The 140,312-nt window shown below is 38.8% G+C and overlaps 12 protein-coding genes and 4 long non-coding RNA genes across 20 annotated transcripts in view; 6 read left to right on the top strand and 10 right to left on the bottom strand.

Moving 5' to 3' along the window:
• LOC113076684 (small integral membrane protein 28-like) overlaps nt 1-213 on the top strand; it is a 2,564-nt gene extending 2,351 nt beyond the window's left edge. Inside the window, exon 2 of the mRNA XM_026249370.1 lies at nt 1-213. This exon is cut by the window's left edge and continues 261 nt beyond it. Coding sequence (XP_026105155.1) covers nt 1-162 — 162 coding nt within the window. The 3' untranslated portion in view covers nt 163-213.
• Nucleotides 214-1,675: 1,462 nt separating this feature from the next.
• On the bottom strand, nt 1,676-3,470 carry LOC113076688 (lysozyme C, milk isozyme-like). Its single transcript, XM_026249371.1, has 5 exons — nt 3,332-3,470; nt 2,850-3,113; nt 2,238-2,298; nt 1,973-2,020; nt 1,676-1,785 (listed from the first exon to the last, which is right to left on the bottom strand). The coding sequence occupies exons 1-5, from the start codon at nt 3,468-3,470 to the stop codon at nt 1,710-1,712; spliced, it is 588 nt and encodes a 195-aa protein (XP_026105156.1). The 3' UTR covers nt 1,676-1,709.
• A 3,242-nt stretch (nt 3,471-6,712) lies between these two features.
• Nucleotides 6,713-7,658, bottom strand: LOC113076719 (uncharacterized). Its single transcript, XR_003281229.1, has 4 exons — nt 7,538-7,658; nt 7,365-7,425; nt 7,178-7,219; nt 6,713-7,076 (listed from the first exon to the last, which is right to left on the bottom strand). It is a non-coding gene; the product is annotated as an uncharacterized LOC113076719 (long non-coding RNA).
• Nucleotides 7,659-10,653: 2,995 nt separating this feature from the next.
• On the bottom strand, nt 10,654-12,707 carry LOC113076678 (uncharacterized). Its single transcript, XM_026249361.1, has 6 exons — nt 12,647-12,707; nt 12,100-12,370; nt 11,682-12,014; nt 11,363-11,432; nt 11,087-11,122; nt 10,654-10,824 (listed from the first exon to the last, which is right to left on the bottom strand). Exons 2-6 carry the CDS (start codon nt 12,362-12,364, stop codon nt 10,752-10,754), a joined length of 777 nt encoding a protein of 258 aa, XP_026105146.1. The 5' UTR covers nt 12,365-12,370; nt 12,647-12,707; the 3' UTR covers nt 10,654-10,751.
• A 9,029-nt stretch (nt 12,708-21,736) lies between these two features.
• On the top strand, nt 21,737-33,056 carry LOC113076709 (RAC-gamma serine/threonine-protein kinase-like). Its single transcript, XM_026249395.1, has 15 exons — nt 21,737-22,015; nt 24,020-24,242; nt 24,360-24,485; nt 25,596-25,707; nt 26,678-26,822; nt 26,903-27,034; nt 27,125-27,190; nt 27,279-27,347; nt 27,992-28,114; nt 28,227-28,355; nt 29,696-29,794; nt 30,114-30,229; nt 30,374-30,461; nt 31,562-31,664; nt 31,828-33,056. Exons 2-15 carry the CDS (start codon nt 24,197-24,199, stop codon nt 31,911-31,913), a joined length of 1,440 nt encoding a protein of 479 aa, XP_026105180.1. The 5' UTR covers nt 21,737-22,015; nt 24,020-24,196; the 3' UTR covers nt 31,914-33,056.
• A 1,870-nt stretch (nt 33,057-34,926) lies between these two features.
• On the bottom strand, nt 34,927-41,689 carry LOC113076711 (putative tRNA pseudouridine synthase Pus10). 4 transcript variants are annotated; one of them, XM_026249397.1, is made up of 18 exons: nt 41,611-41,689; nt 40,091-40,217; nt 39,777-39,989; nt 39,608-39,694; nt 39,389-39,423; nt 39,198-39,309; nt 39,062-39,123; nt 38,782-38,827; nt 38,622-38,686; nt 38,456-38,541; nt 37,925-38,050; nt 37,457-37,513; nt 37,247-37,323; nt 36,014-36,069; nt 35,799-35,916; nt 35,567-35,709; nt 35,203-35,302; nt 34,927-35,094 (listed from the first exon to the last, which is right to left on the bottom strand). In XM_026249397.1, exons 1-18 carry the CDS (start codon nt 41,634-41,636, stop codon nt 35,056-35,058), a joined length of 1,575 nt encoding a protein of 524 aa, XP_026105182.1. In that variant the 5' UTR covers nt 41,637-41,689; the 3' UTR covers nt 34,927-35,055. The 4 variants fall into 4 exon arrangements, with proteins under 4 accessions (XP_026105182.1, XP_026105184.1, XP_026105183.1 ...); XM_026249399.1 differs by having other exon boundaries at nt 41,390-41,611; XM_026249398.1 differs by having other exon boundaries at nt 40,091-40,220; nt 41,390-41,611.
• Nucleotides 41,690-41,699: 10 nt separating this feature from the next.
• On the top strand, nt 41,700-46,664 carry LOC113076710 (T-complex protein 1 subunit delta). Its single transcript, XM_026249396.1, has 13 exons — nt 41,700-41,971; nt 42,546-42,598; nt 42,698-42,787; nt 43,186-43,294; nt 43,605-43,869; nt 43,976-44,108; nt 44,277-44,416; nt 44,539-44,635; nt 44,720-44,830; nt 44,992-45,122; nt 45,994-46,228; nt 46,311-46,424; nt 46,526-46,664. Exons 1-13 carry the CDS (start codon nt 41,863-41,865, stop codon nt 46,538-46,540), a joined length of 1,602 nt encoding a protein of 533 aa, XP_026105181.1. The 5' UTR covers nt 41,700-41,862; the 3' UTR covers nt 46,541-46,664.
• Nucleotides 46,665-48,246: 1,582 nt separating this feature from the next.
• On the top strand, nt 48,247-53,182 carry LOC113076695 (protein FAM161A-like). The gene is made up of 7 exons (XM_026249377.1): nt 48,247-48,411; nt 49,081-49,343; nt 49,835-51,094; nt 51,753-51,920; nt 52,297-52,384; nt 52,556-52,725; nt 52,874-53,182. Exons 1-7 carry the CDS (start codon nt 48,262-48,264, stop codon nt 53,175-53,177), a joined length of 2,403 nt encoding a protein of 800 aa, XP_026105162.1. The 5' UTR covers nt 48,247-48,261; the 3' UTR covers nt 53,178-53,182.
• An 853-nt stretch (nt 53,183-54,035) lies between these two features.
• LOC113076712 (exportin-1-like) lies at nt 54,036-65,918 on the top strand. The gene is made up of 24 exons (XM_026249401.1): nt 54,036-54,627; nt 55,191-55,320; nt 55,407-55,508; nt 55,626-55,698; nt 55,862-55,923; nt 56,057-56,101; nt 56,189-56,370; nt 56,491-56,539; nt 56,869-56,988; nt 57,269-57,397; nt 59,797-59,955; nt 60,036-60,233; nt 60,319-60,457; nt 60,540-60,721; nt 61,204-61,360; nt 61,496-61,794; nt 62,213-62,396; nt 62,474-62,580; nt 62,660-62,854; nt 63,126-63,294; nt 63,392-63,526; nt 63,871-64,030; nt 64,125-64,221; nt 65,261-65,918. Exons 2-24 carry the CDS (start codon nt 55,195-55,197, stop codon nt 65,405-65,407), a joined length of 3,216 nt encoding a protein of 1,071 aa, XP_026105186.1. The 5' UTR covers nt 54,036-54,627; nt 55,191-55,194; the 3' UTR covers nt 65,408-65,918.
• Nucleotides 65,919-67,157: 1,239 nt separating this feature from the next.
• LOC113076713 (ubiquitin carboxyl-terminal hydrolase 34-like) lies at nt 67,158-110,099 on the top strand. Of its 2 annotated transcripts, none has more exons than XM_026249402.1 (77): nt 67,158-67,477; nt 69,916-70,003; nt 71,642-72,107; nt 73,394-73,444; nt 74,626-74,775; nt 74,862-74,929; nt 76,923-77,115; nt 77,196-77,257; nt 77,336-77,417; nt 77,504-77,596; nt 78,478-78,603; nt 78,758-78,887; nt 80,867-80,997; nt 81,074-81,855; nt 82,103-82,317; nt 83,771-83,886; nt 83,980-84,107; nt 84,796-84,885; nt 84,969-85,064; nt 85,586-85,668; nt 85,760-85,914; nt 86,011-86,124; nt 86,208-86,307; nt 86,630-86,789; nt 87,007-87,133; nt 87,217-87,364; nt 88,164-88,264; nt 88,346-88,555; nt 88,634-88,759; nt 89,514-89,636; nt 89,729-89,812; nt 89,969-90,055; nt 90,173-90,373; nt 90,457-90,539; nt 90,636-90,676; nt 90,775-90,899; nt 91,182-91,334; nt 92,374-92,534; nt 92,758-93,077; nt 94,039-94,202; nt 94,593-94,658; nt 94,741-94,887; nt 94,976-95,032; nt 95,120-95,197; nt 96,028-96,122; nt 96,208-96,380; nt 96,473-96,623; nt 96,713-96,791; nt 96,879-96,932; nt 97,613-97,702; nt 97,786-97,850; nt 98,045-98,120; nt 98,221-98,268; nt 98,386-98,451; nt 98,749-98,829; nt 98,972-99,057; nt 99,183-99,351; nt 99,652-99,726; nt 99,812-99,963; nt 100,119-100,272; nt 100,701-100,745; nt 100,820-100,924; nt 101,013-101,160; nt 102,005-102,309; nt 102,387-102,716; nt 103,505-103,662; nt 103,733-103,811; nt 103,892-104,018; nt 106,269-106,376; nt 106,468-106,572; nt 106,668-106,792; nt 106,873-106,996; nt 107,092-107,171; nt 107,494-107,634; nt 107,753-107,899; nt 107,979-108,135; nt 109,069-110,099. In XM_026249402.1, exons 1-77 carry the CDS (start codon nt 67,435-67,437, stop codon nt 109,719-109,721), a joined length of 10,875 nt encoding a protein of 3,624 aa, XP_026105187.1. In that variant the 5' UTR covers nt 67,158-67,434; the 3' UTR covers nt 109,722-110,099. The 2 variants fall into 2 exon arrangements, with proteins under 2 accessions (XP_026105187.1, XP_026105189.1); XM_026249404.1 differs by having other exon boundaries at nt 92,758-93,062.
• Nucleotides 110,100-112,594: 2,495 nt separating this feature from the next.
• LOC113076689 (protocadherin-like wing polarity protein stan) lies at nt 112,595-119,442 on the bottom strand. The gene is made up of 11 exons (XM_026249372.1): nt 118,462-119,442; nt 117,953-118,078; nt 117,613-117,864; nt 117,431-117,529; nt 116,576-116,748; nt 116,350-116,498; nt 114,311-114,618; nt 113,894-114,004; nt 113,375-113,566; nt 113,169-113,263; nt 112,595-112,846 (listed from the first exon to the last, which is right to left on the bottom strand). The coding sequence occupies exons 1-11, from the start codon at nt 119,440-119,442 to the stop codon at nt 112,678-112,680; spliced, it is 2,655 nt and encodes an 884-aa protein (XP_026105157.1). The 3' UTR covers nt 112,595-112,677.
• Nucleotides 119,443-120,298: 856 nt separating this feature from the next.
• Nucleotides 120,299-124,851, bottom strand: LOC113076691 (protocadherin Fat 3-like). The gene is made up of 5 exons (XM_026249373.1): nt 124,741-124,851; nt 124,524-124,652; nt 124,286-124,441; nt 123,934-124,114; nt 120,299-120,444 (listed from the first exon to the last, which is right to left on the bottom strand). The coding sequence occupies exons 1-5, from the start codon at nt 124,849-124,851 to the stop codon at nt 120,299-120,301; spliced, it is 723 nt and encodes a 240-aa protein (XP_026105158.1).
• Nucleotides 124,852-125,353: 502 nt separating this feature from the next.
• Nucleotides 125,354-125,939, bottom strand: LOC113076674 (uncharacterized). Its single transcript, XR_003281226.1, has 3 exons — nt 125,838-125,939; nt 125,522-125,635; nt 125,354-125,441 (listed from the first exon to the last, which is right to left on the bottom strand). It is a non-coding gene; the product is annotated as an uncharacterized LOC113076674 (long non-coding RNA).
• Nucleotides 125,940-126,258: 319 nt separating this feature from the next.
• On the bottom strand, nt 126,259-126,759 carry LOC113076675 (uncharacterized). Its single transcript, XR_003281227.1, has 3 exons — nt 126,636-126,759; nt 126,445-126,489; nt 126,259-126,332 (listed from the first exon to the last, which is right to left on the bottom strand). It is a non-coding gene; the product is annotated as an uncharacterized LOC113076675 (long non-coding RNA).
• Nucleotides 126,760-131,712: 4,953 nt separating this feature from the next.
• Nucleotides 131,713-140,079, bottom strand: LOC113076692 (protocadherin gamma-B4-like). Its single transcript, XM_026249374.1, has 11 exons — nt 140,010-140,079; nt 138,146-138,258; nt 137,884-138,057; nt 137,335-137,460; nt 136,985-137,236; nt 136,755-136,853; nt 133,617-133,789; nt 133,377-133,525; nt 132,938-133,233; nt 132,359-132,469; nt 131,713-131,760 (listed from the first exon to the last, which is right to left on the bottom strand). The coding sequence occupies exons 4-11, from the start codon at nt 137,431-137,433 to the stop codon at nt 131,713-131,715; spliced, it is 1,227 nt and encodes a 408-aa protein (XP_026105159.1). The 5' UTR covers nt 137,434-137,460; nt 137,884-138,057; nt 138,146-138,258; nt 140,010-140,079.
• A 113-nt stretch (nt 140,080-140,192) lies between these two features.
• Nucleotides 140,193-140,312, bottom strand: part of LOC113076677 (uncharacterized) — an 816-nt gene continuing 696 nt past the window's right edge. Inside the window, exon 3 of the long non-coding RNA XR_003281228.1 lies at nt 140,193-140,298. This is a non-coding gene — a long non-coding RNA (uncharacterized LOC113076677). The remainder of the gene's footprint in view (nt 140,299-140,312) is intronic.

Genomic DNA, 140,312 nt, shown 5'->3' on the forward strand with positions numbered 1-140,312 from the left:
GTGTTCCTCATGGTTTACCTCCCGCCGCCCTACGAGGACACGCTGACCAAGATCACGCGAGCCGCGAGCCTCAGCAGCGGGAAAGACGTCGAGTCCATCACGATCGAAGACCTCGAGGCCAAACTGTGTCCAGAGCTCGTGTCCAGCGGGGAGTTCGTCTGAGAAGCAAAGAAGACGCTTACTAAAGAGACTCCGGGGCTATGTCACAGAGCCCTGCTGCTGGGGAACAATTTAATAATAATACCATCCCAAAAAATTACAATGGTTTCCACTACAAACATTATAAACCATCAACTTTTAACCATTTAAACCATAAAAAATGGTGTAGTGTGTGTTTTGGGAATTGTTCCGTAAAGATTTATTGGTTTTAACAAGCCACCAATAGAAGGTTTCCATTATAACCAGTAAAACCATTAGAAATAGTGTGATGGTGTCCACTGTTTTTTTTTTTTGTTTGTTTGTTTTTCAGCAGGGAGTGAAGATTACACAAGGGCTATCTCAGTTTTTTGTTGTCCTCTTGTCTGTCGGTTGATTTCTAATCTATGAAACTAAAATAACAGAGAAAAACTATAAAAGTATGTGCCTGACTTTCTATACTTTTTATATACTTTACCATAATAGAGATCTTGATATTCATATTAGTTTCACATTACAACAATGTATTGTATACCACATCAACATGAGAGTACTATTGTGCTTGTATTTACAGTAGGCCGAGTAATCACCGTGTGTTTTACTTTGAAATATTGCTAGACGCACTTTGTGTTGTACAAATTTTTAGTAGAGACAATCACAGTATTATGTCATGTTTTTATATCTGCAAGACTGCATCAGTCATTGTTTGCATAAATAATTAGCACGATGCTGGCAGGTTTTGCATTATCATCTAGTCATCTAAACCATTTCTAATAAAGACCATATTAAAGGCTGCTATGTGTCACTGAACTTTTTGCACGCATGCAGTTTTTCATGCAATCACATTGCATATTGCCTTACTTAATATATGTCAATTGCATATTAAGGTACATTGAAAAAAAAAACAATAGCATGTAACTATTATTTTTGTTATTATTACATATTATCAATATTAAAATCAAGAATACACATCCAAAAGATCCGCTGACACCTTTCAGTCTCAGAAAAAAAGGCACAAAAGCTGTCTCTGGGGCAGTACCCTTTCAGAATTTACTGCCCCAATGACAGCTTTATCAGAGTTTGCTGAAAAATATCTTGCTTGAGATTTTTGTGTAATTTTTATATTTGTAGCACCAGAGAAACAAAACAGCTGCTGCATGTACATGTAAAAAATGGTTATTTAGTTGTTTTGTCTATACATTTCTCAGTGAGAAAAAAGTCTGTTGTTTATCTCAGTACACAATAATCAAGTGTGTGCTATTGCTATAATTACAAGCACGCCATCTAGTGGATGTTCTATGTATTTAGTATGTGGCCACTGAATACTGCCTGATTTGTTTTCCATCCTTTGGCAATAAAATGGACATAAAGATTCAACATCAGACTGCACAGACACACGAGGGCCTTAATTAAATTCATGAGAACAACACTGCTTTTTAAATGGATTTAATGACTCATATAGACTAGTACAAAACACAAGCTTGTGCTGGGATTTTGTCGTCTTGCAAAAAAGCTACAAATATAATTGCACCCAAATGCAAAAGAAAAGCAGGGTGCTAATAGAGGTCAGGACTTTAGGGTGTTTGACAGATGGCAAAGTACGATGTGGCCTTCATGGTCATACACTCCGGCTGGTGGATCAGCGAGATCCTGTCAAAGGAAAATAGGAAACATTAATTTTTATATATATATATATATATATATATATATATATATATTAGTTTAGTCAAACCAGGGATATTAGCTTTTATAGTTTTAACATACTTGCATGCAAACACAGTAAACTCATGTTTTCCGTTAATTGCTTTATTGAAATGTTCTTGTTTCATTCACTTACATTTTATGGATGTGTCTAGCAGTTTCGGGGTCAGGAATCGGATACGTTCTGTTATAGTCAGATGAACACAATATCAGGACACTTGCACTCACCTGCTTTATGAGGATTCACTATTTATATAATTTCTACATGGAATAAATATTAATACTACAGTCTGCAAAATGAATGTGTAATGGATGTATAATGTTGTGTCACAGGTAATTAAATCATACTGCACTGGATAATATCATTTTCTGACATTTGTGTGTTTTATTACAGTACTCACAGTGCATTTATAAGGGTCTGGACACAGGCTATGTCATCGCTGGTGTTATCATCAATCAGCTCTGAAAAGGAGAACAATCACATTTAATTTTTGAGAATATTTATGCGTATGAAAAAGTCTCTTCTGTTCACCATATATTTGTTAAGATGTACAGTAAAAACTGAAATATTCTGAAATAATATTACAATTTAAAATAACTGTTTTCTATTTGAATATATTGTAATATGTAATTTATTCCTGTGATGCAAAGCTGAATTATCAGCATCATTAATCCAGTCTTCAGTGTCACATGATCCTTCAGAAATTGTTCTAATATACTGATTTGCTGCTCAAGAAACATTTCTGATTATTATACATTTTAAAACAGCTGTGCTGCTTCACATTTTTGTGCAAGACATACTCTTTTAAAGCATCCTTCAGTGACCAAAATGTTCAAAAGAACAGCATTTATTTTCATAGGAATCTTTTGAAACATTATGCATTTCTGTCACTTGTAATCAATTTAACGCATCCTTGCAAAATAGATTAATTTCTTTCACAAGAACCCCAGACTGGTTGTTATTTTGCCGTATCAACCAGTGCATGATCTCTTTCTAGATTAAATATACTCACTGTCGCAGGACAGTCTGCAGAGGTTGAGTGCACGACTCTGAGTAGAGTTGCACACCACATGGTCACTGAGCTGGAACAAGCCGTACAGGGTCCAGACCTCATCTTTGTCCTCATCACTTTCATTACTGGAAGAGCCGCCTTTATTTTTTCCTCCGGGAGACCTACCACGACGAGGACCGGGACCGCTACGAGGCTCTTGTGGCTCAGGGATCGTCTTAATAGCGCTGGTATTGAAGCCAGAGGTCAGCTGGACGTGACACACAACTGTAAAGAAAAGAGTTTTCATTCATTTCAGTCATTTTTGAAGAATGTTCTATTGCATCCAACTTAAAAATGAAACTTTCACAGCATTTTTTAGCAAATAAAGAACATAGTGTGTTCTGTGCTATGCTCACCTGGAAACTACTTCAACAGTACATGAATCTACACAGAAGCAGTGATAGGTACAGTATATCTAAAGCTGGGGATATAAAGAGACTCACTCTGTGCCAGAACGTCTGCAGAATTGGGGATTTGAAGAGTAAGGCCTTCTTCAAGCTGCTGCTTCAGCTCACATTTACTCAAAATCACACCGTCACTCACACCGAGCGCTAGAAACAAAACAACCACAACTGCCAACATCTTCACGTCTGGATGAATCAGTTTTCAGGGAATCATTGTAAGCGTGGTGTAGATATAGACCCAGCTGTTCCCCTGAGAGAGGCCATCTGTGTGTCAGTGGGTTATGTGAAATCAGAGTTTGAAAGCTTGTGTGTCAGTGCGTGGGAGGTTTTAAGGCACTTTGTGTTCTGGATGAAATGTTTTGGCTTGGTTTCAGTGTTTCTGGGTTGCACAGAATCATTTCTATAACTAGGGAAAACACAATGAAGTAAAGAGCATGGTCTTTGAATAGTCTTTGTCTCAGCCAGGATCGGATGTCATGTACGGGTTATGTGACGACCGCAAGAAAAACCTGGACAGACTGACTGGTGCATGAGACAATGCTGGGTGGACCTCTGAATTTAGGTTCAATAAAAATAAAATACATTCTGGGAGGGGAAGCATTTTGCTGTAATACAGTGATGCAAGCAAGATGTGAGTTTGCTTTGTTCTGTATCAGCTTGATTAGTTTGTCTGTCACCGTGCAGGGTGGGAAGCGTGCCAATGCATACAGGTCAGGAAGTTTGGGATGAAAACTAGTGCACATATAGAAACACTTGACACACCTTACCATGATATAGGTGCATATAAGAGAACAGAAAAATAATGTGCAGATAAATTAATATGTACAGTTTATGACCACTGTTCGCATATATATCGTCATATATATATTTTTTGTATTAAATTATTAGTGAATAAAGAATTTAGGCCTATGCCAATGCAAAATGCTATAGCACATAAATTTGCTCTTATCTTTTTTCCAATGTTGATTAATTCAAATGATCAATAAGTGTGAAAAAATATTAAGAAAGAATAAAATGAAAAAAAAACATTGAATAAAGGGTGTTACCTTAAAAACAAAACAAAAATACTCAAAAAATGCGTGATTCCCAGTGTGATCACTGATCGGAAACAAAAATAAGCGACAAAGCCTTATGGTATAATTCGTTTTTTTTTGTAATTTAGTCAGGAGAATTTAAACTGTGAAAAATATGATTAAACATTACATTATCGTCATGTTTTTATTTTTGTATTTTTTATTTTATTTGAAGTATTACTGGCTGATTACAAGATTAGAATAAAACCAACCACAGTTATAGAGATAATAACAAGTCACGCATCTCTGCAAGACTGATTTGTCCATGTTTTTATGTTGCTGCACAAACCAATGGCACTTTAACCCACCAGAAAGAGCGGAGTTGACCCTTATAGAAGTCGGCTCAGAGCAGGTGTGAGTTGTTATGAGAGTTATCTTCTGAGGCAAAGGGGTCGACCTCTGCCCTCCCGAAGACTGACCAGATCGCTTGAACCTTTTGAGGGTGTAGTGCCCATTCGCTCGGGGCTGCCTTGTCATTGTCTGCACCAAGGTTCAATCTGACACATGAACCACCCTTAATGAGAGGAGTTCTTTCTGCTGTCCGACCGGACCAAGACGTGGTGCCCTTTTAAGGCTGGAAGGAAGGTTTTCAGGGCTAAGAAAACCGCCAACATCTCTAGGCAGTTGATAAGCAGGCATTACTCCAGTGCTGACCAGGAGCACCCCAACCCAGGTTAGATGAGTCCGTTGTGACTACCTTCCATCTGGAGGTCAGGTCTAATCTCATTACTGTTTGGAACAGGTGAGAGTTCGTCCAGGGGGCCACAGACTGACTTGATACAGCAGTGGTCTACCCGTGTGGTGGAACACAGGCTTTGAGCCCAAACTGAAGTGAAAAAGCAAGGTGGCCTGCAAACAAATGGTTTATTCACGGGTTTATTTTTGAGAATGTGAGCTCGCTGAGAGAAGGCTGGGGGAACTTGCATTCACCTGAGTGTGTGAGAGAGTGTGAAGAGGAAATTTGCTCTTTATTGTATGTTGGTACAGTGGTAAAACATTCGGGTATGTGCTGTACCTGCAGGACATGACTCTCTGGAAAGCTAGGAGGGATGGAGAATGAAGGTGAGCTGTTTTGCAGGGTGTTCTGGCCGAGGAAAAGCCGTCTTGTTTTTTACCACCTTATTTTTCAGTGCGATGTAAGCCGTTTTCTGCTGATGTGTGAGACTTCCGGTTCATTAGGTGCTGTAGGGAAAATAATGAGAAGTATACCGACGTGCAGTAAACAATAAAACTGCTTGCATTACAAACCCAGTGTGTTCATAATTAAGATAATACATTAAGTAACAGTTTGTAATATCAAGCAGTAAAAATTAGCTTTTCTGTACAGCTAAAAATAGTTTGAAGTGGATGAGACCGGAAGCTAGACATTAAAATCACAAATGGCTAACGATAAGAATATATTTGATTTTTAATGCACTTTTGTTACACTCAGCACACTTAAACACAAAAAACCAAGCAAAACAATAGAGAATATGTTATACATAATAACAATAATTAAATATTAAAAACTTCACAAAAAATATGTGTTTTGAGAAGTTTCTTAAAAAAATTTAAAAGAAGGTGGAGTTCTAATGGAAGAGTTAATTAAAATCCTCGCTGTGTTTTGTTTTGGGTGGATCTGTTGGCCGGGTGAACACCACAATTCCTTGTAAAAATGAAATGATTTAGTGTGAAAGTGATTTTTGGGGCAAGGTGCTGACATTTAATTAGCGCTTTCTAGAAACTCGCATTGGTTTTAGTCAAGAAAATGAGTTCAGACAAGCTAATTTAAGGATCATTTGGTTATCATGAATGATCCAAATAGGACAATTTAAATCAGACTCGATCTTTTGCATTGTCTCAGTCAGCACACTAGATGATTTGCAGCTTACATTAGAGTGACAAATTTCAGCTTGCAAATTTTTGTAGTGATAAGTCTGATGAATCACATACAGAAGACTGTCTCCATCTGTCTCCAGCAACAACAACATATATTAATACAAAAATTAAATACTTGAATATTTAAAATCATATCCTCAGCTCATTCGGTCTTAAATAAAAATAATCATTTATTTACAGTCTGTTTTTGACTTTTTTTATTATTATTGCAGGGGAAAGTGTGCATCTTGAATGCATAGAATATAGATTGCAATAGATTTCAGACAACAGCTGGTGATGGCTAATCTAAAACTTTACCAGCTGAGTAACAAGTTAATTATTTAAACAATTTATTATATTATTTGCTTTTTCTCTTTCCCTGCACGATGCATCATGGATATATGCATATGTTTAAAAACTATGAGGCATCTTGTTGCTTTTGGATTTAATGAAAAGAAAGAGCACACATTGGTTTGTTCATTTGATTTTTTATGATAAAGTGACAGTGTTTAAAAGCTCTCAGCAGCATCACAATCATATTGGATTATACAATGATATATTTTTAGGTTTATACAGTGATATATGTTTAGACATTCACAGTATTACAGTAATGAACTAAAGTGTCTTAATGCACAAACTCCCTATATTCAGACTCTCATTTAAACTCCCGCCACCATCATTATTATTCAATCAAAGACAGCTGCCATGGAAAGCATCGGACTGATGTGTGTGTAAGTAATGCAGCAGGAAGAATCTAATCTTGAGTGAGTCTGCTCCATCTGTTTTAAACGCATTCAGCAAAGTAGTTTGGAGGAACGACAGAGCGACACTCCTCCACCAACATCATCTCCGCGCTGTAACACACAGAAGAGAATCACACATTCAGACCTGACTCAAGACACATTATAATTACTGTCACATGTAGAGGAACTAAAAATTTCATTCAATAACTTACATCTTCTTTACATCAAATAGGACCTCTTTGGGTTTTGCATTCCTGTTAAGAAATTAGGTATTTTGTTATGTAATAGTTATATTTTTTTAATTTTCGTATGAAAGTATGAACACTTTTGTGTTTTCATGCAATAAGCATAATCTTCTTTGAATTTGAGTTCTAGAATTTTTTAGTTTGTTGTACTTACATAAAGTTTGTCAGGGTCTTCAGGCAGGTGATGTCATCAGTGATGTCATCGTCAGTCAAAGCTGGTTCGCAAAAAGAGAAAAAGAATTCAGAGTTATTTTATTCATTTTTAAATGATTATGTTATTGCTTGCTCTTTGATTTTTTTTACAGTGCAGTCATTAAAAACACTCACCAGAGCAGGTCATGTTGCAGACGTTTTGTGAAGGGATCATGCCGGCATCACAGACCAGCTGATCCCTGAGCTGAAACACACCGAACAGGTGACCGGCATCTTTGGCAGCTGTGGTCGGATGTGGTTTGGAACTGGATTGAGCTCCAGATGGTAGAACCTTGGGAGGAGAACCAGATGGTGGAACCTTGGATGGAGCTCCAGATGGTGGAACCTTGTGTGGAGAACCAGATGGTGGAACCTTGGATGGAGCTCCAGATGGTGGAACCTTGTGTGGAGAACCAGATGGTGGAACCTTGGTTGGTGCTCCAGATGGTGGAACCTTGTGTGGAGAACCAGATGGTGGAACCTTGGTTGGAGCTCCAGATGGTGGAACCTTGTGTGGAGAACCAGATGGTGGAACCTTGGTTGGAGCTCCAGATGGTGGAACCTTGTGTGGAGAACCAGATGGTGGAACCTTGGTTGGTGCTCCAGATGGTGGAACCTTGTGTGGAGAACCAGATGGTGGAACCTTGGTTGGAGCTCCAGATGGTGGAATCTTGTGTGGAGAACCAGATGGTGGAACCTTGGTTGGAGCTCCAGATGGTGGAACCTTGTGTGGAGAACCAGATGGTGGAACCTTGGTTGGAGCTCCAGATGGTGGAACCTTGTGTGGAGAACCAGATGGTGGAACCTTGGGTGGAGAACCAGATAGTGGAACCTTGGTTGGGGCTCCAGTTGGTGGAACCTTGGGTGGAGAACCAGCTGGAGCCTGAGGTAGAACTCGAGATGATGGAGCCTGAGGTGGACCTCTATGTGGTGAAGCCTGAGGTGGAGCTCCAGATGGTGGAGCTTGAGGTGGCACTTGGGATGCAACTTGAGGTGGGTACTGTGCTGGCATCATCTCCTTGTTGTGGACAGCAGTGTTTTGGACAAAGCTGGTGTTGAAGGCTGAGAAGCTGGCTTTGCAGACAACTGCCTCAGAAAAGAAGAAAGACATGGATGAAGGTCACATAATCTGACATAAAACAGTGTAATTTGACATCCTGAAGGAGAAGCTGCAGAACAATATCTCACGTCTGGCGATGAGACTGTTCACGGTTATTGTCTCTTCCATGACGGTGATCTGCTGCAACTGAGCGGCGTCCAGCCTGGCCTTCAGCTCACATTTATTGATAATCCGTCCCTCAGTCACACTGAATACCAGCAGGACCAGAGCAACCACCGCAAACATCTTCACTGGGTTTGCACTCTTCATCTCTCTCTGTTTGGAATCTGGAGATTACACATGTTCGGTTAATCCAGGGAACTCTGTGTACATCTTGAAGTAGAGCCAATAACAGATTACAAGTGTTCAGTGATGCATATTCATGAATTACTGGATTAGGGGGGATAAAAAAATCTGTAGTATTTTAGTTCTGATCATGCACAAAAAACATCTTCATCTTAACTAAAATAAAAATGTACAATTCAGATTCAAACTTAAGTATTAAATAGGTTGAGACACATATATACAGTATGTGTGTGTGTGTGTGTGTGTGTGTAAATAAATAATTATAACTACACAACAACAAATAAAGTACATTCAGTTCAGCAGATGCTTTCATGCAAAGTTTTTATTCCTTTATTTTTTACAATGGCCAGCAGTGAATTTAATGATAAAAATACAAATAAAAAAAAACTGAAATATCATAAAGAATTGATTTGTAATGCATCTTACCAGAGCTTCTGTTGAGATGCTGTTTGTTGGAGAGTCTTCTCCAGCTTCAGTGTTTTTTGCGCTGTGCTTCATCTTATATATGTCCGGCTGACCTCCACCTGCTCTGTTGGTCCATCCCATCATTACCAGGAGATCATATTCCTATGATGTCATTGCTCTGAAACATCACAAATACTGGCCAGGAAGCTCAGGTTGTCATCCTTGTTGTTATGTATTTGTTTATTTATTTGCTCTCTTTTTCTCCAGTGGTTTCCAGCTGTGAGTGGAATGATGTGTTTTGATGCTTGAGTCTTTGTGCTCTGTTTGTCTTTAGATGATGATGTTCTGCAGCACACCCGCACCCGCACCCGCACCCACAAACAGCAGCATTTCCAATTCAAATACCTTCGTCTAGAGCCCACTGCTTGTTTAATGGTACTGCTGTGACTCTCGAAAGCCTCAGGTTTTGTTTGGGTGGATCTGAAGGCCTGACAATGCTTAAAGGATAATTTAGCAATTGTGAATTATGCAATGAAATCTATTAAATACAAATATGATCTTCTGCATTGATCTTCCAGATGAGTTTTGTTCTCAGGAAGATTCTTTTTCATGCAGCTTTTCTGATAAGATAAAATAATTCAGAAAAGCTTATTGTCATATGCGATTAAGATTTAATTTTTTCTTTAGATGCATTACATGGTCAATCTGACAAATCTTTGCTGAACATTTCGGTCAGTATCTTGTTCAAAATCCTTGCGCTTCACTGCAAGGGCTCATTTTAATGCATTCAAATAGCAAACAAATCCTTGGTTTGATTGAAGATGCTTGCTTTGACCTTTGTGTGTTGTTGTTTCAACATGTAAATGTGAACTTCACATGGCACAGAACAAATAAGACATTTCAAGAATTATTATTATTATTTGTATACTTGTGGATGTGCAAACCACTATCCTTTTTTTTATTTCATATACCCATAATTTATTTATTTATTTATTTTTTATCAATTTTTTTATTCATGTATATTAAATAAATAAAATAATTTTATATTCTACATTTTAATATATTCATGAATTTTTTTGATGCATGGAGCATACTGTATACAAAGGAGATAACATGGTCAGTATCATTAATATGCTTTTGTAATATAATGTCCACGAAAGAAGGCTTTGCACAATGGATTTGGTTAAACAAAGTTTATCTTTTATTATGATTCATTGACACTTAGGGCCGGTGGACAAAAAAAAAAAAAAGACATAAAACAGCGAAATCATGTTTATTGTAAAAACAGACTGAGACAAGTGTATTTTTTTAAATCTTTGTTTATTGGCATTCTGAAGTATGCTATAGTAGCCCACATGCAGCCTTACTGAGGCTATTTTGAGAACATTTTCCAGGTAATTTATGTCAGAAAATGCAAGAGTGAAATAAAATGGTCTGAGAACTAATTCGTGTGATCAGTAGTTTCAGCTGGGGTTATTACAATAATGCATTGGGATGACATTTGACAAAATATTCATGTCTGAAGAAACGCTGAATGTTTCAGGGACACTCAGCAAAGTACTGCGCAGGATTGACGCCGCGGCACTCATTCACAGAGAGAACCACAAGTGGCCTAAAAGACAATATATACAAAAATATATTGTTAACATTCGTGTAAATATATGTACTATAAAGAAATAGATTTTCTTTACCTCTATTTCATCATATATGTTTGCCAATTATTTAATGTATATTGTCCAAAATATATCTGATACATTTTGAAAAATGTATTTCCTAAAGCTTTCTATGCTTTCAAGTATTAAATAAAATAGAAATATATTTCTAGTCAGTATTTCTCTTGACTCATCATGGCATCTTTTAATTGTTTGACTTACGTTTTTTTGGGTGGAGAGGCGAAGACTGAAACAGGGCTGTAAGAAAACAGGAACAGGAATATTACTATTTATGAGAAAAAATACACTTGTTTAGTTGCTTTTAGTAGTATTTGAATGTTTTTGCAATGAAGAATATTGGCCATTTTCAATAACACTGTGTTTATTTTGCAGACACATGCTACAGATGTGATCTGACCTCAGTGGAGTCATGCAAATGAGCAGTGACAGACGTAGGTGGTGGTCATGTGATTAGCAGGACTAAAGATGACAACTTACGCATTTCTTGCACTGTCCAGCAGGGTCTTCAGACACGTGATGTCATCCCTGATGTCATCATCAGTCAGAGCTTTAGAAGAGAAAAATTATGTTGGGAAAAAATAGTCATTAGGAAAATAATGTCACTCAAATCTGACATGTACTATAATTATGAAATTGTGATGAAACTATATGATGTGCTATTGAGTAAGTGTGATTTCCTTGAGTGAATCGCATTGAGTGAATTTATTCCAAATCACTTTCCTATAAATGAGTTACATTTCACATGAGATTGAGATCAGTCTATTCTGTTTATAATCCCTTTTGTAACATGACTTACCTCTGCAGCTCATGTTGCAGATGTTCAGACTCTGGCCGGATCCGGAATCGCAGGCCACACGGTCGCTCAGCTGGAAGATTCCAAACAGTCTTGTGATGACATTCTCCTCGGAACTCTCGGAACTCTCGGAACTGTGGTGCCCGTGTGCTGCACCATGAGATCTCTTTCCCCTTCCGCCGGGATGTCCAGGTCTTCCCCCTGGTCTTTCGTTGGGTCGTTGTTCTGGTCTGGGAGGGGGTCTCACTGGAGGTCTCACTGGAGATCTGGGTTCTTCTTGGATGGTGGTGACCAGGCTGGTGTCGAACTTCGACACATGCTCCACAGAACAAACGACTGAAAGAAAGACAGAAACACTCTTGGCTTACATTTGTATCATTACTAGTTGCCAACTGACAGTGTTTACCCTTGCAACACTTACTTTGGGCGATGAGTGGATTGGCAGTTGTATTATCAGGCACAGTTGTATTTCCAGGCACAGTTACATTTTCAGGAACAGTTACATTTTCAGGAACAGTCACATTTCCAGGCCCATTAGTGAGAGTTGCAGATCCATTTCCTCCTTGATTTCCCCCAAGTGCCGCCTCGAGTTGGGACTTCAGCTCACATTTACTGAGAATCCGTCCCTCAGTCGCACTGGAGACCAGAAGAACCAGAGCCAACACGGCCAGCATCTTCACCTTCATCTCTCTCTGGAGATTAATCATAGAGCAATGGACAAATCCAGATTAAACAATCAGTCTGTTCTCTTCATACAGTGCTTGCGATGAATGATCATAATCACTAATGCAGCCAGCAATCTTCTGGATTTGTTCTCAGGAAAAATGTGCAAAAATGTGCCTTTACCACCCAGACTTTAACCTTGGAAAACATTATTCTTGCATATTTTGATACAGTTATAAAATTAAGTAGCATTTAGATAAATTAGCTTAAAGCATTCTATACAAAGAGTACAAAAGGGATTTTACCAGCGATGCTTCAAATGTGGTAGATGTAGATATAGTCTTCAGTCTTGCTTTGGGCTTCAGTGTTTGTTTCCACAATCTGTTGTGTGCTGATCGGACGAGCTTTCGGATATTTATACTGAATTCAACATGATGACCTCACTGCATCAAACTCACTAAACCTGTTGAAGAACCACTACATGACTTGAATTCCAAAGACAAATTGTCTTTTACAGGTGAGTCAGGTTTTGCTTCGTCACTTTTTCCTCTCGCCATTTCAACTATTTTTAAATGGTGACTATGTAATTATGAGATCTTTATAACAGTTTCCTGGTGAATGACCTAGACTAAGTGGCTTTGCAAATAAATGTGACTTTTTATTATTATTATTTTTATTATTTATTAGTATCTTGTTTTACATTTTAATTTCAAAAGTTTACCACTTAACTTAAAGGGATTGTTCTCCCCAAAATGAAAATTGCACCATTAATTAATCACCCTCATGTCGTTCGAAACCCGAAAGACCTTCAGATCACAAATTAAGATATTTTTGATGAAATCCGAGAGCTCTCTGACCCTCCCATAGACAGCATAGACAGTTAAAATAATCCATGTGACAACTGGGGTTCAACCGTAATTATTTGCATCTAGGAGATTACTTTTTGTGCGCAAAGAAAACAAAATTACGACTTCATTCAACAATTCCTCTCAACAATTTGCTGTTTACGTTGTTTGCGCTTTGATCTGAATGTAAACAGCATGTCAGCGTGGCGCAGCAGATACAGATACTTTCCGTAGACAAATTGTTGAATAAAGTCGTCATTTTATTTTCTTTGCGGAACAAAAAATAATTATTGTAGCTGCAAATAATCATGTTTGAACCATTGATATTACATGGATTATTTGAACAATGTCCTTGCTACTGTCAGGGAAATATCAGTGTATTATTATTATTATCAATCATGTTCTCATTACACAAACACACACACACATACACACACACATACACAAAAAATACATTTGTCAAGTTTAGCATGTTTTGTTCAATAATATTCAAAATGTATCAGGGATGAATGTTATAGGTTGAATCAATGCAAAAATTAAGAATAATAGTTTGAATTAGCAAATTTTAATGCAAACTTTTTTTTTCTATATTATTTTCAAATAACAGTTTGATATACCATGATCAGATTTGCTTGTGGCATTCACTGGAAACAAATATTCATTCCCGAAAGGATTTCATTCACTCTGATTTACTGATGTTTTCGTAGTTTATAGAGAAGACAGGCTTAGAGAAGCAATTCTTTTGAGAAAAAAGCTTTATTTGTAGTCTGATGTATGCTGTTGTACAGGTAGAAGCAGAGATCAGCACAATTGTGGCTATTTTTACAAATATTTTTCAGGTGTCTTATGCAAATACAACTCGAGAGTGAAATACAAGAGATGTAGAAGTCCAAGATCTGCTCACTTCAGATACTTTATGTGATCAGTAGTGCCCCTGATCCCCATTAACCAGCAAATAACCATCAAGTGTATATATCAGTTATGAGTAGGATGACACTGGCAGGACTCTTCCTCACAAATGCAGCCTAAAAGACAGTAAACACGATCTTGTGAAACAAGTTTTACGTCTTGCAAAACCTATTGCTGTAGTTCATTGTATTAACCTGCTGTTTAACATGTTGATGCTACTGTAATCACAAGAGCACACAATTTATTTCATTGTGATTAAATCACAACTGACTCATATTATATTAACTTACATTAGAACCCATATGGCTAAAATACATATTTTCAGATACTGACTATATTTGAGATATTGAGAAAATCTGTATGTCATTATTTCACAATTACTGTTTTACAGTAAATTACTGTAAATGTAGCCTTGGTGAGCAAGAGAGACTTAAAAAAATATAAATTGTTCCAAACTTTTGTCTGATAGTGAAAACACTGATAAATATGAAGCGTAAAAGACTATAACCATGTGATAAAAAAAGACTTTTTATGATTATACACCCTTAATTATAGTGTCAGAAAGACACTGAATAATTGTTTTATATATTCATTAAAATGTGTTGTACTGGTGATGAACAGGGAAAGTCCAGACTGTGTGTTGCATGTTTAGTGGGTGGACTATTATTACACACCTGTGGTTAGATCCCTGTTATGTAATTTCAGCTGTACTGCCAAACAGTTTCGGCAGTAATTAATAACTAAACAGACGTATATTGTTTGTTACAGAAATGCTGTATCTTGACAGAGTCACACTATTCAACTAAACGATACTATGATGCATTTCCATGATAAGGCTGTCAATCTTTGTTCACTTCTGCAAAATGCATATTCCTTCAAATATGATACCCAGAAAAGTATAATTGAATTTAACAGTATTTTAAAGCCTGTACACATAGTGGCTTAGAAATGTAATTAGACACTTTACTTCATCGCTTTACAAGTCACTTTCCACTTTCTTATTTTTAACCATCTTGAGGTCATTTTTTGCAAATGCATGAGATCATCATATTGACATAAGAACATGTTCCACAAAGTTTAGTGTTTGTTATTTTTTATTGCTAAGACACTAAAAGTGATACTTGAGGCCTACTTAGTGTCTCTCTAATCTTTACACCAAGCCTGCAAAACTACAAGCACATTACATGCTTTATTATTTTCTTTTTTAAATAAAAAAATATAAAGTTGCTATTATTCATTTTTTTGTACATTTTCATTTTAATTAAATGTAAACTTTTATTAATTTTGTTGTGTTTTTGTCATTTTTAGTATGGTCTATCTATTTTTTATTAATCTATTTTTATTATCATTTTTTACTGCAACAAGTTAAGCTAGAAATATGAGAAATTTTGCTTTTGCAATTAGCTGAAATAAAAACAAGTTTATGAATTTTTTTTCAGTTTATTTTTAGTTAACTTTGTGTTTTTATAGTTAACAAAAACTAAAAACATTAAAAAACGTTACTTAAATAGATGTTTAGAAGCTTAAACCTATTTTAGACACCTTTTTTGTTTTTCTTGAAAACGGTGCTTGTGTTGTGTGACTTCAGTGTCCACAATCTTTAACGTTGAGTTGGATCTGTTATTGCTGGATTGTTAAATACACCTCTATTTATTCAGGTTCAGTATCACACAAACACCCACTTATTGCACCATGAACTCTCTGGAGAGAGAACAGAACAAACAATCAGACGAGGAACATGATCATGTGTTGTGACGCAAGTATTGGATATCAGAGACACTGTCTGACAAAGAAAACTTCAATTGTTCTGCGTCTCTAAAGCGAGGCATCGGTTTGCAGGAAGTGAAGATGAGTTGGAGCTATTTTGAACACGATGAATGTCAGCATGACTCAGCGTACATGACAACATCAGTCTCTCACGGCTGTGATTAACTGATATCTAACAGTTAAATATGATTAAATATGTCGCTTACACTACGGCCTTGTGGAGATCACTGCTCCCTTGTTTAAACGTCTAATGAATTGCATTGGGATATTTAAATATTTACATGCCTACTGCATATAACCCAAGTATGTTGAACTTTGAGGTCAATCTAAACCAACACAACTGCACAGATCAGTCAGCTGAACATAATCACACAAATCTTTACAAAGTGATTCATGTGAAACGCACTGACATTTAACTGCTTTTAAAATGAATCATTAAGTGCATGAAGTATGTGCAGCTTTCAGTTCTTGGTTGTGTGACAGTGGAAAATGATTTCAAATGCATGTTTTACATGACTGCCCTGATGGATTCTGTGTCGTTGTGTGATTACATTTCACCAGAAGAATGTTTTTGATTGTCATTTTGATCTGCGCTTCATCTCATCTCTGCTGCTGCTCCAGCGGCTCTGGATGTGAACTCAGTGTGAACTTCTGGAAATCAGCGTCTGTGGAAATACAGCACAGTCACACACTGCTCCGAAAATCCTCATGAGTGTTTCATGCAACAGGTGTGATGTCATGTTGTCATGTTGATATAGTCTCCTCAAGGTACAGTGACTTTATGGCATGTGCATTACATCATTTGCTGCATTCTAGCACAAACCACCGGCACGCTGTCTGAAGTATTTCACCATAAAATAAAACCATCACCGCCATCATCTTTTACCATCAAGTTTCCAATTAAACTGTCTACAGGTTGTCAAGTTTGTTTCCAGAAGACATATGACAGGTCAAAGAAAACTTATCTTGTTACTAAACCATGAATGTTTCTCTTTAAATTAGTGGTATGATGGCAGTTCATTAGTACTGCGTGAGATATAAACATTGGCTATAGTGACAGTAGGCCTATGTGTTTATGGATACTGAATATTCACATGCGATATAAATTAATGTTTCAGTTCTATTAAAAATGCACAAGGGACATGTTTGGGTGTGTACAGTACTGAAGTCAATAAAGGTCAATCTTCTCGAACTGACCAATAGACTGTCCGTTTGGTGTGTGTGTTTCTCTGTGATGGGACTGGAGCGAGGCCTGAAGGGTCAACTGATCAAAGTTTCTTCTCTGATATTTCTTAACTGCTCTGGATTCATAATGTTGCATGTCTGGAGTCTTTGGCGTCAATCTGAGGAGAAATCAGAAATCTGTTGAAATTGGTAAAAATTTGGATTACATCTTTATTTTCCCCTATTGCCCTTGAACTATAATATCATTTGACCATCAGCATGCAGTCTTTACATTTCTGTGTAGGCCAGTACATTAGTGTCACCTGGTTTCCTCGACAAAAACCCAGAAGGATTTTTAGATCGGCTTTTGGATTATTGCAGAAAATAAGCTCGGTGGCCTATGAAAGTGTATGATCCTTACAAATAGTAATCAACTTTTCTGAATTCTGTAGCCTAAACACAAATGTCAGAAGTTAAAAGATAAATAGGCTATAAATGAACTAAACCTCACCACCATTAAGCTCCTGAGAACTCGTTCAGTCTTTATTTAAAAACACTTTCCCTGAAAGTTTGAGTTAGAATAGTGTGTAAGAGTTTGAATTAGACACAATGAGGCTGTGAAAGCGACTGGTGTGTAGAGGAGTTTTTCTGTTCTGTGTGTGGTATTTAGTGTCTCCCATAACCTCTGTAGTCCCAATTAGCCACTTGATAGCAATTACCTTTTTAAAATCTAGAATAAAACATCAAAATATATTGATTTTGCCCCTAAAAAAATAAAATAATAATTATTATTATTATTATTAAATTAATAATAATAAAAAAAAGGTTTAAGCCTATTAAAATACTCCATCCCTGCAGCACTGCTAAAGCACTGGTGATTTATTAATTAATTAGAAACCCTAATGTGTGCTGCATGTGGCCTAAAGGATCCCCTGCTGGCCGTGGAGTGAACTGCAGTCTGTCAAACCATTGCTGGCACTGGGTAGACTGTATTTGAGCTTTACTGACAGAAAAACTGCAGAATTATGGAAGCCCATTTCCGTCACTGAATAAAAAATAAACAAATGTAATTGCGACTTTTTATCTCACAATTCTGACTTCTTTCTCTCAGAATTGCATGGTATATTTTGGCAATTCTGACTTGTTTTTCTCGAAATTCTGACTTTAAATGAAAAAAAAAAAGTCAAGTTGACTTTTTGTAAGATATAAAGTCAGAATTTAGAGAAAAAAAGACAGGATTCTGAGTTTATATCACAGGATTTTTAGGAAAAAAAGACAGAATTCTGTTTATATCACACAATCCATAGAAAATAGTCAGAACTGTGAGATTAAAAAAAAAATCGCATTAAAAATAACCCTTTTTTTTCTTTCAGTGGCAGAAATGGGCTTCCATAATAGCAAATAACCAGAATACACATTAAAAAAAATTCTCAGCTAATTTGAGAAAATGTAAACATTTTAATTCTTTAAAATATTTAAAAGGTGATAGGATGCAAAGTGAAAATCTCTCTTTTTAATACCAGTAGGTTTATGCACTTGTGTCTGTGTCTCACACACCTGTCCAGATGTGAGCTGACGGCATGCACTCTTGCGATCTGACCGGGATACAGTCCCAAAACATCTCGGCCCTGCCGGTGAGCACTGGACAAACACAGTAAACAGATCAGACAAACATGATGCACATAGTGAAACACGCTATCATGCATCAAATCAGTATATATATTTAAGCAATAATCCAGATCAAACTGGCAAAAATTGTCTGAAACATTCAATGTTGACATTTTAAGTTAAATTAGTATGATTGCGAATAAAAACGTTTAAACACTTTATTCAGTCAACATTAATGTCTGGAACTGAAAGCAGTTAATTTTGAAATGTTGGGAGTCAAAGACTCAAGCCTTTGGACATACATGTGTGTTGGATGGTTTTTGGTGTCCTGACTTTCCTTAAATTTGTGTAACCTCAGAGCAACTCCTGACCCGGCCATCCTGCACTGAACCCTTGCATAAAAACATCAGCTTCAGAAACAGGATTCTGAATAGATCTCCATGAATTGTTGATAGTTCAATATTCATTCAGTGATCCTCATCTTTAGTTTCTGCTGCAGCTCCTTGTGTCTCATTGTTTTTGCTAAATTTGAGCCACAGCTGAGGATATTATTTACAAGTCACAACCAAATCACACTTTCAAATGCAAACTCTTTGTATGAAAATAAACTGAAACCTGTTTTGAAAGACGAACACAAGGCGTCTTACCTGCTTGTGTTCAGTCAGCGTGCAGATGCATTTGCACATTGCATGGCTGAAAGTCAGTGTCCTTGTGAGAGCAATGGACAGCAGTGCTTCTGTTACAGAAATCTGACACAGAGACACTGATACTGATACTACACTCATCACATCAGTCAGTATCTGTTGTGCTCTGGGTTTAGTCTGACAGTCCTCCATAAAGTCTCTGTTTTATTCTAGAAGCTCTAGGTCTGCAGTTTAAAAGATGTCTCTTGAAGCAAACGAATGCAGCATCCAAGATTAATTAATAATTTTATACACTTTCCCTTTGCAAACTGACTACTATATTAGTACTTTTCCATATACTGCATTTGTGTAAATTTATATTTCATTTTATAAATATATAATTTTTTACAGTGCTATTGCTAATATCTGGAAATGTGTGTGTGTTTTTAATATGACTGTGAATTTGAGATGAAAATCTCCTGAAATTCAGAGTTGGAGGCTTATAGCAGATGCCACTTTCAGGTTTGTGTGTGTGTGTGTGTGTGTGTCTGCGTGTGTCTGCGTGTGTCTGTGTTTGTACTAAAGGTGATAATGAATTCAATTTATTCTTATGATATATTTTCATGGCTCCACTTTTGTTTACTTTTCTTACATTGTTTTTTTTAAATAATAATTAAAAAAAAAATTAATTTAATAATAGTAATATATCTAAATATAAAAAACATTTAATAAATGCAAATTTATTAATTTTAAATAAAAATATTATTCATATAACAATAATAATTAATTAATAATTAATAAAATAATTGTAATTTCTAATTATATATTAGATAATTTAGATAATAATTCTTACATATAATTAATATATATTAATTATTTAATTTATATTTATTTGAATGTAAACTTACAAATAATAATAATAAAAATGTGGAGTAATTTTAACAATTAATAATATTTTTATATAAATGTATTTATTAAAACGTGTATTTGTCACGTTTTATTATGAAGGTTGCAGGTGGTCTCCCTCTAGTGTTCAAGACATAAAACTGAATGTGAAGTCCTTATAAACTATGCACTCCACGTGTAGTCCAATCAAAAGATGCATGGAACAAGTTTATGAAAATAATTCCCCAAATTTGTGACTTTGATAGTCTAGAGGTTCAAAGAGTAGTTTGAGTCTTGGTAGTAGACTGTCCTTTGTTTTGTGCATAGCATTTCTGCATTCATTAAATTAGACAAAGGGCCCCAAATCCTCAATCTGTCCCGGGACAGAGGCGGGGAAACTCACTGCAGCTGGTGCTTTTATTATCATTTGACGCATATTAAGTGATTTTGGTGCTGTATGTAAATTTATGAGGCCTCTTCTCGGTCGGTGGGAGGTCCATTAAGCATGTATCATTCATATGTAGCGAGACCAACAAAAGCCTGGGAACGACAAAGCCAGGAAGAGGAGGAGGATGGGGGGACCGTCCGGTAAAAACGGGTCCCGGTGTGACGTCGAGAGGGTTCCTCCTCCCCCGTCCCACTGGTAGCGACTGAATGGCTGGGGGTGGAGACGAAATTACGAAGCCTACTATTGCGAAGGTCCAGCTCATTGATATTAATAAGCGCAGGATGACGTTGCACGCCGATCTCCCAATGACAAGGCTTAGTTTATGAATATCAATTAGCTACGGCAGACATTGTTTGGAAACCCTCAATGGAATTAAAAATAAATACATAAAACAACACACACACACACACACATATATATATATATATATATATATATATATATATATATATATATATATATATATATATATATATATATATATATATATATATATTAATAAGCCTTACAGTAATAAAGTTTATATCCATGGGTAACAAAAAAGAAAAAAGTGTATATTATAGAACTATTAATATTCTTCTGTCTCCAAACATTTATTTTTGTTTTTATCTATTTTTTCTATTAGATTGTGCAGTATAACTTTTGTATATTTCTTTTATATTTATATCATTTTTTATATTAAAAATTATTATTGATATTAAATGTATTTATATTTTTCATTATATGTGTCCCTGGAGTCTTAAGTAGCAATAGACAACAATACATTGTATGGGTTAAAATGATCGAAATTTCCTTTATGCCAAAAATCAATAGAATATTAAGTAAATTATGTTCCATGAAACTATCTGTTCCTACCGTAAATCTATCAAAACTTATTTTTTTTATTAGTAATATGCATTGCTAAGAACTTTATTTGGACAACTTTTCAGGTGATTTCTCAATATTTAGATTTTTTTTCTGCACTCTCAGATTCCAGATTTTCAAATAGTTGTATCTCAGCCAGATATTGTCCGATCCTAACCATACATCAATGCAAAGCTTATTTATTCAATCTGAATTAAAAAAAACGCAGAAGGTTTATCTTATGAATATTAATGAGCTCCCACTGACGTCTCTCGCTTACCTTCCGACGCTCGCCTCATTAAAATTAAGAAAGGGGCTTCGTCGTAGTAGGCTTCGGGAAATTCTCGTGCTGGAGACGGGGTGCGCCGTCAAAGCGCTCTCTGCATCGGGTTACGCCATCATTCATCCAGGGTCATTCGGTTCAGCGGGGTAACGGAGATGATGGCCACATCACGGGCGCGCGTGCCTCCGTGCTCCTCATGACCGACCGGCGGCGGCGGCAGCAGCAGCGTGCGGGTTTGGGTTTGTTTCACACCGGGCTGGCGTGGATCCGATCCCACCGTCTGGTGGAGCGTCTGCCAGGTAACGTACTGCGTGCCTCGCGTTGTTTATTTTCGATCCATCAGCGAGCAGCATCACGGACGAGGCCGAGCATCCGCTCCGGAGCATCACTGTCCTCCGCCGCCGCCGGGTGCATGATGCTCCTCGGCCTTGTCCGTGATGCTGCTGGACATAACAAGCGCTTATGTACACACCGAACGCTATTTTGATAGAAATGTACATTATAAACACATTCAGCCCACATCCTGCGTGGTATTATTGATGCGCGTGCACCATTTCTCGCATTTCGGACAAACAGAAAACAAGAGGCGCGTGCAATTCACATCCTCTGGTCTTAATGCATGCATGTGTGTTTGTATTGTTTGTTATCACAGCCGTGTTTTTGAACAAACATTAATTAATGTTCACATGTCCGTGGCGCGCTGTCAGTGCGCTTTATGTATTTATGATGATAGTGATGGATTATATAACAGCAGCTCTATATGACACAAAAGCCGCTGCTTCATTGTGGTTATTGTGATCTGTCATGTTAATTGCTGTCACATCCGTGTGTGTGTGTGTGTGTGTGATGCCCATCCGTGTCCGCCATTGTTTTTGTTGACATTGGTTTGGGTGGCTTCTGTTGTTCAGACATCTCGTTTTTTTTAACGACGGGAATTGTGAACCTTTCTATTCGACGTGTGTCAAAATGAGCTTCTTTTGTAAAGAATATGTTGATTTCTGAATTTAAAATCATTTTGATGTTTTCTTCACTTGAAGTCAAAAAGGTCTTTGTTTTGAAACCGGTATAGGCTAATATTTAATTTATAATATTTTATTATAATTTCTTAAAAAAATAAGCAATTTTGTTTTACATTTTTATTGATATTTAATAAAAACAAAATCTGTGTATTGTAATCAATGTGCGAGAAGCCGTTTGATTCCAAGATGATGCTAAAATATATATTTAAAAAAATGATAATTAAGTGATTTTAAAATCGTTGCAAGGTTGATTTGGAAGTTCTAAGGTACTGAAGTGAAATATTTGTTTCCAACGATGTAAGATTCTAAGACTGATTCGTAGCATAGTTTTCATTCTTAGATGATTCTTGACTGAAAGTGATTTCTACTTTTTGTAAAATTCTGATTCTATTCTAATTCAAATTCAAATTCGATTCTATGTTGCTGTTTTCTTTCTCCAGTGTTCTAATATTAATTTCATCACTCTAGGGTTCAGCAGCTGATTCTAAGATGGTTCTAAGATTAAAATATTCTATTGTTCATAGGGTTCTAAGATTCCTTTTAAAATTCTAATTTCTTAAATTCATTCTCCGATGGTCTTAAGACACTTATGTTGTTTTAGGTTCTGCTAAGATTGATCGTAGGAATCCAAGATTGGTTCTAAGATTGGTTCTGAGGCTGTAAAGGTGAAATTTGTGAGATTTTAAGGTTTTGACTTGAAATCAATTCTAAAATTATACTAAAATAATATTTTAAGATAATTGTCAGGTTGATTTCCAAGTTATAAATTTAAAATTATATTATTCTGAAGATGTAAGATTCTAAGCGTGAATCATTATTTTTAGTCAAGTTGAATGTGAGTTTAGTTTACTGTAAAATTCATATTTGAGTAGGATACATTTTTTTATTTTAGTATTATTTAAGAGTTTATATTGCGATGATTCCTAGAATTGATTTATTAAGGGGTTCTACAGGACGTTTTCTTATCATATTTGAAATTTGAAGAGGTTCCAGTGCTGTTTCTAGTGCCATGGGGTTGTTTGATAGGTTGATTCTGAGCTGGTTCTAAGATTATGTGGTTCTAAGATGAATTCCAAGGTTCTAAAGCCTCATCGTAATCTTCAGCTTCAGCATCCAGTGTGAGAGAGAGGAAGAGACGCACTCGGGAAGGGGCCGGAAATGTTTCCGTGCTCTTAACAATGACTTTATTTCTCATGAAAGTGTGTGTGTGTGTGTGGGAGAAGCGGAAGAGAATGACCCGTGTGTGTGTGTGTGTGTTTTCTCTCCTTTGTTGTTTCCTTCCAGGCTTAGTCACCACTGGAGTGTTTGAAGGGTGAAAGTGAAGGAGGAGGCTGAGACGTTACATCACAACGTGACCGAGAAAGTGAGAGGAAGAGTGTGAGAGAACTGAGAGCGGAGCGAGGGAACAGGACCAAACCGCCAGCACTGGACTGACCCTTGAACTCTGACCTCGGAGCCAACATGAACGACCAGAACGTAGTGAAAGAGGGATGGGTGCAGAAGAGAGGTGAGAAACAACAGCACTGAGATACTGATGCACCAATGAGTGTGTTTTAATTTATTGATTGGGAGTATTGCATGTTTTAGTGTTTTTCTGTGTGCTTGATGGTGTGGGGGTTTGCAGGTGAATACATTAAGAACTGGAGGCCACGGTACTTCCTGTTAAAGACAGATGGGTCGTTTATTGGATATAAAGAGAAGCCGCAAGATGCAGATCTGGCTTATCCACTCAACAACTTCTCTGTGGCCAGTGAGTCTCTTTCTTTCATTTTAAACAGGGTTATTGTAGGGAACTATTAAAAAAAAAAAAAAAAAAAAAAAAAGTAATAAAACTAAACCAAGATGGGGAAAAAAATTAAAATACAATAAATTAATACCTTCATAAAATGAAACCAAAATGAAAGAAATGCGTGACAAGCTATAAATAAAACCATAAAAAAAATTAAGGAAAAAAGCACAATTTATTATTATAATTTTTTTTAAAATAAAACTAAACCAAGATGGAAAGAAATAAACTTAAAATACAATAAATTAACTAAATAAAGCCATATAAATGAAGTTAAATTAAAATAAATTTCACAAAAAATAAGTTGAATACAACTAAACCAAGATGAAAAAAAAACATGAAAAGTAAAATAAACTTAGATGCAATAAATTAACTAAGTAAAGCCATATAAGTGAAGTAGGATTTAAATAAACTTCACAAAAAAATTAGTTGTATAAAATGAAACCAAAATGAAAAAATGCATGGCAAACTTCAAATAAAATAAATTAAATGAAACCAAAATCAAACGTATTTAAGCTATTTGCCACAATAACATTCTGATTTTCATTTAGTTTAACATTATGTACTAAAATTGGAGCTGATAGATAAACATTAATAAAGAAAACTACGAAAATTTAATAGCAAAAATATAAAAAATAAATAAAAGCTAAACTAATTCAAAACTTTAATAGAAAATAACGCTTTATAATGACACATAATTATACTGTGGGGGAAAAATATGTAAATATTTACTTCTAGTGTATGTTTTCTGTCAAAACAAAAGAAACAATGTGTGATGGACCTCAAGATTTTCCACAAACGTTTTGAGATTTTTGTTTTGTTGTTGTTTATTGGCCCTGCACTTTTTAAATGTCTGAATGATATGAGTGTGTCGTGTTCTTGGCAAACCCATCAGATCAGTTCTGCTGTTCTCCAGATCCATGACTCACTTCATTTAAAGCAAACTGGTTTAATTTGAGCGTCACATGCTGACGTCATCATCATGAGTCTGCCGCTGTCGTGTGAGATGCAACATCTTTAATTCGCAAGCATGAGTTATGTTTTTCAACATGCGTCCTCCTCCTCATTGGTCAGAGTGCCAGCTGATGAAGACGGAGAGACCCAAGCCCAACACCTTCATCATCAGGTGTCTGCAGTGGACCACTGTGATCGAGCGCACCTTTCACGTGGACACGCCTGACGAGAGGTACCTCACGCCCCAATCAAATCATGTTTTACATCCACTAGCAGCCCTAGTAAAAATCAAAGTATGACCTGAAATACTTCAAAAACAAGTAAGCACATTTTATTGGATTGTACTGCTTTCAATGTAAACAGACAACGGTGTGTTTAACTGTTTTAATTCAAATGTATCACCTGGATTATTTTAGAATTTTTGTTAATTGTAGCCTTTAATAATTTCATAATAATTTATCCCGAGATCGCCATTAAAATGATTAAAAAGTGAATAAATAATAATATTATTAATTAAAAAACTGGTTATTTTTAACATTAGGCTACATCTTTCCCCTCACTTCTTTTCTTAATAGTCATTACTAGATCAATGATCACAATATAGCTATTTTTCATTTGACCTTTGTTGTTATAAATAAGAACAGATGCAAAAAATTTAAGAAAGAAACAAGTGTATTACGTACTTCTTTCATTTTTCATCTAAACATAAGCATTCAAGTAAGAAAAACAAATAGTGAAATGTGAAAATCACTTTAGAGTGTCCATAAAAAATAAACTGATTATTAAAATTCCAAACGCGATTCAGTCAAGCAGCGAATTATTTCCTCTTTTCTTTTTTTTGATCACTGTTAAGCAGATCGACAATAGTGTAAAACACATGCAATGTCTTTTAGATGTTAACCGATTATGTGTGAATACTTTATTTATCCTACTGTAAATCTGTAGATTTTTGCTCAGAAAACGTACAAATAAAGATACTTTTAGATGTTTAATTACTATTTGGAGCACTGGGATCACTAGATAAGGGCTTCTTGAACTAATGTTTGCGAAAATCTCACATTTGGATAAAATCAACATTTAAAAAATTGTTTTTTGCCCGCATCTCAGAATTAGCCAGGGTGCATTACTACTCATTTTGCCAGCACTTTTTGCCCCGGCCAATATATCGCTCTATCACAACTGATTGCACTTTTGGTAACCAGGGATGAGTGGGTCGAGGCCATTCAGATGGTGGCAGACAAGCTGGCCAAACAGGAAGAGGAAGGAATCCTGTGTAGCCCCATCTCTCAGATCGAAAACGTCAACGAGGAAGAGATGGACACATCGACTAGTCATCACAAACGAAAGGTAGAGCCCGAGCCAGAGAGCCGGATCGACGGGGTTTAACGCACAGGTGCTCATTCTGACCTCTCTCTCTGGTTTGACAGACAATGAATGACTTTGACTATCTGAAGCTGCTGGGGAAAGGCACATTTGGGAAGGTGATTCTGGTGCGAGAGAAAGCCAGCGGCACATATTATGCAATGAAGATCCTGAAAAAGGAGGTTATTGTTGCCAAGGTACGAGAAGTGATTCTCTGAGAACGGAGTGAACTGAGAAACGCTGGGCGTCAGCTGTGATGAACTCCTCTCTGTCTCTCTCTCTTTCAGGATGAAGTTGCTCACACGCTCACCGAGAGCAGAGTCCTGAAGAACACTAGGCATCCCTTTCTAACTGTGAGGGATGGCACGGCAATTTTAGTTTTGTTTCCTGTATTTAAAAAAGAAAAGGGCAATTTTGAATGGTTTGTTCTCTTTCCTGCAGTCACTGAAGTACTCGTTTCAGACGAAGGATCGTTTATGTTTTGTTATGGAGTATGTGAATGGAGGAGAGGTAAAATAAAACTTTTTTTTGAAGGTGTCTTGATCTTAAAACATTCGAATGAACTTTCTTACAACTTACAAAATGCCTTTTTTTTTCAGATAGTGAACAAATTTGCAAACCATTTCTTTTTTTTACACTTTTTTTTCCCCCCAAACATTTTAAACTTGTGAAAATTTCCCTCCAACATTCTAAGAACCTTCTTTTTGAAAACCTTTTGAACTTTCTTGCTTTCCTTTGAATCATTTACAAACTGTCTTTTCAAACGTAGATTTAAATTTCTAAACGTACACATTTTTACAACTTTTGTTCTTTCCTACATACGTTGAAACTTGTGAAATGTGCTTTTGATCTCCTAACCTTCTTTTGAACTCTCATTTAAACCTTAATTAGAAATTTCTCTTGAACCTTTGTCCTTAAAATTTCACATTTCTCTCTTCCTTTCTAACTTCCTCTTCCAAACTGTCATGTTTAGCCTTCTCTCCATATTTTAAAAACATTTTCACACTTTCTTTCCAGCATCAGATTTTTCTTTCTTTAAAGCTTCTCAATCCTTCTGTCATGTTTTATTTCAGTTTCTTTCTCAGTGTATGTGAGTGTGCTGCACATTTGGATTTCGGAGTTCTGAATATTCCTCTTTTTTATAATTATTGCAGCTGTTCTTTCATTTGTCGAGAGAGCGCGTATTTTCGGAGGACAGAACCCGTTTCTACGGCGCTGAGATCGTTTCTGCATTGGATTACTTGCACTCTGCGAAAATAGTTTACCGTGACCTGAAGGTGAACACACACTGAACAGAGCACACAGACCAATATCAACATTTCCATCCTATGATCCTCAGTTATTTTCACCATTATCAGATATGTCTGTGATTGGTGTGTGTTCTTCCAGCTGGAAAACCTGATGTTGGATAAGGACGGTCACATAAAGATCACTGATTTTGGCCTGTGTAAGGAGGGCATCACAGACACGGCCACCATGAAAACGTTCTGCGGGACCCCCGAGTATCTGGCCCCTGAGGTACGGGATGTTTGCTCTCTTTAAACGCAGCACAGGAAACACACACGCTGGGTTCAGTTTAATACAGATGACTGTTTAATCTGGAACAGGGTCACACTTTAGCTAGTGTCTGCACACAAACAGCAGGCTGTACACAAGACTGAGCAGCTCATGGGTAAAAATAGAGTGAACAGAGTCAGACAGTGACCCGCTGGCCGTTTAAGCCCAATTTTAATAATCAAATACAGTACAGCATGTATAATCAACAGCATGTGGATGCTGTAACGCTGATGTCATGATCATAACTGTATGATGGAATCATAAGCCAGGCTGTTTTTCCATCATTGGACTCATTTAACCGGGTTTCATCTACTGATGCTGCAATAATGACTGAAGCATGCAAGTGACTGGTTTTGAGAGAGAATATAACTGTTTCCGGATCAGCCATCAGGTATCTGAGGATAAAAATAATCAGCTGTTGGAGACTGATCATGGATCAGATATTTTTTCGATCAGGTATTGAAGGATAATGTCATTATTGATGAAGAATTGGAGGATATTGGAGGTGGTTTGTGATCAGTTAATGGAGAATGTGTGATTTTGATTGATTATTAAGGTTCTTTTGTATGCATTTATTAGTTTTTTTTTTATATTCATCATCCTTTCCTAACAAAATGCTTGCTACGGATGTGAAAACGCAGAAAATTGAACCTGATACAATTTTTTTTTGTGACTGACAAAAGTTGCGGAGGCGGTGTGTAAAAGTGATTTGACACAACGGGAGTTCATTTTTTATTTTATTTTTTTATTTTTTACGTGCGAATATTTCAGATGATATTTCATCACTGTTATGCATTAGAGACTAATAGAGTTATTAATGGAAATATTACTGTGATATTTCATAGATTATTAGAGAGTAATATAATTATTAATGAATTGGGAGATTTTTTTTATTTTTGATAGGATATTGGATCTTAATATAAATATTAAGGAAGTTATTCATGTGATTCTGTTTGATTATTAGACGCTAATATAATTGATGTGGAATTGGATAATATTAATATGATTTTGGATCGGTTATTGGAGACTAATATAGCTATTAATGAAGAATTGGAGGATATTTATGTGATTTGGCTTGATTATTAGAGACTAATATAATTATAGTGACAATGTGATGTGATCGTTCATCACGTATGTTATTGGGTGTACATTAGTTGGAGGTGTAATTATAATGATTTATTCCTGTGACTCTTGATAAAGCTGTGCAGGCGAGTGATGTATTGATTATTGATCAGGCGTTTGAGAATGATAAGTGTTGTAGTTGTAGTTGTATCGGCGTGCTCTGTGCTTTTATTGATCAGGTGTTGGAGGACAATGATTACGGGAGAGCGGTGGACTGGTGGGGTCTGGGAGTCGTTATGTATGAGATGATGTGTGGACGCCTTCCTTTTTATAATCAGGTATGACTCACTTTAAACGCTAACACCACAATAATAAACCTCTCATCTGGAGGCTTTTTAAGGCTGCATTCATTTGATCTAAAATACAGTCAAATCTGTAATATTGTGAAATAGTATTACAGTTTAAACCAAATGTTTTCTATGTGAATATACATTAACGTATAATTTATTCCTGTGATCAAAGCTGTATTTTCAGCATAATTTCTCCAGTCTTCAGTGTCACATGATTCTTCAGAAATCACTCTCATATGCCGATTTGCTGTAATACTTTTTTGAGTACTCACTGATAAAATTAGCTAAGTTTCTTCACTGTCTTCAGGACCATGAGAAGCTGTTTGAACTGATTCTGATGGAGGAGATCAAGTTTCCCAGAACCCTCTCTGCAGACGCCAAGTCTTTACTGTCTGGATTACTCATCAAAGACCCCAACAAGAGGTCAGTGTGTGAATGTGTGTGAAAGCCTTTCTGGGTGTGTTTGTTTCTGCTGACAGCATCATCGTCATTTCAGTGTGAGAACACCAGATTAAAACTGACTGTGAATCATGTAATGAACATTAATCAGCGGTTTATTCCCTGAAGGCTCGGAGGAGGCCCGGACGATGCAAAGGAGATCATGGGACACAGTTTCTTCGCTATGCTGGACTGGCAGGACGTCTATGACAAAAAGGTATGAGTGTACTTACAATGGGGCGAGACGTTTAAGAGCTCGAAAGCAGAACGTAACACTATCGTTCTGGGCTCAGTGGGAATTATTTGAAAGAAATGAATACTTTTATTCATCAAGGATGCATTAAATTGATCATAAGTGACCATGGCAGTTATAATGTTACATGAGATTTCGGTTTCTGTCGTATTTTCTGTTCCTCAGAGAATCCTGAAAATAAAAATAGATCACGGTTTCTCCAAAAATATGAATTGGCACATCAACTCTGATAATAATCAGAAATGTTTCTCGATCATCAAATCATTGTATTAGAGCAGGGCTCTCAAAATGGCTTTAAAACTAAAGTCGAATTTTGTACTGGAATATTATCAATATTCAAATTACATTCAAATTTAAAAGGCATCATTTCAGATTTTGGTTTCTCTCTTGAGGCCACAAGAGGGCGCATCCAGGAAAATATTACTAATACACCTTTCTTTAGCAATAAAATAACAAGACTACCTTTTAATGTTTAAGTTAATGTTTCTAAATCATATATAATTAAGATACTTAAACACTTACATACATGATGCTGTTATAGTTTCTATGTGTAGTTTAATACAAAGGACTGAAAACCAATAACAAATAGTACTTTTTCATTTAAAAACATGATGCAAAGTTGACCGTGCATGAATTTACACGTCTTTCTAAACATGCAGCTCTTTTGTGTGAGACGCGAGTGCAACGCTGATAGATGTCCATCTAGAAAATGCCATAAATATGCATTCTGTGTGAACGGCTTGGTTTCAGTTTTAATGTTCACAACATTGATGCTCTCTTTTTCCGCAATGTTTTAAATGAACAATATCCAGTGGCTTCAAGTATTAAAATGCAATCACACCAACATCATCATCACATCTTGTGCACCATTCATTTTGCTACCTGACGCACACCTAAAATTCAGTTTTTACTGTATTTTGATCACACGAATGTAGCCTTGGTGAGCAGAAGAAACTTCTTTCAAAACATTTTAATAAACTACCAACCCCTTGAAGGTATTTTTGTTAAAGCAGATTTGATTTGTACATGATTGTGTATAATAAGCTGCTCTCTCTCTGGTCCAGCTGGTCCCACCGTTCATGCCGCAGGTCTCGTCTGAGACGGACACCAGGTATTTCGACGAGGAGTTCACGGCGCAGACCATCACCATCACCCCTCCAGAGAAGTGTGAGTGCTCTCTCTCTCTCTCTCTCTCTCTCTCTGTGTGTGTGAAGACAGGCTCATCTTGCCACAGGAACAGGAAGTTCCCGTCGGTACACATTGTAAAAAAGGCATGGATAATTTTCCGTCTGTGTGTAGCGTAATGTTTCCCTCTCTTCCTCCTCCACAGACGACGAGGACGGGATGGACTCGGCCGATAGCGAACGCAGACCACATTTCCCACAATTCTCGTATTCGGCTAGCGGGCGGGAGTGATGTCATCGAATAACGGCCTTTAAGGAGCCTCGTGTAGTCATGCTAGAAAGATCCCCCCCCCCTCCTCCGTTTAATTACCGATAGTCATAGCAAGTCGTTTTTTGTTACTTTCTCTCCATTTTTTTGTGGGACTTAAAAGGGGTTTTGCACAGTTGGGTGAGACTTGAGCTGGTCGACCCACATTAAAAAGTCTCGTACACTTACAGCTTGTTGTTTACAGATCATGGACAGTGTTTTTCGGGAGGAGGGGGTATGATTGAACAGTATTGGTCAAGACCTGGAGTGTTTTTTTTTTTTTGGTTTTTGTTGAGCACTCCTTTAACAGAGCCGTTGTGGGGAACAAACCAAAAATGTTGCCTTATGTGTGTGGATCTCATCAGACAGACCTGTTCCTGTGGGGCTCACGAATTTCATTTTGTTCTCGCATTTTTAGCACACACACATACCCTTTTTTTTTTTTGTGCTTTCGGTAACAGATGAAAACGGAGAAAGGGGAAAATGGACTCTAGTGTTAATAATATCTGTGTTTCTCTTTTAGTTTTATCCTCACGCTCTGATATGAAGGTTTCCGTTCAAATACACAACCATACAACAAACTGCCGTTACTGTAAAGGTCTCTCAGGCAATTCAGAGCACAAGTGTGAATCTCACGAAACACGCCAAGAACACGTCTGTGTCGTATTTCACTGCAAATCCATAAAGAAAATAAATCATATTTTGCATGAGGAACATGGAGCATATTTTTAATATCATTTAGATGTTTTGTACTGCAACAGTTTCATCACCAACAAAACTCTCATCACTGCAAATACAGAAATATGTAATAATAATTCTTATTATATAAAATATTATAAAAAAATAAAGATAAGTATTTTGGTAACACTTTACAATATGGTTTTATTTGTTTAAATCAATGCACAACAGTAGTTAACATGAACTAACAAAGAATAACTGTTAAACAGTATTTATTAATCCTAATTTTAGCATTAACCAGTGCATTTTTAATTAACAAATTATTTTTGTTCACATTAGTTAATGCACTGTGAACTAACAATACATTTTTAATTAACTGACAAAAAATGATGAAATGTTGTAAAAATATTTTGCACACCGTTAGTTGGTAAATTAACTAAAGTTAACAAATGAAAGCTTGTCAAGTGTTACTAGTATGTACTAGTATTTGTATTATTGGTATTTGTTGCTCTGACTTTGAAATAAATCAAAAAGTATTTTTATCATATATATAGTGAATCAAAAAAATCTGTGATTTCCATACATAATTAAAAAAAATTGCAAAAGGTAATGGGAATAAAAAATAAAAAACAATACTGCAAAGTAAAACCTTTGGATTAATTATAGTAGTAATTAATTACAACTTTTTTGTGCATTATGAGAATGAACATTTCTGATTATTTTGTCAATGTGCAAAAATCTTAATAGCCCTATTTTATTTTATACTAAATTCAAATTTCTTGTTTTTATCTTTTTGATTTTTGGTGGGAAATACGACCTGCGCATGTTTTCGTGAGATTCAGCCACTAATCTATCCACCGCTGTGGTGAGACCCGCCCAGATCTGAAGCCCTCGCCTCTGACACGCTTTGTAAAGCTCTCCAGGACAGACGGGTGAAGACTGGTGCTGGGCGGCGCTCATCTTCACTGTACAGAGCTCCAGGTGTGTGTCTCTCTCAGCAGCACAGAGAGAGACCAGCAACCCCTGACCCTCACTTCTCAACACACACGCTGGACTGTTCCTCAAGATGTAAATACTAACCTCTCGCTCTCTTTTTACCATTACTGTTACATCACCTTTATTCTTTTTATTTTTGCATAAAGAAGTTATGATCCTGTCTTGACAGCTGTGGAAATCTTATGGATGTGTGATGTTTGGAGTCAATACCAAGACAGATCACAGACTCATTATATGTGCAACTGAGCCATGCAATAGCAGTGTGAATGACCCCTGACCTTTGACCCCCAGCCCTCCTGTGTGTGTGGTGTACATATGCAATGCCTTCTGTTTGTTACGCGTCACGGCCCGAGTGACTAAAGTGAAAAAATATGAATTAAAAAAAAGTGACCGAATCATTGGAGGAACGTGTATCATGTGGGTGTTTGCATGGAGACGGCTTGCTATGGTTTCAATCCCATCCTGTTTGTATCTGATCCAGTGAACGGTTCTTCATAGCGAATGATAGGAGTGTGTGTGATTGTTCGTTAAACTTTCAGTTATTTTCACACGCTGCGAGGCATTCGGTCGGACAACGGGAAACCCTCAGCGGATTTTCTACATTTTGTTTTTTGTTTCAGCGTATTTTTGTACTATAGATGTAATTTGGTTGTATTTATTTTCATATGTTGGGATGAAGGACGCTGTCGGCTGCGTTTATTAAGTGCTCTCTCTCCCTCATTATTTTTTTATACCTTTCCTTTAGTCTTTGGCCTGTTTTGTTTTCATACCAAAACATTAGAGCAGGTGCCCCGTAGAGGACTTGCATTGCCATTTGGTAGTATTTATTTTAAGTTATATTAAAATGTTCAAATTTCTTAGTGGCTCCGTGTGGTATTTTCTAGATTAAAGTTGTGATGTAATATTCTTATTATAATTTATATATATATTTATATATATATATATATATATATATATATATATATATATATATATATATATATATATATATATATATATATAAAATATAACTATTTTTTTATTACATTTATGTATATGTAAATTAATTTTTAATTATATAATATAAAAGTTTGCACTAAAAAATAACAAGTAAAATTTTGAAGCTGCAAGGGTCTATGAATGCACTTTTATATGTTAAATATAAATGAAGCCACAATATATGCCTTAATATGTTTTTGTTTATATTTTATTATAACTATAATATCATTATATATGCAGGATTTAACCTAAAATTTACAAAAATGTAATCTGAAATAAATCCATAAACCAGCTAGTCTGTTACTAGAGGAACATGACATTAAAAAGAAAAACAAAATTAGGCTGTTTTATTAAAGAAAATGCATTCAAAGCCATTTGCTTGAATTCAACCAATTAGCAGTCAAACTAACAAAGAACTGTATGACAGGAATATATAGTCCTGACATACATGAAACTATTCTCGAAATCCCAAATGTCAATCTGGAATAGCAGGAGGCCAGTCGATGTCGACAGACTGAAACACACAGACAGAAGGATCAAATCTTTGAGATGACCTGAAGAGCTACCAAACTTAGCATGCAACCGAAGCAGTTCTTGATATTCCATATGAACTAAAACACACCTCGACGTCCAGCTCCAGAATATCAGCGTCCGTTTTCATGAGGTCGCAGAGGTTGGGTTTCGTGCGGCCGAAGTCTCCGTGCACAAACTCTTTAATGTAACTGCAGCGTTTTGCAAGTGAAGGGAAACCAATGCAACAATTTCCACAAGAATATATGAAGCAGCACCACTGTTTTCAACATTTATAATAATAAAACATATTTCTTGAGCAGCAAATCAGTACATTAGAATGATTTCTGAAGATCATGTGACACTTAAAACTGGAGGAATGATGCTGAAAATACAGCTTTGAGCAAACGAATAAAATGCATTCTACAATATATTCACACAAAAACCAGATATTTTCCTGTGTTTTGTAAGGATACGTGCCGGCCTGTGTGCACAGCTTTAGGGTGAAGTGGTGTTTGTCCAGGTAAATGGTGCTCATGGAGTGGATGAGTCTCTGTCGGACTGCCAGCGGCCGGCGATGAAGGACTCTCAGTGGAGTCTTCTGAGCGATCCTCAGATCCTAAACACACACACACACACACACATTCAATCTTCAGCACGTCTCTTCTCATGCGTCCAGCTCAAACAGGTCAGAAAGTTCAGCAACACCTTGATATTTGCAAGGAATTCCAGATCAGGGCTGTCGATGGCCTTCTCCGTCCAGATGAGGGCGCTGTAGGTTTTCGTCTTCTCCTCTTCACCCTCTTTCATGCGGCTTGTTGCATCTCTGGAGATACCAACACATGCCTCAAAAAGCAGTTTCTTACATAGATCTTTCAAAATAAATAGATATTTGTGCTTATATGCAACACACACACACACACCTGGTAACGATCTGTAGGTCTCGTACTCTAATTTTATCAGACGACTGGTTGATTGTCTGTGGGACAGAAGACAACAGGAGCCAAAGTTCACATGAGCAGCTTTGTGGTTTCAATATATTTTTGTGAGCATGCGACTGAAATTAAAGAAATGGTAAGCCTAAAAAAAAAGAACATTTGCAAAAATTTACTCACCCTCAGGCTGGCATTAATGCATTTTAAATTTAAAGGGGTCATTGCATGCCCATTTTCCACAAGTTGATATGATTGGTAAGGGTTTTAATGAAAAGTCTATCACATACTTTGGATAAAATTTCTCAATGGTAGTGTAAAACAACACCCTTTTTACCTTGTCAAAATCATGTTCACACCAAGCCGTTTCTGTGCATGTCTCTTTAAATGCTAATGAGCTCTGCTGACCCCGCCCCTCTCTTCCATGGGTGACCAGCTGTTCTCTGAGAGACTGTAAACTTAAGCTGCATGACTTGCTAACTAGCATATTATAAGGAAAGGCAATTTGCAAAGATTAACAAAAAAAAATCCTTTTACTCACTTCTTCTGGGATCACGAATGATTCAGGCGAAAATATGAGAAAGGGGATATTATTTATAGGGATTAAAACAATACCCGAGTGGGGTTTTATCATTATAGGGTGGCTGTGTACACACAACGCCAAAACACATTTATGTTCAAACAACATGTAAAAGTGATTTTTGCATCCGACGACACCTTTAAAATTTTGCTTCTGGCCAAAATACAAGTCTGCTATCCATAAAAAGTCTAAAAAGTATATCTGTTCTCCTCTCACATCAAAATCTACCAACATTACTTGTTTAGAATGGTTTCAACCTGTGCTTGATCTGTGCATACTTCTCTCTTGATTCAGACCAAGCGAAAGGCTGGAGAAAGCAATATTATGGACAGAGGACTCATATTTTAGCCAGAAGCATTGGTTTGAATTTAAAAACATATTAATGATGGATTTGTTTCCTACAGACATGCAGCTTTTCACTTCACTGAAGACTGAAGTTGTGTGGATTACTTGTGGATTTTTGTGATGTTTTTATCAACTGTTTGGACTTTCATTCTGACGGCACCCATTCACTGCAGAGCATCCATTGATGAGCAAGTGATGCAATGCTACATTTTCAAAAGAAACAAACTCATCTACATCTTGGATGGCCTGAGGGCGAGTACACTTCCAGCACATTTTTATTTTTGGGTAAACGTGTGCACCTCCTGTAGATGTTTGATTTCAGTTCTGCTGAATTTGGTTCGATGGGGGTTCAGCAGCTCCACAGCGAACGGTCGACCTGAGAAACCACACAAACAACACATACATTACGACATTTACATGACCACATCAACACAAACCTCGACTCTGTAACATATAAAGGAAACAGAAACAATTACGTGTGGAAATACACAGTTTCTGTTGTGTTTTACCATTTCCCAGAGTCCTCACGTCCACATCCTCCCGTCCTGAAGATGAGAAGTTAAAACCTACATGGAAGAGACACGTAAATTACAATTAAATTACATTAACAATGACTTGCTGCCACCTACTGGTGGCTTTCATTTCACATTTAAAATATGTTACTACTATTTAAGTCATTTGAAATAACAGTATTCAATGTTTTGTGTTTAATATACCACAGACTCAAAATATAAATAAAAAAATCCCTTTATATAAGGCAAACCTGCTCATAAAATGTAAAAATTAATTTCAACTTACTGGGGGGAAAAAAGTCATTTCTATCCATATGAACTGACCACCACACATAATATGAAGAATATCAAAAACTCTAGGAGATTTGTCCACAGCAGTCCTTAAGGTACCAGCACTATGACACACTCAGCAAAATATCATCTAATTATAGTTATCAATAAAATCACCCACACATAGATGCTTACCGTCAGCTCTGAAGGAGGACAGGAGAGGAGCAGCGATCAGCTCCTCCACCGATCCGTCCATCCGTCTCTCTCCATCGATCACCCACGGCGTCTGCGGCAGCTCCCGCGAAAACTTATTATACCGACCTGCAGAGACAAGTTCAGAAGATGTTCAGAAAGACATTACTTTTATTCAGCAAGGATGCATTCAATTAATCTTACGTCACAGAAAAGACATTTATAAGGTCTCAAGAGACCTATATTTATAAATAAATGCTGTTCTTTTGACATTTCTAATCATTAAAGAATCCTGAAAAAAATGCAATATGTTTTCCACAAAATTTTGAAGAAGCACAACTGTATTCAGCATTGACTATAATGCTTCCTGAGCAGCAAATCAGCACATTAGACTGATTAATTAAGGATCATGTGACAATGAAGACTGATGTAATGATGTTTTAACATTTTAACATATATTCACATATAAAACAGCTATTTTAAATTGCAATATTATTTCACAATAAATATACATAGTAGCTTTTTTGGCCATACCTGCTATGAAAACAGATGTGTGGAGACATGTGGTGTCCAGTGCTGTACATCTAGTGTTTGCTTTCTTTGGTGGACATGGGTAATGCCTGCACAAAATAAATCACACACTGAAAGGGAACGGCCAAAAACTCAGGTCTCATGTGAGCAGGAAACTGAAAACACACACCTGCTAAACTTCTCTTCAGAGATCTTCTCCAGAGCTTTGACCACCGCCATCCTGGTGAAGATGGACTGAGAGACAAAGAGGAACGCAGCTACACTACTTTCATATTCAAAGCGGTCTCACTTGATTTTGAAGACTAGAAACACAACATGGGAACACATACCGCTTTGTTTTTGGTGGGTTTGAAACAGTCTGGACATGCATTTGCTCTGTACAAAGAAAGAAAGACGCATCTGTTTTGAACAGGAAGTGACATCATATGGACTCATTCTACATAATTGCAAGACCAGTAAATTCAAATTCATGCATTAAGCAAACATCAGAATGCAAAACGTCTTAAACGCTCCACTTTCAACAAAAATTTTAGTATCGTCTGCTCAAACCTGCCACAAAATTTATAGAAAAATGATTACACAAACACTTCCTGTCATTGACCCACGTACAGGAAATGACAGTCCTCCTGTGTTTCTGGATGTATAAATCCGACGCTCACTTCACATGGACTCTGTGGATAACAGAACCAAGAGATTCAATAACAGAATCGTTCAGAAAGTCAGAGTTAATGTGAGAAGCACTAACATTGGCCACGACAGCAGCTCCCAGTTCCTGTCCGATCTTTCCCTGTACGGCCCACTTGAATGCGTCCTTCACCTGGATGACATCCTCTTTACCCAAACACATGCTCTTCTCCCTGGAAACACAGCATTATGGGACTTCATACGGATGCTGCCACCGCTAGGGATGATGGGAGATGTGTGCTGCTTACGTACCTGACTTCTTTTTTGACATGCAACCAGCAGGAATGCTGTAGATATGCACAGAGAAACAGATTTTCAAGCATAAAATAAAAACAGAGCCATGCATCTTGAAAAATAGAGTAATAGTACCCTATTTGATGATCCTGAGTACAAAAATATAGTTCAATCATGTTTAAAATTTTTCATAAATTTTTGTGTAGAAGTGTGATGTGCTTCAGCAAATAGACTCACCTCTCTGACGGACATCTGAGCGGGAAGAGAAACAGTCAGCACCAGACTGTCAAACTCATACTGTTGTTTTTTCACAGCATCTGATACCTGCAGGTAATTAAATTCATAAACTATGTTCACACAGCAGCAGAATACAGATCAGCCTGATAAAACTAAAAAATAAAAACACCTGTTTGGCAAAAGTGGGATCACAGAAGTCCTGCAGGACTCCTAAGCAGACGGGACAAATGTCTGAGTCCGTCTGCGCTGCTGTGACAGAATCCTCATCCGTTCTCATGCGTTTGTTCGGCGGGGCGTCGCTGGATTTCTCCTCACCAGAGGCATCATGGGACTCAGGGCTGTTTTCCTCACTGATGAAAGCCAGAAGCTCCTTGTGTAAGTCCTACAAATGGGAATGTTCATTATAGACACATACACACACAATGATGCAGCTATATCACACAAAACCTGGTGATCTGCAGGAAACGGTTGGACGTGAGAGACCTGGGAGGATCGTCTGTAAGCGGAGCTGGTTCCCACACAGCAGAAGCGCAGAACGCATCTGACACAGCAGCCGGCGCACAACAGCTTTCTGACGATGGGCCTGTCCTTCTCTTTGAGGGACAGCATACTGCTGAAAAAACAAGAGAATGAAGGCAAAATATAGCATTAAATGTTATGCAAATTTGTCCTAAATAAATTTGTCCTTATAACATTTAAAGATACGAAGACAAAAACTTTGGATTAGTTCTCAGGATGCAAAACCAAAGACAGAGTCTCAAAATGTGTAATAATGCATTATGCCAATTAAAAAAGACAATTTTTAATAAATATATGTTAGTTTGTTAATTAGGTTTATGTATATGTATATTTATACTAAGATTATTTTGTTATAATTACCATCAACTTTTTTTTCATGAGAATCATAGTTTCACAAAGTCTGAGCATGCTTTAGACTAAAACATATCATTAAATATAATGCAATGTGTCCTTAATAAATGTAACAGTGTTTACTGATGTGATGAATAGTTCATATAGGATGCTAAACTGAAAACACAAACTCTGTTTTTCGTTTTATTATGCCAACTGAAATCTAATACTTATTCAATCTATAAAAAATAATTTTGTATTTCCATGTATCATGAAAATTTGAACATATGTATCTGTTGTTAATTACAGACAACTTTTTAATGAGAATCATATTTTAAAAAAAATTGTAGTTGTGTGGCAAACATAAATTGCATACCTTTAATATACTATTAAATCTTATAAAATGCCACAATATTTACAAATATGTGTTTTATTGTTATTATTATCATCACTTATTCTGAAAATCACTCCAAACATGTACAATGCATATTGTTTAATTTGCAACAATGCATGTTGTTCAAATCTCAAGAACTCTAAAAGGACCTATATTAGTTTTTATTTGTAATGATTGAGTCTTACACTTTGCTCAACTACATGCCATTTATGCTTTTTTTGCGTTATTATTATTTTCATTAAAGCAAACTATTGTCTAGCATTTCCGTGAATTCACATCAGTGATGCTTTAATTATATTGTGCAGATTCGCTAATGCAAAAAAAACAAGAAGAAGAAGCACAGAGATGGAGACAGATCAAAATAACATCATCATCAGATAAGAAAAGGACAAAATATTTTGGATTTCCATGAAACGATGTCTATAACAGGACATCATCAGAGCTACATCAGTTTATGACACAATATTTATATAAGAAACAGAAACGGCAGCTGTATTATTGAATGAACGGGCTTTAAACATGTTCATCGTCCAGCTTACCTTCACTGGATCGCTTCAGTGCTTCAGTCAAAGCTCAGTGAAAGAGACAGAGACACACGTGTGTTTATGAACACAGCTCACTGTCTACAACTAACTTTATATTGAACCAATTGTACAGAACCTGCACAGATTTCTATTTTATAAATAATCTAACAAAACATAAAACAATGACATATATGTATAAACGGGCGTTCTTGACCCACTATAAAACATTTCCTTACACTGAAACGGCATTCACGCTGGGCATGTTTTAAGACACCCCCTAAACGTCATCCTCACGCGCCGCACTGTCACGCTCGGGGTCCTTTCTCTGCTCGCGTCGCCACCGGTGGATCTGGAAGGTTCTGCTTCGGATATCCGAGCCGAGCGTTATCTGAACCCATCCGAACCGCACAGACCGCCCTCAGACACCGGAGAGCGTCCATCTCATCCTTTGATTTCTGCGGAACGAAACAATATAAATATCATCCATCATGCCTGAAGCGTTGTCGTCTGCAAACGGGTCTAAAAACAAAGGAGGCGCGTATGTGGACCGCGACAAACCCGCCCAGATCCGCTTCAGCAACATCAACGCCGGGAAAGGTGAGAGATTAAAGAGATTTGATATTCAGAAATATTCATAATATTCAGATTGAAGCTGTGAAGAACAGTCACAGGGGTTTATTTCAGTGTATTTCTGCAGCTCATTACATGTATTGGAGGCACGAGTCAATAGAAATCCTCTATTCGCATTAAAAAAAATTGACCGTGATGCACACATTTGTCTCGTTTCTGCAAACAAGGCAGTGTTAGATGAGGATTATGAATCTGTGTTCCTCATAATCTCAATGCACACTCACTTGTGTCCTTATAAGGCGTGGTCTTCTTTATGACAACACAGCCATGAACACACACAAAAAGGTTTAAATAAAGTAAAAGTATTAAAACATATTTTAATAAAAGAGCACCCCACAACATAAATTTTTCTGTCTTGTCTTAATATCAGAAATTAAATTACTTAAAAAAAAATAATGTACGTTTAATTATGTATATGAGATTTCATATTTAAAAAATGCTTATATATGATATATTTCATATTTAAATAGATTGCGTGTGTGTATTTTTGTGGCAGCAGGTGTAATGATTTATGATTGATCATTTTAATTTTGTTTGACAGCTGTCGCAGATGCCATCCGAACAAGTCTGGGCCCTAAGGGCATGGATAAAATGGTTTGTTTTTTATGATTACCTGATATAAATCTTATTTATGAAAGTTCTTTGCTTAACTTGACTTGGTTGCATGTCTGTGAATATATTTATTCTCTGCAGATTCAGGATGGAAAGGGTGACGTCACCATCACTAATGACGGAGCCACGATCCTCAAACAGATGCAGGTGCTGCATCCAGCGGCAAAAATGGTAAAGCATTGATTCTGAGATGTTATTCTTTATTAACATAACCTGAAGATGCTAAACAAAAATGTATATCGTTTAGATTTCCTGAATTTGAATTGGTTTCTTCATAGCTTGACTTGTCTGTTTCAATGCATGTGCATTGTGAATCTTTGTTTTACCTCTTTAATATGATTCACATATTTCATAAATAAAAGTTCTCAGTGCAAGTTAACAATGTTGTCGTTACATTACTGAAACAAAAAAGCCAGAAGTCAGCAATGAGAGCAGTGCAGCACATCAAGAAGAAAACAAAGTCTGAATGGAATCAAACCCAAGAATTGAATCAGATTGAGAGATTTCAAATGATTCCCAGCCCTTGTGAATATCTGGAGTATTATGGGATGTTTCTGTGTGTGTTTCAGATGGTGGAGCTGTCTAAAGCTCAGGATATCGAGGCTGGTGACGGCACTACATCAGTGGTGGTGATTGCTGGAGCTCTTCTTGATGCCTGTGCTAAACTGCTACAGAGAGGTAAGCTTTAGTAACATTGCATCTTCATGCTACATGCAACGTGTCAGTTATGAGCTGGACATTAAAGGGATAGTGTTTCCCCCCAAAATGAAAATTGTCATCAATTACTAAACCTCCACTTGTTTCAAACATTTAAGTTTTCTTTCTTCTGTTAAACACAGAAGTAGACCATGTTGGTAGTTGGACAGTTGATAGTAGCCATATATATGTGTGTGTGTGTGTATATGTGTATAATTCTTCATTTGTCATAGGGATGTTTATTTGTGCCTACAGATTCAGCACGATCTTTCCTCTCTGTTTTTCCTGCCAGGAATCCACCCGACCATCATTTCCGAGTCCTTCCAGAAGGCTGTAGATAAAGGTGTGGAGGTCCTGACGTCCATCAGTCAGCCGGTGCAGCTCAGTGACCGAGAGACTCTTCTGAACAGCGCCACCACCTCGCTCTGCTCTAAGGTGGTGTCCCAGTACTCCAGCCTGCTCGCCCCCATGAGTGTCGACGCTGTCATGAAGGTCATCGACCCCGCCACCGCCACAAGCGTAGATCTCCGCGACATCCGCATCGTCAAGAAACTCGGGTGAGACGCAGGATAGAACTGAAATATCGCTCAGTCAGTTGTTAGACCGCAGAAATCAGTAGTTTCTCTTTGCAAAGCAAATTCATTGCTGTGTTTGTGTTTGCAGAGGGACCATTGATGACTGTGAGCTGGTGGAGGGTCTGGTGTTGACTCAGAGTGTGGTGAACACTGGAGTGTCCCGTGTGGAGAAGGCCAAAATCGGCCTCATCCAGTTCTGCCTGTCCCCTCCCAAAACTGATGTATGTGACCATGCTTCAAACTCATATATATATATATATATATATATATATATATATATATATATATATATATATACACACACACACACACACATATAAAAGCAGCCATTGTGTTCAAGACTCAAGTCGTTGTGTTAATGGGTTTGTGTGATGCTTCTGTCGGGACAGATGGACAACCAGATTGTGGTGTCGGACTACGCTCAGATGGACCGTGTGCTCCGTGAGGAGAGAGCTTACATCCTCAATCTGGTCAAACAGATTAAGAAAGCCGGCTGCACTATGCTGCTCATCCAGAAATCCATCCTGAGGTACAAAATCACCACAAAGCACCATCACACAGTCACTAATTTAAAAATGTTAAACTGCATAACTATTGTCATGTATAACATTTTATCGGAGGTTCTCATGGTGTTTGTGATGGCTCTTTCAGAGATGCTCTGAGTGACCTGGCCCTTCACTTCCTGAATAAGATGAAGATCATGGTGGTTAAAGACATTGAGAGGGAGGACATTGAATTCATCTGCAAGGTAGGTCCATGAAACTATTAAATGTTTTTTTTACACATTTAATACACATTTTTTAATACAGGTTTTTGTCTTCTGTCCCATCAGACTCTTGGCACCAAACCTATAGCTCATATTGACCAGTTCACTCCAGAGATGCTGGGTACCGCAGAGCTCGCTGAAGAGGTTAACCTGGACGGATCTGGCAAACTAGTGAAGGTAACCTACATGCATCTCCAGCTGAACAGCTGTTTTGTCTTTCTCATGCATACTTGACATTATTTGCTTAAGCATTTATTTATAGACCGATACTTCAGATGCATGTGGTGTTATTCTGTCTGTGCTGGGTAATGACAGCAGTGTTTGATTGGTGTTTGTAGATCACAGGATGTGTAAATCCAGGAAAGACGGTCAGTATTGTCGTCCGTGGTTCCAACAAACTGGTGATTGAGGAGGCCGAGCGATCCATCCATGACGCCCTCTGCGTCATCCGCTGTCTGGTCAAGAAGAGGTAACACAGATCTCGAGACTCCAGTGATTTTATAGAGTTTCAACAGAAAATAAATATTATTAATCATATTCTGAACAAATTGTATCTGATGTTTGACTATTTCCAGCTTTGGCATGATTTGGTAACTAGCATTAAAGAAATAATTCAGCCAAAAATGAAAATTTCCAGTATGTTTTTTCATGGGAGCATATTAGGAGAAATGCAGCATTCCATCACTTGCTCACCAATGGGTGCCGTCAGAATGGGAGTCCTAACAGTTGATAAACACATTGCAATAACCCACACCACTCCAGTCCATCAATTAACAACGTATTGTGAAGCAAAGCAAAGAAGCAAATCCACTATAAACTGATGTTTCCAGCTAAAACGGGAGTCTCTATCTATAATGCTTTCTCCAGTGGAAAAAGAAGTCTGGCCTGAATCAGGAGAGAAATATGCACAGGTCATATTCTAAATAAATATGTGGGATTATTTTGATGTGAAGACCACAGTGATTGCCTTTTTATACTGGAGAAAGCTTCATTATAAATTATGAACCCAATTTAAAACCCCTCAATTATAGGTTTGTTTCTTACAAACACACAGCTTTTCAATTCAGGTAATGAATTTTATGGACTGGAGTGGTGTGGATTGCTGTGATGTTTTTATCAGCTGTTTGGACTCTCATTCTGGCGGCACCCATTCACTGCAGAGCATTCATTGGTGAGCAAGAGACATAATGCTACATTTCTCCAAATCTGTTCTGATGAAGAAACAAACTCATCTACATCTTGGATGGCCATTTTCAGCGATTGTTTTTGGGTGAAACCTTTCAGGTCTTGGCATCAGTAGAAGCTGTTTGCTAACTCGTCCTCTTCCTGTGCGTCTGCAGGGCTCTGATCGCCGGCGGTGGGGCTCCAGAGATTGAGCTGGCGCTGAAGTTAGCAGAATATGCCCGCAGTCTGGCCGGCATGGAGGCGTACTGTGTGCGTGCGTACGCCGATGCCCTCGAGATCATTCCCTCAACTCTGGCAGAGAACGCTGGTCTTAATCCCATCTCTACTGTCACGGAGCTGCGCAACAGACACGCACAGGGAGAGAAAACAGCCGGGATTAACGTCCGCAAGGTGTGACTTTCAACCATTAGTTCTCAACAGTGCTGCTTTCTGACAAACTCCTCCAATTTTAACGTGTCTTTTGGTCTCTCAGGGTGGGATCTCTAATATCTTGGAGGAGCTGGTAGTTCAGCCTTTGCTGGTCTCCATCAGCGCACTCACCCTCTCCACTGAAACGGTCCGCAGCGTCCTCAAGATCGATGATCTCGTGAGTGATTTGCAAAGTCTAATAAGTATTTAAAGGACCCTAAATTAAGTACCGATGTTGACTGCAAATGCACAAGCATTAATGACTCGTCTCCTCTGCAGGTGAACACACGATAAAGTGAATGTGATTAGTGAAGGAAGATCCAACCCCATGCTAGCACCCCGATAAGACCCACTGATCTGTCCTGTGTGTTGCTGTTACCTGGAATAATTTAATAAAACGTTGTTTTTGACACAGTTACTCTTGACTTTTCTTGTTATTTGACTTTGATATACGTGGTCCATGTAGTCATTCATTTACATGGTGGTTATCGTGGTCCGTGTATTACTGCATGTCAGTAAGTTTAATCTTGTTAGTTTAATCGTCTTATCTGATCAGAGGCAGGACTCTGCTCTAAGGCTCGAGAAAGTCTGAAATCTAATGATTCGCACTTAGATAAAGTTTAGTCTTCAAAGGTTTAGAGATTAAGTTAATGAAAATTATTTATGAACAATATTTTATATTTAAGATTCAATATTTGAACTCTACACTTGCTAGAAAATCAAAGCCATAAAACTAAAGTTGTGTTCCAAAAATATGAGCATTCAGTAAGATTTAGTTTGGGCGCGGGTACCAACTTTTCCCCCATTAGATTCTAGCAAAACTCTGCAGGTGCACACAGTGTGGCTGGGTTTGTGATTTGCGGTAGAGTTTTTCTCTTTTCAAATGTTACAAGAACAAATGCACAGCCACAAACAATTTTTTGTTTTGTTTTATGACACTCATACAAACCTCACTCTGACACACATAACACAATTATAGCTGCATTATTTATCCAATTGCCAAATATGCAGAAACCGCAATAAAGAGAACTTTTGCTTTATTGGCCAAACCTTAAATTTTTTTTTTTTTACAGAAATTGCATCATTTCACAATTACTGTCAATCACAATTACTGTGATTTAAAAAAAGGTTTTAATGGGTTTCAATGGAGACATGTTTGTTCACCTAGTGCAAAACTGATTTATTAAAGGAAATGAAAGTTGTGCCAAAATGTATGCAGTTGGAATTAACACAGGCAAAGATATAAAAAACTGAAAAAGACAAAATGTCCATAAGGTTGCTCAAGGGTAAAGCATGTATTTACATTCATTCATTAAGCAGATTTTTGGATAAAAGCATCTGCTAAATGAATAAATGTAAATGTAAAACAAGTATTTATTGTAATGTAACTGGAAATCCCAAGTAAAGATCCTTTCATACCATAAATAAATCAAAACTGCGTTGCTATGGACTTAATTAAAAAAAAAAAAAAAACTTTAATGTTGATTTTTCTCAATATTTCGATTTGTTATATTTATTTATTTGCACCCTCAGATTCCAGATTTTCAAATAAGGTTAGTTGTATCTCGGCCAAATATTTCCTTATCCTAATAAACCATACATCAATGGAAAGCTTATTCAGTTTTCAGACGATGTATGAATCTCAATTTCGAAAAACTGACCCTTATGACTGGTTGTGGTCCAGGGTCAAATATTGTGGTGTGGCCATCGGATATTTTAAGGGTTTAAAACTAGCTAGATTATTATTATTATTTTACATTTAATTCGTTTGGACATCCATTAGTGCAGTAATCTTGAAAAATACCGTCTTCTTTTTTTATTTAAATAAACTCAAAACTCCATCATGATAAACCGTTAGAGGCGGTTTAATACGTGCGCGCTCCCGCGGCTGAGCGTCACTGCTGCGGCTTCCCCACGCTACGAGGTCGTCAAGGAGACGCGCACCTGTTACAGTCAAAAAGCGGTCAGTCAGTCTTGATTCAGTTGATTTTATGAGTCTGGAGGGAGAGACGGATATGAAGAAGTCCCACCGCACTAATGTCCTGGTGATGTCCTGTCTGAAGACGCCGGTGGATCCGCACACTAAAGTTCCGTTAGCTCAGTATGAGCGGGAGCGGGAGCGATCGCTGGGCACGCGCACGGACAACAGCCACTATGAGACAGAGGTGACAAAAAGCTAATAAACAGCTTTTTATATTGATTAAACTATCATGGAAATACTTCAGGCGTATTAAAAAGACAAAAACCCTAATTTGGAGGGTTTCAGTCAACAATGTACGTTGTTTGGGCTTAAACATGATACAATATTGAAAACAATAGTTGTGTTATACACTAGAGGTGATTAAAGTGCTTACTAATGATGATGAAGAGGAAGGATTGACTGTTATGACCTGACATGATGAAGAGTTTAGTAAGTATGCTATCCTAATCATAAAGTAAATCAACAGGCTTCTGTGTTTGTGGTTATGTTTTGCAGTTTTGCAATATATATCCTTATTTGCCTGTATAAACATGTGTAATGTAGTTAGTTTCATGTTGAGTACGGTGAAACTGAAGAACCGTGAGGCAATCTCTGGTATGAATGAAGAACACAATCTGCCATCTGTCCTTAAAGATGACAGACCTGCAGATTAACAGCTTACACACAGAGAGAGGCTCATCTTGTGTTACACACAACTACTGACCACACAAAACTGTTTTCAAGAGAAGAATTTCACACACACAAAAAAGAGTGTGACGTAAAAAACATTTTAAAGAATTGTACTGATTACCAACCTATGATATGTATTAAAGTGAAAGTATCATTGTTTTTTTCATTGTGTGTATCTACCTAGATTGAGTATGACTCTGGATCTGAGCTGGGGACTGATGAGCGTCCTGTCAAAGACAGCAATGCACTGCTGATCAAAGACTACCGGGTGATGGGCGATCACATCGACCTCAGGGAGTTCTACTTCTCAAACCAAGATTACTACCGTAAACTAGAGCAGCTGAAGAAGGCTCACCTCCAAACGATGGCCGAACTCGAACTCATGTATCGCAAGAAACTGGACCTCAAGGGGGTGAGCTCTGCGGACAACAGTGATCAGAGCAATCTGTGAGTTTAGACATAAAAATATTTATTTTTCAACACACACATTTTTTGGAGCTTTCTAGGTATGCACTACTGTTCAAAAGTTTGAGAAAGTTGTCTCTTATTTTTACCAAGGCAACAGATCAAAACAGTACAGTAAAAAGAGTAATACTGTGAGATATTATTACAATTCAGAAGAACTGTTTTCTTACATTTTCAGTATCATAACTACAGTTTTCGGTATCGTGATCTTTCAGAAATCATTCTAATATGTTGATTTGCTGCCCATAAAAAAAATTCTGATCATTATCATCAATGTTGTGACATTTTTTTGTGGAATCTGTGAATTTTTTTAAAAGAATATCTTTACTCTCACTTTTGATCAATGTAATGCATCCTTGCAGAATTAAAAAAAAAATCTTACTGACCTCTAACATGTGAACAAGTAGTGCAGAACATTCCTTTAAATTTAAATGGAAATGAAAAGATTATTAACATTATTTTATGTTTAATAGTTCCCCACAAAGAAGGAGTCCAGTGATAACCAGCAATCTGAAAAAAGCCCGGTCTGCTCTGGAGCTGCGGCGAACTTCAGATCTTTCTGACCTGTCTGATGAAGAGTGCACTGCTGACAACGGCAACACTGAGAAAGGCCTTCATATCTCACCCAAAGAGCACATCAAGAACATGTGGCAGGACTTCAGCGTTCATAAGCTGTGTCCACCTCAATGGCACCCCTTTTCATCCTCACTGCAGAGCTTGCCTGCTGACTGCCAGGCTGCTAGCAAACTCAAGGGTAGGACCAAGGGTCAACGGCTAAAAAAACACAAGCAAATGGTAGACGAGTGTTGGCATCCAAGAGTAACAGTCCCCAAGCCTTTCCACATGACCCTTCGTGAGGCAGAACGTCGCAAGAAAGGAATAAAATCACGTTCAGAGATGGAGCAAGAGAACGCAGATCTCCGACGGCAGGTGGAGGAGCTCACCGAGTGCCAGAGGAAGTTCCGCGCCAGTCCGGCACCTGCACACGTGCGCCTCCCGCTGTACGAGGAGCTGCAGGAGCACGACGAGGAGCGCAGGCGGCTTCATCGCGACTTGGAGCAGCAGCGTCTCCACACCTCGCAAAGACCCTTCAGCTTCCTGGAGCGCGAACGGCTGAAGAAAGAGCAGAAGGAGGCCAAGCTCCGCGAGCAAATGCTCAAACACAACCGAGAGGAAGAGGAGAGAAGGAAATGCCCCTTCAAGGCCAAACCCGTCCCACGGACAGTGAAGGAGGCCGCGTCGGGCGAGCAGCAGAAGGAGGAGGAGCTCTACAGGGCCATCAAGATGCAGATGCGGGCGAGGGAGTTGCTTCACAGTGCATCCATGCCTCCTAGCATGCTTGCGCGGCAGCTTAGTGAGAAACAGGTGCACAAAGCCGCCCAGGATGAAGAGCAAACACACAGACCCAAGATCAACACCGAAGTTCCGGACTTCGACGGCAGCTACAGGAGGTTTCGGAAGCAGCTGGCAAAGTGCAAAGAAGTGCGGCCCGTGACAGCGTGCGAACCCTTCCAGCTGCGCACGGCTAATATCGCCTCACACAAAGAACGCATCATGGCGGATATCGAGGCAGAGATAAAGAGCCCAAGACTATCACGCTGGCCGTTCATGACCCCACCTGCTCTCTCGCCCAGAACGCCCTCATCTTCCCTTTGCTCTTCTCTGTCTGGAAGCCAGGAATGCTTGTCTGCTAAAATCACAGATGCAGCCAAGAAACGGCAAGAAGCTGTGAGGTAACTGTGATGCCCAGCCCTGGTTTAAACCCTCACCCTTCTAGAACTTTCCAAGTGAAGTCCTGTGTCTCCAGCTTTTTGGAATTGCTAAGCAGGAGTGTGATTTTCCCTGCCAGTGTGTCTCCCATTTATAACCCCATCAACAGTAGAAAACCTCACTGGGAATGTTGTCGATGCTCCTCAATCCTCTTGCTGCCCTCAAGTCCTCATGGGAGGTTCATACTTACAAGGTCAGAAATGAATTCAAGATAGTTCGGTCAAAATGAAATGGAAGTGTTTAGTAAATTCATATTTATTTCTCCATTTCACTTCCTCACAAAGAATGTTTTTAGCTCTTAACACAAAGGCAGAATTAAAATAGTATACTACAGTCTTATATAGTTTAAAGGAAAATAACTTTTTTTTTTCTCAGCATGAAGAAAATCTTTTATATTTTTAAGATTTCTTAAGTACTTAAACTAAACTGTAAATTAAAAAAAATTAATGAGTTTCCCACTTGGTGATACTAAGAAATGTGGTCACTGTGACATAACTTGAAGGCAGCACCTGTCGATTGCTCCCGAACCCTGTCCCTGCTGGCTCACCCTAGCACCATCCCATTACAGGACTCCCTTTTTCATAAAGTTCAGTTCTGACAGCTCTTAACCCCTATGAGTAGAAAAGTTCTTGAGCAGAGAAAGCGAGCAGAAGAAGAGGAGGAGAAATTAAAGGAGAAGCAGAAACAGAGAGAGAAGAGACTACAAAAAGTGATCACAAAGCGAGCCCAGGCGAACGACCCGCACATGACCCTGGCCCAGACATGCCCATCCAAACTAAAAGAGTTCAGGTAAAACAATTCAGCTTTTCATGAGCTGCTCTTCTTTTACCTCAAACAACACTTTTAGAAGTAAAGGTTCTTTACTGGAGTTGGTGATTCTGTGAAGAACATCCATGGAACCTAAGCATCCCACGAAAAGATTCTTAGATTATTAAAATATCCTTCACGCTAATCCTTCTTCTATTGCATTCCTATGAAAACTCCCTTAAGAACTTTTATTTTTAAAAGTGCATGAGTTTTGAAACATTGCAGAGATTTTCATATTCAGATGCAGATTGCATGCATATAATATCTGTCGGTCGATCCAACTATATATATGTACATCTATCTATATATATTATCATTATTATTATAAATGCTCATCTATATGTGCACATGGGAACAGGAAACAAGATCTTCAGAGACAAAGAGAGTACCAGGAGGAGATGAGAGAAATCCAGGAAAGAGTGAAGGAAAGACCCCTGTTACTGGAAACAGGTGGCACAGGTGAGTTTTTTTTATTTTTATTATATAATATTAGAAATTTTTTTTAATTGTAATTTATTTTGGTGTTTTTTTTTTACTCAGAAAAAGGTTCCTTTTAGGAAAAAGAGAGGACATGCATCTCTACTCGAAATGTTCATTGTGATGATAATGCAAAGCTCTCTGTTTCTCAGATGAATGCTAAGAGAGCAGCACAGAAGCTCTACTCTGCCACTCTGCATGGATGTGGTCTGAGTGAATCCTTTATCAGCAGTAAAGCTCCTGAAGGCTTGAAACACAGACAGACCCCAAGCCCCGCCCACTCCGGCAGCCAAACTCCACCCACATACAGGTAGAAGAGCCAGGAGGTCTCTATTCTCTCATAGTTTATTAAAAGAAACACTTCTTCAAAAAAGGAAAACACTGCTAATTTTGGCATATTTAAAACCATATTTATTTTTCGTAGCATCTCTGAGTTGTTTTCATCCATTCTTTTACAGTAAAAACAGGAATGAAGATAATGTGGAACTTCCAGACCTGCGGGATCTTCTGGAAGACTATGCTGATGATTATGAGGAGTATGACCATGACATGGAGGAAGAACACATGGACAGAGATGAGGACGACAGGCACAGTGAATGTCATGACACTGATGAGGAGAAGGGCAACTCATATCATGACAAGCTGGATTTTGATGATGATGAGGAACAGGACGAGCGTTATAAAGATGATGACATCAGCAGTAAGCACAGCCAGAGCAGCAGGGATAGTGAAAGTAAAAACAGTGAGAAAAGTGATCATTAGCTTTATTCTACATATTTACCTCAGTAGCAAATAGTTGTTGAATATATATAATGTGTGAGAAAGAAAATCTCCCAAACCTTATTAAAGGGATAGTTCACCCAAAAATGAAAATTCTGCCAGCATTTACTGCTGAAAACGGATATTATTTTCTTAGAATAATGGGAAGTTTGAGGGGAAATGCGCTTAATTATTAATAATAATAAGAATAATAATGCTGAAATGCAACTGATCATAATAAGTTTAAATATTTATTTATGCAAAGTATAATTTCCTTTTTTTTATTTCATCTTTTATGTGTTTACATGGCATTTGATATACAGTAATGACTGTAGTGTATATATATATATATATATATATATATATATATATATGCCTGTCCACTATCATATACTTAACAAAGGGCCAAACGCAATATTATTTAATATGTTACAAATTAAATGAGAGTGTTTGTATAATGCAATAAGAGGGGAAAAAACGTAATATGTGGAAATAAACTGTATTATTGCAATTTTATTGTTTAGCACTTCTTTCATATAAATACCAGCATATAAAACATTTTACACATGAGCCACAGCCTAAAAATACACATCATGGTCAGTTACTGTTTGTTCATCACAGGCAACGTCTCAGTAATTTTCCATGCTCCACGCGGTCCAGCCCACAACACGCTCACGCTGTGCTGCAAAACCCGCCTCACACATGAGACCAGGGGCGCTGGGCGGGGTCAATCCTGACTGACGGCACCTCTATCCAATCACATGCGCGCAGGGCTTCCGCGTCGCTCTCTCCGACCAATCAGCTGTAGCGGAGGGCGTGACCGCAGTCCGAATTTTACGCGGCGCTACGGAGTGAAAACTAAACCGAGATGGAATACGCCAGTCTGAACCGGTTTCAACCGGTCTTGCGTGTGATGCATGAGACTACAGAGGAGCTGGGTCACAGTCTCTCGCAGATATCTGCGTTCAAAACAACGGTTTTTCTGCAGTAGACAAAAGAATAAACTAACGATTGGTTTGATACTGTTGTTATAAAACGGAATGAGTAGTTAAAGCGAGCTGTAAACCGTCAGATCAACTAACACGAGCTGCTGACTGAAAGAGGACCTGGACTCAATCACTGAAGACAATAGTTAAAAAATAACACCGAAATTGTGTTTTCATTTATCGTTTGTTTCGCATTATAGTGAGTTTGGCTATACAGTGAGTAACCAGCTAGTTTAGCATTTGAAGTGAACTTGCTAACGTTAGATGCTCAGATTGCATTTTTAAAGCACACTATATCCGTGTAAAATGAGATAAATACACTAGGCGCTTTTTTTTAACCTCGCGTCTTGATCTTGTTTTGACGCAACGCACGTTTCCAGGACACTTAACCTTGTTGCTAATCCCCAAACCACGTTAGCATTTTTGTAGGGTTTTTCTTCAGCGTGAAGGAGTTTTGGTTAAAACAGGTAAGTTAAAGGTTGTTCTTGAGGTGTTTTATGAAACGGTTATCTGTTATAAATAGTATCTACTGTGATAAGTGAGTTGAATGAAGTGCTAGTTTGCTGACACACTGCTAGTACTGAACAGAAACGAAAACGCGTTTTGTTCCTCGTCGTTGCCCGTAACTGCAAAGGCGCTCAACTAGAATTCAAGTGGGCTGCTTTCTAAAAAGTACTTGTGTATATAAAGCTCTGTTTACTCAAATCCATGTTTACGCTTTGTGTTTTTTTTTTTTAACTGTAAAGGAACACATTTAAGGTGTTAAAGTTCCATTTTAGCACTTTTTAGAAGCGTTTGTCTAGTTAAAGTAGCAGTTGTAAAGGTGAACTCAACAGAACGGTTGTATTTCAGCACAACTGCATGCTTAAGTGAAGTGTTTTGTGGACCCACGTGGTTCGAGCCATTGGTTTGGTATCTGATTTTAGCAGATTATTCTGGTTAAACAACTAGTAAACTGTTAGGATGAATTTTCATATGTGTCACTATTGATGTTTGGTAATTAAAAGGTGTTGACTGTCTTGTATTACAGCTCTATGCCGGCAGACATGACCATGTTGGCGGATCACACAGCACGGCAGTTGCTGGACTTCAGTCAAAAGCTAGACATCAACCTGCTGGACAATGTCGTCAACTCCATGTACTATGATGTGGGATCTCAGGTACGAGTCGATTTGCCAAATCCAAGACAATTCTGAATGTACACGTACGGTGCATCAAAAGTGGTTTTCGTTTTCAATTATTTTAGCAAAGACTGGCACAAGAAGTTCTCACCAGCCTGAAGGACCACCCAGATGCCTGGACCAGAGTGGACACCATATTGGAGTTCTCACAGAACATGAAGACGAAAGTATGTTAACATTAATGTTTATTTCTGCATTTAGCCAGTGTATAGAGTCAGACTGACTAAATGCCAACCGTGAGCATGCTAAACTGATGTTTACTGGTTTTGCTGTTTGTATTGCAGTACTATGCTCTTCAGATACTGGAGACTGTGATCAAAACACGCTGGAAGATTCTTCCTCGAAACCAGTGTGATGGTGAGGGACCGTACGACTTCAATCTGAACATTCGGGCTCACTGACCTTTAGTCTTTATGGACGATTTATTGTACACCTCCACATTATATAACACTGCTGTCATGTGAAATCCTGATGACTTTTAAGAAATGCACAAATAACAGACATCTCTCTCTGTCCACAGGAATTAAAAAGTATGTCGTTGGGCTGATTATCAAGACTTCCTCTGATCCCAACAGCGTAGAGGTAATAAAAATGCTTAGTTTCTACAATTTGTAGCATTTTAAATGACTTAAAAACAGATGGTTGCAACCAAAATATTAAAAAACATTTTCAGTAATTTACATAAAATAACTCAAATGTATTTGTACTCCTACAGAAGGAAGGGGTTTACATAGCAAAGCTCAACATGATCCTGGTGCAGGTGAGTGTGTTTTAGGTATATCTGTGGTTGTTATATTGTGAGAGCGAAGGGCTCACGGATTTATAGCTGTTGATGTTTTGTGTGTAGATTCTGAAGCAGGAGTGGCCGAAGCACTGGCCCACGTTCATCAGTGACATTGTGGGAGCGAGTCGCACCAGTGAAAGCCTGTGTCAGAACAACATGATCATCCTGAAGCTCCTCAGTGAGGAGGTGTTTGACTTCTCCAGCGGGCAGATGACTCAGGTCAAAGCCAAGCACCTGAAGGACAGGTATACATGCCTGCAATATGTGACAGTTGCAGACTTTGCAGGGTGTGGTTGGCAAAATATTTGTGGTGATATTTGCTCAACCTGTATCCCTTTTTTTTTTTTTTTTTTTTTTTTTTGCAGTATGTGCAACGAATTTTCCCAAATCTTCCAGCTGTGCCAGTTTGTCATGGTATGTTGCAGGCATATTACTACAACATTAGTGTTTTTAGTATTAAAGGTATAGTTCACCCAAAAATTTGCTGAAAATGTATTTAATGTCAGGCTGCCCAAGATTTAGAGGAGTTTGTTTGGTTGTTCATGGGAACAGATTTGGAGAAATTTAGCATTGCATGACTTGCTCTGCAGTGAGTGGGTGCTGTCAGAAAGCGAATCCAAACAGCTGATAAAAACATCTTAATAATCCACAATTTTCCTCTTTGGGTGAACTATTTCTTTATGTGCAGTTCAGTATTTTCATGCCTCTCATTTTTAAACCTGACTTGATGCTTTGTACATTAGGAAAATTCCCAGAATGCCCCTCTGGTCCAAGCCACATTGGAGACCCTCCTTCGTTTCCTGAACTGGATTCCACTTGGCTACATATTTGAGACCAAACTCATCAGCACTCTGGTGTACAAGGTAACGTGACTTGAGGTCTCTAATTGTAACTTATTTGATTTAGTAAAATGCTGTGATAGCAGGCTGGCATCACTCCTCTTACAAAGGCGCACTGTCATTGGTTCAGCTTGCCAGTGCGTAAGAAAGAGAGGGAAATCATTGGAGTGCTGGCTGTTCTCATTGGACCTCTGCTCAAAGCTTTGTGTCTGAGCTGGTGCTCCAACATTTATAGCCTCTCACTTAGTGAAAATAACTGAGTGTTCCAGAAAGTTCATGGTTTGTGTTCGTGATTATTCCACAGTTTCTGAATGTTCCGATGTTCAGGAACATCACTCTGAAGTGTCTGACAGAGATCGCCGGTGTCAGTGTCAGCCAGTATGAGGAGCAGTTTGTCAACCTGTTCACTCTCACCATGGTGCAGCTCAAACAGGTACACCAACTCTATTCTCTTCTGTTTTTTTTTTAATTGAATGGTTTTATTTAGCAAGGACACATTAAATTGATTGAATGTTACCATAAGAAGACATTATTAATGTTAGAAAGATTTCCATTTCAAATAAATGTGAACTTTCTGTTCTTCAGAGAATCCTGAAATTAAATATAGTTTACGCAAAAATGTAAAGTGTTCAGAGTTTAATTGGTAATATGAAATTTTCTTGAACAGCAAATCAACATATTGGAATGATTTCTAAATAATTGCGAGTAAAGGTCGTTACATAGTCAACGCGAGCGACGCGCTCCCTTTCATAGTCTGAACAGTGGACGCAAGCGTCACGGGCGATGCGTGTATGCAATACACCGCTCACGCAACAGGGGGTAGTAAAGTCGGGTCGCGTGATATTCAGATCACAATGGCAACTGAAGAGGAGTGTATTCTGTTGCTGATTTTACATCTGCGGCAACAAAGGCAACGCAGAGATAAATGTGGATGAATACGTATAAGTTCGCATAATTTTTCCTCTTCGTCCGCCATTGTATTCAAACCTTCTTCTTCTGTAAACACAATATACTTGAATTAATGTACAATACTTGCAATGTCGCATAGTATTGTGTACATCGGCGCGTCGCGTATCAAAAACTAGGACGACACATTTGGCTACGCACCGACACATAATGGCGGCCGAAACGTAACGATGCGTAGCCTCGGGGAAGCGAATGCGTACAGATGCGTTGACTATGAAACGGCCCTAATGATGCTGAAAATTCAGCTTTGAATCACAGAAATGTGATGTGATCGATGTGATAAGCATGAATTCTGGGAAGGGGCGTGGCTAGTATAAACACAAGCTGCTGCGATCAGATCCGGTGTGCCACAGATGCATGCAGTGATGCGCAGATCAGCTGTTAAACAGCGTCTGCTGTTAAAAATGAACTATCCATACATCATAACATCATGCAAAACTAAGAATTAGAATCATGTGGGGGTGGGTCTGTATTTTTTGTAAAAAGTTCTTATCGGTGGCATATTCGCCAGTACTGATATATCGGCACATATCGGCCGATAAAATTGGCAAAACAATATATCGGTCTGCCTATAGTCTAAACCAGTGGTTCCCAACCTTTTTTCAACTTGCAGCCCACACAACCAAACACACATGTTTTCGCTGCCCACTGCAAAAAAAAATTAACTGACCCCGCTATTGTTGGGTTAATAACTCAGTACTCAGAAGCTGTTAACTGTATTTATCAAATTAACTAGGGCTGTGCAATATGGACAAAAAAGAAATTTGTGATAGATTTTAATCACAATTTTGACACACAGATATGCTTTACAGCAGTGCTCCCCAACCCCCGGGCCGGGGACCGGTACCGGTCCGTGCGTCATTTGGTACCGGGCCGCACAAGAAAGAATAAATAACTTGCATTAAAGCTGCAGCGGCACCTTTTGTTGCTCGCGTCTGGTGGAAGAACATTGTAGCCGGAGCCACTTCTCTCTGTTTATATCTGCGGCGAGTCACGCAGGTACTGTGCTACTCTGCAGCATTGCCGACCCCAACCAGACTAAAATAGTCCAAATATAAACACTTATTATAGGTGTACCGCAGTGATTCAGGATAAGACAAAAACACGGTTTGGAAAATGGATTCATGATGTACTCGCTCATTATATATTATGAATTTTATGTTGTTGGCACGATGGATACACAGTGGATTGATGTTTATTATTATATTTACAATATACCACAGTTTTTATGCCAGTCGTATAATTTTATTTTGTTGTATCTATCCGTCACACCTTAAAGCCCGGTCCGTTAAAATATTGTCTGATATTAAACCGGTCCTTGGCGCTAAAAGGCTTGGGGACCGCTGCTTTACAGTTATAAATGCATTCAGGATGAATTTGAAACATATTTCCAAAAGAGAACCAATTAGAGCTTTATCAAAAGTTGTAACAGCTCTAGAACAGACATAAACCAATCATTGAGCTCGATTAGTAGAAGCGTAGTAACAGTTTAATATTTATTTTTTGTTATTATATATATATATATATATATGTGAAATTATCTTATGTTATGACTTAGACATTTTTACATATATTAACAATATTATTATTTCTTTAAAAGTAATTGGCAGCCCACCTGCAATATCACCGCGACCCACTAGGGGGCCGCGGACCACAGGTTGCAAACCACTGGTCTAAACAAAAGCATGTGGAGCAGCATGTGGAGTCTTGAATTTGACTAATTAAACTTTAAAACTTTCACATTATAATTTTGTGAATCGTTTGAGCTGTTCCGAACCTATAAGTATTAATTTTTAAACAACACCTCAAATGCACCACTAAAAACTAGTGAAGTTTTCAAAACTATAACCCTCATTTACTCAACAGATGCTGCCTCTGAACACAAATATCCGTCTGGCATATTCAAATGGGAGAGACGATGAGCAGAACTTCATCCAGAACCTCAGTCTGTTTCTCTGCACCTTCCTCAAAGAGCACGGACAACTGATAGAGAAGAGACTGAACCTCAGAGAGACGCTCATGGAGGTACACACATAGTTAAATGTAGAGAAATAGATGGTAAAGTGATGCACAGACTCCTAATTGCTTGACTCCCGTGTGCTCAGGCTCTGCATTACATGCTGCTGGTCTCTGAGGTGGAGGAGACGGAGATCTTTAAGATCTGTCTGGAGTACTGGAACCATCTGGCCGCTGAGCTCTACAGAGAGAGTCCCTTCTCTACCTCCACCTCTCCACTGCTCTCAACCAGCCAACACTTTGATGTGCCGCCCCGTAGACACCTCTACCTGCCTGTGCTCTCCAAGGTCAGTTAGCCACAGTGTACAGCAGGTCTGCCTCAAAATATTGGTCACTGGGGGAAAAACTGACTGCGCTCTTGACCTGTCTCAGGTGCGTCTGCTGATGGTGAGTCGCATGGCCAAACCAGAGGAGGTTCTGGTGGTGGAGAACGATCAGGGTGAGGTGGTTAGAGAGTTCATGAAGGACACCGACTCCATCAACCTCTACAAGAACATGAGAGAGACTCTGGGTAATTATTATGGGCTGTTCTAGAAACTGATGGGAAAATGTAGATGGAGAAAGCTTGATAATGATGTGTTTCTCCTGTCCAGTCTACTTGACTCATCTGGACTATGCGGATACGGAGCGGATCATGACAGAGAAGCTTCATAATCAGGTGAACGGTACCGAGTGGTCCTGGAGGAACCTGAACACACTGTGCTGGGCCATCGGCTCCATCAGTGGCGCCATGCATGAAGAGGATGAGAAGAGGTTCCTCGTCACTGTCATTAAGGTGTTTATTCATGCATTTGTTATTGCCTATCAGGAGATGTTAGGTGAAAACTGAAATTTAGCTGTTGCATGCTATAACACTGTAAATACTGTGTATGCTACTGCTTTTTATTAACAAATGTAATGCTTGCTTTTAACAAGAATGCATTCAGTTGATCAAAAGTTAGTGTAGGTTCAGTGTTTCAAAAGATTTCTATTTCAAGTAAATGCATAGGGTAAAATGCATTTGAATGTATGTATTTTATTTTACTTTATGTATTTCATTGATAATCAGAAATGTTTCTTTAGCAGTAAATCAGCATATTAAACAGATTTCTAAAGGATCATGTGACACTGAAAACAGCTATTTGTTTTATTAAATTTTTTTTCACAATATTTTTACTGTATTTTAATCAAACAAATGCAGCCTTGGTGAGCAGAAGAAACATTTCAAAGACATTAAAAAGTCTGAAGGCCAACACTACATTTCTGTTTCTGTCTTAGGACTTGCTTGGTCTGTGTGAACAAAAAAGAGGGAAAGATAACAAAGCCATCATTGCTTCCAACATCATGTACATCGTCGGCCAGTACCCACGATTCCTCAGGGCCCACTGGAAGTTCCTCAAGACTGTCGTCAACAAGCTGTTTGAGTTCATGCACGGTGAGGAGTAGATTGAGTTTGAGTGTTCATGCATGGTTTTCTTTTTGTTTTTTCTTTTGCTAATCTTCTCATAAGGGTGTTTATTAATTGGAAAGCCTCTCTCGCTCTATCTCTCTCTCTCTCTCTCTCTCTTAGAGACCCATGACGGCGTGCAGGACATGGCCTGTGACACCTTCATCAAGATCGCTCAGAAGTGCAGGAGGCATTTTGTGCAGGTTCAGGTGGGGGAGGTAATGCCCTTCATCGACGAGATCCTCAACAACATCAACACCATCATCTGTGACCTGCAGCCGCAGCAGGTGCACACATTCTACGAGGCAGTGGGCTACATGATCGGAGCACAGACAGACCAGACGGTCCAGGAGCGACTGATCGAGAAGTACATGCTCCTCCCCAACCAGGTGTGGGACAGCATCATCCAGCAGGCCACCAAGGTGAGAGCCTGTGTTATTTAATATTGAGATACTGTTATAGTTTATTAATAAATTGAATTAGTTATTTTTATATTTTCTATTTTTATTTTATAAATTTGTGAAGGAAATATATATATATATATATAATTTCTAATTATATTTTAGTTCATAAAGGTAAACCATTGTTTATTTATTTATTTTTTACATTTTATTTCAGTTTATTATTTACATTTATTTCAAGTAACACTTTTTCATATCGTTTTTGTTTTAGTTAACTATAGTTACCTATGTCTATATAGTTTCTATTCATTTTTCTATAGTTTATTGTACTTAACATTAAAAGTATAAACCTTATAAAATGAAAAAATTTAAGTCAGCATGACCAAGATTGATACAGCAACACTTGCACTCAAAGCACATGATGTTTCTCTTCAATCAGAACGTGGACATCCTGAAGGACCCAGAGACAGTGCGTCAGCTAGGCAGCATCCTGAAGACCAACGTGAGGGCGTGTAAAGCTGTGGGTCACCCATTCGTCCTGCAGCTGGGACGCATTTACCTGGACATGCTCAATGTCTACAAGTGCCTGAGCGAGAACATCTCTTCTGCCATCCAGAGCAACGGTGAGACATGCAGCACATGACCCAACACCTGCCATGTAATAACGGCTCGTGGTAAACTCTTTGGTCTTCCTCTGCAGGTGAGATGGTGACCAAGCAGCCTCTGATACGGAGCATGCGGACGGTGAAGAGAGAGACGCTAAAGCTCATCTCCGGATGGGTCAGCCGCTCTAATGACCCACAGATGGTTAGTTCTGACCTTCCTAGATGCTAAAACAATGAGTCGGGTTTGACAGCAGTTGAAAGAGCGGTTGTTGTCTCTTCAGGTTGGAGAGAACTTCGTTCCACCTTTGCTGGAGGCGGTTCTCATCGACTACCAAAGGAACGTTCCAGCAGCTCGAGAACCAGAAGTGCTTAGCACGATGGCAACCATCGTCAACAAGCTCGGCGCTCACATAACAGGAGAGATCCCCAAAATATTTGATGCTGTGTTCGAGTGCACCCTCGACATGATCAATAAGGTTAGTCCATCCTCTCTGTCAGTGCAACGGTTTCATTTCACTTGTGTTGTTTCCTCTGAATCCAACCAGCATAAGTCTAGAAGAGAGTATACACTATTGTAGGGAGAAGCAGTTAATCAAGATAGATGTCTTGGCTCACAGTAAATGCTTCACATTAATTCATAAGTTTCTTAAACTATGCATTTGGGAATGCAAAGTGCACAAATGCTCTTCCTCTCTCTCCCCAACCAAATCGTGCAGGCCTTCTTTAATGCTCTGTTTTTCCTCTCAGAACTTTGAGGAGTTCCCCGAGCACAGGACGCATTTCTTCTACCTGCTGCAAGCTGTTAACTCGCAGTGTTTCCCAGCATTCCTGTCCATCCCACCGGCGCAGTTCAAACTGGTTCTGGACTCCATCATCTGGGCCTTCAAGCACACCATGAGGAATGTGGCCGACACAGGTGAGCGGGGAGAACAAATAAACACGCTTCTGTGTGAAAACAAAAGGATAATAGCCAAGCGTCTGTGACCATGCTGACTGTGTTTGTGTGTCTCCAGGGCTTCAGATCCTGTTCACCATGCTGCAGAACATCGCACAGGAAGAGGCAGCAGCTCAGAGCTTCTATCAGACATACTTCTGTGACATCCTGCAGCACATTTTCTCCGTCGTCACAGATACGTCTCATACTGCTGGTCAGTTGCTAGGCAGAGAGAGAGTGGCATGTTTTCAGCGTAACTAGTGGAGCTGTTATTTTGAACAAATTCGCTTCACAGCAGTAACACAGTAAATCTCACAAACACAGCTGATCAGGTCATTTTCCACCGAAGAAAAAAAAAAGTTTAGGCAAAATGTAATGAAAATAGGATTAGATATCATTATTGTTGCGTGCATTTCTCTTTAAGTAAAGCGTTTAAATTGTGACGTGTCAGTTTATATTGATTTAAACCTAGTGCATTAATAATATTGCAGGTTACTGACTCTGAGGTTAAAATCATTGTGTTTGCTTGATGTATGTTCTGTGGTTTGTGCCGGGCAGGTCTGACGATGCACGCCTCCATCCTCGCCTACATGTTTAACCTGGTGGAAGAGGGTAAAATCAGCTGCACTCTGAACACAGGCACCACGAACAACAATCAGAGCTACGTGCAGGAGTATGTGGCCAGCCTGCTGAAGACGGCCTTCCCACATCTGCAAGAGTAAGAGCAGCCTGGAGCATGAGGATTGTGTTTCCAGTGTGTTGTTGGCGGCAGTTGTTTGTTAATGTGTGTGTTTTTTTTGTTTTTTTTTTAGTGCCCAGGTGAAGGTGTTTGTCACGGGTCTGTTCAGCTTGAATCAGGACATTCCTGCCTTTAAAGAGCACCTCAGGGACTTCCTGGTCCAGATCAAGGTATGTCACTTCCTCCCTGCTAGATTTTTAATATAAATATAAATTAATACATAAATTAATAAGTAACTTTTATCCCAATAGCCACAGTGTTTGTTAAATAACTGCCTCTATTTATATACATATTTGTATCTTAATTTATAATTGATTTATAATAATTATTAGTTACACAGTAATATTATTAAAATGCTCTGTTATGAATAATAAAAAATTATGCGTATTCAATTTTTTTGTGGATTAAAAACTAATAATAATAATTATTTTTGTAATTATATTTATTAAATATTAGTAGTTAATAATTCAAATGCTTTGTCATTTTTAAATTAATAGTAATGAAATGCTCTAATTTATTGTGCAAAATGTTTTAATGTTGATTATGTATTAGTTAATATAATCAAAATGCTAATTTACAACTAAATCAACTTTAATAAATTAAATATTAATCATTAATAGAAATAAAATAATAGATAGAATAATATTTTTATAGTAGAGTAAAAATGTGTTATTGTGCATAATGTTGTTTTAATAAATATAAATGTTAATTACATATTAATGTAATCTAAATTTTGTTATTATTATTATTATTATTATTACTACTAATTAAATGTTATTAATTAAATATCATTAATAATAATAAAATTTACTCATATGAATAATACATTATTAATACTAATAAATAAATTATTGTGCATGTTTTAATTTATAGTGACTTTAATTATATTGAATATCAATGTTCATTTAATATTAATAGCTAAAATAATTATGCTAGTTGATTATTATTAGTAGTAATAGTTGTACTATATAAACAGTCTTGTGGCATTGACAGTTTCTGGCCTTTCAAATGGATATGGATCTGTTTTTGATTCTGGATAACATTACCAACTCTAGCTAATACTGATTACAAATGGATACATTGTTACAGTCTGACATTAAAAAATGTTTTTATGTAAAGCTGCTTTCACAAACGTATAATGGGAAACGCACTGTACAAACCAGCGTGGCTTGACACAGTGTTCATAATCCCTCACACTGTGTGTTTCAGGAGTTTGCGGGCGAGGACTCGACGGATCTGTTCCTGGAGGAGAGGGAAGCGTCTCTGCGTCAGGCTCAGGAGGAGAAACACAAGCTCCAGATGTCTGTCCCAGGAATCCTCAACCCTCACGAGCTCCCGGAGGAAATGTGTGAATGAGCGCCTGGACAGTTTCACACTCATGAAGGAAGTGTGTGTGTGTGTGTATAGGGAAGTAGCAGTCAAATGAGGACAAATAGGAAAATGGATCCAGATGTTGGTTGTTTGTCGACCAAATCCATGCCACTATGTAAATTAAAGACAGTTATGAGTAACCTGACTCCTCCCAAACCCTTTGGTTTTACATAACAGAGCATTTTATATGAAAGAAACTGTCTATCTCTCCTATATCGATTTACTGTATATGCTTCAGTGTTTCTGTTCAGTATGTTTGCTAATCATTTTAATGTCTTCTCAGCCTCATCTGTTTGTGAATATGTAATATACAGTGTGACAGGCCAGTGAAGACAGAAAATGACTGCGCAGGAAGAGATTTGTGTTGAGCTGTGTGACTCGTGAACCACAGCGAGTGAATGTGACCGTTTAGGATCGGTCCTGATGCTGTTCCTATCTTCTTTATTGGGGGTTTGTGTGTGTTTATATATATAAATATTTTTCATTTGATTGCAGTTTATGAGAGAGACGAGTCTTTTTCATTCTACCAGCTCGCTGAGTGTTTTTTTTTTTTTGGCATAGGGTTGTCATTAAAGTGAAAGGGTTTGTTCGTATCTTCCTATTTGTAAAGCTGTGTGTCAGTACTATGGAAACAAAGTTGGTTATTTTTACAAAGCATTGTGTGTGTGTGTGTGTGTGTGTGTGTGTTCATTTCGCTTGTAGAGCTTGATTATTTTGATTTAAATACATACGTTAAATACATACTGTAACTTTTATTTAATTATTTGATTTAACTTCTTTTAATGACCCCAAACTCTCTGCAAATGAGTGTACACACACACACACACACACACATATAATCTAATGTATGACCCATAACTGTTGTATATTTAATTAATTACAGGATAAATGGGATTTATGTAGGTAATACAGTACAGATGTGTGACTCTGGAGCACAAAACCATTTTAACAATACATTGTTTGGGTCAAAACTTTTTTTTTAATGCAAAAAATCATTAGGATATTAAGTAAAGATCTGTTCCGTTAATATATTTTGTAAATTTACTATGCTAAATCTTAATTTTTAATTCATGATATGCATTGCTAATGACTCCATCTGTACAATTTTGAAGACAATTTATTAATTTTTGCACCCTTTGATTCCAGGAGCCTAATTTTATCAAGTGTTTAGGAAAAGGATCTTTATTTTGTCCTTATATTTAAACGCATTCGTTTCTTACATAGAAGTACAAGTTGGTAGATAAAACACTTGCTTACACACTCATTGTGCTCACATCTGTGCAGACACGCTGTTGATAAATGAGGGCCAAGATTTTCAAATGTCCTTAATAAACCGTGAATCAATGGAAAGCTTATTTATAACGTTTTCAAATGATGTGCAAATCTCATCCTTAAAAAATTGACATTTATGACTGGTTTTGTGGCCCAGGGTCACATAACAAAATTGAAACAGCTCACGTACACGTGCTAGACAGCAAGATATCGCGAGATTTCCGAAGAATGGTCAAAAGGGCCGGAAGCAGGCGTTACGAAAACAGCCGATGTGTAACAAACGGTAGCCCCTCCCTCTCTCTCTGCCAGTTTTCCGAAAAAGTCCGAACGAACCTGCAAAGACGGCTCGGCGGAAATAGCCGACGTCTCGCACGACGTTACCCGCTCACCTCCGAGCAATCGCGAACATTCCCGAAGTCGTCCGACGGAAACACCCGAATTGTAACACCAGTCCGAGCTCATCATGGCTGCCGTATGTGCTAGTCTGCACAGTAACGCTCTGCTCGGAGACTGACTCTCCGCTCCTTTAGTGCCTCACATTTACTGTCTCCAGCCTCGACATCTCGGTAAACAATCCCGCTTGCATGAGCCCAAATCTCCCTGGCTGTGTTGTCTCATAATAGCGAGCCTTCATCAAGCATTTCGTCGGGCCTTAAACACCCCCTTAAAAAGACAGAGAGCAAAACAGGCAACATTTTATTCCTCCAATGGTCTGAATACACTTTCCGCCTTTATGAACCATGTGTGAAAACTGCGCCGAGCTGCTGGAGGTGCTCAATGAGAGTAAGTCAACAGCTTTTGGTTGTTTTTTTTGTTGTTGTTTGCATCAAGTTGTTAGCATGACTGTCCGAGCATGCGGCTCGCTGCCTCGCTTCAGCGCAGATTTTCTTGTATAATATTTAATGTTTCACACTTTTTGTCAACGTGTGCATTTAAAAGAGCGACCAAGCACCTTTTGGCTGTCATTACTTCAAGTTTGTTTAATTCTGATGTCTGTTTTTATTAATGCAATGCTACTAGAGCCTGTTAGCCCCTCCTCATCATCATTTCAGAATTTAATCGTCCAAGAGCAACATCCACCAGATTCGCTGTTTATTTTGACCAGAAGCATCAGAAAATACCTTAATGTGTGCGTTGACCATCAGCTTGTTTGAATATGCTTGGATGCTGATGAGAAGTTGGACTGACTTGCATTAGCATTAGCCATTCAGAAGTGTTTTTGACATTGTCATTCTTCAAAATGCACACAGATCAGCATCTGATCAGCCAAACACGATCCATACTGCAGTGTAATTCCGCTCGAGCTGGTGATTTATGAGGGTTCATGCGATAATACTCTGCTGGTACAGTTATAATGTCAGATGCTACTCTATTTCATTGTGTGTGTGTGTGTGTGTGTGTGTGTTTGTGTCAGCATAAGTCTGTTCATGCACGCTCTGTAATTCAAAAAAAGGTCAAAAGCAGACAGACAGTCACTAAACCAGTTGTGCCAGACATCATAAAAAGATACAAATCACGGGGCATTTAGATTCGAAAAGTTCTCCTATTAAAGAGATCTTTGTCATTATTTAGTCGTCTTTGTGATGCTCTGGTCCATGATGCTTTCTTCTGTAAACTACAAACGGAGTTGTTTTAAAGAATGTTCATGCTGCTCTTTTCAGTGCAAAGATACAGTAACCATGAGCTTTGAATCTTTAAAAAGGATAAAAAGCAATGCAGTGTAAAAGTAGTCTAGGCAGTTGCATGCTATATTTCAAGTCTATCAAAGGAACAGACAAAATTGAATTTGTCATTTGCTAAAAATCTTCTCCTCTATCCAAGCTCTTGTATGTTGTCTGTGTTTTTTTGCATATTCATATCAGCATAAACTGACTTGGTAAAAATTAATGTAGTCTTTTCATCTCAGAACTTTTTTTTTTAAAATATCAAACAAGACGTTAAGACTTATTTATGGTCTGTTTTGTCATTTTTGTGGTACAGCTATATGAAAAAAGAGCAGCTTGAACATTCTTCAGAATATCTTTTTATTTTTCCATAGGGTAAATAAAGTCTTGTAACAACACAAGGGCAAGTAAATGATGACAGAATGTCCGTTTTGGGTGAATTATTCCTCTAAGTCATTAAGGTCGGACTGTTTTTCGCTTGAAAAGAACTGAATACTGTGAGTCAGTCAGTCTGTGTTTGCAGGTTTGCTTTTTTTTCTGTGCCGTGAGACTTTGAGGGATTTTTGGTGCTTTTGTGGTTTCAGCTTTGATAACAGATCCTCATATCACAGTGCCGTCAAACTGTTTCTCAGTCCTTGAACACAATGCCCTGGATTGTTACTGTAGAGCTGTGTGGAAACGGCAGAGAGAAAAAAAGACAGGAAAGCCGTTTTACAGAAAGAAAGGACGAAAATCTCATGTAGGTCGAGGCTAACCAGCTGCTTGAGTGAACTTTACAACCCAAAGGTAGCATTCCCGAGTCCAGCAACTCCCTCGTCACTGTGGAAACCATTAATTGTGCTCTGTGTGTGTGTGAGTGTGTGTGTGTGTGTGGTTTGTCAGGATAGAGCACTTAAATGGATGTTAAGGTCCTGCGAATTAAGTCATGTGATCATCTGTAATGAGCATGCTTAATGTGATTCCCACATATAGTCTTACTGTGGAAAAACTGAAATAATGATAATATACCAAAAGGCTAAAATCTGTCGCATGTCGAATCAAAGTAGTTTTTCCTTAAGATGAGATAAATATATATATATAGAAGGTGCAAAATGTCACTAACACAAAACATATCATGGTAACATGCATTAAAAATGCTCTAGTATTTATTTAACACAAGATAAAACTCCTGATGCATGTAGGCCTAACTGATATGAAAATAGTAAGCAGAAACATTGATTTCAATAAAAAAAAAAAAACACCAAATATGTCAAAATTGTCACAAAGGGTATTTTGGGAACGTCAGCTGCTGTACATTAAACAGCACTGGTACTGTAAAATGTCTCCATTAACTGGTTTCCGATGTAGCTTTTCTAGTCTTTTACCAGTCTTTAAAATGACACTCATTTTTGACAGCGGGAGAGTGCTGTCTTGATTGTTCTCTGCCAGGTTCACTGGTTTTCATTCGATGTCTTTCAGCATTTGCTGTGTCTCTAACATCTGATCTGATCCCAGAGAGCTATACAGCCCTGTAGCCAGTTCATAACAGCTTTCTTTCTCCGTGTGTGTGTGTCTCAGTCTCGGATGCAGACAGCTCAGACGGCCTGCAGCTGAAGAAGGAGCATGCCTTAAGAGTCTTCACTTACATCAGCACATGGACACAGAGGTCAGCACTCAGTCTTTCGCAGATTCAGACATACAGTTACTCATTCATTCCTTAAATGTTTATTTGTTCATTTCTCAGTTGCTCATTTGTCCAGTTAATTCCCTCAGAACTCATTCCCTCATTGAATTCTCACTCACTTGGATGTTTATTCATAACCTATTGCTCAAGCAAGCAGTCATTTGTCATTCATTCGCTCACTGCAGTCTGTCGTACATTCATTCATTCACTCATTCAATTGCTTGCAGATTCATTCACTGACTTTCATTGATTCCATTGTCTGCTCACTCAATGTATTTATTTATTCATTCCTTTACTGATTTGCTTACTGATTCACCTACTAATTTATTCACTAATTCACACATTCATTCATTCTCTGTAACTCACTGTCTTGCTCATTCATTAGTTGTCATCTTCGCGCAGATTCACTCAATGGCTGCATTTACACTGCATGTCGTGTAATTTAGACATGACTGGTATCCGATATCTGTGTTTACATAATTCCTGCCAAAAATGATTGCGAGTGATCACACATGGTAGATCCTCGTGTTTTGAATAGCCTTGCTATTAAATTTATTTATATAATTCACGTCGAGTGGCCATTTGGCTATTATTTGCCAGCATGTACAAAGGCTGTCATGGATGTTTTGCAGTTCAAAATATCTCAAAACGGATAAATGACAGAAAATGACGGTAATGTGCTATCTTATATAGCTCGTTAGAGGTAGAATTCTTTAGTGAAATAAAGTAGCGCCAAGATTATAGTTATTAAATGAATTTGAATGAATTAACGCGAGAGCGAGACCATGCGAATGTGAAGCTTGCAAACAAGTGAAAGTTATCACCTCATTGCTGAGAAGTGTAATGTAGCTTTTAGTAGCGAAGCTGTTGTAATTATAAAATTCACAGGGCAGAGGTTGAAAACCATTTTTTTTTTTTTACGTTTCCATTTCAATAATGCGAGCACACCAGCATTAAAACGCTATCTTAATGTGCAAACGTGTCACCCTCACATTGGGAGTGTTGTGGGGAATAGGATATGTGTGTTTAGACGTAGGTCGGATGTCCAGATATCGGATATGTATCTGTTTTAAAACCACATTTGGAAAGGGCTCAGATCGGATGCGAAAAAATCGGATCTCGAGTGTGTTTTTGTGTTTACACGCGTGTGTCAAATTCCGATCTGTGTCAGATGTGGGAAGAAAAATCAGATTTTTTCTGCCAGTGTAAACACAGCTCATTCATACCTTTTTCATTCTGTCATTGATTCACTCCCTCGCTCATTTATTTATTGATTCACACACTCATTTGTACTCATTCACTCACTGTCTTGCTCATTCATTCATTCTCGTTTGCTAACTGTTTTGTTATTCTTTAATTCTCATCATTGACTTAATGTTGTTGTTCTCTTTTTCATCATCAACATTTTATCATGAATTAATGTTTTGTGTTGTTTGACCTGTTGTTTGGATTGGATTTAAACTCTGTCAAGTGTGTTAAACAGAACTGAGTGTACTACGATCTCCTTGGTAGCTCATAGCACCGTTAAAGTAGCCAAAATATTTAATAAGCAAGCACATTAGATACTAAAACCTTGTAAATGATGGTCTGACGGCCGATTCTCTCCATGTTCATCTGCAGGCAGTGTCTGTGCTGTTTCAAGGAATACAAACACCTCGAGGTGTTCAGCCAACTGGTTTATGCCCTCATTAACTTGGTTATCGCCCAAGTAACCAACCTTAGGGACCGTCTACACAGTGGCCATGGCAACACTAGGACTGAGGGGGCGGAGTCTGAATGGGGCTCCGCCCAGCCACAGCCGTCGCCCTGTGAGGACGAGCCACTGAATGTGGAACGGGACTCTGCTGAAGAAGATGGTGGCGTGGAGGATGGAGATCAGCACAAGAACCAAAATCAGGGGGTCAAACCGGATCCCCCGCCCAAGCTCAGTGAACCCACGGCGGGCGGGAATGAGAGCAGCCTGGACCCGTTTGCATCCTGGAGCACAGAAGACCAGGAGAAACTGCTGCTGTGCGCTGCCAAGATCTTTCAGATCCAGTTCCCCCTGTACACGGCCTACAAACACAACACACACCCCACTATAGAGGTAATACTCGCTCATATAGGAGACAGTTTTCTTACTGTCTGGATTCCCAGGTTTTTTTGAGGCCTTGAAAGTTCCAATTGTGGATTGGATTCTAAAATGTTGGCGGTTTGGTATTGCACTCAAGCTTGTTTTAGTTTCAACATTTCTGGAAATCCCGTGTCGATTGTGCCTTGTTTGTAAATGAATTCTCAGTAAATTAGTTCTTACTTCATTAAAAAATAAAAGTTCATCCACTTCTTGTTGGGATCTGAACAGAAGGAAGGCAATGCAAAGACTGTGTTTCCACAGCTTGGCCCTGCACACTGTCTTGCGTTATTTAGAGCCATCTTTATCGTTTGGTTTCTTTGTAGACCTGCTTGTTCGCCTCCCTCATAAACACTTCATATGTAAATCGGTGGGCGGGACTAAACAGGCAGCGATATAGAAGCAGGCGTTGATCATCTTCTGCGAAGGCAGTTCTTAGCCACACACACGCTGTCGTTTTAACAGACTGCCTTCAATATAAGCTGTTTTTAGTTCTTAAACTTTTATAGTACAATAACCTCCTTATGTGTCAAAAGATCAGGGGAATTTTGGTTTCTCAGTTCATGCATGACCTCTTTAATAGTTCACAATAAGATCTAGTACATGCATTAATAAAATTTTTATCATTTTAAGTGTAAAAATGATGTCTGAAAAAATCCCAGAATTAAAAGATGCTCTGCTTTTGACACTCGTAGTGCTATTTATGTTATTTAGTTCATTTACATGTGCAGTTGTAATCCGGTTATTGTGTAGTCAGGCTGACCCATAAACACTCAAGTATGTATAACACATCAAAAAATTTGATGGATTAAATGCACATCACACATCACTTTTGTCTTTCAGAGCAAGCCCACAATGCTAAGGCCAGTTGTAATAGCTGCGCATATTTACGAAACGAAGCTGGGCTACAATCATTTTAACATTTTAAAAAGACAAATGGCCTAATTCAAGTGCATGGTGAATCTTATCATGGTACTGAGTACTTGTGCCTGTTACTAATTTATTGGTAAAACTTTTGCTCTGGATGTTTTGAAAGCACCAATTTGGTCTCAACAGAAGTAATATACACATCACATCAGAGTTATGTGTGTATATTATGCTCTTCCAGGTAGTGCTTTTTTTATTGCTAAATGATTAAGATGAACTGAATAACCTCAACAAATCCTCAAAACAAATATAGAAGCTGAAAAGTAGAAGTATGGTTTTATTTAGGTCGCTGTCTGTTTTTTTTTTTAAATATCCGTTTGTTGTTTTGTCCTCAGGATATCTCCGCACAAGAGAGCAATATCCTCGGCTCTTTCTGTGATATGAATGTAAGTCTCTCTCTTTCACACACACTCATTATGATGGGCTTGATTACACAGTTTAGAGATAATTCATGACCACAATAGCTGCTGAGTGGATGGAGCAGGACTAGTTTAAACTGACTCTGAGGTCAAAGCTAGTGTGTGAAAGTACGAGATGTTCCTTGTTTAGACGTCGGCTAGCATGATTCATCTGCACTCATGAATCATCACAGGTTTTAGTAATTAAATGCAAACTCTTCATACTCAAACTCTACATACGGAAGTTTTCCAAAGCTCCTTTGAGGTCATATAAAAAACACTCACATCCTGGGATTTTTTTAACATTTTGTTTGAAGCCTGTAAATAGTTTTGCCTGCAACTGTTTTGATTCATCTCGTGATTATTTCTTATAATCTTTGCTTGACATGCAATAAAAAGATTTTATAATAATAATTATCATTATTAAATTATGTTTATATAATCACAACAGGTTATTATATTACTTAAAATGACATTTGTCTGGTAGTTATAGAACTATATATATATATATATATAAACACAATATGGTAGTCTTATAAAAAATGTAATATTATAGTGAAATATATATATATATATATATATATATATATATATATATATATAGATAGTGATTTTTGGGATTGTATTACTAAAATTTTATATATCACTCATAAATATATATTTTTTATTATTGTATATTCGATTTATATTTTGAAAGATTCTAGATCACATATGGTTTTTATACATGTTTACTTTAATGTGACGGTCATGTGGTCACATGACAATATCTGTTAGTCATATGTATGACTAACTGATGTTGTTATAATAATACATGTATTATTATATACATATAGTTTAATGTAAACTATGTTCATAAGTCATAAGAAAAGCTCAAAGACTCAATGTCTTTTGTGCTTTATTCATCATATACAAGCTGAATTAATTTCTGTGTAAATCATTCACAAAACCATTAAATTCAGTGCATTAATTGCCATAAAAATGGTTTTCTGGAGAAGTCATTGTCAGTCTCACTCGTGACTGGCCAAAACAGAGAGATCTTCTGAAGAATATATTGAATAAACTCATTTTAAAGAGTCATGTGACCACACATTCATTCTGTTGAGCTAAAGAGTGTTTTTTTGGGTGTGTTTTAAGGGATTATATTGTGTGTGTGTGTGTGTGTGTTTCAGGATGTGGAGGTCCCTCTGCACCTGCTGCGGTATGTGTGTATGTTCTGCGGGAAGCACGGCCTCTCTCTGATGAAGGACTGCTTTGAGTTCGGCGCTCCTGACACTCTCCCCTTCCCCATCGCACATGCCTTCATCACCATCGTCTCTAACGTGAGTCAAACAAACCTAGTCAAGTAAACCAGAGTCTGACTTGTTAGACCCGTAACCAACCAGAGCGTATTCTTCTGTGTGTACAGATCAGAATATGGTTGCACATTCCCGCTGTGATGCAGCACATCATCCCTTTTCGCTCTTTCGTTATCAGGTAAGAACACCTTTCTGAACTGGGCCTAAAGCTTCAGAATCATTAATTGCCGAGTGGAATAACTGAATATCAGGAATATGTGTTTCATCGAATCGATCCTGCGATATAAAAAGACGCAGGCTACTCTTAGAAAGAGTGATGCTGCCAAGAATCAGCTCTCTGCTGAGTTGCTAGGAAGAGCATCCCTCACCATAGCAACAGTCTCCACGGCTCTCCTCACTTGACCTTGGGGGGAGTCGGACGGCTGGCATGAGTGCTGGTCATGTGACTCGAGTCAGACGGCTGGCAGGGGAGCTGAGAGAGTGCTGGTCATGTGACTCCAGCCAGACAGGATTAGAGCCGCACGCAGAGACTCGCAGAGAGAGACTGTATTAGTGTATTCACACGGAAACCTCAAGTTTTTCTGATATTTCTGTAGCATATTATGAATTAATAAATTGTAAATATTCATGCATCTTGAAAAGTTGTCAAAACCACCAACTAGGGCTGTGCAAAAAATCGAATGCATTTTTCATGCGCATCTTGTCAGTAAAGGTGCTCCTTTGATTAGAAGTATACATCTCCAGCACGTGCGTTCAGATCAGGGTTGCCAGGTTTTCAAAACAAATCCTGCCCACTTGCTTCTCAAAACTAGTCCAAAACTAGCCCAGGCACGTTTCCAGGAGGTTCCCCGATAAAAATTGTCTCGGGGTTAAAATGCATGTTTTTTGGTAGGGTTGCCTTGGTAAAATTTGCATTTTAGGGGCTAAACATCACGTTATTGGTATTGGGGTCGCTTCAACCCGCGGACATGAAAAACAGTTTTTCATGTCCGCGGGTTGAAGCGACCCCAATACCAATAACGTGATGTTTAGCCCCTAAAATGCAAATTTTACCAAGGGAACTCCGCCAAATTTTTTTTATTTTATTGCCCGGAACTAAACGCGATTGGGCTAGTTTTGAGAAGTAATTGGGCAGGTTTTGTTTTGAAAACCTGGCAACCCTGATCTGAACACACGTGCTGGAGAGATGTACTACTAATCACAGGAGCGCCTTTACTGACGAGATGCACATGAAAATCGCATTCGATTTTTTTGCACAGCCCTAACACCAACTATTAATCGGACCCAAAATATATATTTTTTAACATAATATATGTGTGTGTTTACAGTGTATATTTATTGTCTGTATAAATACACATATACATAATAAATAATAATAATATAGTCTATCTGTGGTAGAGCATTGTGTTAGCAGCGCACAAGGTTGTGGGATCAATTCACAGGGAACACGTGTTAGGTAAAACATGTAAAGCCTGAATGCACTGTAAGTCACTTTGGATTAAAGTGTCTGCTAAATGCATAAATTTTATTTTTAATTAAATTAAATTTAAATAAACACCATACACACACATGTTATGTGAACAAAAACTTTTATTTTGGATGTGTTTAATTGCGATTAATCCCATGGACAGCACTACATTTCATACAAATCTACATATAAATATTAGTCCACCAAGACAGTAGTCCTACCTCAAATTATTATATTATTACAAATCATGTATGATAAATATATTTTATTAAACATTGTTGTTTTTTTACTTCAACATAAAAGAAATAACTGAAAAAAAATGGAAATCAAACTGCTATTATGTAACAAATTACATTACATTGCTATAGTTTTTTTTTTTTTTTACTGTTTTGTAAATGTAATTGTCAAGTCACTGAAATGCTCTGTCATTCAAGCTGATTTCTGTTTTTGATACATATCCTGAAAAGAATGCTTCAGGTCACAAGTTAAGCATGGTACTGATTAGAAAATACTTTTATCTAGTCCCTCTGTTTGAAAAAAACAAATCTAAATTGCAGTTACAGCAATGCTTTTCAGTTGTCAGCCTGTCATTTTGAAGTGGGCCGTTCTAGGTGGATGACCCTTTGTGATCAGTTGTTTTTATTCACCTGACTCATGCAGTCACACCTAACATGTCTGGTCTAATATGAATCTCTGTCTCTAGGTATCTGTGTAATTTGTCGGATCAGGAGCTGCGTCAGAGCGCGGCGCGAAACATGGCCGACCTGATGTGGAGCACGGTGAAGGAGCCCTTGGACAGCGCGCTGTGTTTCGACAGAGAGAGTCTGGATCTGGCCTTCAAATACTTCATGAGTCCGACGCTCACCATGAGACTGGCCGGCCTGAGCCAGATCACGGTACGAGAGAGACACACACAAGAACTCTTCTTTTATCATCTCCAGCCCGCGTTGAATGATCTGTGTTTGTGTTTCTGTAGAATCAGCTGCACACCTTCAATGACGTCTGTAATAACGAGTCACTGGTGTCTGACACAGAGACGTGAGTCTTATGAGTCCACTGCTGTTAGAAGTTCAAGTCAATCTAGATGTGTATTGACATCTTTCTTTCCTCTTTCAGGTCGATAGCAAAAGAGCTCGCTGACTGGCTCATTAACAACAATGTTGTGGAGCACATATTTGGACCAAATTTGCACATTGAGGTGAGTCCAGTAGACTTTCATAGTTTCTGTGGATGCTGACTAAAGGTTTATTATTTCTGATTGTGCTTGCCTTGTTTCTGCTGTAGATCATTAAACAGTGCCAAGTGATCCTGAACTTCCTGGCAGCCGAGGGCAGGCTGAGCACTCAACATGTGGACTGTATATGGGTCGCCGCTCAGGTGCGCACACACACAAAAACTCATTTCACATGAGTTTCACATTTTTTGCATAGCATTTGTCATTTGTCAAAATGTGCTGTAAACTATCAGAGCACACTGTCTTTTTATGTAACAGTAACAACACTTACATTGTGTGCGACAAGAAACATTACGTTATCCTATGAGAAATACAAATATTTGATTTGAATTTTTAATCCAATTTTATGAACACATAAAGTGTTTTTGAAGTCTATTATTATTAAATTTATTTTCAATATATGTCGCACTTTTAATGTGATGAATGCAACAAGAAGTATAAACAATTTTATTATGATGGACATTAATTGTGTATATTTTTTAAGTTCATATATAAATTTGTATATTAATTTATATATGAATTAAACTTTAAACTTAAAAAAATACACAAGTTAAAAATGTAATTTAATAAAATATTTATAAAATAATAAAATTAAAAGTATAAAATTAAATAAAAGATACTTGCACTTACTGAATTTAAAACTGAAAGCTAAATGGAAATGTTAAAAACACAACTAATTAAAATGACGAGAGCACATAATAAAGTGACTAAAACTAAAATTTTAATGAACACCACAAATCTAGAAATAAAAGCTTGTTCAAAATAGTAATATAAATAATACTAAAACAACACTGGAAGCTAATTTTTTCTTTCCGATTACTACATATGGATATTTTATCTATTAGGCTTGTCCTCACAAGTCAGATGTAGTGATTTTACTAAATTTTAAAAGAGATTTTCTGATATTCATCCCTTTAGATGACAGTGGGAAACAAGAACACACTCTATTCTCTGTTCGGCCTTTGATTCTCATGTATTTCCTCATACAGTAGTGGTGAACATGCCTCTCTGTCTCTGTCTCCAGCTGAAACACTGCAGTCGCTACATCCATGACCTGTTCCCCTCGCTCATAAAGAACCTGGACCCTGTTCCTCTGCGGCACGTGCTCAGTCTGGTGTCAGGGTTACACCCCAGCGCACACACTGAGCAGGTACCACACGCTCTCACACTCTCTTACAATTACACGCAGTCACTTTAGTCATATAGATGACAGCTCTCACGAACATACTTTGAAATATACTAAATTAGCTGGATTTTTACCTGGCTATCCAGTATGTGTTTGAGTTGTTTCTCTGCTTGTGTAGACGCTGTATTTGGCGTCCATGCTGATCAAGGCCTTGTGGAATAACGCTCTGGCAGCCAAAACTCAGCTGTCCAAACAGAGCTCCTTCGCCTCCCTGCTCAACTCAAACATTCCCATGGGCAACAAGAAAGGTGTGTTGTGTTTGACATCTGCTTTTTGATGTGCATGCCAAAGCATTAAAGGGATAGTTCACTCAAAAAATGAAAATACTGTCAGTAAGTACTCATCCTCATGTCGTTCCAAAGCTGTGAGATGCATTTTTGATGCTTTCCGAGAGCTCTCTGACCCTCCTCTAGACAGCAATGTAATTAACACGATCAAGGTCCAGGAACATAGATAGGGGATCGGTAAAATAATCCATGTGGCATGAGGGGGTCAACTGTAATTTTACGAAGTTACGAGAATACTTTGTGTATGCAAAGAAAACAAAAATAATGATTTTATTCATCAATTCGTCTACTCCACATTAGGGCTGGAGGATTAATTGAAAAATAATCAAAACCGAAATTCATAACCTCTAACCAACGTAATTTTCCCATGTCGGTTATTTCGGTATTTTAATCCTGTTAACACTTCCCCCTTAAAAGCATACTAGCGTGTGTGTAGCCACAGGACTCTGCCCCGTCCAGTCAGTGGCATAAAAGCAAAACACGGAGGTGAACGCCAGTTCAACACATAGTGATGGCGCTTGAGCCTTGCGTTTTCACTAAACTTTGTCAGTTGTATTTGTTTTATGGTTTGGACATTCAAGCGATTAGATGATCGGATGTGTATTCTTTTATCGAGCTATACCATGTTTGCGCAGCTGCATTGTGTAACTAACACTCATATAAACAGCAGCTATGAAGATTGCGTGCACAGAGGAACACAGAAACTAGTTGTCAGCGCTGTCCTGTGATTTATCACTAAAGTAGCTTAGAATCTCAAAACTTATTATAGCATGTTTGTGTGCAGCGCACATGAAGCACAAGCGGGTTCCCGGTTTGTGTCCGTTCTCGGACTGTTCTGTGTATTTTAACTGTAGAAACGGTTGTTCCGAGTCGAAACTAAGATACAGAAAACTACATTAGTATAATCATCATAAACACAGCCATTTTTGTCTTAGACATAAACAGATGAGAAAGAAAACACACATGTGCAGTATTTTTGCTTAAAGAGACAACAGCCTAATAAACTCGCTGCCTGTCATTAATGTTAATCAAAGAACAAAATAAAATAATTCACTGATCTTGACTGAATATATTTAATAAATTTACTTGATTAATCTTTATTGTATTTATAAAAAGAAAACTATGCAGTGTTTTAAACGTTTAATTACAGTTTCTGTACCTGAAATTTAGTTTGGTTGTATTTATTTATGATATTGCTAATTGATTTGTTTGTTCCTATCTTATTACTGACTGTTTACTTGTCTTTAACAACTTAATATTTGAAATCTATATTAATCTAGTTGTTTTGCTATGGTATTTTTTTAATCACAGGCAGAATTTATCTTGCAGTGTTTTGTAGGCTGCTGCTGATTTTTGCTCATGTTTTTCAGCTGCAAAAGAATGCTTTGTTAAAATGTTTTACATCTAAATATTTGACTTAATTTTTTTATATATTTGATTTTTTTTCTTATTGGAATCGAAACTAAGAATCGGAGTCAATAAAATTCAAATGATACCCAACCCTAGTAAGAAATGTTAAGAACATAGATAAAATAACTGCTGATAGTCAATAATATTTACAGTACAAACCTTGTCAGTGAACTATGAGGGCAAAAAAACAAAACAGAAATGAAATAATCGTTCATTACTCGTAATCGAGGAAAAATTTTCAATTAATCGAGGTTTTGATTTTAGGCCGTAATCATCCAGCCCTACTCCACATCACCCCTCACCATTTTGGAGAGTATCCACTGAATGCAAACAGTGTATATTGTTCTGTTTACATCATTATCACTTTGATTTAAATGAAAACAATTTTTCTGCGTGGCGCAGCTGACACAGAACAGAACACGCTGTTTATGTTCAGTGGGATTTGGGCCACATTTGCCTGCGGTGCGAACGTAGCCACATTGTAGCCAGTTTTTGGTTAAAAAGTTAGTTGTATTTTAATTTTCCTCAAGGTTCTCCTGCAGGAAGCCCGGAGAGCAGTGACAACAGCGACACGCATCACAGTGGAGGAAGTGACATGGAGATGGACGAGCCAATCATGAGCAGTGGAAAACGAGGGCAGCAGAGGCTTTCCGACACGGAGGTAACGTATTTTCCAAAATTTGATCTGAAAACCGATGTCACTCGGCTTCATTTGAGTGGTTTTTGCCGTTCCGCAGGAGTCTCTGCAGGGCAGTTCAGACGAGACGGGCAACAGCGGCGAGGAGGGCAGCAGCAGCGGCCGCAGCGAGGCGTCCAGCAACGAGGCAGGATCCAGCCGAGCCAGCCAATCAGCAGGCAGCCCGGGCAGCGAGCTGCACTCCGACGACATGGCAGACAGCGAGGCCCTGAAGGAAGAGGAAGAGGAGGAGGAGGAAGAAGAGGACGACGACGAGGATGATGAAGACGATGATGAGGACGATGAAGATGACAGGCCTGCCATCGCCTCCGAGGAAACCCGAGACTCCCGAGAGCCGTCTACATCAGAGCTACGCAAACGCAAAGCCGGCGAAGCGCTCGGAGAGGTCCAGGGTCCTCCGGAGCGACCCGGAATTCCTCCCGGCTCCATCACCTCCGCTCCAGGACTTTCCAAAACCAAATCTATTCCCTTCACCCCCGAGGCAGCCGCTGCCCTGGTAGCCTCGTCTTCCCTTAGGATCCTCGAGCCTTGCTCTTCTTCATCCGTGTGCCTGGAGGGAACGTCGGGAGAACAGGCTGATCCCTCCTCACATTCCCAATCCCAGAAGCCCCAGCAGCCACAGGAGGGCGGCACAGAGATGGGCTCCTCACACGGAGCGTCTGTTTCCCAGGAGCCACCCTGCATGCCTCGACCGACAGACTTCCTGACGGAGGCCATGGGCAACGAACTCTTCAACTGCAGACGCTTCATCAGCCCTCAGCATCACCATCATCATCATCATCACCATCAGAATCATCATCATCATCACCACCACCATGATGGGTGAGGCTACCTCTTTAATGTGATATTGACATTACCTCTCTTCCAAAACCTAGTAAGCTTCCTAGCTATCTACATAGGCAGCATCTTAACAGCAATGGACCCTTTTTGGTATTCCCTTCTCGAAGAATGTGTCTTAAAAAGTTGCTTTGATGCTTTAAAGTGTTGTCTAAGTAGACAGCTCTCTTGGATTTTATTCCGTTGTGTCTTCTGGAAACAGATTCTCAATACAAACTCTCACTCTCCACAGTCACATGGTAGAGGACATGCTGAGCGCCGATGACGTGAGCTGCAGCAGCTCCCAAGTCAGCGCCAAATCCGAGAAGAACATGGCGGATTTTGACGGAGAGGAGTCCGGCTGCGAGGAGGAGCTGGTCCAGATCAACTCGCATGCGGAGCTCAGCTCGCACCTGCAGCAGCACCTCCCTAACCTGGCCTCCATATACCACGAACATCTGGTGCAAGGTACGTACACATCACCTAAGACTGTTAGGATGAGCTCTGTACATTCACTCCCCCCACTTGCAATCCCAAGCTTGAAAAATTGGCACTATGAGTCTGAATCTCTAACCATTTGACCACAACTTCCCCACAAAGGCATGAAGCGACAAGAATGGGTTGCCATTCCCTGTGATAGAGCATTGCCCTGTGATAATTTGGGTGTTCTGTGTGGTTTCTACGGTGTTGCTAGGTTTTTAAGGTGTTGTAAGTGGATTCTAATAGGGATGCTCATTTTGGTTAATTTTCCTGACCAACAACCACTGCTAGTTATCTGAGCATTAACCGTTAACTGATAAAATCAGAATAATAAATTAGTATTCGCCTGAATAAAAATAGAATGGACAAGCATCTGTGATGATGCATTAAAATACAAACATTTTTTTAACAAGTGCAAACAGCAGCAAAGCAACATCAAAACCTGGATTCACACATCCACAAATTATTATGCAGCAGCGCAGATAAAAACTAAATAAAATAATATAAATAAAAAAGAATGAATTAAATAGGATTAAGCCTTCACTAAATAGCCTATATATCAAATAAATTAAGATGACAACTAAAACACACACTGAATTTTTCAATGCGCTTTGAAGAACGGTATAGTAGTTTTCCCATCAGATATAATATATAGTAGGCCTACCTCAGTGTACGTGTCTATTTTATTTAATTTTTTACGAATAAAATGGCGTGCTACTGGCTAACAAAAATCCCGTCAATTTGTGGTTCGGGACTTTTCATCCACTGGTCATATATTTCTGTTCACGGCGTGTTTGCAGCAGCGTTGAGCAATATAGCCAATCACGAGCGCAATCCACTCACCCCACCTAAAATGCAGATGTTCTGCTAAGTTCTGCATGATCAAGAATTCTCTCATTAAAACAAAGAAAGTGTAGACATTGTGTAAATAAGAGATTCATTCTGCAGTGTAAAGCTTCTTTAATTATTTTTGACTAATTTTCTGAGATTGCGATGAATTACAGTAAGATGAATGTCAGCTTTCCAGTGATTATAAGGAGTGTGCCCGTAGACTATAATGCATTCAGAATTTACATATATTCACTCACAGATTCACTTTCACTTCATAATTTATCCAATATTGCCACTTGCTATTGTGTTACGTATAGCTTACCACATCATTTAACTAAGTGAAGGGGAAGCAGGTGCTTGCTCAGTGAAATATGCATGCTGCATGTGTATATCATCTTCAGGCATATAGTGTATGCTGTATAACTTCTCCAAACCGTAAATCGATGTAAAATCGTGAATTCCAGGCTTAAAGTGGTTGTTGAAATGGTTGTACGGTGCTCTAAGGGGTTACTAGAACATTGCTTTGTTGTGTTGCTTTGATTCTATGGTTCATTTTACGAAAACTCTAATTTGATTTTAAACAAAAGTCACATGATCATTTCTGCCTCAGGTCCAGCAGTGCACAAGCATCAGTACTCTGCACACGCGGTGACCGACATCAACCTGGACAACGTCTGCAAGAAAGGAAACACCCTTCTGTGGGACCTGGTCCAGGACGACAATGCGGTATGTTTACCTCGCAGCAGACTATCTGAAGTATTTGACATTTAGATTGTGATTCTCATGTCGATGTGTTTCTGTTGTTTTGTTGGTGACTAGATCCACCTGTCGGAAGGCTTGATCAATGAGGCCGAGAAGCTGTTGTGTTCTCTGGTCTGCTGGTTCACTGACCGTCAGATCCGCATGCGTTTCATCGAGGGCTGCCTGGAGAACCTGGCCAATCACCGGTGAGACCATCATGGTTATATGAAGTAGTGGTCGACCGATATGTGTTTTTGACAGCCGATGCCGATATCTTGGAAAGCAGGGGGTGACCGATATAAAGCCGATATGATTTGTAAAAAAAAATATTATTATAATATTTAAGAAATTTGAAATTAATTTGACAAGGGATTGAAAAATAAATGTGTAAAGTAAACATACTTATACTTTAGATGACAAGGTATTTTTCACAAATAAATAAATATTCAATAAAAAGATAATTAAAATCAAGTAAACACTTTAATCAATGTGGCACTCAGTATTCTGGGAAGTTTGCGTGCATTGGGAATCATATTTTTCAAATAAAGCCAGGGTAACCCTCATTTTACATACAGCACACACAGAAAATGACATGAATATGACACAATGCACAAATGCATAAAGCACAGCATGATTTGAAATCACGACTTTAAAGTTTAAAGCATTCAGTTCACACATCAAAATAAAAGTCCTGCCTCGAACACATGAGGCAAGCAGAAAAACTTATCAGCCGATATTTGAAAAATGCCAAATATCGGCCGATATATATCGGCCATGGCGATATATCGGTTGACCACTAATATGAAGTGCTGTAGGAAACTGCTGAAGAGCTTTGGGTTTCTCTAAGGTCCAGTAGGAAATGTTTGATTGTTTCTTTCTGTTTGTGTTCATCAGGTCAGTGGTGGTCTCTTTGCGTTTGCTGCCGAAGCTCTTCGGGACCTTCCAGCAGTTCGGCTCCAGCTATGACACTCATTGGATAACCATGTAAGAAACTCTGCCCACCACTGCTCTCCGTGTTGTTATTAAGTAGAACTTAAGAGCGCTTTACAGATAATTTTGTGTTACAGGTGGGCAGAAAAAGAGCTGCACATGATGAAGCTCTTTTTTGATGATCTGTTACACTATATCCAGGAAGTGAGAGAGCAGCGCCACAAATTTGCTTTGTAAGTTTTGTCTTTATTTCTATGTAACTGCTCAAACAATATGGGGTTGGTAAGATTTTTAAATTTCTTTTAAGTGTTTTGGAAACATAATTCTTACCAATATTGCATTTATTTGAATAAAAACTGTAATATTGTAGAATATTTTTTTAAATTTAAAATAACTGTTTTCTATTTGAATCTATTGTAAAATAAAATGTATTTCTGTGATCAAAGCTGTATTTTCAGCATCATTACTCCAGCCTTCATTGTCACATGATCCTTCAGAAATAATTCAAATATACTGATTTGCTGCTCAAGAAAATTTTTAGCTCTTATCAATGTAAAAAAGTTGTTATAAATAATTTTTTCAGGATTCTCTGATGAATAGAAAAGAAAGGGAAGAATTTGTAGCATTATAAATCTATCTATTGTCGCTTTTGATTTATTTAATGCATCCTTGCTGATTAAAAATCTTAATTTCTGTAAGAAAAAAAAACAAGTTGTGTGTATTAAATGCAGTGCTAACACCCCGTGTGTCTCAGGTACAGTCACAGTGCAGAGGTGCAGGTGCGTCTGCAGTTCCTCACCTGTGTGTTCTCAACACTCGGATCACCTGACCACTTCAGTGAGCGTCTCTCTTTATCTCTCTCACACCGCTGCATGTCAGTATCACTCTATATGTAACTATATGAATATCTTGCCTGTGTGTGTGTCAGGGTTGAGTCTGGAGCAGGTGGACATCCTGTGGCACTGTTTAGTGGAGGACTCTGAGTGTTACGACGATGCTCTGCACTGGTTCCTGAACCAGGTCCGCAGTAAAGACCAGCACGCCATGGGCATGGAGACATACAAACACCTCTTCCTGGAGAAGGTCTGGCCACTGTATCATTGGAGCACATCTTTTATACAGTATATGCCGTGAGAATGAATCTTTCATCAGGTGCTTCTCTCTCTCTCTTTCTCTCAGATGCCGCAGCTGAAGCCGGAGACGATCAGCATGACGGGACTCAATTTGTTTCAGCATCTGTGTAATCTGGCTCGTCTGGCCACCAGCGCCTACGACAGCAGCTCCAACTGCGAGGTTCACAGCAGCGGATCTCAAAATCTCTGTGTGTTCTCTCGATGTGCTCTCCCTGACCGTTCTCTCTCTCTCTCTTTCTGTAGTTGTGTGGTATGGATCAGCTGTGGGGAATCGCGCTGAGGGCTCAGTCTGCAGACATCAGCCGCGCTGCCATCCAGTACATCAACTCCTATTACATCGGCGGTCAGTAAACACGCTTTCATAATGATTTAACATTAACAGTTTTAGTCAACAAGTCACCTTAATTTTTTTATAGTGCTTTATATATTAGAGATCAATTTCAATCTATTCAGCACAATTTAACAGATTAGATTCAAACTTCAAAAATGAGGCAAATCCAAATTCTTCTTTAAAGGCAGTCATGTCATTTTTTCCATCAGTTCATTTATATTGAGAGTTCAATTGCTCAATTTCATTGAGTTTCATGGTTGTGCTTTTTGTTTTGTGTTCTGAATATATGTATGGGTGTGTAATGTGATGTATTTATTAGTGTGTGTGACCGCAGGTAAAACGGGTCTGGAGAAGGAGCAGGAGTTCATCAGTAAGTGTATGGAGAGCTTGATGATGGCGTCTGCTAACCTGGAGAAAGACGCCCACTCCAGCCTGACCGTCATCGAGAGGGGACTGCTGCTGCTCAAAACACACCTGGAGGCCTTCAGACGCAGGTACACACACTCCGTCACTGACGTGAAAACCACGTCTATGTGAGAAATCAAGTGGCATTTCTAATGTTAAGATTACAGACAGTGAATAAGCTGAGAGAATGCTAGTAAACTCATCCTGTAAAATAACACAGTTAAGGCATTTACGTGTGTGTGTGTGTGTGTGTAAACACTCACTGAGTCTGATCTGATGTGTGTGTGTGTGTGTGTGTGTGTTCAGGTTTGCGTATCACCTGCGGCAGTGGCAGATCGAGGGCACGGGCATCAGCAGTCATCTGAAAGCTCTCAGTGATAAACAGTCTCTCCCGCTCAGGATCGTGTGCCAGCCAGCAGGACTTCCTGACAAGGTGCGCCTTCATCATCTTCATCTTCCTCATCACTGGCGTCTGCTCAGGCTGGGTTTAAGAAAGCTTTGTGTGTGTCTGTGCAGATGACCATCGAGATGTACCCCAGTGATCAGGTGGCTGATCTGAGGGCAGAGGTCACGCACTGGTACGAGAATCTGCAGAAGGATCAGCTCAGCCAGCAGGCACAGCTGCAGGAGTTCGGTCAGACCAGCCGCCAACAGGACTTCCCAGGTACATGCGCGCACACACACACACACACACACACACACACATACTCACACTCACACACACACACTCACACACACACACACACACACACACACACACACACACACACACACTCTCTCTATCGGAGGACTGTGACTCTATCGCATCTGAACCTCAAACAGAACGTCCACTGACTCTGACTGTATGATGTATATAGTGCACAAATGTCCATAAGCAAAACAAATATACATATGTGCAGTATTTCTTAATATATATTTTATTCTACTTTTCTTTGGTAATTTTATGCTTTGGATATTTTTTGGATATTATGTAATATAAATCTTTCAATCTGTCCATCTCTCTGTCTATGTCCATCTTTATCCACATCTTATAATTTAAATAAATGTTTATATTAAATATATGTTTGTTTATATATAAATATTTTTTTATATAATTGTTTTTTTCTAAGTGATTTTATATTTTGGATAGAATTTAAATTTAGATTTTATATATACAATATTTAATTTTATTTATATATATATATATATATATATATATATATATAATATTAAGCAACATTCTGTGAATTCAACAAATATTTGTAAGTTTTTGGTATGATATTAACAAATAGTTTTTAGTTGTTTGGGGCAAAAAGTCTGATAATAATAAGAGGTTTTATTTATTTACTATATCATATATTTGTAAAAAGAGTTAAAATGTATAATCAGGGAAAAGTTCAAATGAATGTTTACATGGCAACATTTCGTAGTGGGATTTGACCGGTAAACTGTGCATGTGTGTGTGTGTGTGTGTTTGTGTGCAGGTGGTCTGATGGGTCCCGTGCGCATGATCTCATCCGGACACGAGCTGACCACGGACTATGATGAGAAGACCCTTCATGAGCTCGGCTTCAAGGACATGCAGGTGACCAAACAAATCCACATACACCTGTGAGTCCACATCACTAGACATAAAACGCTAAGAGACGCTTGTGTGTGCGGTCAGATGGTGTTTGTGTCTCTGGGCGCTCCGCGGAGGGAGAGGAAGGGCGAGGGTGTCCAGCTGCCGGCCTCGTGTCTGCCGCCCCCTCAGAAGGAGCACATCCCCATGCTACTGCTCCTGCAGGAGCCCCACCTCACCACCCTCTTCGACCTGCTGGAGATGCTGGCCTGCTTCAAACCGCCCAGCCCCGACAGGCCCCAGCACAGCACTGAGGTAACATCCAGCTCCACGCCTCAGACCCGGTCCAGACGGGGTTAAACCAGCATCCAATCCAGTGTGTTCCTCCTGCAGAGTGTTCGCTGTGAGGAGCTGCACCTCCACGCGGAGAATCTGTCCCGTCGAGTGTGGGAGCTGCTCATGCTGCTGCCCACGTGTCCCAGCATGCTCCAGGCCTTCCAGAACATCTCTGATGACACGGTCAGTCACATGACCCCTGCTGCCTATTCATTTATCACCGTTTGTTTGCCTGGACATGTACACTGTAAAAGCAAATATTATTGAAGCATGATTTATAATGTATCACACATTTGTTAATGTCTTTCTATAAAATTGCACATTTAATCCAAAATATGAGTCAAAATTAACATTAGATTTCCTAAGATTTTCAACTTCAAAATGTCATATTTAATTCAATCTGTTTTAATCTGTAATTTCTTTTTCTTTTTTTTCTTTTTTCTTTTTGCATTAAACAAATAGCTTTTAGTTTTGGGGTGGGAAATGAATCCATTAAAATAATAAGACATTTTGTTATTTTATATAATAATACATTATAATAAGAAATTGTATTTACTTGTCATAGTACATGTTATATATGAAGAGTTAATTTGCTTTTTTCATTGTGCATTCCAATTAATCTCAGTTAAAAGCTGAAGTTGGGTTATTTTGAATTACTAAAACATAGTTAACTAACACAAAACATGATAGCATAATTAAAAACATGATTTTTGAAGTTTGCATTATCTGTTTTGGCAATAAACTCTTCATATATTTTTATTCTTTAGAAATGAACTTTTAACTTCCAAATTCAACAATTTCTGCTTCACTTTTATGTCAGTGTGCCAGGCATTTACTATTAAATCTCCTACTAATTTCTGAGTGAAAATTGTGTCTACATACGTTTTTGTTCATTGCGCTGTGCATGAAGTTTGATTTGTGCTCCCCGTGGCGTTAGGGATCTGACGGTTTGTGCTGGAAGGATCTGCTGAGGATCAAGAGCCCTCATAAGCTGCTCTACGCTTTAGAAATCATAGAGGCCCTCGGCAAACCCAACCGCAGGATTCACCGCGAGTCTACGGTACACGTCCAGAATCACACTCACACATGCAGATCTGCAGATGTCCTGTCTCCTGAAACACGTGTGTGTGCGTGTGTGTGTGTGTGTTTCAGGGCAGTTACAGTGATCTGTATCCAGACTCTGATGACTCCAGTGAGGAACAGATCGAGAACAGCAAGAACACATGGAGCTGTAAGGTACAAGCTCCTTCTCTTACACTTCCACTGAAAATCAGCTGTTGTGTGTTCACATACGAACTAGGGAACTATACTCATTTGAACACCACACGTATGGGCTTTGGTAAAACTCTTATGCAGTTTGTTTGTTTGTTTCCACCTGTGTCTCTCCTGTAGTTTGTGTCGTCTGGAGGTCTTCAGCTTCTGCTGGACATTTTCAACTCTGCCATTTTAGAGCCGAAAGAACAAGAGTCCTGGACTGTGGTGAGTGTCATATAACCGTTATTTCTTCTTCCCTCTTGACGTTGAGGTGAGTTAGGTCCAGGACATGCTCTTTCCTGCGGCGGTGGACATCATGTTTCTTCTCTTCTCTCGGTCTAGTGGCTGCTGGACTGTCTCGCGTGTCTGCTCAAGCTCATTTGTCAGTTCGCGGTGGACCCGGCCGATCTGGACCTGGCTTATCATGATGTTTTCGCCTGGTCTGGTCTCACGGACTCACAGCGGAAGAGGGCGTGGCCAGGGAAGTCCCGCAAAACTGCCGGGGATCATGGGAAGGGCCTGCACATACCTCGTCTCACAGAGGTGTGAAACTGCATCTAAATAGTTTTTTTTTAGGTCTTTGTATACTTGCTTTTTCTAAATGTTGTGGTTGTCTTCTCCGTCAGGTTTTTTTAAGTCTTGTGCAAGGCACCAATCTCATCCAGCGGCTCATCAACGTGGCCTACACGTACGACAATCTGGCGCACAGGTGAATAACACGTGCAAACACAAGATCCTCACCTCATCTGTAGCTTTATTTACTTGCAATGTTTTATAACCCTTCTGTCTTGTGATTATCCTGCAGGGTTTTGAAGGCCCAATCAGATCACAGATCCAGACACGAGGGTAAGCACAACATTGGTTCTATATCTGTGCATGTTTCTGCTTCTCTGTCATTATTGGTGGTGTTTGATTAATATTTATTATTGTTAATGTCCATGCAGTGACTCATTACTCCATGTGGCTGCTGGTGAGCTGGGCTCACTGCTGTTCTCTGGTGAAGTCCAGCCTGGCTGATAGTGAACATCTGCACGACTGGCTCAAGAAGCTCACGCTGCTCATCCCTGAGGTACACGAATGAATCGCAGGATTTTACCCTTCTCTGAAATTAATTCTATTGATCAAGGACACTAATTAAGGTCACGTAGTATGGCTGTCAAAAATGGCTATTATTAAGTTACATTTTCACATTAAGTTTGCTTTAAGGGTAAACGCCTTTTATGAGTTTATGCATTCTCTGGAAATCAAATTCATGACCTTGGCATTGGCCATTGACTTGGCTCTGCTGCTGGAGCTGCAGGAATGCTGTTTGGGATTGTATTTTTATCCTGTGGTTGTCCTGTATCTGCAGACGGCGGTGCGTCAGGAGGCGTGCAGTGGTCTGTATAAGCTGTCTCTGTCAGGTCTGGAGGGAGGAGAATCCATCAACAGATCCTTCCTGCTGCTCGCTGCGTCCACACTGCTCAAGTTCCTGCCAGACGCACAAGCACTGAAACCCCCGAGAGTGAGTACAAACACTGACAATATCTATGTGACAGTCTTATTTTAGTGTTTTTTTTATTTTTTGTACCGTATATTCTGGACTTCTCAAAATTAATTTGACATGAACCGAGAGAAGACATTACCGTCTACAGCCGTGAGAGGGCGCTCTATGCTGCTCAGTTCTCCTGTAGTCTACACTGAATACATAGTGCGCCCTCTCGTGGTTTTAGACGGTAATGTTTTCTCTTGGTTCTTGGTTCTAAATAAATGCGACTTATAGTCCAGTGCGACTTGTTTTTTCCTCGTCCTTACTTATATTTGGACTGATGCGACTTATACTTAGGTGCGACTTATAGTCCGAAAAATACGGTATGTATGTGTATAAAAATGTATTTTATTTGTATATTTTTGTCCTTCATTTTAATTTTTGTTACATTTTTTGGTAATTACATAATGCTTTGTCTGTGTTTTTTCTTCTAAATAGTCATAAAAAATTTAATAAAATTTTTGTATTTGAATTATTTTATTTCGTTTTTGTAAATTGCATTTTATTGTTTTAAATTATTTTTATTTCAGAGTTGATTTGAGTTGTGTAAACATTTATATGTTTTATCACTTTTGTTTGTGTTGCAAATTTTGTTTATTTATTATTTAGATATAAATTAAAATAAATAATATAAATTATATTACATCACGGCTCGGTTTCACAGATTGGGCTTAGTTTAAACCAGGACTAGGCTTTAGTTAAATTAAGATATTTAGGCATCTTTAATAAAAATGCTTCTTGAGACAGAACAAAGGCACTGACATATTTTAAGATTTTTTCAGTAGATTCAGCTCAAACATGCATTTTAGTCTTGGACTATCCTTAAGCTAGTCTGTGAATCCAGGGTTATATTTCTAATTTTAATTCAACTTCAGCTTTATATCACTGAACACAGATTTCTTTTTTTATAGATTTAGTTAATGATTACAACTCTTCTTAAGTGCTTGCTCAGTGTTCATTTATTGGGTGCGCACTATCTTTAAATGGGAATGTGTGTGTGTTTTCGCCGGTGCAGCTGGAGGACTTTGAGGAGGAGGCCATGTTTCACACCGGCTGTAAGGAGTATTTCTGGCTGCTGTGTAAACTCATTGACAACATCCATGTGAAAGACACCAGTCAGACCACCCTGCTGGACCTGGACGCCCTGGCGCGACACCTGGCCGACTGCATCCGCAGGTCAAACACACTCCTTCTGCTAGGGTTACTGCAGCACTTTCCTTCTGAAACGTGTTACTCACTCCTCCAGTGCACACACAAACTGTATTAGTTAGACAAGAGTGACATTTTAATGGAAAATCACTGGGAACATCATGCTACTAGAAAGTAAATGCATCATTTATCTTTGTAACTACTGTGAAGCCACTGAGCTTTGAGCACGCTGTTGTTTTTCCACCTGCAGTCGTGAGATTTTGGACCAGCAGGACGGAGCGATCGAGGACGACGGTCTGACGGGTCTCCTGCGTCTCGCCACCAGCGTCCTGAAGCACAAGCCTCCCTTTAAGTTTTCTCGAGAGGGTCAGGAGTTCCTCAGGGACACGTATGACCTGCTGTTCCTGCTGCCCAGCCTGAAGGACCGCCAGCAGCCCAAATGCAAGAGTCCCGCGGCCCGCGCCGCAGCCTACGACCTGCTGGTGGAGGTGGTCAAGGGTTCGGTGGAGAACTACAGACTGCTGCACAACTGGGTCATGTCCCAGCACATGCAGGGTGAGCGCCACAACCGTGAGTGTGCTGCAGTGGCTTCCCGTCCCATCCCTGACTTCTGCTGCTTAGGCTGATTAGATTTATGTTAACACTTAATACAATACACTTCCTTATTTAACTTATTTGGTTAAGTACATTAGCTAACATGAGCTAACAATGACAAATACTTCTAAAGCAGTGATCCTCAAATCCAGGTTCCTGCAGAGTTTAGCTCTAGCCCTAATCAAACACACCTGAGTTTGCTAATCAGTGTCTTCAGGATGCTAGGTGTGTTTGATTAGGGTTGGAGCTAAACTCTGCAGGAAAAGTGGATCTCGCGAGCCAGATTTGAGGATCACTGGTCTAAAGCATTAATTAATCACAGTTAATCTTCATTTCAACATTTACTAATGCATTGTTTTTTAAATAAAAACTACAAACTACTGAACTAAGAAGAAACGGGTGTATTTTTATTGAATAACATGAGCAAAGATTCATAAATAGTATAAAAGATGTATTGCTCATAGTTAATGCATCAACTATTGTTTGTGGTGGTGGTGTTTTTTTACATGTAGATGATTTTAGAAACTAAATCATCTTAATTATTAAAGGTTGTCCTCATAAATTGATTTAAGGAAGACTCACTATGCTTTTAAATCTCACATGTATTAAAAAGCACACAAAGTTGACTTATAATTTTTTTATCAGTTTATTGTGTTGTTTACTGTTATTTTATCTTAAATTATTATTATTATTATTTATTTATTTTTTTACTAATTTTAGTAATTCAATTTAAACTCATTTTATGTTCAAAACTTGTAATTTACATTACTTAAATATTATATTATATATATATCATTTTATTTTTGTATTTTCTTTTCAACTAAAACCATTTTAATAGTTTGAGTTTTTAACAATAGCAACACAGAAAAGTCAATACTCATGTATGTGCACGAGTGCCTTGGTTTGATCTTTGGTGTTTTTGTTTGTTTGTTTTTAGCGTCTCATGCTCCGTATAAATGGGATTACTGGCCCCATGATGATGTCAGAGCTGAGTGCCGTTTCGTGGGCTTGACTAACCTGGGCGCCACGTGTTACCTGGCCTCCACCATCCAGCAGCTCTACATGATCCCCGAGGCCAGACAGGCCGTCTTTACCTCTAAAGTGAGTTTACAAAACTGACGGTCTTTTCTGTTTGAACATATATTTTAAAATTTTATTTATTCCTGTGATCAAAGCTGAATTTCCAGCATCATTACTGCAATCTTCAGTGTCACGTGATCCTTCAGAAATCATTTGTAATATGCTGATTTGCTGCTCAGAAAACATTTCTGGTTATTATCAGTTGAAAAAATACATCCTCGCTGATTAAATGCATATATGCAAAAGGCTACTACTGCTATATCATAAATGCACAAAGAAATTACAGGCCATGCGTTACCATCATTTTACCACAGTTGAAATAATTGAAATGTGCATTGGATGCAACACACTGGATGTTGTTGGATTTTTGTATTCTAGTAATATTTGTATATGTCTGTGTTTTATATACAGTATTCAGAGGACATCAAGCATAAGACCACATTGCTGGAGCTGCAGAAGATGTTCACTTATCTAATGGTACGTTACTTTATCAAATCATGTGATGCCCTCTCGTGACTGCAGATGTGATGTGAATCTGTTCTCCGGTGTGCATGTGCAGGAGAGCGAGAGGAAGGCGTACAACCCTCGTCCCTTCTGTAAGACCTACACGATGGACAAACAGCCTCTGAACACAGGAGAGCAGAAAGACATGACCGAGTTCTTCACAGACCTCATCACCAAGATAGAGGAGATGTCCCAGGGCCTGGTACGACAGCCGTCTCTGTGTTTAAAAACAGCTGTGAGCGTGCTTCGTGAAATAGTCCTGGATGTGTAATGTTGCGTTGTCGTTTCAGAAAAACACTGTTAAAACGCTGTTTGGAGGCGTCATCACCAACAATGTGGTTTCACTGGTAAGACCGAGCTGTTCGAACCCGCAGCTCTTGTGTGTACGGTAATGTCTTTCCTGAGTGAGCGTTTGATTGGATATCTGTGTGTAGGACTGTGATCACGTGAGTCAGACGGCGGAGGAGTTTTACACCGTCAGATGTCAGGTGGCTGATATGAAGAACATCTACGTGAGTGTTTCTCTTTCACACACAAACTCATCAGAAGGAAACGTAATGCTCTGTGTACAGGTCACAAAAAGGATCTAAACAGGCTTTTCAATGGCTGATTTTTTAGATGTTATTGTAGATTTTAAAGTACCAATAGCTATTTGTAATTATTAATGCTAAAGCACTATCAATTTAAGCCTGCCGCAGGCTTATTTGAATTGTTTACGGAGTAACTTCTAGTGGCGTTGCTCTGTTTTTATGTGAGTTGATAAGTCTTGCATTGTTATTGGAAAAAATAACAATCAACATGTTTTGGGTGGGTCAGTGGGAAATGGCTAATACTAGTCTTGACTGTAAATAATGCACACAATATTTACACTTTTTTTTTTTTTTTTTTTTTTATCTGCACGTATTTTGTCTGCAAAAAAAACTTTTTCTCATGACAGAGCTTGAAGAGGCCAAAATAAGTATAAGACACAAAGAAATACTGCTCAAGGCCATTTATGTTTGTACCTTGTTGACAAAAACAAGAGTTATATTGCTCTCATAATGTGAGATTATATTACAGAGATTAAATGAGATTAAACCATTATATAAAAAAGCCTTAATTGTGGAAAAAAAAAAAAAAATTTATTTTTTCCCCTATGTATTCCAAATACTGTTTACTGAATATATATTGTGAACTGTAATTTATTCCTGTGATCGAAACTGAATGTGACAGGGTTATCATGTTGGTTATATTAGTAATATGTAATCTAAAGGAGGTGAACAGAGCATTTGAAGAGTCACACCGTATCGAGCCCTAAAACTACTATAAAGTCATCATCCGTGTCTTCGTCTCTGTGCTGCAGGAGTCTCTGGACGAGGTGACCATTAAGGACACTCTGGAGGGTGATAACATGTACACCTGCTCTCAGTGTGGGAAGAAGGTCCGCGCTGAAAAACGGTACAGTTTGCTCTCTTCCTCCTCTCTGAGAGCTGGAATCTCTCTGTGCAGTGTTTTCTGACAGCTGTCTGTGTGTGTCTCTCAGAGCTTGTTTTAAGAAGCTCCCGCGGATCTTGAGCTTTAACACCATGCGCTACACGTTCAACATGGTGACCATGATGAAGGAAAAAGTGAACACGCACTTTTCTTTCCCGCTGCGGCTCGACATGACGCCGTACACCGAGGACTTCCTCATGGCTAAAGGAGACCGGAAGGAAGGTAGAGCGAATTATTCTTTTGTCTTGCTGCTGAAACACTGTTTTTATATCACATTTGTCTCCTCCAATCAGCTAACGTGATCTCATGTGCAGGTTTCCTTGATGACAGTGATGCCAAAGTGGCGGAGAGTTACGAGTATGACCTCATCGGTGTGACGGTGCACACGGGCACGGCGGACGGCGGCCATTATTACAGCTTCATCCGGGACATCGTCAACCCTCACGCTTACCGCAATAACAGATGGTGAGCGTCCACACTGAACCGTTTCAGCCCAAAGTCTGCAAGTGATCGCTGACCGTATGTGTTTGTGATGATGTCATTTCCTGTTGCAGGTATCTGTTTAACGATGCAGAGGTGAAGTCGTTTGATTCGGCCCAGCTGGCCTCGGAGTGTTTTGGTGGAGAGATGACAGTAGGTCCTCCTATAAGCGTTTAGGATAAACTCATATAAATACATAAATGTTGGTGTAAATAAAAAAATGCTCTCATCTCATTCTAGACAAAAACATATGACTCTGTCACAGACAAGTTCATGGATTTCTCCTTTGAGAAGGTTGGTTTTGTGATTAATATTTATTCTAGAACAACAGAACAATAATCTAAATATAACCTGAATATGAATTGATTATCATAATCATTTTATTTTACATATGAATTGTAATTATTATAGTAAAAGTAATGCATTCTTTGTACATTCATATTTTATTTAACCTGTTAACTGCCACTTAATTTTTGAACATAGACTTGAAAGTGCATGAATTTTTATAATTCATGACTGAAAAGATTTTGCAACATGATTTTAATGCAATGTTTGAATTTAAACTGGGTTTCAAAGTATGTATTTTGAGATTTTAAGTGTTCAAGTGATGTATAATTTCTGATGATTTCTAAAGTGTGAAAGAGAAAAAGGCAACAAAGACGACTGATATGATGTAGGTTTCTGAGGGGCACTCTTGCCATAAATTAATCGTACTTTTCCTACATCATTTTTAACAAAACAGATTGGTAAAATATCTATTTAGGAGTCTTAGACTTTTCCAACTATACATAGTTTGTCATACTTAGATCAGGATTTAATTGTAATACAGTGAAGTACATGTAGGGAGCCCACCGAAGGCATGGGTGACAGTTAACAGGTTAATTAGGTATTTAATATTATAGTAATTATTAGTATTATTTAAATAAGTCTTGCTTGAGCTTTTGCAATCCTCAGAAATGCTTTGCCTTCTTCAGACCCACAGTGCCTACATGCTGTTCTACAAGAGAGTGGAGGAGGAGAATGAGAAGGACTTGACCTTTGACATCTCTCCTGACCTTCTGGAGGTACAGCCCTCACCCGTCAGTCTTCACTGCACACACACCTGAGCGTTTCACTGCCCGCTCATCTCTCTCTGTCTCTCTCACAGTGGATCTGGCACGACAACATGCAGTTTCTCCAGGACAAGAACATCTTTGAACACACATACTTCGGGTAAGAGAGCGGTCACAAAACTATGTCTTTGATAACTCTTGAATTATTATTTGATTTTTATGCATGGTGATATACATTCTGCTCTTGTGTTCTCATCTTTACTTTTAGTTTATTTTTTCAATGTAAAAACCGTTTGATTTCTAAATGTGTGTAAATGCTCTGTCCTCTCGTTCTCTTGTGTTGTTTCTCTGTAGTTTTATGTGGCAGCTGTGCAGCAGTATTCCCAGCACTTTACCCGATCCTAAATCCGTGTCGCTCATGACGGCTAAAGTGAGTCTAACTGATGAAATGGCATCCTTTAGATGAATCCTTTAGAGTTTCTGTCCACGAGGTGCATGAATCGAGATGTTTTCCTCTCTTTCTCTCACAGCTCAGCACATCGTTTGTTCTGGAGACATTCATCCACTCCAAAGAAAAGGTGAGATGGACTGTTATCTTCTTTTCTTCTTTTGTAATCTACCGGAGACATTTTCAGCAGTGTTTCAGTAATTGTTTGTTATTGCAATGAAACATTTCATTCTTTTTTTCCTCTCAGCCCACAATGCTGCAGTGGATTGAACTCTTGACCAAACAGTTTAACAATAGCCAAGCTGCCTGCGAGGTAACACACACACACACACACACACACACACACACACACACAGTGGTTTCCATGTTTTATAGGAACATTCCACAGACATAGTGGTTTTTATATACTGTAAACACCTAATCCTACCCTTCAAACAAAACTGCATTTTTAGGTTAGGTTTCCTTCATGTGGACCGAAAAAAAGAGAACTTGTTTCCCCTGCTCTGTAAAATCACTAGAGCCAAAAGAATGGAGAGAGCTGATGAGATCACTAGGGTTGATGGGTAATGCTGTTTTGGAGATCACTGTGTCTGTGTTTTTGTGTGCGCAGTGGTTTTTGGATCAGATGGCAGATGATAACTGGTGGCCAATGCAGATTCTCATCAAGTGTCCCAATCAGATTGTACGTCAGGTGAGTGTCACATAAACACCTTTATTTAAAGGCTTCTCTTAAATGAAGATTATTATTATTATTAACAGAAACCCACGCCCTTCCCCTATAAGAAAACATTTGCATTTACGAAACTAGTTAATGTGCTGCTGTGATGTTGCAGATGTTTCAGCGGTTGTGTATTCACGTGATCCAGCGGCTCAGACCGGTCCACGCTCACCTGTACCTGCAGCCGGGCATGGAGGACGGGTGTGTGACGTCTTCCTCTGATGCCAGATAACCATCCTGTCCTCAAGTCTCCAAACAAACATGCTGTGATCCTGTGAAATCCTTCTGGGGACGTTCTCATTTGTGTTGTTCTGCTCTGTGTGCAGCTCTGATGATATGGACGGGCCGGTGGAGGACATCGGCAGCCGCTCCTGCGTGACGCGCTTCGTCAAAACACTGCTGTCAATCATGGAGCACGGAGTGAAGCCGCACAGCAAACATCTGACCGAATACTTTGCCTTTCTATACGAGTTTGCCAAAATGGGAGAAGAGGAGGTAACGGCTGTTTAAGCATTTATTAATTTACTTATTTATATTTATTTTTTACTTTTTAAAAATGTAATTGTATTTATTTTACCTACTTATTTAACGTATGTATTTATTTAATTTACGCGTGCATGCATTTTATTTATTTACTTATTTAACTTAGTTATTTAAAAAAAAATATTTAAAAAAATATATATATTAAAAAAAATAATTTATAAAAATTAGTAAGATTAATTAAAATTTAAATAGTATACATTTATAAAAATAATTTCTTCTTTTTAATAAAATTATATTTTTTTGTCTTCACAGAGTCAGTTCCTCTTGTCTTTGCAAGCCATTTCTATAATGGTGCATTTCTACATAGGCACTAAAGGACCCGAAAATGTGAGTGGCGTCTCATCAAGTCTTGATCTTCTCTGATTCAGGCTTTCCCTGATCTCAGATCATAACGTCCATCTCTCTGTCTCAGCCTCAGGTGGAGGTGTTATCAGAGGAGGAGGAGGGTGAGGAGGATGAAGAGGAGGACATCCTGTCACTGGCGGAGGAGAAGTACCGTCCGGCCGCTCTGGAGAAGATGATCGCTCTCATAGCTCTGCTGGTGGAGCAGTCCAGATCTGAGAGGTACAAAGCATATCATATTTCACTCCAAAAGGATCATAGTTCACCTTCAAATTCTTTCAAAGAAAATGAAACCTATTTTAGGGCTGTTAAAGACACCGGACAGAGTTTTTACTGTAATAGAGGAGTAATCTCTGACCATTCGTCTCTGTCTGTAGACACTTGACTCTGTCTCAGAGTGACATGGCTGCGCTGACCGGAGGAAAAGGTTTCCCCTTCCTGTTCCAACACATCAGAGACAGCATCAACATCAGACAGACCTGCAACCTCATATTCAGCCTCTGCAGATACAACAACCGTCTGGCTGAACACGTACGATACACACACTTCTAGTGTTTCTAGATGAAGCTCATTATAACACTTCCTCCAGTCTTCAGGGTCACATGATCCTTCAGAAGTCATGCTGATTTTCTGCATTAAGAAATATATAGATTTTACTATTATCAACGTATGCTCCTTCATAATTTAAGTAGGTTTTGATTAATAGAAAGCATTTTTTGAAATGGGAATCTTTTGTAACATTATTAATGTCTTTACTGTCACTTTCAATCAATTTGATGCACTCGCTCAACATTACAAAAAAAAGATAAGAATAAAAAAATTTTTAAACACATTTTTGAACAGTAGTGTACCTTAGTTCTTGGAAAAGTCTTTGTGCTCAGATTATAGCTAAGCATGCAAGCAGTTATATCAAACGAACGGCACAAGATCTGATGGTTTGTGTTCTTCTGCCGGTGTAGATCGTGTCGATGCTGTTCACCTCCATCGCTAAACTGACTCCAGAGGTAAGTCCAGCTCTCACTGCCATTCTTCTTTTATTCTTACACACACTAACTAACATTTTGCGTGTGTCTGACAGGCGGCGAATCCGTTCTTCAAGCTGCTGACGATGCTGATGGAGTTTGCTGCCGGTCCTCCAGGAATGCCCTCGTTTGCGTCCTACATCCTGCAGAGGATCTGGGAGGTACATCTGTCCACACACAGTCCGTCTCTCTTCTGCTTTCTCTCCTCTCCACTGAAACGCTGTTTTACCACCTGCCTCTGTCTGTCAGGTGATCGAGTATAACCCGTCTCAGTGTTTGGACTGGTTGGCCGTCCAGACGCCGCGTAATAAGCTGGCTCACAGCTGGGTCCTGCAGAACATGGAGAACTGGGTGGAGAGGTTTCTGCTGGCGCACAACTACCCACGAGTCCGAACATGTAAGAACACACAATCTACACACACACACACACACACACCTATATATATATAAATATGGAGCAGTAAAGATGTTTTCAACATTGATAATAATAAGGAATGTGTCTTGAGCTGCAAATCAGCATATTAGATTGATTTCTGAAGGATCATGTGACGCTGAAGACTGGAGGAATGATGCTGAAAATTACATTTTAAAATACATTACAGTAGAAAAGTGTTACTTTAAATTGTATTAATATTTCACAGTATTTTTACTATATTTTTAATCAAAAAGCCTTGGCAAGCTAATAAGACTTATATTATAGTTTTTGTTTATATTTTTATTGTTTTCATTTTTTTTTTAATTTCATCAATTTTGTAATTTTTTTTGTGTTGACATTTGTATTAGTTTATTTTCTTTAAAAATATGACTGTATAGTTTTTATGTTTGTTTTAGTTATTTTAATACTTCAACTAAGGCTTAAAAAAATGAGAACTGTTGTCTTACTGTAATAAAACAGTAATTTTATTTATTATAGTATGAATTTTATACATTTTTTATTTTATTATATTTATTATAAGTTTTTGGATTTTATAACTAATTAACAATATTTTTTTTTTCTTCGGGTTTAGTTAATAATAATAACTCCAGACTTGCAGTAGTAGAATAGTAGTGTATATATGAATACACATTATAAGACCATCAAGAACTACACACATGCTTAAAAATATCTGAATGTTCCTTAAAAAACATTTAATGCATCCCCACAAACATCTACAAAATAGATAGCTAGTTTTATTTTTATAGTAATATATCTTTGCTTGATAAAATGTCAGATTTGATGTTATTTTGTGACTCTCTCTCAGCGGCGGCGTATCTGCTGGTGTCTCTCATCCCGAGCAACTCGTTTCGTCAGATGTTCCGCTCCACGCGCTCCCTTCACATCCCCACACGGGACCTCCCGCTGAGTCCCGACACCACCGTGGTTCTCCACCAGGTCTACAACCTGCTGCTGGGTCTGCTGGGCCGGGCCAAGCTCTACGTGGACGTGCCGGTGCACGGGACCACCAAACTAGTGCAGTACTTCAGCTTCATGACCTACTGCCTCATCTCCAAAACTGAGAAGCTCATGTTCTCCAGCTACTTCATGGACCTCTGGAACCTCTTCCAGGTACTTCACGTGCAGATGAAAGCATTTCTAGGTGCTCATATGATGCATATTCATGCGTCTCTCTCTCGATCACACAGCCCAAGTTATCAGAGCCAGCCATCGCCACGAATCACAACAAACAAGCGCTTCTGTCCTTCTGGTATAACGTCTGCGTGGACTGCAGTGAGAACGTGCGTCTCATCATCCAAAACCCTGTCGTCACTAAAAACATCGCCTTCAACTACATCCTGGCCGACCACGACGATCAGGAGGTGGTGCTGTTCAACCGCGGGATGCTGCCGGCGTACTACGCCATCCTGCGCATGTGCTGCGAGCAGTCGCCCGCCTTCACCCGCCAGCTGGCGTCCCACCAGAACATACAGTGGGCCTTCAAAAATCTCACGCCCCACGCCAGCCAGTACCCAGGGGTGAGCACAGCACCTACACTCCTTCACTACCAAAGTTATTACATGAAATATGATCAAACACGTTTTTTTTCTTTTTCTTATGGCACAGTTTATCAGTAACTAGGGGGTTAGTTCGTTTTTGTTGTCGTTTTTACATTTTTGACAGTCTCTTCTGCTCAAGGCTGCATTCATTTGATCAAAAATACAGTTTCAGAAAAATGTAATGTTGTAAAATATTAAATAACTCTTTTCTGTTTTAATATAATTTAAAACGTTATTTATTTCTGTGATGGGGTCCTTTCGAAATCTTTCTAGTATGCTGATTTGAAATGGCAAACTTTTTTAACATTATAAATGTCTTTAGTGTCTCTTTTAAATAATTTAATTTGTCTGTGGGGATTTTTTTTATTAAACATTTACTTTATACATTTTTGTGTATTGGTTTAAATTATTTGTACATATTTTAAATAGTATAAATAATGTTTATGGCTATAAAAATTGAATCAAATCAGTGTTTAAATGCTCAAATCTTGTCCCAAATTTTTATAACAGGTTTGCAAATTTTTTTTTATCTCAAATGAAATAAAGCACTGCATAAAATAATACTACTTTATTATTATAGTTTGACATCCTAAAGTGTATAAACCACATTTTCCAAGAGTTCACTGAACATTTTATGTTACTCTTCAGAGTTTTAAGCTTCAAGTGCCTCCTGTTTCTCACTGTGTCTCTGTCTGAAGGAATATGAATGTTTTAAGCTTTAATTCAGTTCACATCGATAACACGGTGTTGTTTGTCTTTCTCTGCAGGCGGTGGAGGAGTTGTTTAACCTGATGCAGTTGTTTGTGGCTCAGAGGCCTGATATGAGAGAGGAAGAGCTGGAGGACGTGAAGCAGTTTAAGAAGACCACCATCAGCTGTTACCTGCGCTGTCTGGACGGACGCTCCTGCTGGACCACTCTCATCAGGTACACACACACGCTATTAAGTATTTAACAAGACCTTTTCATTCATACTAATCTCTGTGTGTACTCTCAGTGCCTTCCGTATACTGCTGGAGAACGATGAGGACCGACTGCTGGTGGTGTTCAACAGAGGACTCATCCTCATGACTGAGGTATTCACAGTCTCACTCTTTTCATTCGTCTTCATTTCTAATGGACTGTCGTATAGTATTAAACCTTTCTCTGTCTGCAGTCCTTCAACACCCTACACATGATGTACCATGAGGCCACTGCGTGTCACGTGACCGGTGATCTGGTGGAGCTGCTGTCTATTTTCCTGTCTGTTTTAAAGGCAGCGCGGCCCTACTTACAGCGCAAAGGTAGTGCATAACCCATAATACACCACACACTTCACTGAAGTTTATGATTACCCATAATGCATATTAAACAAATAACTCCAGGCTTCTTCATTATTTATGGACCATAACATGCTATACAGAAGCTATGTTATCGATAATGCACCATACACAATACAAAATTACTAATTTACCCTTAATACACCTACACTTGCAGTACAAGTACTCATTATGCATAATGCACCCTACCATGCAATGCAAAAGTACTGTATTACCCATAATGCACCTGAATAATCAATAATAAAGTAAACCATAACCCGAAAGCCTGCAATGCAAAACTGCTTGTTACCCTTAATGCACCTTAACATGCAGTACACCAATACTCATTACCATTTAAGGATTAATTCACGCAAAAAATGAAAATTACCCCATGATTTACTCCTAGGTGTGTATGACTTTCTTCCTTCAGACAAATCCAATCGGAGTTAGATAAAAAAAAAATTCCTGGCTCTTCCAACAGTCCAAAAGAAGTCTAATAAAGCGCATCCATAAAAAGCCTCACATGGCTCCAGGGGGTTAATAAAGAAAATCGATGCGTTTTTGTTAGAAAATATCTATTTAAATCATATTTAAAATTTTATGATCAATAATCTCCAACTTCCGCTAACTGTCTTAAAGCACAAGCCGTGTAAGTATTTTTTTCCTGCATAACTATATTTAAATATCTGATGACTTAATACGTGCAATGCATCTTTATTCCTTCATTCATTGAAAACAATAGTTTTAAGAATATGGTTGAGATTGCGAATATGAGCCAGATGCTGAATGTACTGTGGAAGTGCGCTCTGACGATGACAGCAATGGTAACATCATCTTTTCAAACTGAATCCTTTAAAGTTTCAAAAGGTAACAAAATATGCTTTATTTTATTCTTCTGTAATTGTTCTTAAAATATCAAGAGAGTTAAAAGTCATTTAAGGGTTAACAAGCAATGCAAAAGTACTCATTACCCATAATGCATCTTAACAAGCATTACAAAAGTACTCATTACACACAATGCACCTTAAGCAATGCAAAAGTACTCATTACCCATAATGCACAAAAAGCAATGCAAAAGGACTCATTACTTATAATGCACCATAAGAAACAATGCAAAAGTACTCATTACCCACAATGCACCTTAACAAGCATTGAAAAAAGTACTCATTACCCATAATGTACCTTAACAGGCACTGAAAAAGTACTCATTACCCATAACGCATCTTAACAAGCATTACAAAAGTTCTCATTACCCATAATGCATCTTAACAACCATTACAAAAGTACTCATTACCCATAATGCATCTTAACAACCATTACAAAAGTACTCATTACACACAATGCACAAGAAGCAATGCAAAGTACTCATTACCCATAATGCACAAGAAGCAATGGAAAAGTACTCATTACCCATATTGCACCTTAACAAGCACTGAAAAAGTACCCATTACCCATAATGCACCTTAACAAGCACTACTAAAGTACTCATTACCCATAATGCATCTTAACAAGCTTTACAAAAGTATTCATTACCCATAATGCACAAGAAGCAATGCGAAGTACTCATTACCCATAATGCATCTTAACAAGCATTACAAAAGTACTCATTACCCACAGTGCACCTTAACAAGCATTGGAAAAAGTACTCATTACCCATAATGCAACTTAACAAGCATTACAAAAGTACTCATTACCTATAATGCTTTTTAACAAGCATTACAAAAGTACTCATTACAAACAATGCACCTTAAGCAATGCAAAAGTACTCATTACCCATAATGCTCAAGAAGCAATGCAAAAGTACTCATTACCCATAATGCACCTTAACAAGCACTGAAAAAGTACTCATTACCCATAATATAATTTAAGAAGTGTTGCAAAGTAGTCATTAAGTAAAATACTAGAAAAAAAGCACACGCTGCACACTCTCAAAAATCACAAGCGAGATTGGTGAGCAATGCAGGCAATTTACTGAAAAAACAATGCAAACATTTCAGTCACATGTTGAGCTAACAATGCTGGAACAGGAGCTACCTTGATGCAATGCAAAAATACTCATTACCCATAATGCACCTTAATGTTCAGTGCAAAAATACTCACTACCATAATGTTCCTAAAGAAATAATACTGAAGTACCTCATTTCCCATAATGCATCTTATGAAATACAAAAAGTAGTCAATAACCCATAATGCACTTGTATGTCTCAATCCCTGCTGATTTGTGTCCATCTGTAGATGTGAAGCAGGCGTTGATCCAGTGGCAGGAGAGGATTGATTTCGCTCATAAGCTGCTGACGCTGCTGAACTCTTACAGTCCACCGGAGCTGCGTAACGCCTGTCTGGGTGAGTTTCCACATCCACGAAACAAACACACCGCACTCCAAATGAACTGAAGCAGCAGATGAATGTGATCTGAATGCATGTTTATTCTCAGATGTGCTGAAGGAGCTGGTGCTCTTGAGTCCTCATGACTTCCTGCACACGCTCGTGCCCTTCCTGCAGCACAACCACTGCACCTACCACCACAGCAACATCCCCAGTGAGTCCCGCCGAAACCTTCAGACGCACAACACTGATCATCATCATCACCATCACCATCATGATGTGTAACACTGTCTGTGTGTGTGTTTGCAGTGTCGTTTGGCCCGTACCTGCCCTGTAGAGAGAATATCAAGCTGATGGGCGGAAAGAACAACATTCGTCCTCCCAGACCGGAGCTCAACATGTGTCTGCTGCCCTCGATGGTGGAGACCAGTAAGGTGTGTACGAGACCAACGCACGAGTCCTGTCACACGCTGAGCTTTAGTTATTCATCAAGTGGGTTTTGTGTTTCCTGTAGGGTAAGGATGAGGTGTATGACAGGATGTTGTTGGACTACTTCCTGTCCTATCATCAGTTCATTCACCTGCTCTGTCGAGTCGCCATCAACTGTGAGAAGTTCACCGAGACTCTGGTGAAACTCAGTAAGGATGGCTCGCTCTCTAAAGCTCAGTTCGACTCTGTGTGTGTGTGTGTGTGTGTGTGTGTGTGCTGATGGTGTTTATTCACCTGTGTGCAGGTGTGTTGATAGCATATGAAGGACTTCCTTTACACCTGGCTCTCTTTCCAAAACTATGGACAGAACTCACTCAGTCTCAGGTGAAATCTTCTCAGTCGTCTCTCACACACACATGAAACAGTAACAACTAGACGTCATGCTTTACCATAATTTAAATCACTGTCATGCATAGTTTTAAAATATTTAATCTATTTGTAATTCATTTAGAATTAAAACTCTTTACATTATTTAATTTAACAATATTGATATTTAATATTAAATCTGTGGTATATTGAATTGTTCTTTTAAATATAGAGGTGGCCTTTAAGCAGCAGATATTTCAGGGAAATGGCTATAAGCACAAAGCCGTGTCATCCAATCAGAAGTGAGAGTCAGATGTGTGTGTGTTCTGGTCTCTGTCAGTGTGCGATGGCTCAGTCGTGTGTGAAGCTGTTGTGTGAAGATCCAGCGTTTGGAGAATACATGAAATGCATCCTGATGGACGAGAGAAACTTCCTCAACAACAACATCGCCTACTCCTTCCTCACCTGCTTCTTACATAAAGTAAATACTCCTCTAGTTCTGATGCAGCTTTACTGTAATCATGGCTTCATCTTCTCTAGTCCTGAAGTAACCACACCACTCTCTTGCAGTCTGAAACTTGATTTGTGTGTGTGTTTAGGTTCAGGTGCAGGTGTTATCTGGCCAAAGCTGCTCGAATCTCGTCAACGTGTTGGTGACCAACCTACTGAACGAGTACCACAGCCTGCAGCCTGAGCTGACCAATCAGAGAGCAGAGATGAGCAAGACCAGCAGCCTCCTGAACGCAGTCAGTACAGCTCCTCCTCACGTCTCAGTCAGCGCTCCAGTGCTCTTTATTCATCCGTCTCTCTCTGTGTCTGTTGAAGGATCTGCGTGCACTGCTGCTGGTGCTGTCGGTTTACGCCCCTCAGCAGCTGGACCCTGCTTTAGGCCCCGCTCTACAGGAACTGCTGTCCAAATGCAGACTGTGTCTGCAGCACCGCACCACATTAGAGAGAGAGGCCAAGGAACGCAAAGACAAAGGTGTCAATACAAGCTCAAATACACTTATATCACTGCCATGCATGGCTTTGAATTATTACAAAATATATAATACATTATATTAATAATTTAATTAACTAATATCATAATGTAAAAAAATAACATTTTTATTAATAATTTTAATTTATTTAGAAAAATGGTAGCAACCGCTATGAGAACAAAAAAAGGAAGAATGTATTTCTTGTACATCATGGCTTTGAGTAATTCTATTTATAATAATAATAATTTATTATTATTATGTAGTTTATTATAAAATGGTAGTAACAACTAGGGGTACAAAAAGGAAGAATGTTTTTCTTGAACCTCATTGATTTAAACTATTTTATTTAAAATAATGATAATAATGTATTATTATTGTTATTATGCAATTAATCATTATTATTATTATTATTATTATGCAGTTGATTAATAAAATGGTAGTAACAGCTAAGAGTACAAAAAGGATTTCTGAAGCATCTTCCAAATTACCAAAAGTACATTTTAAACAATAAATAAATAACATTTTTAAATGATCATGATACTTGTATTTATAGAGTGCTTTGCAGGGTACTCAATTTTTTTTAAGTATTCAAAAATAAAATTATAATTCATTAGATATTTAAAAATAAGTATGATATATAATATGATATTTTTTATTAGGGTATTAGATGTGTATTATATTAGGGTTGTCGAATGACATGTGTGTGTACTGTATATATTTATTATGTATATATAAATTCACACATACAAAATGGATGTTGTATTTTTTATACATGAGTAATAATAATTACAGAGCACTTTGTGACTCAACAATAATTACACATTACAAATAGTCCTAAAAAGGCCTAATTTTTTAATCATGACACTGATCATGTTTACTCATAATGCATCACTGTGTGTGTGTTGCTTCATTTTATTCCTCTGTCTGTCTGGCAGTGGAAGAGGAAGGAGTCACTCCAGTGAAGCGCCGGCGGGTGAGCAGCAGTGCAGACGATCGGCCGGCTGACAGCAGCGTTTGCCCTCCATCTACTTCCTCCTCATTGGCTCCCTGCTCAGAGCAGAAGGCGGAGCCAGGAGAGGCGTTAACGCCCACCAGCACTTCGGACACTGAAACCCAAGACTCCTCCCTCATCGACCCGGGAGTGGAAAATGACCCGCCCTCTCCCGACAGCGCTTCCCTCGAGGAGAAGAAAATGGATGTTTCTTCATCATCATCATCCTCATCTTCGTCATCCTCCTCCTCCCTTCCCGAAGCGTTCGGCCGAACAGATGAACCTCCACCGCAGATAGCTGTAAGAGAGGAGGAGGAAGAGGAGGATGGGCGGAAGGAAGTGCAAGAGCAGGAGGCGGAGCCAGAGCAGGAGGAAGTGCCCTCCACTTCCTCCTCCTCCGCAGACTCAGTGCTTTTACTCTCCAGCCTACCGGATTCTGTCGAGGGGCGGAGCTGCTTACTCCAGGAGGCGGAGTCAGGCGGGTGTGGCCACGCCCCCATGCAGGATGCTCTGGAGATGCTGTCGCGCACAGTGGAGGCCACTATCGCTGTGGTTGCCAAACTTTCAGACGGAACGACACGCCCCGCGGCTTTGTGACGTGAAAACGCATTTCACGTTTTTCCGTTCGCCATGATGTTCAGTTTTGTCTTTTTACGAGTAATTGAAGTCCAACTTTTTTTTTCCTCTCTTCCCGCCCTTTGGCCTCGCTCTTCATCGGTTTCATGTTGCAACACAAAAAGTTCTGTTTCCGGATCCAGAAAACTGAGCTTCGTATTAATTGAACAGAACGAAAAACCAACTGAAGCGTCTTTTTGTCCAAGGGCAGTTTTTTTTCTTTTTTAAACCATGATTTTGTTGGTTTCTTTGTTTTGAAGTGGTTTGTTTTCGAGGCTGCAGTGAAACGGGGAAAAGGTTTACAACGTTTTAGTCCCATCAGTGCATAATTTAATTTGCGTTTTTATTCGCGTGTATTATTTTTATTATAACGATTGTCTTCTGTGCCAGTTTTGTACTTACACTTGTGAGGCTGAGACGGCCTTGCTGTGTTTTTTTTCTCTGTGGTGGATATCAAAAACTATGTTTACTTTGTACATTGAAAAGAGAGAACGAACCACAAGAACCTTGATTCTGTTAAGAATCTTCTAGATGTTGCCTGGCTTTGTAAATGAGATGGTTAAAAAAATATATATATTTCTGTAAGATATATGTATACAGTATATATCCATTCAAGTGCAGTATACTGTATATATAAATCTACTGTGTGTGTATATATATATATATATATATATATATATATATATATATATATATATATATATATATATATATATATATATATATATATATACCTACGTTGTGTATATAGAAACTTACGGTGCTCTTTTCAGGCTCAGAACATTTGTGGCTGGAATATTGCACATTTGATGGAACAGTTGGAGCTCTATTTTATTTACCGAAATACATTCCATAATCTATTGGATGTCATTCTTCTCGTTCTCTGTATTTGATTTCTCAGTCTTTGTTTTGATTTATTTTAATATAGGATATAACTTAATAAAATTTTAATATGATTTAATTATGAATCGAGTCCAAAAAAGCAGGTTGTCGGGTGAATTTTTCTTTTTCTATTTCCCCTTTCTGTTGTGAGTGTAACTAGTGTCTAAGAGGGCTGTGTTCAAAATATAATACATAACTTACAATACACAATAGTGAACACCACATACTTCCCTTTTTTCCTGTAAACATTTCAGATGTTAATATGCAGCATTGTTTACCAGAAACATTTAATTTATTTTAACATTTCAGAAATACTACTGGTTTTTATATTTTTAACGCACACAAATTATTAAATTTTTTTGTACAAATGCCTCAACATTGACTTTCAATTCAGGTGGATCTAAAATATTTGCATATGCAACTGTTGTCTACAAAAATGTAAGTGTACAAAAAGTAGTAGTGTGCTAGTATGCTTATCTGTGCAACCCAAAGCACAAACTGGTGTAAAGGGTGCTAAAGCTCAAACTCCACAAAACTCTTGAAACCACAGCTGTGGATTGTCCTGTGATAAATACACACGTCCACAATGGTTAAGAAACATTTTCAAAAAATTTAATCATTCTAAAAAGGTATTTACATCATCAAAGATACAAATTAAACTGTAGCTGAGACGGTTAAAGTGCGAAAGCCTACTGTTGTCTGTAAGCAGGTTTTGGGACATCCTAGTCCCTTTGACAATGTTAAAAATCAAAATTTCTTAAAAGAAAGGAAAACATGTATACAAAGGAGTTTTTTTTTTTTTTACTCTTTTCTAAAAAAAACAGGTGAGTTTAAGACAGCAGCTTAACTGAAATGAAACCTAGAAGTGACTAATGTTGCAAATGCTACATGGGCAGCAAGCATAAACGTTGATTTTATAATATAGTAGTTTATATAGAGTATATTTATAGTCAACATTTCTCTGTCTTGTCACAATACATTATGGGATTTGCTTGTATCTTTTGGACGCCTTAAAATGCGACTCACTATGTTAAGAAACAGAGCTTTAATAGTGTGTCCGAATTTATTTTAAAACACATGAAGTCATATAATGACAAATATTGAGGAGGTTTGATCCATGGGGATGATTTCAGAAGGCAGAGGTGCTGCTTCCATTTCTCAAATCTGCATCATTTTCGGAATTCGTCTCAGGCTCACGTGTGTTACTGACATCAATCTGAAAAACAAAATTTGAAATATATATTTATAAATGCAAACTACTTGTACTCTACTAACAGAATATTGGCTAAATTCTACTTATGAATTTGAGTGCTTTACCTCTGTACCTCTGTCTTCTTCTTTTTTGCTATCAACAAAAGAAAACGCGTTTAGTCAAACATCTCAGAACAAAGCTGATTCACATTTTGCATTTGAGATCTAATTTTTTTTAAAGTATGAGTGCATCTGCTCTTTGACAAAATTAGTACTTACTTGGAAAAGTTGAAACCATTGTCAATGCTTGATTTCTTCAAGGTTCTGCCAATATCGAAGCTTTCTTCATTAGAATCTGTATCCTTCTTCATTTTCTTATTCCTGGGGCATCAAAAATAATATATAAATACAGCAGTTTCTCAACTTGAAAAAAGTTTAACCCTAAAAAATGTGTAGTCATTTGGAAAAATGTTTGAAGTCAACATACAGTTTAATCAGTATGATGTTTGATATGCATGGAAAATAACCACTAATTATTTACCTAACGAGATAGACAGATGTCATAGCGACAATTCCCACAATGCACACAGCCACCAGAACACCGAGAACAATAAGTACTACTCCACTGGAATCTTCAGAATTGTTTCCAGAACTATCCTCCACTTTGAATTCCAAATCGGAACCAAACACTTTCTCCAGTTCCACTTTTAAAGCGTTGTGATTACTCTGCAGTTTCCTGTGGGAGTCGACACAATTCAGATCCCTCAAACTCGCATCTTGTAAAGTGCATAGACTTGTGCTACAATGGAAACCTAGTAGGGTTTAAAAGCAAAAAAATAATTCAGGAATATATTGCATTTCTAACTTACTCTTTGACCTCCGTTGCTTCAATGACAGCACCACTAGTATCCATCGCAATGAAGCTGATGTAAGTCTTGGCTGTAGATTCTCGAAGAATGGTGCGCATCTCAATCCCATCCTCAGCTCTCACACTGAGGATTTTCACAGTCAAACCTAAAGCTTTCTTCATGGAACTGAGAAAAAACACCAATCAAACATTCCGTTTATTAAAACGAACCAACTCAAAAAGTTTGGAAAATATGCATATGGACTGTATAATGGTGTCTTTTGTGAAGCTTGATAGTCCAATGGTCAATGTGAACTTAAAAAGTGAAAAGTCGGCCACATCAGGTTTGGAATTAAATAGGGGTGAGTTAAATAGTGACAAAATGGGTGAATAATTTGAGCGGACATACTTCCCCTTACTTTCTTTTCTCAAAACACAAACTGCAATGATTAAACTTCCCTTTGGTCCCCATGCAAAGTAAGCTGAGAAATTACAATTCTCCAACTCACTCTTCAGTCTCCGGTATCTTTTTCTCCACTGTGAACACGGCCTGGTTTAGAGAGATGACCACAACGTTGTCACTTTTGCTTTTTTTCACTGTGATCTGTTGGTGGAAGACATGAGAGCTTGTTTTGTCACAATGCCTTTGGTCATTTAAAAAAGTCTTGCAAAAGCTTTCTCTTTTTTCCCCCTCGTTCTCTCTCTTTCTTCTCACCTGTACTGTTGCAGTTGTGGACAGTCCATGTTTATCGGTGGCTTTAACATCTAATGGAAACAGACCGTCCCCAACACTGGATGTGTCCAGTACATAGATTTGACCAGTGTTTGGCTCTACTTCGACCAGAGACGTGGACTTCACCAGGGAATACTGCAATTCTGAGCTCTCGCCTACATCAGGGTCTGATGCCTGAGGGGGACATGACATGTCAGCCACTTAGTAACCACAAACAATACTTGATTAATTACAATGAACAAGTTCTCTTGCCTATTACTTATATACAGTTCTATGTTCTATGTATTTTCATTTTGCAAGGGTCTTGAAGTTACTATACCATGAGCAATATGGTTGCTAAGATGTTCTGTGTGGTTGCTATAAAAGTCTATGATATTTTAGTCTTTATATTCCAGTGTACCTTGGCAAACAGCAAAATAAATCTGAGTACATCCATTGCATTTACAACTGATGTCTATGCCCTGTTTTGAATAGCACCAGTCACCTCTGAGATTAACTTACCTGGACCTTCACTATAGGGAATTTGTATGGAGTGATAGTGAAAATTTCCGCCTCATATCTTTCATTCTCAAACACAGGAGCCTCATTCACGTTCTCAACCTGAATGCTGACCTGAAAATTAAGAGAAAGTTAAATGCTAATATATATGAGACTTTGGCTTTAACATATGTTGGAACATTAAGACTTCGGCCCAAAACATGTTCTTCTTAAGTATGTGAACACAAGCATTTCTAGTTACACAAACTTGTCATTGCATTCTTAAACTTGGCAGAAAGTTGTTCATATACACAATTAGCTACAAAAAAAGTTGTTTTTTCTCAGTGTTCCACTCTTCACTACTCTGCAGGTGTTAGCTATCCCGATTGGTGTTTGCATACGTGTGTAGAGTTTGTTTCCAGTTTGTAGTGAGAATAATACCATTGTCTCTGCAGTGTTTGGAGGAGTTCTGGAGTCTATGGCCTCTACTGTGAGGATGTACCACTCCTCTTCCTCCTTGTCCAGCTGTCTGAGAGCTTTTATGGTTCCTTCCTCATCCACAGAGAAGACATCTTCGTGTGTCTTGATGTTATAGCTGACTTTAACCTGTGGACTCCCTGTTAATGCCTTGACTTCCCCGACTATTGTGTCCTTAGGTTCATTCTCCTTGATTAGGAAGTTGTAGGAGGAGCTCTCAAAAGCCACAGTATCAGTGAGAGAGGTAATTTTGAAGTTAATCAAGACTTCAGCTACAGAGAGAAGAAAGATTTTAGTTTTGACAAGTAATCAGATTAGATTTGAATACTGAGGGCAAATGTAATTTTTATTCCCAAATATTATTTGCATTCATTTGACTATTACATTAACTGTTCCCTCCTGGTGGAATGACCTGACCTGCCCAACTCAATCTGAGCAGCTGAGTCCTTAGACGTCTTCAAGAACTGGCTATCTCTTCCATCTTTTTTTTTTTTTTACCCTATAACTTTAGCATTCTCAATCCTAATTCTATTCTTCAAATATATATATATTTATATAATTATTTATATAATTAAAAATAAATGAAACCCCTATGTGTACTGTGTTAAGCTTACTGAGACTTAGAATTCTAATTATTTTATTTTGTGTAACTAGAAATGCCTTATATTTTAGATAACTATCGTCCAATTTCAAAATTACATTTTTTTTAATCAAAAGTAATGGAAAAGGCTGTTTTCCATCAATTGACAGTATTTTTAAGTGAGAATAATTTGTTAGACAAATTTCATTTGGTTTCAGACAACATTACAGTACAGAGTCAGCTTTGCGGAAAGATTTTTGATCTTTGAATGATCTTTTGCTAGTTGTGGATTTGGGTAACTGCAATTTTGTTCCTTTTGGACCTCATCGCTGCATTTGATACCATTGATCATGCTATCTTGCTTGAGCGGTTAAGTAATTTGCGTAGGAATTCAAGGTACTGCATTGAATTGGTTTAAATCGTATCTTTCTGATAGAACATTTTCTGTGGAGATTGGGAATTTTTCTAACTCTTCTGTACCATTAATGTGTGGTGTACCTCAGGGGTCTATTTTGGGCCCGCTGTTGTTTTCGCTGTATTTGCTCCCTTTAGGCTCGATTTTTTTGAAAAAACAAAACAAAATTCCATATCACTTTTATGCGGATGATACACAGGTGTATCTCCCTTTAAAAAAATGGGGATAATTATGACATAACGTCTTTGTTGAACTGTCTCGAGGAGGCAAGAGGCTGGCTGGCAGCTAACACTGAATGACTAAAACCAAAGTTGTAGATTTTGGATCACCGGCTTCTAATGTACAAATTAAAAAACAATTGGGTCCTTTAAGTGAGAATACTCATGCTTACACCAAAAATCTGGGAGTGATTTTTGATAACGGCCTTAAATTTGACAAACAAATTAACTCAGTGGTGAGGAGTAGCTTTTATCATTTGAGATCTATTGCGAAATTAAAAGCATTTTTAACAGTAAAAGATTTGGAGACAGTGATTCATGCCTTTATTTCATCCAGGCTGGATTATTGTAACTCGCTGTATCTTGGGGTGGCTAAGTCTTCCTTATTAGCCTTCCTTCCTAGACTGAAATTAAAAGGTGATCGTGCCTTTTCTGTTGCTGCTCCTAACAACACCTAAGGTTGTCTTCCACTGTTGATAGTTTTAAATCTTCACTAAAGACTTATTTTTTCTCTTTGGCTTTCGGTTAAATGTAATTTTATGATGGGTTTTTATGATGGGTTACAATGTGACTGATCGTTGTGTTTGCTGACGTATTTATATATTTTATATTGTCTGAACTGATTGTACAGCACTTTGGTCAGCAGTGGCTGTTTGAAATGTGCTCTATGAATAAAAGTGCCTTGCCTTGCCTTATAGCATTTGCGTATCATTGCTCTTTTGTTGGATAAAAGTGTCTGCTTATTGACCAAATGTAATATTTAAAGGAATTATGCAAACCAGACCCAAACCTTCATCAGATTGTGCTGGTGTTCCATGATCTGTGGCTACAGCAGTCAGGTTTAGCAGTGTGTCTTCTGTGACCTCGCTAAGGTCAGAGGTCAAAGTGATGTCTCCTGTTTCAGCGTCCAGTGCAACCATGGAAGAGTCTTCAGAGAAACTACAGAAGACAACGATTTCATGCATCTGTATTACAATGATGTCATGTAGGTAATGTGTGAAAGTCTTGAGCTGTACCTGTAGCTAATATTTGCATTGGACCCCGCATCTTTATCCGTGGCAGAGACTGTCAGCAGCAACTTTCCAACCTTGGCGTCTTTAATCAGAATGCTTCTGCTGTAGGTGTCCAAGCTGAAGACTGGAGCGTTGTCATTGACGTCTGTGATACTGACCCTCACTCTGGTGATGTTCTGCAGAATATAAACACAAGCAACCCATTTTTAGTACAGGCCAAAAGCTCATATTTGCATTGTCTAATATCAAACTTAAAGATTGCAATTAGCAATTAGTAAAAAATTCACAGTGCAATGTCTTAATCGATAGCATCTTAAACTGGTTGATCATCTGTGCAACATAAAAAAAACTACTACCTGGAGTTTGCTTTGCATGTCATTTAGAGATAGAAAAGTATCAAATTTGATGTAAATTTACAGCATAAGTAGCCAATCATGTTCCTGGAGGACTGCTTCAACCCTAATCAAACACACTTGAACCAGCTAATCGAGGTGATTACTTGAAAACAACTTTTGTTGGAACAAGGCTGGTTCTAAAGTCTAGGAAGGCAGAGGCAGATTTCTACCCCTAGGCTGTGTTTTTAAAGTTGCGTTCTACTAAGTGCCTCAAACAAAACTCAAGGGAAGCGTTTCAATGATTTGATTTTCATGAACTCTGGAAAATTAAGCAACTAGTTTATCCTTCAAGCCTGTCTTGTATCATGGCGGACAGGTAAAAAACAACAACAAAAAAATACGCTTTGTCTTCTAGAAAATCTGATGATCAGATCAAAGTTATTGTGACCAGTAAGTACAATAACAAAACTGCACTGAAGTATGCTGTAAGATCATGCTAACTGTACAAAGGAAAGGAAATTACATGTCCCTGTGGTAGCCCATGATCCACAGCAACAATGACCACATCATACACATCTTGAGTCTCTCGATCCAGCTCCTCGTTGGCTAGTAGAGTCCCATCCTAAAAGGAAAAAGGATATAAATAAAAACAATAAATAAAACCTGAACATCTGAAAATGCACTGTCCTAGGTTTAGGTCCTCACATCTTTTAAGCTGAAGATATTGCTGTGAGAGGTAACAGTCATGGTGACACGTCCGTTTTCTCCAATGTCGGAGTCTGTGGCTGATATCACGCACACCTCTCCAGGTGATGAGGGAGTGTACACACCTTCCTGAATCTCAATGTGCTCTGGGAGAGGAAGGAATTGTGGGTTGTTGTCGTTGACGTCCAGAACAGTGATGTTGACCTGAGCTGTGGAGCTTAAACCATCATCAGGCTGGTCTACAGCTATTACCTAAAGAAGACAATGCAAGCATCCCATTTAGAATGAATATACAGTACATCCTGAACATGTTGTAAATAGTTTCGGGATATTTTTGTACCTCTATGATGTAATTGTCTATAGTTTCTCTATCCAAGGTGGCATCGCTCCTGAGTGATATTACTCCTTGATCAGTGATAGCAAAGGTATCGCTGTCCATGATAAAGATACCTTTAGAGAACCCACCCTGATCAGAAAGTAAACGAGAGAATTTAAGTCAGACAAAAAAAAAAACTTGGAATGTTGGCTTGACAAAGCTTTACTTGGAAATTTACAAGGAGAATTTGAAAGTTGCTCAGGTCTTTTGTAATTTAAATTGTAGTTTGAAATGTTACATATACTTTGTATACTTGCATGACTAAACTTTTCTGAGTAGTTGGTAGGGAATTTTTGCTAGGGGCGATCAGGGGCACTGCTCTGGTTTCTAGGCAGTTACTACATATAATTTAAGGAAAAGGTCAACAGGGGGTTTCTTGGGAGTTGCTACATAGACTTTAGGGGAATACTATAAGTCAGAATACTATAAGTTTGTACAACCACCAATGTCGTTCTAGCATCTACTTTTCTTACCTCATCTGCATCTGAAACCACCAAAGACACCAGAGCAGTTCCACCTGCAAGGTTTTCATAGATGGACACGTCATATTGGTCCTTACTGAACACAGGAGCTTTATCGTTTACGTCCTCAACCCACACTGTTACAGAAACACTGCCAGTGAGAACAGGGTTTCCTCCATCTCGTCCCTCCACCTCTAGAGTGTAACTCTTTACTTTGCCATAATCCAGTTTTCCAGCTAGGCTTATGGAGCCAGACTCTTCATTAATGGTGAAGACGAGTGGTGTTGAAGAAGGCTCCTGTTTGACAATGTGATAAGTCACGATAGCATTTTCACCGTCATCTTTGTCTGTCGCCATGAGGTCTATGATGTTTGTTCCTACTTCAATATGCTCGGACACTGTGATCTTATACTGTTGTTCAGAAAATATGGGAGCATTGTCATTGATGTCAGTCACGGAGATGTCCAGAGTGGTGGTAGCTGAACGTGACGGGCGACCCTGATCTTGGGCAGTGATCACTAAGCGGTACTCATCTTGGGTCTCCCTGTCAAGGGGAGCTGCTAGGGTTATCACTCCTGTTTCTTGGTCAACACTAAATCTCCCCCCACCTCCTAACAGAGTGTATCGCACTTCACCATTAAACCCTGAATCTGCATCTGTGGCATTTACGGACGTCACTTCATCTCCCACCTTGTGATCTTCTGGTACTGGGACAGTAGCAGGGTGACTTTCAAACACTGGACTGTTGTCATTGATGTCCAACACCTCAACCAAGACTGATGTCTCATCTCGATTAGTACCATCCGATATCGACACCTGCACAGTGTAGCTGCTCTTCACCTCATAGTCTAGTTTGCCTTTGGTCGAGAGAACACCTGTATCCTGGTTTATAGAGAATTTTTCAGCATCACTCTCAACCTTTAAGATGACAGGAACTATAGGTTCAAGGGACAGGAAGTCAATCTGTAAATGAGAGAGTCCATATTGTTCCATGATTAGACTATTTACAAGATTTCCACTGTCTTTATTACTGTATGTGAGAACTCAAAATTGATTAACATTTAAAGAAATGCATGCTTTATTCCAAGTCTTCTGATTTTGAGTAGATCCTCACACAATGCAATTGAATAACTTTAGAAGGCTTGGAATATAGTGCATAAGCCGTATGGACCACTTTTATGCTCCTTTTATGTCAGTAGGTTAAAGTGGATTGGACTAATGAATTGATTGTAAAGCCTCGTTTCCACTGAGCAGTATGGTTCAGTACAGTGCAGTACGGTATGCAATTATTTGGTTTTCCTTGTCAGAAGTTGTGAATAGTACCAAAATAGCCAACTGCACACAAGGGGAATGAAGCATCTCCTTCATTCGTTATATAATGACCATATATTACCAATGACCATATACAATGACCATGATCCATATATTTTAAAATGTAATATTTTCACACACATACAAACAAGACAATGTCATGCTTTCTTCTTCGCTCGAAAATGACGTCAATCGTTACTTTCCAGCATCAAGTAAAGCTACGGTTGGCGGTGGAAATGCAAGCCAGATAAGGGTCAACAATCCCGAAACGTACTGTACTTGTACCGTACCGTACCGCTCAGTGGAAAATAGAGGCTTTACAGATTATTTTATATTTTTTCCTGTTATAGCACCACCAAGTGGCCAAGCTCTACCATTTATTCCATGTGTCCTCAGACTGAGCCCATACATAAGTGTACCAAGTCTAGTGAAAATATCTTCGTTTTTTTTAAAATATCTTCGACTATTATTATCATCAAAAACTGATATCAGTTACAGAGACAGTGCCTCGGAAAAGAAGCTCTTATAAGATAACTGTTTATACTGTAAGGACCTTCAAGATATCTGCGTCTTCCTGATCCTCCTCTACTTGTCCTTGGTAGGTGTCCCGGAGGAACTGAGGATGAGACTCTCCAGGGGCCTTGATATTCACAATTGCAGCAGTTGATCTGGTTATAGCACCCCCTAATTTTATGAAAAGAAGTTTATGAGCCAAAACTAAAGTTTCCACCGCCATATTGGCCTCCATCAAATGTCTGCCAAAACACCTACAGTATTGTTCAAAATAATAGCAGTACAATGTGACTAACCAGAATAATCAAGGTTTTTCGTATATTTTTTTATTGCTACGTGGCAAACAAGTTACCAGTAGGTTCAGTAGATTCTCAGAAAACAAATGAGACCCAGCATTCATGATATGCACGCTCTTAAGGCTGTGCAATTGGGCAATTAGTTGAATTAGTTGAAAGGGGTGTGTTCAAAAAAATAGCAGTGTGGCATTCAATCACTGAGGTCATCAATTTTGTGAAGAAACAGGTGTGAATCAGGTGGCCCCTATTTAAGGATGAAGCCAACACTTGTTGAACATGCATTTGAAAGCTGAGGAAAATGGGTCGTTCAAGACATTGTTCAGAAGAACAGCGTACTTTGATTAAAAAGTTGATTAGAGAGGGGAAAACCTATAAAGAGGTGCAAAAAATGATAGGCTGTTCAGCTAAAATGATCTCCAATGCCTTAAAATGGAGAGCAAAACCAGAGAGACGTGGAAAAAATCGGAAGACAACCATCAAATTGGATAGAAGAATAACCAGAATGGCAAAGGCTCAGCCAATGATCACCTCCAGGATGATCAAAGACAGTCTGGAGTTACCTGTAAGTACTGTGACAGTTAGAAGACGTCTGTGTGAAGCTAATCTATTTTCAAGAATCCCCCGCAAAGTCCCTCTGTTAAAAAAAAGGCATGTGCAGAAGAGGTTACAATTTGCCAAAGAACACATCAACTGGCCTAAAGAGAAATGGAGGAACATTTTGTGGACTGATGAGAGTAAAATTGTTCTTTTTGGGTCCAAGGGCCACAGGCAGTTTGTGAGACGACCCCCAAACTCTGAATTCAAGCCACAGTACACAGTGAAGACAGTGAAGCATGGAGGTGCAAGCATCATGATATGGGCATGTTTCTCCTACTATGGTGTTGGGCCTATTTATCGCATACCAGGGATCATGGATCAGTTTGCATATGTTAAAATACTTGAAGAGGTCATGTTGCCCTATGCTGAAGAGGACATGCCCTTGAAATGGTTGTTTCAACAAGACAATGACCCAAAACACACTAGTAAACGGGCAAAGTCTTGGTTCCAAACCAACAAAATTAATGTTATGGAGTGGCCAGCCCAATCTCCAGACCTTAACCCCTTTACGTGCGAACATCGCCGACGGCCCCAGTTTATTATTGTTTCACTTTCACAGCACATTAAACATCACTGTCTTACTTCATCTGGACAAACTGTGCATCAATGGAAAGTTTAAAGACTCTAGTTTCGATATTTGACCAATATTTTGATAAAACATTGTTGCAGTGACAGATATTTAGTGATTTATGTCAGAAGTGCAAAATAATAAATCCGTATTATGCCACATTTTGAATAGAAATTAATCACTCACTCATATTCAGTCACGTCAAGAGCGGTTTATTTGTGTTCACATAGACTCACTGAACAGCGTCAATAAGGATTTTTAGACCAAAGATGCATATCTGCGGAGATATATGGATATATTTACTGATGTTTACTTCATATTTCTTCAGACAGAATCGTCATTTCTATTCATTTTCCACGGATTTACGCGATCTGATGATAAACAGCCTCTCCCAGCGATCTGTGTGTGTGCGCAGTGGTGTCAGCTCGTGCGGTGTGTGACTCAGACTCTGATAGGGCCTTGCAAGTGTCAATCTTACAGTGTCATATATGGACACCGCCACATCGTGTCACATGCTTCCTGCACACTTCCTGGTAGTTATCTGGCCAAAACAACACTGAAACACCTCTGTACACACGAAATATCCAAATAATAAACCCGCGATTACGATAGTAAAGCTTGGTATGAGAATTTCTTGAGATCTGGGGCGTTTTTATTAAAAAAAATCGAAAATGTACATGGGAAATGCTAACTTGTGCAGCGATGAAAAAGGCTACAAATAACATATTTTTACAACAGTAAACGACCAAATTCCACCCCTGATCGCTAAAGGAAGTTATTATAAACACTCGATCGGCGTTTAAAGTGAGTTTTGAGTAAAAGTGTATTAATAATTTCATAAATTGTCTGCTGTAGCTAGATGCTAACGTTAGCTACAATGCTACTAATAGCAGGTGCTTTTCTTCTTCATAATGCATTTTTGTCTCAATAATTCACGTAAGGTCGTAAGAAAATGTTTTGTTGTATTTTTATAGTAAGACTTTTGATAAATAAGGGCTAAATGCAAAGAGAGACTGAAGTGAGATCGCTGCTTTGTTGCTTTGTAAAGCCTGAAAAACCACAATCAAGGCTAATAAAGGTGGAATAAAAACAAAAGAATAATGATAAAAGAATAATGCGGATAATGTGTCATACCTGGCGGAGGTGTGAAAGACTCGTTTGGTGAGAACAATACAATCATGAAACGGGCAGTTTTCACAGCCAAACACACATATAAAACACACATCAGTGTTTACATGTGAGATCTTACAGAGATGACAAGGGCCATAAATCAATCTGATTTGCCTTCTCTAAAAACACACATGACATGGCCTTAGAAAATATTTCATAAAATTCACAGTTTTACAGATTCGATTATGACATTTTTTATGAAGTTTTGGAAGACTTGTGGCCTTAGCTACACTGTGTTTTCAAACTCATTTCCTACATCAACAATTTTTTAAATACATTTAAAACATATGTTTTTAATATTTTTATTTTTGTTTTTATATTTGAGCTTATATATCTCTATTATCATAACAGTCTGGGTGATTCTGATTCCTGAACAGTAAACTTTAAAGTGTCAGCTTTGTGAACATATGTTGATTATGTATCTAGTCAGAAAGAATCATGAGCAGAAACCTTTTTATTTTGGGTATATCATTTCTGTCTCCATGCCAAAAAAGGGGGGTTACTAGTAAGGGGTTAATCCAATTGAGAACTTGTGGGGTGATATCAAAAATGCTGTTTCTGAAGCAAAACCAAGAAATGTGAATGAATTGTGGAATGTTGTTAAAGAATCATGGAGTGGAATAACAGCTGAGAGGTGCCACAAGTTGGTTGACTCCATGCCACACAGATGTCAAGCAGTTTTAAAAAACTGTGGTCATACAACTAAATATTAGTTTAGTGATTCACAGGATTGCTAAATCCCAGAAAAAAAAAATGTTTGTACAAAATAGTTTTGAGTTTGTACAGTCAAAGGTAGACACTGCTATTTTTTTGAACACACCCCTTTCAACTAATTGCCCAATTGCACAGCCTTAAGAGCGTGCATATCATGAATGCTGGGTCTTGTTTGTTTTCTGACAATCTACTGAACCTACTGGTAACTTGTTTGCCACGTAGCAATAAAAAATATACGAAAAACCTTGATTATTCTGGTTAGTCACATTGTACTGCTATTATTTTGAACAATACTGTATAGATCTGAAAACTTACCATCTTTTGCAGTAACATAGAGTGCAAACTCAAGGATTGTATTGTCCACCAGGTCAATTTGGTTAATTAGTGTAATATCCCCATTATTCTCATTAATTTCAAAATGACCTCTCTCATTTCCAAACTCAATGGAGTAGCTGATTTCCCCGTTTGGACCTTCATCCAGGTCTGCTGCCTCGACCTTACATGAAAATGTATGTATGTTTAGTTAGTATACAACTTCTTTCCACCGTTTATAGAGTAGTAGTCATCTTATAATGACATTATGGTTCCACAATCTCTGAAAATATACTAAAATACTGATTATGCTTTTAAAACATTTAAATGACTCGACAAAACAATGATTCATCACCTTGACGACCTGCATTCCAACAGTCTGGTTGCTGAAAACTTTGCCCTCATACGAGGAAGTTGTAAACTGTGGACTGTTGTCATTCTCATCCAGCAAGGTAATGGTCACATCTGCTGTTGCTTTGCTGCTAGAAGGAGGGTTTTCTTGTGCTTCAACCTTTACAAAATTAGTGTTTCATAATTTTTCATTGCACAATATTCATATTTATATTTAATGATAAAATGAGCCTTATTCTTACTTGAAAACTGAAGCTTGCTGTGGTTTCTCTGTCTAGGTCCACTGAACTTTTCACCCGGATTATTCCATCATGGCTGATTGAAAAAGGGACGGTCTCGGGAATAATCCGGATTGTTCCCACAAATCCTCCCTGGGATGAAAGAGGTCACTTAGTAAATAATTATCTCAGTTTTTATTTTATTTGTACAAACAGACAGCAAGGCTTTCAGGAACAGTACCAGGTCTAGATCAGTGACTCTTGTGTGAAGCACAAACTGGTCCTGTGGTGAATTTTCCAGAATACACTCTGTGTATTGATCCTGGTCAAATTTGGGCGGGTTGTCATCCATGTCCTTAATGGTGACAGACACCACAGCGTTTGCTGTTTTACTGGCATCATCCTGCTGAGCTGCCTGTTTTTACAAGGAAACATTGATGAGAAAACATGAAAAATCAAAATACTGAAATCTCTTCAGATTCATAACATCAACGTTTTAAATGAATGTGTTTAGAAATGTCTTATACCTGTATGTTAACCGTTATCTGGTCAATTTCCTCTCTGTCTAAAGCTGTTGTCACAGAGATGATGCCACTGTTTCGATCAATTACAAAGTTGCTCTGATATTCATTTGGAAAGACTGGAACAAGAATGTGGATATGTGCACTTTATTACCAGAAACTTAATTCAGAATATTCAAATGTAAGTATATGATTAGGGGTGTAAAGTACTTGTTTTATCAACTGCCTTTTACAGTGTTTGACTGTTGTTTGGTTGATTTTGATATCCCTACATATTATCAGACTCAAAATGAGTCTTGTGTGTTGTAAATCTTCAGTTAACAGTACCTGCTGTTATGCTGTAAACGACAGGCTCGTTGACGCCTGTGTCGCCATCTTGAGCTTTTATTTCCTCAGGAGTGACGTCTGACAATTGTCCCGCCTGGACATGAACAGAAAAGAGGGTTTATTTTGTGTGCTCAGAGGTGTTTTAAGAATTGGTCTTCTCTCCTCATCGTTTACCTGGTTTTCCTCAATAGATGCTTTATAGAGACTGTGATCAAAATAAGGGTTTAGATTGTCAAAATCTTCAACCGTTATTGTAGCTGTTGTTGTGTCACTGAGTCCTCCTTTATCCTGCAAAGACACATTGTGTTGTGTTACTGTTCTATATGGAAAAAAGCAGCTTGGACATTCTGCTAAACATTTTGTGTTACATAAATGAGTTTTTATTTTTGTGTGGACTATTTCTTCAAAGAATAGACTACTAGAGAAGCACTTTGAAGTTTAGTAATCAAAGTAAAATGGATGCAGAGGCTGTCATTGGTTTTGTTTTTACTCTCGCTTCCACAGTGAAGATGTACTGTTGAGCGTTGTTGTAGTTCAGACGTTGTTTCAACCTGATGTTACCATCACCTCTCACTTCAAACTCATCTGGTGCTGGAGGCTGTTAATAGAGTGGAAGATATCAATTAAAATGAGGATATGGACACAAGCTGAGCTTACATAGCTGTTGCACAGTGCAGCTTATTGTATTTATCATGAGAGCTGTTTACGTCTCACCAGTATAGAATATGTAATTCTGTTGTTTTCTGGAGACACATCTGCATCGTCAGCCCTCACCCTGAGCACATCTGAACCCACAGTCGTCGTCTGGAGCAAAAGACAGGGTTTACTAAGAGATGTGAGATCTCTCAGTGACCAAACACACTACAGCTGTATGGAGACGTGACATTACACACACCTCGGACACTGTCTCGCTGTATGATTTGCTCTGGAAGATCGGAGGGTTGTCATTGATGTCCAGAATGTCTACCGTCCGGAGGTTTTTTAGCTGAAATGAACAATGAAGACTTCATAGTCAACGTTTTTGTGCTGGATCTTTATTTCTTTAATGCTTTGTTTGAATTATTTTATGATGGTATGGTTTAAATAAATAAACATACCCCTGTGTTCAAGCAGGTGACTGAATAATATAATTTCTCTCCATACTAGAAGAAATAAAGCACACAAAGAGTGAAAAAATAAATAAAATGCAATATTATCAGCTATGTCAGAATTGGTAAAGAAAGCTTAGTTAAGACCGAGACTAGCTGAGTCTCTACTAACTCAATGAATCAGTGAAGCTGGAACAAACCTCCTTTAGTTCATCAGCGTCCAGTGGTTTTCTGGTTCGTACAGAAGCAGATGAATCTCCTTCAGAATAAATCAGCTCCACAAACTCCAAACCAACAGGAAACAGATATGACTCCAGCACCAGACGATCATCAGGTCCGATATTAGTGAGAAGCTCTACTTCACCTTGAAACCAGATTAAATACACATTTAAATATGTACACACAATCAGAATAATTTTGATTATTCTTGTATTACTCTTGCAATGCCCAAAAGCAACAGCACTTGATCAAATATATTTTGAAATATTTTAATATAAACATTTCAGATTAGTATAAATATATAGTACTAAAGATAAGTAGTATAACTTTAGTGTAACAACACAAAAGTTTTCTTGCAAAATTGAAAAGACAAATGTAATACTGTAAACAATATGTTAGCATGTCTCACCTTCATATCCCTCCTGGACGCTTCCTACATTGACACTAGTTCCAGTCGCACAGTTTATCTGTGATTGGCTTACAGACTTAACAGACGGCTGAAAGCCTACATTCAATATGACAAACAACATTAAATCACACAAAACATAAAAACTATTTAAACAGGCAGTTTTAAAATTGGCAACATTTTTATTTTCAGTGTTTTTGCTGGTGACGTGCTTCAGTTGTCATTCTAAATCGAATCAACATAGTATCTGGTCGTATATTGAATATTACTTGTTTAAAACTCATGGAATAAAATATTTTATCACTTTGAAATATAAATATTTTACTAATATTAAGTCCCATTACTTCCTGTTAAATCTTGACAAGCATTTTACTTTATTATACAGACAGAAATTTGACTTACCAGTATCACTCAATACGCTATGGACATGCAGAAACGCTAAAATAAATAGAGAATATATAGAAATTGAAAATGAGGCCATCTTTTCCGTAATCCGCTGTCAGCACAGCTTGTATGAAGCCTGGAAGTGAAGAAAACGACTATTTCTTGTGTAACATCTCTCACTGAGCTGTTCTTTATTGTATGTCATAAACAGATATGGTATCTGCTGTAAGCAGGTATCAAAGGTGCTTCATAAAGGCCAATAATGCAGGAATGATGTGGGAGGGATTTTCTGGAAATAAGTTGATGTTACGAATTTGTTCGAGGATATCTAAGATTTGAACCTTTGATATCGACCTTAACTTCTCATTCAATCTCATTCTATCATTTCTTCCCATTGCAATGGTTTTAGTCACTTAGGTCTATTCTTGTTAAACATTATACAGCCTTCCAGAATACTTCGTTCTGATTGGACAGTTGCAACGTTCTAATGTCAAATGACCAGTGCACTATATATTTGGCTGTTTTCTGGTAACTGACTTCATACGCTGTGCTTCATGTCTTTCATTTTCCTCTGTACTCTTTTTCTTGTCACATTATGGAATCATTTAAACTCTAAATTAGTTTATTCATAAATTGTTGAGGTCATAAGATTGAACTGATTATAGTAAAACCAACCTCTGTAGGAGGTCTGTCTGGGATTAGATTTTTTTTTTTAACAGTACATTATAGCAATTATAAACGGCAATTATAAACAGTACATTATTCCTTCCTTAATAATAACCACTAATTTATTGTCATAGTTCATGACATTTATGCAGGACTTTGGCCTGACATTGAACATTTGGGGAATTCGGGGCTGGAAAGATACATAACAAAAATGAATAATTCACATCCTGGTCTGCTGTGTAACTCAGTGAGATTTTCCAAATCTTTCCACCTTATTCTATGCTGCTACAACGAACACAATCAAAGGTCATCTTATCACAGCTTACTAGTTCCTTATTTTTCAGAACCAGATATATATATATTTATTACACCAACATTTTATTTGCATTACAGAACAAATCAAAGGTCACACACAATAAACACTTTGTATAAAGGTTTGGAAGTTTATTATATCTTGTGCTGATCATTTTATGTAATTAAGGATTTGAATGTTTACTGAAACATTAAACCTAAAAAGCATTTTGTTTCAATTGAGCTAATTTATTTTGGCAGACAGGTGGAAAAAAAAACTCATAATTTGGGTGTTTCTTAACTCTTTCCTGCCATTGATGGAATTTCCCTTCAATCCATGTTTTCACTCTTAAACAGTAGAGTGTGCCATTAGACATCTTTTGAAATAGTACAAAATCTCAAGATCCCAAAACAAGCAAAGAAGAAGAAGCAGAAAATAGTGATAGAAGCATTGAGCTAACCTGATAATCAAACAGTCAACAACATATAAATCATAACTATATAATATTACTGAGTGAAATGTCGACCCATGAAGTGGTGTAGGACTGTGCAAGCATTTTAATGGCCTTGATCGACTTCTGAATTTGCATGTTAAAAATGTGTTTTCCTCAGCTTTTATGCATGCATGTATTTATTTTTCCCCATATTTAACTGTTGAAAAAAGGAATGCATGAATTGGTTTATATGTGAGTAAATAGCAGACTTCCTGGTATTAACAACAAAAGCTGGCCAATCCTAACTTGCCTCATTTCTGTGATAATTCTTCTACCATCACTATCATCATAATTCTTCTTGGTACTGTTCTTTTTTTAGTACACTGTTTGTTACATAGTTTATTTTAAGATTATTCAGCCAATATAAGATTACCGTCTCTCTGTTAAAATCCACGGTATAATACAGTAAATGATTGTAAATAATATTTAACATCTTCCATTCATTATTTGTAGCACACCAGCCACCCAGTAATCACAATAATTGTGCATGTTGCTTTTAATAAAACATAGCTCAGCTTTCATATTCTGTCAGTTCTGTTATCATGCTAGCATCTGTCTGTTTAGAGCAGGAAGTAAGCTAGCTCTACTGATCCATCACCAAAATAATGAAAATAAGTGTTGTGTTTACAATTGCAGTCATCAAGCATTGCATCTGGTGGTTCTCTGTCTCCCATGTTGTACATTAAAATCATGTAATGCAATCGTGTAATTCAAAACACTGTTTCATCTAGCCTACATGACATTACAATAGGTGTCCATGGATATAAAGCTCTCTGAGTATGCTCTGCAACTTCAGGATTCACACTGAGGATTTTCACAGATTTTCACAAAGAACTGAGGAAAAACACACAGTGCTCAAAAGTACCAATGATCTATTAATTATAAAAAAAATGGTTTAAATTCATTTGTAAACCAGAAAGAACTGTTTATTCAAAATAACTGGTTAAAAAAACTATGTCTTGTTTTGTTCAAGACTTGGAAGTATAGTACACAAATCACTCCTCCAAACAGTCCATGCCGAGCAGGGGTATCATTTCTTTGGCATCATCTTCTTCAGCTTGAACTTAGGCTTTTTTGGAATGACCACAAAGTTGTCACTTGCAATTTCTCTCACTTTGATCTGCAGGCAAGCACAAATTTTTTTTATTTGATCACTGAATGCATTGCACTGATTGCTTTGTTTTATGGCTTTCAATCAAAATGGCATTGAAATGGCTCTGCTCACCTGTACTGTTGTAGTTGTGAATAGTCCAAGTTCATCAGTGGCTTTAACCTGTAAGGTGAACAGACTGTCTCCAATACCGGATACATCCAGTACGTAGAGCTGACCAGTGTTTACATCTACATCCAGCAGTGGACAGTGCTCCAGTAGGGAATACTGCAGTTTTGAGCTTTCACCAACATCAGGGTCTGATGCCTAAAGGAAAAACAACATTTCAACCAATTACAAACAAAAATGTTACTGTGGAGGTGGAGGCATGGTTTAGCGAAGCCTGCAGCGGGAGAGAGAGTCGGGAGACGAACGGTGAGTGAGCGGGTTGAATGGAAATAATCAACACCTGTCTCTTGTTTCAGTAATTGGCGTGGAAAGAGTATTTAACGCCAGGGGAGACCGGAGTAGTAGAGAGAGAAGGACTGCTGACGACCGCACGAGCCGGAAGCCGCAACCCGGAAGTGTGTCTAGTTTGTTGTTGCCGGTGTGAGTGACACCGTAGTCATAAGTTATTCTTTAATAAAAACATCAGCAGTCAAGCCGACCCCTCGTCCTCTTCCTTTCCATCCTTGAACCTTTGTACACTGGTGCCGAAACCCGGGAAGGAAGAAGGACCACCGCTGCCATGCAAAACCCGTCCACCACGCCACTCGCAGACATCATCGTGTCCCTCGCGGTCCTGCATCGCGAACAACACCAGGCCTTGCTGGACTTGAGGACCGACCAGGAAAGGTGGTTCCAGGCCATCGTACAAGCCCAGCAGGAGGACCGCGAGAGGTTCCGGAGCTGGATCGACCGGGAGGTTCGCGCCGAGGCCACCGGGCCGCCCATGGTCCCAGTGCATCTGCCGTTGCACAAGATGGGGCCCCAGGATGATCCAGAAGCGTTCCTGGAGCTCTTCCAGAAGTCGGCGGAAGCGTGTGGGTGGCCCCCGAACAGACGGTTGAGGCCCAGGTGGCTGTGCAACAGCTCCCGGTGGCGAACTTCCTGGTCTTCGACGACCTGAAGAGGGCCATCATCCAGTGGGTCGGCCGGAGCCCCGAGCAACATCGCCAGCTCTTCCGGTCCCTGGACTTGGGGAAAGCTGGTCGGCCCTTCGCGATGGCCCAACAGTTCCGGGACTCCTGCCGCAAGTGGCTGCTGGCCGAGGGAAGTGACGTGGAGCACGTCATCGATGGTGATTCAGGACCATATCGAAACATGGTAGTTCGCAGCCGGCCGTATCGCTTGCCTGAGCATAAGAAAAAGGTAGTTCAATTTCATTTAAACCATTTTTTTTTATAATTAATAGTTCATTGGTACTTTTGAGCACTGTGTGTTTTTTACTCAGTTCTTTGGGAAAATCTGTGAAAATCCTCAGTGTGAATCCTGAAGTTGTAGTGTCTTTATCCAATTTCGGGGTCAAAAGCATAGCGTCGAGGTGGCCGTTAGTCCGCACCTCTGGCATCCGATAATTTTGGGTACGAATTGGCCTGCTTTCGCGGCTCTATTGGGGTCTCTGTGCTCAGATGCCTGAATTTGCCCGGATTGCTGTGCGCGGATTGCTGAATTTGCCGACGTGTTCTCGCCCCTACCCGGCCGTACCAACCAGATTCAGCACCATATCAAGACTGAGCCGGGCGTGGGAGTTCGCAGACGGCCGTATCGCTTGCCTGAGCATAAGAAAAAGGTAGTTCAGGCTGAATTAGGTGCCATGGAGAGAGACTAAGTACAGCACCATTGAGAAAGAATGCCTTGCCATCAGGTGGGCCGTCCTCACCCTCCACTACTATCTCCTGGGATGGGAGTTCACCCTCTGTTCGGACCACGCCCCCTGCAATGGCTCCACCACATGAAAGATACCAATGCGCGGATCACTCGGTGGTATCTGGCTCTACAGCCTTTTAAGTTCAAAGTGATCCACAGACCGGGTGTTCAGATGGCTGTGGCCGATCTCCCCTCCAGAAATGGGGGGGGGGGCTTTCCATCCTTTAACTTTTGTACAGTTACTATATGTTATTAATGGTCTAGTCTATTGACATCCCTGGTCTGGTCATGCAATTTCATTTGGTTTAGGTATAGTTTGTTGGCTAGCAGCTTAGCTTCTTTTTGAGAGAAACATTCCAGACACCAAACTATACAGAAAATTATGATCACTTTAAAAACAGCAGCCCACATCTCCCAAATAAGGCATGATTGATTTTAGTAGCATGAATGGGAAAAGTTACGCACCAAGGTACATAATTGCAGTTTATTACATTTATCACTTACCTGAACCTTCATTATAGGGCATTTGTATGGAGAGTTGCTGGGGATATGGGCCTCATATATTGCAGCATCAAACACAGGAGCCTCATTTACGTTCTCAACCTGAACACTGACCTGAAAATAAAGATAATTTATTATATCATTTTGAAAATTCCTGAATTGAGAGGAAGCAGAAACATGCTGTTTTAGTGCATGTGTCTTTAAATGCAAATGAGCTGCTACTCCCTGCCCCCTTTTCCAAAATAAGGCTGTGCCTTTACAGCTCATTCCTCAGATACTCTGTTAAAAACATGTTCGGTTTTTATTATAATTTTTTGGGCTGATATCATGAGTTTTAAATCATATAAGTTTTAACATAGTTTCACAATGGAGTTACAAATAGTACACCATTGTCGCTTAAGAAAAGAAAATGGTGGCACCATTGATGGAAACATGCAGATCACGAGGGGCATATTTTCACATTTCCACAGTTTTCTGAGACGCAATTATAGCACTTAAAAATGGGAAAAGTCAGATTTTCATGATATGTCACCTTTGTTTTCATAGTATGTTTCTGGCCTTAGTTTGTAGTGAGAAAAATACCATTGTCTCTGCAGTATTTGGAGGACTGCTGGAGTCTATGGCCTCTACTGTGAGGAAGTACCACTCCTCTTCCTCCTTGTCCAGCGGTTTGAGAGCTTTTATGGTTCCCTCACCATCCACAGAGAAGACATCCTCATGTGACTTCATGTTATAGCTGACTGTAACCAGTGGACTCCCTGTTAATGCCTTGACATGACCTACTATTGTTGCCTCAGGTTCGTTCTCTTTAATTGTAAAGTTGTAGGAGGAGCTCTCAAAAGCCAAACCTTCAGTTTTGAAATGGATCAAGACTTTGGCTATAGAGAGAAGAAAGAAGAAAGGATGTCTTTTATGAAGAATGGATGATGAAATGGAGTAACAACTGTATAAACACTTGGCACTTGCAGACATGTTTCTTCCTTTTCATATTTATATGAGTTGGAACAAGCTACACCCAAACCTTCATCAGATTTTGGTGGTCTGCCATGATCTGTTGCTATAGCAGTCAGGTTTAGCAGCGTGTCTTCTGTGACCTCGCTAAGGTCAGAGGTCAAAGTAATGTCTCCTGTTTCAGCATCCAGTGCGACCATGGAAGAGTCTTCAGAGAAACTACAGAAGACAACATTCATGCATGTAGGTAAGTGTTTTGTGCCTTCATATTATTAATCCTAAATAAATGAGAATTTGTCTTGATCTGTACCTGTAGCTAATGATTGCGTTGGACCCGACATCTTTATCCGTGGCAGAGACTGTCAGCAGCACCTCTCCAACCTTGGCGTCTTTAATCAGAATGCTTCTGCTGTAGGTGTCAGAGCTGAAGACTGGAGCGTTGTCATTGACGTCTGTGATACTGACCCTCACTGTGGTGATGTTCTGCAGAAAATAAACAAAAGCAGCCCTTTTGTAGTACAGACCAAAAGCCCATATTTGCTTGCTGCCAAGTGCTTGAAACAAAACATGGAAAATCTTTCAAAATTTCTAACAATAGTGTTGTGCTCTTGTGTTCTGTGTTGTTTGATAATGCATATTGAGTTAGTGTTCAGTGATGCATCGAGTTTGATTGTGCCGAAAGCATTCTGTCGTGCCTGACCAATGTGTTCATCTACTGGGGTCTAAAAAAGAGTGGTTAAGTAAAAGATACAATAACAAAATTGATGTTACTCCCAGTGTCGGTGTGAAAAAAAGTGTTACTGCATTGCTTGGGAGCCGAGGGCCAGCGCGTGCTGAGAGCGCTTGAGACAGCCCCACAAGCGATTATGACACTACTGACTACTGACCACACACTTTGCAGCCCCACAGAGCACCCTCTTGCAACGTTTTCTGTTCCGCCAAAGACACCAGCTTCCCAGTGAGTCTGTGCCACAGTACGTAGCCAACTTGCAGGGATTGGCCAGCACATGCAAAGTTCAGTGCATTGCAGGATGAAATGATTCACGACTAGTTAATTGAACATACCAATGATGCAAAAGTGCGTGAAACTCTGCTGTTAGAACCAGATGATTTATCACGTTCTCAATCACAATTGCATTACGAATAGAGAGTGCAGCTTTTTGGGCATGACGGGCTACTACCTGAAGTTCTTCCCACATTTTCTGCTACCACTGACCCACAATGGCAACTGCTGCATAAGGATGAGTCATGGGTGTGGTCACAGGCATGCTCTGATGCTGTGTGTGTGCTCAAAGTGCAGCTCATCACAGACCCAGTGTTGGCTCACTTTGATATCTCCAGCCCCACCTGGGTGACCTGCGATGCGTAAGCTACAGCCATAGGAGCAGTGCTGTCACAGACCAAGCATGGACAGACCTTTGCGTCACGGGCCCTCAATCAGACGGAGCAGCAGTACTCAGTGGGGGAACGTGAAGCATTAGCCTGCATCTGGGCCTGTGAGAGGTGGCACTTGTATCTCTATGGCCGCGCTTTTACCCTAAGGAAAGATCACCAGGCCCTGACTGCACTACTTTCCACATCTGGGACAGGCCACTGAGGCTACACCACTGGTCTGACCGTCTTCACCAGTAAAACTTTGACCTGAAGTTCACCCCAGGCAGAGACAATGTTGTGGCTGATCTACTGTTCCACTCCGCTCAGCCCAACCCCACAACACACACGCACACCGACTCGGACCAGGTGGATTGGTACATTGTCCAGATGTTACACATCCCTCCAGGCCGTCGTATCGTTACAAGAATTGAAGGAGGCATCGGAACAGGACCTGGTCCTCTCTCAGTTCCAAGGCTATGTTCTGAATGGCTAGATTCAGGGGGTACCAAAAGGGCTGGCAGCATTTTCCAGAATAAAGCAGGAGCTGTCCTGCTGGAATAACACCTGTTTGGCATGCAGTCATGCCCAGCACCCTACCTGCATTTGTCTTGGCAATGGCTCACGAGGGGCACCTGGGTATTGTGAAGTTGAAGCAGTGCTGCAGAGACCGGGTTTGGTGGCCAGGGATAGATAAAGACATCGAGGCCCTGGTGAAATACTTTGCTGCCTATCTCTTGAGCGGTAAGACTGGTCACCAGCTCCCCCATCCCCCACCCAACCCTTACAACCTCTTGCTTGGCCATCACAGCACTTGGACCACCTGCAGCTGGACATATGTGATGAGATACAGGGAGTTCCTCATCACTAACACTTCTTAGTGGTTGTCTATGACCTGCATTCAAAATGGCCTGAGATCATTCCCACCGGCTCTGTGACCTCTCAAGTTTTCCCGCAGGGGCATTCCAAACACTATCACTACTGACAATGGCAGTTGACAGTTGATCTCAGCCGAGTTCACAACATACCTCAAAAACAAAGGTATTCATAAAATCCGCACAGCATACTATCATCCCCCAAGCTAATGGTGGTGTTGAACATTTCCATCAGTCACTGAAAAACAGTCTCAGAGCGCACTTGATCCAGGGATGGACCTTCTTATGGGCCATCAGTCACACACTGCTGCACTACAGGGCCACCCAACACTCTACGACGGGGGTCTATCCAGCTTTCCTCATGCTTGGCTGTGAGCTCCACCTTGTCCTTGACAGGCTCAGCCCCGCAGTGCCTCAGGAACCACTACCAAGTATCAGGGCCTCTGTCACCTGGCAGCAGAGGAGGATGGAGCAGAAATTCGATTTCTCAGCATGCGTTAAGGTTCCTGACATAAAGGCCTGCAGATTGGATCTGGGTTCGGAGTCCCCACAGAGACAACAAACTCGCTTCATATTGGTCTGCTCCTCTCCAAGTTACTTATCAGTTGGGCCCAGCCACCTTCTCGCTGAGCGATGGCACACAGTGGCACGCAAACCACCTCCGCAAAGTGCCGCCCCTGGCACATACAGCAGGCGTTGCACCTCAAGCCACACCCCCGGCTTGGCAGGACACCCCAGCGCTTAAGCTGACACCTCAGAAAGCTCCAGTACGGGCTCCAGACATGCCTATCAACTTTCCAGCTGAGATGTGTGCCTGCCCACATCCCCATGTGTCTCCACATGGCCTGTTCGCATTTGTTCTCGTCCAGGACACTTAGAGGACGGTGTCGGTGTGATCCTTTTTTCAAACGCAACAAATAGTTCTTCCTTAGAATCACTTGTACAGACAAAACGTAGATGGTATGCTGCCTGACAAATAGACATTTTACTTCCAGACTGTTGGGTAAAGCCTTCCAATATGATGCTTGCATTATGAGAAGTTTTTGAATTTTTTTTTATATGCATTACCAAATCTGTGAACAGTCTGTGGGAACACTGTCTTTTATGGAGACTGAGATTGTTCCATTCAAAACAATTACAAAACCGTATTGGAGTACATATAGCTATACCATTCAATTATGCAAACAAGTGGAAATTAATACATTTCTTGGTGGGATTGCATGATCCATTGCAACAATGACCACATCATACACGTCCTGTGTCTCCAGATCCAGTGCCTCGATAGCTAGTAGAGTCCCATCCTACAAGAAAAGTAAATATTTTGGTACAAGCCGAGTAAGACCTGGACACTGACATTACAATGTCTATAAAATATGATATCATGTAGATAGGCACTCAAAGCATCAGTGACCGCTTTTGTAAGTCCTCTCACCTCCCTGAAGCTAAATAGTTCACTGTGTGAGTAAGTAGAGATGGTGACACGTCCGTTTTCTCCAATGTCGGAGTCTGTGGCTGAAATCACACACACCTCTCCAGGTGATGAGGGAGTGTACACACCTTCCTGAATCTCAATGCGCTCTGGGAGAGGAAGGAATTGTGGGTTGTTGTCGTTGACGTCCAGAACAGTGATGTTGACCTGAGCTGTGGAGCTTAAACCATCATCAGGCTGGTCTACAGCTATTACCTAAAGAAGACAATGCAAGTATCCCATTTAGAATGAAAAGACATCCTGAACATGTTGTGTTCAAGAGACGGGTTTGATGTGTGCAATGTGCATTGTACCTGTATAATGTAATTGCTCATAATTTCTCTATCCAAGGTGGCATCACTCCTGAGTGATATTACTCCTTGCCTGTTGATCATGAAGGTATCACTGTCCATGATAAAGTGACCTGTAGAGAACCCACCCTGATCAGAAAGAAACAAGAAAAGGTAAGTGCATCAAAACAACAATTCTGGTTTGGCAAAGGCTTAGCCTACCTGGTTGGAAGTTTGAGGATTATTTACAGTGTAGATCTTTTGTAGTTTTAATATTTATAACCTAAACATTTCATGAAAGTTTTGATGAGATTCATCCTTTGTGGGTGTGTATTTTTGGTCACACTTTAATTTGGGGACCAGCTCTATTAACTAACTATTAACTAACTATTAACTATGGGGATCTAAAATCTGGTCATACAGAACATTAATTAATATGTGCTTTGTATGTACTAATAAACAGCCAATATGCTAGTTACATGCATGATAATAAGAACTGGTCCTTGAAATAAAGTGTTACTTTTTTATTTATTAATTTGTACAAACAGACAGCAAGGCTTTCAGGAACAGTACCAGGTCTAGATCAGTGACTCTAGTCTGAAGCACAAACTGGTCCTGTGGTGAATTTTCCAGAATAGACTCTGTGTATTGATCCTGGTCAAATTTGGGCGGGTTGTCATTCACGTCTTCAATGGTGACAGACACCACAGCATTTGCTGTTTTACTGTCATCATCACGCTGAGCTGCCTGTTTTGCATTGATGAAAAAAAAAGGATCAAAATACTGGAATCTCTTCAGATTCATAACATCAACGTTTTAAATGAATGTCTTATACCTGTATGTTAACCGTTATCTGTTCAATTTCCTCTCTGTCTAGAGCTGTTGTCACAGAGATGATGCCACTGTTTCGATCAATTTCAAAGTTGCTCTGATATTCATTTGGAAAGACTGGAACAAGAATGTGGATATACAGGTGCTGGTCATATAATTAGAATATCGTCAAAAAGTTGATTTATTTCATTAATTCCATTCAAAAAGTGAAACTTGTATTTTATATTAATTTATCACACACAGACTGATATATTTCAAATGTTTATTTATTTTAATTTTGATGATGACTACTAAGAAAAAACCCAATTTCAGTCTCTCAGAAAATTTTTATATTACTTAAGACCAATACAAAGAAAGGATTTTTAGAAATCTTGGCCAACTGAAATGTATGAAAATGAAAAGTATGAGCATGTACAGCACTCAATACTTAGTTGGGTCTCCTTTTGCCTGAATTACTGCAGCAATGTGGCGTGGCATGGAGTCGATCAGTCTGTGGCACTGCTCAGGTGTTATGAGAGCCCAGATTGCTCTGATAGTGGATTTCAGCTCTTCTGCATTGTTGGGTCTGGCAAATCGCATCTTCCTCTTCACAATACCCCATATATTTTCTATTGGTTTAACGTCAAGCGAGTTTGCTGACCTATTAAGAACAGGGATACCATGGTCCTTAAACCAGGTACTGGAAGCTTTGGCACCGTGTGCAGGTGCCAAGTCCTGTTGGAAAATGAAAACTGTATCTCCATAAAGTTGGTCAGCAGCAGGAAGCATGAAGTGCTCTAAAACTTCCTGGTATACGGCTCTGTTGACCTTGGACCTCAGAAAAGTGAAAAGTGAAAGTGACGTTAAAGTAAGCCATGTTTGGTGACCCATACTCAGAATACGTGCTCTGCATTTAACCCATTCAAAGTGCACACACACAGAGCAGTGAACACACACACACACACACACTGTGAACACACACCCGGAGCAGTGGGCAGCCATTTATGCTGCGGTGCCCGGGGAGCAGTTGGGGGTTCAATGCCTTGCTCAAGGGCACCTAAGTCATGGTATTGAGAAGGTGGAGAGAGAACTGTACATGCACTCCCCCCACCTACAATTCCTGCCGGCCCGAGACTCGAACTCACAACCCTTCGATTGTGAGTCCAACCCTCTAACCATTAGGCCACGACTTCCCCAAAAGCTTGCATACGTCTGTGCGTAGTGGTTCTTGAAGTACTGACTCCAGTTGCAGTCCACTCTTTGTGTATCTCCCCCACATTTTTGAATGGGTTTTGTTATCCATATTGCTTATACACTCTTTTCTACCACATCTTTTCCTTCCCTTCGCATCTCTATTAATGTGCTTGGACACAGAGCTCTGTGAACAGTCAGCCTCTTTTGCAATGACCTTTTGTGTCTTGTCCTCCTTGAGCAAGGTGTCAATGGTCGTCTTTTGGACAACTGTCAAGTCAGCGGTCTTCCCCATGATTGTGTAGCCTGAGAGACCATTTAAAGGCTTTGCAGGTGTTTTGAGTTAATTAGCTGATTAGAGTGTGGCACCAGGTGTCTTCAATACTGAACCTTTTAACAATATTAAAATTTTCTGAGATACTGAACTTGGGATTTTCCTTAGATGTCAGTTATAATCATCAAAATTAAAAGAAATAAACATTTGAAATATATCCATTTGTGTGTAATGAATGAATATAATATACAAGTTTCACTGTTTGAATGGAATTAGTGAAATAAACTTTTTGATGATATTCTAATTATATGACCAGCACCTGTATGTGCTCAGATCAGTACATTTCATTATTTAGATCACTTTAAGAAACATTATTATTTATTGTATGTGCGTTGTATGTGTGTTGTAATTCAGTTAACAGTACCTGCTGTTATGCTGTAAACGACAGGCTCGTTGATGCCTCTATCACCATCTTGAGCTTTTATTTCCTCAGGAGTGACGTCTGACAATTTTCCTGCCTGGGCACAGACAAAAAAAATATTTATTTGTTCGGTCAGACATGGATTTTTAAGCTTTAATCATTCTGTAATGTCACTTACCTGGTTTTCCTCAATAGATGCTTTATAGAGAGTGTGATCAAAATAAGGGTTTAGATTGTCAAAATCTTCAACCGTTATTGTAACTGTTGTTGTGTCACTGAATCCTCCTTTATCCTGCAAGAAAACAA

The sequence above is a fragment of the Carassius auratus genome, unplaced genomic scaffold (assembly GCF_003368295.1).
Source record: "Carassius auratus strain Wakin unplaced genomic scaffold, ASM336829v1 scaf_tig00021008, whole genome shotgun sequence".
Classification (NCBI taxonomy): Eukaryota; Metazoa; Chordata; class Actinopteri; order Cypriniformes; family Cyprinidae; genus Carassius; species Carassius auratus.

Excerpts from the sequence above, each read along its gene's own strand:
- LOC113076688 (XM_026249371.1), bottom strand. The coding sequence starts at position 3,470 with ATGTTGGCAGTTGTGGTTGTTTTGTTTCTAGCGCTCGGTGTGAGTGAC. Across the intron at positions 3,114-3,331 it reads TGCAGACGTTCTGGCACAGA|TTGTGTGTCACGTCCAGCTG; the intron begins GTGAGTCTCTTT and ends TTTTCTTTACAG. Across the intron at positions 2,299-2,849 it reads CTGCAGACTGTCCTGCGACA|AGCTGATTGATGATAACACC; the intron begins GTGAGTATATTT and ends TCTCCTTTTCAG.
- LOC113076678 (XM_026249361.1), bottom strand. The coding sequence starts at position 12,364 with ATGAAGGTGAAGATGCTGGCCGTGTTGGCTCTGGTTCTTCTGGTCTCC. Across the intron at positions 11,433-11,681 it reads CTGCAACATGAGCTGCAGAG|CTCTGACTGATGATGACATC; the intron begins GTAAGTCATGTT and ends TCTCTTCTAAAG. Across the intron at positions 11,123-11,362 it reads CTGGACAGTGCAAGAAATGC|CCCTGTTTCAGTCTTCGCCT; the intron begins GTAAGTTGTCAT and ends GTTTTCTTACAG.
- LOC113076709 (XM_026249395.1), top strand. The coding sequence starts at position 24,197 with ATGAACGACCAGAACGTAGTGAAAGAGGGATGGGTGCAGAAGAGAG. Across the intron at positions 24,243-24,359 it reads GGGATGGGTGCAGAAGAGAG|GTGAATACATTAAGAACTGG; the intron begins GTGAGAAACAAC and ends GGGGGTTTGCAG. Across the intron at positions 24,486-25,595 it reads CAACAACTTCTCTGTGGCCA|AGTGCCAGCTGATGAAGACG; the intron begins GTGAGTCTCTTT and ends CTCATTGGTCAG.
- LOC113076711 (XM_026249397.1), bottom strand. The coding sequence starts at position 41,636 with ATGCCCAGCGTGAATGCCGTTTCAGT. Across the intron at positions 39,424-39,607 it reads CTCAGATGTCCGTCAGAGAG|CATTCCTGCTGGTTGCATGT; the intron begins GTGAGTCTATTT and ends GCATATCTACAG. Across the intron at positions 35,710-35,798 it reads AATTCCTTGCAAATATCAAG|GATCTGAGGATCGCTCAGAA; the intron begins GTGTTGCTGAAC and ends GTGTGTGTTTAG.
- LOC113076710 (XM_026249396.1), top strand. The coding sequence starts at position 41,863 with ATGCCTGAAGCGTTGTCGTCTGCAAACGGGTCTAAAAACAAAGGAGGC. Across the intron at positions 42,788-43,185 it reads TGCATCCAGCGGCAAAAATG|ATGGTGGAGCTGTCTAAAGC; the intron begins GTAAAGCATTGA and ends TGTGTGTTTCAG. Across the intron at positions 43,870-43,975 it reads CGCATCGTCAAGAAACTCGG|AGGGACCATTGATGACTGTG; the intron begins GTGAGACGCAGG and ends TTGTGTTTGCAG.
- LOC113076695 (XM_026249377.1), top strand. The coding sequence starts at position 48,262 with ATGAAGAAGTCCCACCGCACTAATGTCCTGGTGATGTCCTGTCTGAAG. Across the intron at positions 49,344-49,834 it reads AACAGTGATCAGAGCAATCT|TTCCCCACAAAGAAGGAGTC; the intron begins GTGAGTTTAGAC and ends TATGTTTAATAG. Across the intron at positions 52,726-52,873 it reads CAAACTCCACCCACATACAG|TAAAAACAGGAATGAAGATA; the intron begins GTAGAAGAGCCA and ends ATTCTTTTACAG.
- LOC113076712 (XM_026249401.1), top strand. The coding sequence starts at position 55,195 with ATGCCGGCAGACATGACCATGTTGGCGGATCACACAGCACGGCAGTTG. Across the intron at positions 56,102-56,188 it reads TCAACATGATCCTGGTGCAG|ATTCTGAAGCAGGAGTGGCC; the intron begins GTGAGTGTGTTT and ends TTTTGTGTGTAG. Across the intron at positions 59,956-60,035 it reads TCAGAGAGACGCTCATGGAG|GCTCTGCATTACATGCTGCT; the intron begins GTACACACATAG and ends CCGTGTGCTCAG.
- LOC113076713 (XM_026249402.1), top strand. The coding sequence starts at position 67,435 with ATGTGTGAAAACTGCGCCGAGCTGCTGGAGGTGCTCAATGAGA. Across the intron at positions 81,856-82,102 it reads CATCACCACCACCATGATGG|TCACATGGTAGAGGACATGC; the intron begins GTGAGGCTACCT and ends CACTCTCCACAG. Across the intron at positions 86,125-86,207 it reads ACAGCAGCTCCAACTGCGAG|TTGTGTGGTATGGATCAGCT; the intron begins GTTCACAGCAGC and ends CTCTTTCTGTAG.
- LOC113076689 (XM_026249372.1), bottom strand. The coding sequence starts at position 119,442 with ATGGAACAATATGGACTCTCTCATTTACAGATTGACTTCCTGTCCCTT. Across the intron at positions 117,865-117,952 it reads TAGACAATTACATCATAGAG|GTAATAGCTGTAGACCAGCC; the intron begins GTACAAAAATAT and ends TGTCTTCTTTAG. Across the intron at positions 117,530-117,612 it reads ATATCTTCAGCTTAAAAGAT|GATGGGACTCTACTAGCCAA; the intron begins GTGAGGACCTAA and ends TTTTCCTTTTAG.
- LOC113076691 (XM_026249373.1), bottom strand. The coding sequence starts at position 124,851 with ATGGATGACAACCCGCCCAAATTTGACCAGGATCAATACACAGAGTGT. Across the intron at positions 124,442-124,523 it reads CAGCAAGCTTCAGTTTTCAA|GTTGAAGCACAAGAAAACCC; the intron begins GTAAGAATAAGG and ends AATTTTGTAAAG. Across the intron at positions 124,115-124,285 it reads TTGGAATGCAGGTCGTCAAG|GTCGAGGCAGCAGACCTGGA; the intron begins GTGATGAATCAT and ends TTTTCATGTAAG.
- LOC113076692 (XM_026249374.1), bottom strand. The coding sequence starts at position 137,433 with ATGGACAGTGATACCTTCATGATCAACAGGCAAGGAGTAATATCACTC. Across the intron at positions 137,237-137,334 it reads TGAGCAATTACATTATACAG|GTAATAGCTGTAGACCAGCC; the intron begins GTACAATGCACA and ends TGTCTTCTTTAG. Across the intron at positions 133,790-136,754 it reads ATGCAATCCCACCAAGAAAT|AACATCACCACAGTGAGGGT; the intron begins GTATTAATTTCC and ends TATTTTCTGCAG.